General features: G+C 40.5%; 1 protein-coding gene across 4 annotated transcripts; it reads right to left on the bottom strand.

The window, feature by feature from the left end:
- Positions 1–42,821: 42,821 nt before the first annotated feature.
- On the bottom strand, positions 42,822–95,072 carry ZNF438 (zinc finger protein 438). 4 transcript variants are annotated; one of them, XM_058040291.1, is made up of 7 exons: positions 95,041–95,072; positions 92,876–92,957; positions 92,340–92,469; positions 63,346–63,402; positions 53,372–53,476; positions 46,966–48,808; positions 42,822–45,416 (listed from the first exon to the last, which is right to left on the bottom strand). In XM_058040291.1, exons 4-7 carry the CDS (start codon positions 63,371–63,373, stop codon positions 44,804–44,806), a joined length of 2,589 nt encoding a protein of 862 aa, XP_057896274.1. In that variant the 5' UTR covers positions 63,374–63,402; positions 92,340–92,469; positions 92,876–92,957; positions 95,041–95,072; the 3' UTR covers positions 42,822–44,803. The 4 variants fall into 4 exon arrangements, with proteins under 4 accessions (XP_057896274.1, XP_057896266.1, XP_057896290.1 ...); XM_058040283.1 differs by having other exon boundaries at positions 92,340–92,393; XM_058040307.1 differs by lacking the exon at positions 53,372–53,476 and having other exon boundaries at positions 92,340–92,393.
- Positions 95,073–105,394: the final 10,322 nt, after the last annotated feature.

Below are 105,394 nucleotides of genomic sequence, written 5' to 3'. Positions count from 1 at the left end.
CTGCTGGATTTGGCCTAAGTTGACATGAAAGATCTGCTGTGTTTCCTGTTACACATGAAAAATGACATACACTCCAGTAACATCAATATTATTATAATTTTTTAAATCAGACTTCACACATAATTTTTACTAAAAATATGTACTTTGAGATTTATAGTTCATCTTAGCCTGGTTTTTCTCATTGAGCGTGACCAGAGTTTTGGGAAGAGTGATGAGATACTGCACCTCCAGCCAACGCCCATCACTGCCCAAAGTTAGGTCAGTAGTGCCAATGGGCCACCTGCATCTTCAATAATGTCAAGCAGCTTCAAAACACTGACATCTGTTTGTGAAGTTTGAAGTTTAAGTGATTTCTCAGATATGCAAGTGAACACTCTCTACCTGGAACCTTGCTTGGAAAATATTTGACATTTCTATAGCAGGCATTTGCTCACTCAGGAAAAAATTATCCAGAGAAAATAAGGGCTTTACTGCTTTGCCAATTCTTACACACACCACAAGTGAGCTCCCCATCCTCTCCTTTCTCTACATTGTCACGTTACTATGAGAGAGAGATACACCACCACCATCAGTCTGCTTGTGGGCTTTTCCCTCCTGCAGGAACTCTGCTCCACTGCTCATACACTGGCATATTTTGTTTTATTTTTACTTGACAACTCACAATCAAAACAGTAAAACTGGGGGATTTTTGGTTATTTAACTAAGGATACTTTAATTGCTCAATTATGTAACAAATCTTGTAATGGGATCTGAATTTTTGCTCAAATACCAAAATCCCTGGCAGAAGTTCAATATTTCTTACATTTTAAGCAAGCCTTTATACAGTGTTTTTACAATATTTTAAAGGGTCTCATCTTTTTTTAATAGCTTTGTGGGGATTGGGCTGTATAATAACATGAAGACTTGGATAAAATCCAATCCAGATCAGCTGCTACTACAGAAACAAATCAAACAGGGCTGATTTTTTTTTTCTGTTCTCTTTACTCAAAACAAGAAATAGGGTTGGAGCTGCATCAGCTGCCAGTGAGTCAGAGCTTAACCCCAACATATCAAATCTGCAGCTGGGTTCATCCTTCCCCCCCCAAGGCCAAGAAGAGCATGCATGTTGCAGTCATGCAGACTCACCCATGCATGGAGACAACATGATTGCTGTGTATGGCTATATAACAAAAAAAACCAAACGTGCCCCACACACCAGAGCAGGGTGTTTGGTGCTGAGCTGGTTCTAAAGTCAGACTGGAATCTCCACCCTGCTCTTTCAGCAGCTCCAGCATTCAGCAACTTGACAAATCAGACCCTCATCTTTAACCAAATCACAGCAGCAGCCCCAGCACAGGTTGGGGGGAGCTCCCCTTCCTGCTCTCCCCAGCACAGCTTTCCCAGCTCCAGCCCTGCTTCAGCCCCCTCGCATCAGCACTGGGGAGCAGAGTCTGATACACAGCATGCTTCAAACACATATTTCTTCCTTATAAAAACATAGAACAAGATATTTGGCTTTTCTTACCAGAAGCTTGGGGTATAATTAATCCACCCTATCTTGCATTTTTAATTATGTCGGTCCTTAAATATCCAAGTCTTTCACAACCCCAATAGGTTTAAGATGCAGGGAAAATATTACAGCCATTTTCACAGGAAGAGAGCCTGTGGCATAGAGCCTCTGATTAAGTAGGCCAAACTTCAGAGAAAACCTGGAGCATGACTGAGAACACAACCCAGATGTACCCAGGCTCATGCTTCATTTTAATGCAGCACTAGGATCCCTCTCACTCATGATGCCAGTATAATGGTATTTCCTCTCCTGGAATGGTGTGTTCGGCTTTGGCCAGCATCTCTCTCTGAGAAGTCAGATAGAGAGAAAGAGAAAAAGACCAGAGAAGCACAGCCAAGGCAGGTTCCCTTGTGCAGAGGATCTCCATACAAGGCAAGGAAGAGGCAGAGGAGCCTGTAGAGGACTGTGAGGTGCTCTGTGCCTGGTGGAACAGCAGGCTGGCAGCACGGGGCTGGGCTTCACCCAGCCACACAATAAGAGGGCTTGGTGATGGAATTTGGGGTCAGCTTGAGTCTGCTTCTACATTCTCTCTGTCCTGCAGTAAGCCATTAAACACTTAAGGGCTTGTCTACCAGACTGAGGGAACTTTGGCAGGGTGTAAACAATGCAAGTTTAACATGTGCCAGCTGCCTTGAGCTAACTCCCCAGGTCAGTCCAAATGCAAGGCAGAGCACTCGTGAGTGGCTATTCCAAATCTGCTCTTAGACCTCTTTCTTACAGGTAATTTGTGACAGTATCATGGATATATAGAATCATAGAACTGTTTGGGTTGTAAGGGACTTTAAAAGTCATCTAGTTCCAAACCCTCTGCCATGGGCAGGGATGCCACTCCCTAGATCAGGTTGTATCGTCCAACCTGGCCTGGAACATTTTCAGGGATGAAGGGATGGGGCATCCATGACCCCTTTGGGATCCTGTTCCAGTGCTTCACCACCCTCTGAGTAAAGAATATTTTCCTTACATTTAATCTAAACATGCCTTCTTTCATTTAAAACTGAATTTTGTTTGTCCCTTGTCTTGGCACTATCTGCCCATATAAAAAGTCCCCCTCCCCTTTAGATACCCTCTTTAGGTACTATAAATTGTATAAGGTCTTCCTGAAGCTTTCCCTTCTTCAGGCTGAAAAGTTCCAACTTTCTCAGCCTCCTCTTTGTAGGAGAGATGCTTTGCCATGGTTTAAGCCCAGATGAAAATTAAGCACCACTCAGACACTCATTCACCCCTCCCTTCTCTCTGCCTCCTGTCCCAGTGGAATAAAGAGGACTGAAGTAAAACTGATATGTTGAGATAGGAACAGTTCAAGAATTGAAAATTAAATAAAAAACAAGAATAATGCTAAATAATGGTAATAAAAAGGAAGTAACAAGTGATGCTCAGTGCAACTGCTCACTGCTCATTGACCAATGCCAGACCCCCTTCCTGATCCCAGGTTAACCCCACTTCCAGGTAACTCCCAGCAGTTAAATACTGGGCATGGTGTTCTGTGGTGTGGAATCCCCCTTAGGTCGGTTCAGGTCACCTGTCCCAGCTATGCTCTTTCCCAGTTTCTTTTGCATACCTCCTCACTGGCAGAGCATGAGACATGGAGGAAAAAAAATTTCTGACTTAGGATAAACAGGAGTTAACAAAAACCAAAACATCAGTGTCTGATCAACACCTCATTCTGAGTCCAAAACACACTGCAAACAGCACGGTAACAACAACTGAGAAGAAATTAATTGTACCCTACCTGTAACCAGGACAGTGCTTCAGCCCACTGACCATCTTTATGGCCCTCCTCTAGACCTGCTCTAATGGGTCTTTCTTCTTCATCTTTCTTCATCTTTCTTCTGTTGAGGACCTGAATCCATCCCCAAACCTGGGTGCAGTACTCCAGGTGCTCCAGTATAACCAGGTACACAAGGGCAGAGTAGAGGGGGAGAACACCTCCCTTGACCTGCTGGCCACACTTCTTTTAATGCAACTCAGGTTTGGCTGTTGTCTCACGTCCAGCTTTTCATCCACATGTGTCATGATGAATGTGCTGTGAAGTCCCACCTTAGTACTGCATACAATGGTCCTTAAGAGATGTAAGCCCTTAGGCAAGAAGGGCAAAGCTCAGCTTTATCAAACCTGAAGACCCTCACATGCACTGTAGGGATAGAAATACAAAGTATTCTTTTTTCAAGCCTTTGTAATTCCAGAATGACCTGTATTAAGTACCCTGGCCTTTGTGGCAATGGCAGAATGACATTTACTCATAGAAAGACTTTAAAAACTTTGAAGACTTGAAAAATAGATCCCATTCAGTGTGTTAGAGAAAAACCACCTGTAAAGATTTGAAAAAAATTAGGAGAGCTTTTACCCTGTATAATTACTTCACAGACCTCTTCTAGTTGGCTTGCAGCCAGTGGCCAAATATTGGAGCTGGGAAAATGCACAGTTTCACTGAGGACACTGTTTTTTGTCTCCAGGCCTGTGTAAGGAGCACTAAAATGCAAGTACAGCGTGCACTGTGCTGTGAGGTAGCTGAGCAGAGCTCACATCCCAGGCTTGGAAAATCACTGTCTCCACAGTGCAGGGAAGGACCTGATGAGCCCCCTCCCCCCAAATCGCTGCAGGGCTGCATCCTCTAGGAGCAGTGAGGAGTGAGCAGTGCAGGAGCAGGCAGCATAGCTGATTTAGGAACAGTGAATGCCACATCCTGTTCTTCCTGCCTGCCTTGCAAAGTGTTTGACCACTGCCTTCAGCCACACATGAGGAATTAAATGAAGCCATGCCTGATGTTCTGATGAAAGCCATGGCATGCTCTGTGCAGAGCTGTCAGACACACCGTGGTGTGATGATGGCATTGTGAAAAGCTGCCTTCATCTGGCAGACACAGACCGGCACCACTGAAGATGTGCCATGGCCTTCAACAAAGCAAAGCTCCCCAGGACCATACCCAGCATCCCCAAGTGGCTGCAGACACAGGTGACAAACCAGATGCTGTCACACCATCAGCATTTTTACTCACTCAGATATGTTTGGCAGTCCTACCAGGCTCTAAATCTGTTGGACCATGCCAGACAAAAATTAAGCTCTCCAAGGAGTTTGCCCCCAAGATGAGTGTCTTTTCAGGGCATTCTCCATTCCTCCCAAACACAGACTGTGAAATGTAATCTGTCAGCTCCCAGGTGCTTCTTTTAGTCAGCTCTTCATGGTACCTGTGCCACTGCATGAGGGTGCAATGAACTTGGCAATGGGCACGATCACTAGACAGACAGGATGAGTGCCCTAAGCACAAGGCCATCAGACAGAGATGGTTCAGCCCTCCAGCAGCAGAGTAGTTCAGGATTGTCAGCATTTGACTCCACTTTAGGAGGTGAGGGAGGCCAGGAGACCCCAGAGTTGCATCAGAGCCCGGGTCTGCTTCATGTTTTTGATCCCAAAGATCACAAATTCCAAAGACACTCTCTCCTCCACCATAACCAGATTCTTTATTGCCTCTGGAGACTGAGGTGGCCTTGCCTTACACCATGTCCTTTGACTTGTATCTTCATCTCCAAAAAGTCCTGCTTTTCATAAGGGCATGCAGAGTGGTCTTAGCAATTTTTCTCTCCTTAAAGCCAGAGACTCTCTGTGAGAAAGCATCTCTTCCCACATCTGCATGTTTTGTACTCACTTTGAAATCTGAGATATACCTATGGTTCTGCTACTCTGCTTTGTGCACATATTAATGTGAATGTGGGAATTCCAGGCAACTTGAGACAGAGATTTCCTTTGGTAACCACAGCCTTGATCTGCCTTAACCCTGTAGCTTAGTGCTCTCCTGGCAGCCTGTATCACTCATTGTTTGTTTGTACAGATCTTTCTTCTACCACTCACCATCTCATCCTCCCATAAACATTTGTCAGTTGTGTCTAAAAATCTCTTCTGCCATGGTGCCAAGGAGAAGCCTTCTAAAAAGTACTCTTTGCTGCTTACAATGCAGATTCTCTATCAGTTCCCTCAGACCCAGGCCTGCCTGTACTGTAAACTGCCTGGACAAGACAAACACTTGTTCTGTCTTTGGTGCAAGGGGAGGATGGTCCAGAATGAGTGATGTTCTATGAGACAATAATAAAAGTAATAAACAAATAAACAGACTAATGCAGGGGGAAGTCCCTGCTAGAACCCTGGTAAGAAAGATCAAGTAATTCCTCTAAAATGCAAGTTATTCCAAATACCATCTTCCTTTACCCAAATCAAGTGATCAGGACTTGCACTGATTTGACTGACCACACTTTCTGTCATCAGAATCTGCTTTCCCACAACCTCTTCAACTTCTGATTATCTTCATTTTCAGAGCCCACAAACATAATTAACTTAGAAATAAAATTTAATTTACAACATCAAAAACAGTCACATTTGGAAACAGCCTAATTTCCTGATGCTGAAAAGCACATCACATTATAATTTATCAACCATCACATTTTTAACTATGTCAGACATTTGTCATAAAATCACCATTAAATGGATATGTAATGGCTTCTAATAAATGTCAAAATGAACTTGCAGATGCCTATTCAAAATATATTAGGAGCCATTAAACAGCAATTAAAAGGAAGTTTCACAAATAATATTTTATATTAGATATGTTGTAGAGCCAGGCAAGGAAGGGACAGTGACATTTTGAGGACCTTCTGGAAATGCTCCCTTGTGCCACGTATTTCTGCAATAATGGACTGCACACCTCCCTGGAGAGCATCCCATGCTTCCTGGGCATCCCTGCATGATGAGGCCCTGGGCACTTATGATGTGGATGCTGTAATTCACTGCTTTAAGGCGCAGCATGAACAGTATGTGAGGTAATGGCATTATTGCCACTCTCCCTTGTGCCCTTCTGCTCTGGGGGCACAAAGCTGTCCCAGGCCCTCCCTAGGGGTGCTGGAAAGTGCAGCAGCCAGCAGGGATGTGGGGCAGGAGGGGATAGCTGCCAGTGTGGGGAGAGAAAAGACACTGACATTTTCTGGAGTTTGGAGGGGATGGTAGAGGAAGATCTCCAGAGGGATACAGAAGGTGTGGGGGATAATGAGCAGAGAGGGAGATATGAACAGCCATCCTCCCTCTGGAAGTGTGAGGTGTGTGAGAAAGTGGGTTACTAAACTGGGGAGATGGACAACTTGAGGCCACTTAGCATTGAGGTGTGCATATGCACTAAACCCCAAAGTGTGCACAGTTTTCTCCTGGCTTCCAGGAGAGAGCTCACACCACTGGCACTTCCTGCCCTGCCATCTCTTTCTCTAGTCCACAGATTAACAAAGCTCACCTCGCGTGGCTGGTGCAGTCTGGTATGAGCACGTTCTGGGCACTCTCAGGAGGGCACTTAAGGTCACCTTTGCTTCCTGGCTCGAGGCTCTCCAGAAGCAGCTGTACACTGAGAGGCACTGATGGTCCTTCTTTTTCCTGCTTCTGTTCTGGAGCTGTGATTTTAAAAATGCATCTTACAGGCACAATAAGTACACATGCACATGTAAATACAATTTATATAAAATATACAGCTGGTTATAGGTATGATGTCCTTAGTTCCTCTTGCAACACAAAGATTACTTTAATTTCTATAGAATCATGGAATCATTTAGGTTGGAAAAAAAGCCTATGATCACTGAATCCAACTGTTAATTCAACACTGCCAAGTCAGCCACTAAACCATGTTCCTATACCCTGAAAATTACTCACAGACATGTAACCTTTAGAAGCAAACATTAACATAATATAAATGTTAAACATGAACAGTAACAACAACAATTCTTAACAAGAATTTCTTAGTATTCACATTCCTATAGCAGTCCAGCCACAGTTTAGAAATAGTTAAAAAGATGAACTTCATCTCAGCTTGTTCCATTCCAATGCCAGGTTCTCTTTAAAAGAGCAGCTTGCTTTCTCCCTCTTTTTTTTTTTCTTTCCACATTTGCCCTTACAAACAGGAGGGAGGGAAGAATAGCACTAGATGTGACCATTAATCCTGCTGGGGTTCAGGCCAGTGCAGGGAGAATTAGGTAAGCAGGAGACTGTGGAGCCCGGTGGGGACAGCACGTTCTGGCGGGGTCAGGAGCACAAGCAACAAAGCAGCATCTTACACAAGGAGGTCTCAGGAGCCACTAACAGAGCCATTGTGTCAGTACACAAATATGTTGTTATGCTCCACCTTCTGTCCTGTTTGTTTCTTACACTACTATGGCTACTTTCCTCTTCCACTGACGTAGCTGAGAGTTGGTCCTGACACAGAAAAAAATGAAAAACCTCTCATTCCCCTCACCCTCCCCATCACTCACACTGCAAAGGACCTGTTTACACAACTGTGGAAGAGGGTGTGTATTTGCATATCAAATGGGATCAAGAAAATATGTAACATATGTTGCAAACAGAACTAATGTCTAAACACACATGCAAACCTGGGCTAACGGGTCCTGCCAAAATATTTTAACCATCTGTTTTTACTTAGCTGTTTTTGAACAAATTATGTTTATTATGTTAATTTATTTTACTGTCAACAACAGCAAATGACAGAGTTGCTGCTACACAGCATCATTATATATCACATTCTGGCATAATACCAGCAGGTTCTTCTAATGCGACAGGAATAAATGCATATTAAAATGTCAATTTGTTTAAAATCTAGTTCAGGATGGTAAATACATCTGCACAAATTCATCATGTCCCAACAGACGCGGTTTGCACGCAGACTATTTTAAGATAAGATGCTCTGAAAGGACCTGAAGAGGCAAGAGCACAGAGGTCCTGCCTGTACTGCTGGCTCCAGCTTTCAGGTTGATCCTGAGAGAAGGGGAAAAGAGAACCAAAGTGGGAGCTAATTCATGTTTTAGTAGTTGTGATTAAACTTCCCATGAGTCTATCTTTATTTGCAGCATCCATGAAATCTCCCTTAGATGAAGAAAAACTGAAATTGAGATCAGCCACAAAATAATATTGATCTCCATCCTGGGTCCATGTCCTGCTCCCCAGCATTCACTGTTTGTCCAGAGCCTCTGTCCCCAGGCTCTTCACTGGGCTGTTGCAGTCAAGGAATACCCAGTGCTGCAGGCAGCTGCTGCTGCAAGCATGTATCCAGCACAAAAGTTCAGTGAGGGATGCTCTGGAGGTCCCAACATCTCAAAAAATTCCCCAATAGTTAAGTTAGATAATATCTGGGTCAGCTCTTCTCTCTCTTGATCAAATAATTTTCTGCTTGTTGCCAAAAAGCAAATATTTTATTTCAGCAGGATTTTTTTTTTTTTTGCTGACGTCCCTAAGAGGAAAGATCTCTCTCTGGAAAGGGCAGGTGGGTCTGTCAGTGGCTTCCTTGCCCTCCTGGCTGTCTGCCTTCACCATCCACAAGTCTGAAATCATTCCTCTCCTGATTACCAAAGTCAGCACCTGTTGTCCTAAATCAGCCTGCTCCCCTAGTCCTGTTCCCATGTAGACAGCTGCTCAGAGCTTCTGTGACAAAAACAATCCTTTCTCCAAATAACTGATGCTGAATCCCATCTTCTCCCACACAGGCAGTGTGAGCTCCCCTCTGGCTACATTTCCCTTCCAGTACAATTCATGGGATGCTGTAGACTGCATTTTGCCTCATTCCTCCCTCAGGACCGCACTTGCTGGGCTGACCTTCCTTCGCAGTGAGAGAATCCTGCTTGTCCCAGATCTGGGCTGTGCATGCTTTTGGACCACTTCACAGGCAGGTCAGGAAAGTGGTCAGAAAACTCCAACCTCCTTCGCTTCATCCTTTGCAGTCATGGGGAAATAACTTATCGTTCCATACAGCTGGAAGCAGAGATTTTTATGTGCTCCAAAAGACAACTAGCAAAACTGCAGCACTGGGGAGTGCTCTGGGTTTTCAGCCAAAAACCATAAAGAAGACAGACTGACTTTCCTGCCTTAATATTTTCATTCTTTCTCTCTTTTGCCCACATCTGAAGCACTGAATCATGGAATCAGTAAGGTGGGAAGAGAACTGTAAGACCATCACAACCATCAACCTGGGACCACCACCAGGCTCACCACTGAACCACATCCTAAAGTGCCATATCTGCGTGTTGTTTGAACACTGCCTTGGATGTGTTCCACCACTTCTCTAAGCAGTCTGTTCCAATGTGTTACAAAACTTTCTGTGAAAAAAAATTTCCTAATATCTAATGTAAACCTTTCTGGGACAACTTGAGGACATTTCTTCTCATTCTGTCACCTCTTACCTGGGACAAGAGACTGACCCCACCTCACTATGACCTCCCACTCACCACCCTGGCCTCCATCTTGTGCAGACCTCTAGGGCTGGTAGCTATCAACACAGCAACGGAGACAATGTGGAATTCTCACCGGTGCTTTTATACAGATCTCAGAGAGGAGAAGAGGTCAAAATGAGCCTGAAGCCTTCAGAAATACTGAAGAATCAGAATAGAACAAGATTAAAGAGAAATGAGTGGAAAAGTCCAAAATGAGACCATGAGCACAAGTAATGCTCTCTGGCCATCATGAACCATCCTGTTTGCTCCAGGAGCTGAAGAAAGGTATAAAATGTAAGCCAGTGACAATGTAATACATTACAGGATATGATGCAACATAAAACACAACATAAAATACAGTCCTGCAAAGACCAATGCATGTGCAAGACTATGTACGTGATGGTTGTGCTGAGGGCTGAGGAATTACTCTGGTGCAGATGGCTGAAAGCATGCATAAAATATTGCAAAGACAGAGCCCAGGAGAGGTATGGTCAAGGAGGAGCTTTGCTGCCCTGAGCAGTCCTAATGCAGCATAACAATGCCTCTGATGTTGAACTGGCTGAGAAGTAATCAGTAAGGAAATACAATATTCCTTTCTGAGGATTAAGGACCAGACATCTTGGGATAAGATTTTGCTTAAGACAAGGAACAGGTTCCTTTTGATTAACCTCAGCCTTTTGAGAAGTGTAGCAAAGAAATACTGTCCCCGTGAATGTTTTGATATCTCACTAACAAATATTGTAAGCCATGTCACCTTTGTTTAAATGCCTTTCTTTGTCATGGCAAGGGCTGTTCATGCAAGATGGTAAAGGAATCCTTGTTTATAGCATCCACAATAGCACACTCAAATGCAGCGACGTGAGAGGCAGTGCCATGCGGTGCACAGCTTAGGGGAGTTCCCCCTCCCCTCTCTGAGTTCTGGTTTTATGAAGAGAAAGGTTACATAGTGAATATTTCAGGAGTTGAAGTCCTGAGAAAATAAACCTCAGTCCAAGTACTTGTCTAGCATACAACAGATATTCCATAAAATGTATGGGCTGATTTCATGCATATGGCTGCTCGTTTTACAAGGGGATGATTAAGATGGTCATGGTTATGTTGGCTTTTAGTCCACAAATGCCTCAGCTGTTCTGGATTCATTTAAAATCATAATGTACCTCTGTGTGCTAAAAGCAAGCAGCCAGCACTGCTCTGCTCTTGCTGTCCTGCAAATCCAGCCCTTTGCTTGTGACAGCGTTTCCAACATGGTTCATTAGTCACTATTGACTTACACGGTCCATCTCTTTCTTCTCACAGTCTGCCCTCTCCCTCTGCTCTGGCACCAAAGGGACCCATGGAGCAGACAGCGCTGCCTTTGGGAAGAGATGAATTTTTACTGCACTTTGCTGGCTTCCACCCCCCTTCCTGACATCTTTCTTACACTTTGATATTTCCCAACTGGCATTTCACAGCCTGCCTCCTGAGGGATGTCAGCCCACCCTGTCCAGGCCTTCTAGCCAGAGCACACCAAGCTGCTCTGCTGGCACTTTCAGAGGAGTAGTTTGTTGAGAAGAAGTGTTACCAGTGGAAATGCAGTTCAAAAGGGATTTTTTCCCTTTCTACACTGAAAATTCAGCTCTTGCACCTCAGTCTGAAAGAGAAGCATATCTTCTCTTTTGGACTGAGAAGCACCATTGGGAGAACTAGTTTTTCACACCCAGGAGTGGAGAAGGCTTTTGTGGCATGGTCTGGGTGGTGCAGCATCATGCAGTGTTATTCCACATCCCCTCCTCAGGAGTCACACAGACAGCAATTAAATGGGCAGGCTCTGACTCAGGAAACATAACCACCTTTTCCCATTTTAATGTCTTTTGGTCATCTTGACCTTCTATTTGATACTTCCTGCTTCAAAGGTTTTTCTTGCTGCAGCTGCCTAGCATCCTTTTCCTTCACCCTCCTCCATATCTTGTCCTGAATTTGGTTTATCTCTTCCCTCTAAAAAGGAAAGGCATTTATTGCTCGATTCACATTAAGTGATCATCATGTAACAGAAATAAACTGCTTGTTCCTATATAATCACAGATAGCTTTGCAGAACACAGGTCTCAAACAGCAGAGGTAGAAGTCTGCAATGTTTTCTTCTGAAGCAATCTTCATTTCTTAAAAAAACCAACAAAACAAACCCTAAAACCCCTAAGTCAGTATCTTCCCACAACTGCAGCTGATTTCCTGTGTAAACTAAAACCATGTGATATTCCATAAATGCTTCCAGCTCTAAATTACAGGAAATGAAAACCATCATGGAAAAGGAAAGCTTTGGACTAAATTCCCAGATCAGATATCTTTGTAACTCTATTTCAGTCTGATTACAATTTGGATCCTTTCTAGCATACCTGTTAGTAATTAACGGAGCTGATAACAGCTGTTGGAGTGCAACGTCCCCCAGGGCCTTGCAGTGGGACAGAGACATCTTCCACACCCAGGGCAGTGCCCAGAGGTGCCACAGATGAAAGCATGAGCTGAGTTTGATCATGGGAAGCATTTTTATGTAGCCATTGTGAAGGTCAGGCTCTGAACTTCCAACTGGGTTAAATTGCATGTGCTGCACACAGTAACACTTTGCAGCCAGCTGGCCACACACACACCCACACCCACATGTGTGTGCTGTTTCACCCTCAAGGGCTTCATGGCTGTGCAGCTCTTCATTGCTCAGTAACACCTTTTGCAATGAGAAAGAACAAGTTGTGCAAAGGAATATGAGCCACCGCTGATACAGAACATATATATGGCAAGAACATAAGAAAAGAGGGGAACTGATCTCAGCCCATCCCACCTGAATTTGGAATATGTGCATGGTCCTTTGGGAGTGGTGCTGTCTACTGCTTCTCAGAGCCTTCTCAGAGCTGCTGTAATCCCATGGAAAGCTGAGAGTTAGGCCATGTATTCATGCACCATGCAGTGTGAATGTGCAGATGTGCATGTTTTCCCCAGACAGTGCACCCAGAGCCCCTCAGAGCTGCCCTGAATGCACTGCAGAGTTAACAGACTGAGGCCTACAGGTGGCTCTCTGTAGCTCTCACTTGCTGACAAGTCAAGTGGCCAAGCTGAGATTTATGGACACTTGCCTCAGTGTTCTCATCTCATAAATGGCTGCAGAAAGGGGATTTCCATTCCAGTGACCAGCGCATTCTCTTCATTTCTGAAGAGTGTCTGTGTCCTTCAAGGCACTAAATCAGCCTGCCACTGCTAAGAAATAGGGACTTCAATTAAACAAATTAATTGCAATGTTCTACACAATCTCTTAATTGATTCACCAGGAGATTTTTTAGTTTGTTCAGCCAAGATCATGATAATTTTCCTGTTGAACTGATGCAGTGAAAATAATTATCAGACTGAAAAGAAGTTGAGGCAAAGTGCTAATTTTAAGGAGAGTTTTGGGTACACTATCATTCCTTTCTTATTCCAAATGTCACAGGAGCAAAGCTTCACTTTTACAGGGGAAGGGAGTGTTGCTGGTTGCCAGACCAATGCCTGTACACCACAGTCACCTTTTTAGATGTTTTAACCATTGCTGTCACTTCTTCACACATAAAACATTTGGGGTAGTCCGTAGCACGTCTGGGTGTAAATTAAAGCTGTCCTGTTCCTGGTACTATGAAAGCATTTCTATAAACCAGAGTGTCTCAGCAGCCATAGATATATCATTCACATTTAGGCTTGCATTGATTTCTGTCTTGTTACCAGAATGAGGCAGATGCTTCAGCAGGGCAGAGGGTCACATATCCAATGCCAAAGGCACCAAGACAATTTGCACAAATTGAGGACTTCAGCCAATACTTTTTATAAGCTGTTCCTGCTGAATGTCCCACATGAGGGGTTTCAGTGCCAGCAAAATCATTAAAGTGAACAGGTTTGCCTTGTTCCCTACCCAGCAGACATTGCTGTTAGGGTAGGTCATTAGTTATTCCTGAGGTCATTAGGTTATCACATTGAATCTTAATCCATCTAATTCATCCCAGTGCACTCCCATTTGTTTCTAGTGCTTGCCCTTCAAAATACCATTAAATCATGTCACAGGCTGCCTCTGCACCTGCCAAGAAAGCTGCATGCCTTCTCTCATTTTCTTTGCCCAGTGAATTCTATTTAGTATATTCCTGGAGAAGACAGCTCATTGCAAATCCTCTTTCTCCTGTTTCTCCTTCCCAAGCACACTTGCTCACTCACTCTGGGGATTTTAACTTTTACATACCCAGCTTAGCCCTGGCTCAAGTCAATCAGTGCTGTCCTGAGCAGATGCCAGTGGGTTTCCATTGCCTCAAGCTAGCCTGGGTGTCCCACTTTCTCTTGCTGAGATAAGTTATTAGGGCAAAGAAAGAAGAAACAGTTTGCCTTTGATAGTGTAATGCAAAAATAAAGAAATCCCAGTAAAACCTTCCCTTCTTGTCCATAAAACCCTTTGGTAAAAAATTCTTAGAAGCATACTATAAACAGAGAAAATCCACTGAGATTGGTGAACAGCTTTAAACCAAACACATAAATTAGTAAAGAAATAGCATTCTCAGTTGTAGATAGCTTGTAGTGAATTAGACCAGGGCTTTTACAGAACAAAGGAACCTAAAAAAACCCTTAATCTCACTTTGACAGGAAAAAAGTCTCTGATCACTCCACCTGCCACTTCTTTCTGTGCCAAGAAAAACTCAAGTATACACCAAAAACACTGAAGGAGAGTTGAGTGTTGCACTAAATTTATGGACCACTAGAGACCAGGGTTGAATGTGCTGACTGAACTTATTCTAATAACTTAGATGGGAAAAATCCATACTGCAAATCACCTTGCTTAGGTTGATTTAACCAGAACTATTTACCCAAGAAAGAAAAAAATCATGAGTGCTGATTGCTTTCTCTCTCACCCAAGAAATACACACAGCCAGAGCCTGACAATTTTTTCTAGCTGCAAAATACCACAGAGTGAGAAGGGGAGTAGTTTTTTAGACCAAGTAAAGGATTTTTCACAGAAAAACAAGCAGGATTTGCAGAGAGCTGTGTTTGTGCATGTGACAAATGTTTACCATTGGTACAAGGTTTGAAGGCACACAGGGAACCAGGACATCCTGGGGTTGTGCTGATGTTGTCCCAGTCATCGTGGTGAACCTTAGGGAGTGCACTGCACCTTGTGTTTCTGAGCCCACATCACCTGGCCAGACCTCCGTGCTCTTGGGCCATGCCATGTGTCCTAGTTTGGATAATAACCTTAATGTTATCTGATACCAACTCACATCCTTGCCAGGGCCAGGGGAAAGGAACTCTGGCTTCCAAAAATGAAGGGGGTGGCTTCTGATCATAAAAACAGCATTGTCCGCCACTGTTGGTTTTCTTATCTCATTGCTGTTTCCAGTAAATTGTTCTTATCTCAACCAGTAATCTCTGCCTTTTAGGCTTCCCATCTGAGAGGGCAAGGGGAGTGGCTCATGGGCTTTTTAGTGAGAGGAATAAATTGGGGAATACGATTCCCAACCATGACACCATGTCTATTACCTTATGGCAAGTACTTGGTTTCAGCGTCTCACCTCATGTACACACACTGTGGATCTTGGTTTGGGGCAGTGGGCACAGGGCATGGTCTGGAGGTGGATCAAGTACAGGAGGTGAATGGATTAATTGCCAATTACTCTAGGGCAAAAGTCACCTACACCCCACTGAAGAGAGCAGACCCTAATTGAACAGGGCCAGGCCTGGTCCCCAGACTTAGTCGAGTAAGACACACACATGTAAGTCTAGTCAGTCCTATGGTGAGGGAATGAGGAGTTAGGAAGCATCCTTGGGAGGATCTAGGGAATGTGGGGAAGGAAAGGGTGAAGGGGCTAAAGCTAGAGCAGGTCCTGGGAAGACTGAGCACAAAAGATGGGCAAAGCTGCTTTAATTACAACTTCAGATATTCAAAGTCTTGCTGATGAAGCCAGAGTGTCTAAGAGCAGCCTGTACTGCAGCCATGGTCTGTAGCAGCTTTTTCAGCGTCTAAGCCCCCAGGGAGGGAAGTCCCTGCTGAAATTGCCAGGGAGGTTTCCAATTAGCACCAATTGAGGCGAGTTATTGGGGGTTTTCTTCATGCAGACACACCTCCCTGGGGCACAGCATGGGACCACCCACTGGCATTGCACAAACCACCAAAACACCATTAAACTCATAGGAGCCATTCTCAGGCACTACCAACCCACACTAGATTTGAACCATCCACCGAAAGGTGAAACGTTAATGCGAGCTAATTTTTCAAATCACTGCTGTAACATTAGGAAGAGGCTCTGGTAACCTTTTGGGGGCTGCTGACTTACTGCCTGGTGTTCATTTGGCTGATCTTACAGGCTACAATCATGATAGGATAGTGTCCCAAGAGAGCAAATAAAATCCAAGAGGTTCATTTTTCTTCTCAGCACTTGCCTGCTATAATTCTGAACCCTTCATTAAAAATGTGATAAGCCATGCAATATATTTTCCTGTAAATTATAGCCTTTAATCTTTAATGTTAATGACAGAAATTTTACCATTAGCAGGACTGTATTTTGCTCCACACTTTAAACATTCTTTAGTAACCACATTTTCCTGCGCTCTTTCAGACAGATGGTAACTATTTCAGCTTAAATTCCTTTTTATATTAACATAAAGGGAATTTGAAAAAACAAACTAAGGTATAATATAACTAAAATAGAAGTACTTACAGCACTGAAATGTGAAACACTTTTTTCCTAGCTATGACCACCCTTTGACTTTGCTGTTACTAGGTGTGTGCCTTGAAACCAAAGTCAGTTTTGTAAATACTGCTGACAAGGAGGAATCAATCCACCTCAATCCCCAAGTCACACTGCCTAAACTTGGGCTCAAATCTTAGAGGACAAATTACTGGCTTATCAGTTGGAAAATTTGTGTATTTATGAAGAATGTAAAAGCTATGTTGGAGAGTAGTGCCTGATCCAACAACTAATTTTAAGGCTGGTAAGGAAGGAATTCCTGAAGTTTAATCTCAGCTATATGTTTCTCCATGTCCTTCACACGTGCCATTCCAGCTTCCCTTGCAGCTTTGACCCCTGTAGCTGTTAAATGCAGATTATAGCACAGACACCTGCATGTTGCTCCAGTTTTGCAAGGAGTCATTAACTGTGGCTCATCTACTTACAAAGGCAGCATCACATTTCACACAGAGCAACAGCCACCATCCAGAAAATGGGATTGGCCACAACCCTTTTAAAGGTAGGAGAGGAATCATGAAGAAATACTTCAAATCTGAGATGGGGACCAGGAACTGGGGCAACATATCTCTATATATTTGCTAAGCATAAGAGGGTCCAGTCTGCTGGCACATGACTGCTGTGCCTGTAATGAATGGGAGAAATGGTGAAAGATTTCAGTCCCTGATCCAGGTAGACTTTCCTTTAAAAACAATCTTCCAAGCACGAGGCTTGGGGGGTTGTGTCCTATTGCCCTCCTGCAGTCGCCTGCCCGTCCTGTAGGCTGTTCCTTGGTCCTGGGCAGTGCCAAGGTGTGAGCTGGCCAGAAGCCACCCGTGCATTCAGACAGCCAGTCTGGGAGATGGCCAGGGAAGAGTGACCTGCATGGCAGGCAGTGGTCTTCACTGATCATGAGCTTCCTGGAGGTGGACAGTTTTTAAGGAAGGAAAAGGACATTTGCTTATTTTGGCTTTGGTATTTTGACTTTGTTCCTTCATTAAGGATATGAAGGGGAATAGAACCCCATGCAGTGACAGACATTAGTGATTCTGGCAAAAATCACTAAAGGCAAAAACAAGTAAAGGCTTCTTTATTTTTGGATTAATTTTTCCCCCAGTTTTTTTTCATGCTAAATTTGGTCCTAAACACCACAAGTTTTATACATTAAGGACCTTCTATGCCTCTTATCTGTAATTTCTACTATTAATTTTAAGACCACAAAATTAATATTAGAAGATAAGCAGTCTCATATCCTTTTTGGAGGAAAACCTAAACTTTTCAAAATTCCATTTAAAATTCTAGCAGTGGCAATGTGCAAGGGCTGTAACTACTGAAAGTCCTGCAATACTGAACAGTATTGTTCCAAGTAGCCATTCAATAAGGAAGATGCTCTCATTAAAGCCTTCATGAGCCTTCCCCAATAAATCAGTATTGTTTCAATATTTGATTTTCAGTAAAAGGTCTATATTAGAAGGTTGACATCATAAATTTTAACTGCCACCGTGGCTCTGTTGTGATTGATAGAGTCAATGTTTTTCTGCTACTCAAATTTGCAGCTATTGTCAGTGTAATTCCTGCTACTGCATCTGGAGAATGTTGTATATTACACCTAATATTGGCATCTTTTTCTCAATTTAAGCAGATTATTTTTTGCAGCTGTAATGCAACAGCATTAAAATGTAGCTGATGATCCATATCTAGCAGAGCAAACACTAAATCACCAATAGGCTTAATTAGCACAAGGTGAGAAAATTTTGCCCTCCATGAAGTTGCAAGGCTCGGCTTGGGAAGTGAGGTAGGCATGTGGACCCTCCTTGTCATCATCAGCTTTGTCATAATTAATTTTATTATATAAATTTCCTGTATGGAGAGCTCTATCTGTATATTTTCCTGTAAATCAGTATGCACTTTAGCATGGTCAGTAAATAATAATAAATATTAATTACAGGCAGTTCTGGTTTTATCACACTGTACCCATCAAAAGCCAAAACTTTACCTCATCCTTTATTATAATATTATAAAATAATGATTCATATTTCTAATCTTTTACTGGACAGTTGAATATACATAATCTCCCATTTTTGTCTCTTGGACTTTCAACAGCTTCATCTCTGCTACTAATAGCTTCTTATGTCTCCAGAAAGAACAAAGCATTAAAAAAAGAAGATAATGATTTAATCAAGGACAACTGAAATGGCAGTTTTGCTGTGTGGACATAAACAGAGTTAATGGTTCTCTCAGGACTCCTTTTTGAGAACCATAAAATCCCAACACTTAAGAAATAAGAGTTAATACACACTTTAAGAAGTGTTTTTCTAGTTGAGGAAAGGACTGAAGTCTAATACATTATTGGCTGAATCTTAAAACATTTATGATGGTGGGAAGACAGGGTTTTATTATACATTTCATCTTCACCTCTTCATTTATTCTTACAATAAAATCAAATCATCAGTAATAAGCTGATATTTTGGTGTCAAATGGAACCTAAACCACACACAAAAATGGAAAATCATTCAAGCAATATGTGCACCTTTGGTGATTGAGCCTTAACTAAGTAATGGACTTCAGGAGGTGCCACTTGGGCATTTTATCTCACTCCAAAGACTCTCTCTCATTTTAAAGTGCCAGCTACTGGCAATTATGGGGAAGTCTTCATGCATTGGCATTGCTGGGCAGTAGCATTTTCAAAATGAGCTTCCCACAAGTCTTCCTTTCTACTTGGGGGAAAACAGTACAATTAAGCTATCATACAAAGGACATGCTGAGGTGTCTGCTTACTATCCAGCTGCAAAAATATGTGCATTGCTCAGACAATTTACTGCAAGACTCCTTTCTCACTTTTTAATGGTGTTAACTGGAAATGACTAGGAAATTTCCAAGTGCAAATTTGGTCTGGATTTCTGGAGACTTACCAAATGAAAGGTGAATTTAGACTAAAAATAGTATAAGCAGCTTACAGGCTTATAACTATAGATGAAAGATTATATTCTGTGTGGGAGTTTTGTAGGGAACTCAGGCAAAAGTGTTCAGTGTCACTAACCAGTTTGTTTCTTTCCATTACAAAAAAAAAAAAAATATATATTTTAGGACATAAAACCTCAGTAAAGAAAGCTGGAAATTTTAACATCTACTGGAGTGCCTAATTCTCTTTTAACCCTGTACTGTTTTGCAAGCACCTTTGCAGTTTCTATTCCAAAAAATAAATAAATGCAGACTGTGCTGCTTAATAGCATTAAGAGCATCAGTCTGCTCCACTGGCTGGATCTGGATCAAACAGTAGAGATCAAAAAGAATATAAATGTACTTGATGTTCCATCATATCCAGAAATAAACTGCATGCAATAGAAGGACTAAAGTGAAGAGGCATATATGTTAAGTATTTTTATTTCCACCGTTCCTTCACAGTTACTGGATTAACTCACCCTTCACTCCCTTTTTACTCATTCAGATCTTTACTCTTTTATCCTCTGCTGGCAAATTGAAGGTCTGCCTTGTGGTCAGAGGTCACTGAATTAATCACTTTAAACAAGAGATTTGCTGAGGTTTCAGAATTTCTAGTGTGACCTATTTCTCCTTTCTGTTTTCCACAGCTTTCCCCCTGTTGTTTGTAAAGGAAAAATCTGTGGAACAAGATCAAGAGTCATAAAGTGCCAGGAAATGAGTGGTCTTGTGGCCCAGCTTACAGGAAAGTGCGTGGCTCATGTTCCCAAGCTGGGATGGCTGCCTTGGTTGCTGGCATCTCTCTAGTGCCAGGATCTGGCTGCTGCAGTAGAAGGAGGTAGCAGTGTGGGCTCTGTGGCAAAGCACTGGATGAAAAGTTTCCCTCCTAATGTTAAAATTGACATCCACCCTTTAGTCCCATGGGTGCAGAGAGAAGAGTTCTACCCAGTTACATGGTTCAACCAACTGGAAGTGCAACCTTCTTAATCTTATGCCCAATACAATTTCCAAATTATCATTACACAAGCATTGGAGTCCTTAGGATATGGTGGTTTTCACAAAAAAAAAAAAAAAAAAAAGAAAAAATCACAATTATAATAATAATTAAAAAAACCACTCTTGACCCAAACTATTTTGGAGACTTTTGGAAACTTTTTGGAGCTGTGACCAGACAAGATGAATCAAGAGGAATTTGTGCCGGGTCTGACACAGAAATTAGGCCATGACACCTCACTGGTAGAGCAGTGCTGTTGGGAGAGGGGTCTGGTCCCTTCTGTGGGGACACTGCAGCAGTAGTGTCAGTGCATAGGGATGTGTGTGAGCTGAACTCCCACCAGGCTCTTCTGGACAGTGTGATGTGTTCTCTTTTGTGCACTGGATGTGCCATTTCTATAGCTAAGTAGCAGCTCTGGGGGCAGAACTGCCTTCCTGCATGCATGCACCATTAACAGTATGCTGAATATTTAAGTCTGCGCCTTATCTAGAGAACAGACAAAAAGAAGAGTATGGTATATTTTGGCAGCAATTTATGCCACATGGGTAAGAAGTTGCCAGTTGTAGGAAAGCCACCCTATTGGTTTTTTCCACTTTCCACTCCAGCTGAATCCAGGTCACCAGTGCAGTTGCCAATAGATGTGTGCTTGGGCACTGTGGAAGGAGAGGGTTAGCAAGGGTCCTGGATCTTGTGGGCAAGAACTGTCCTTGGGTGTCCAAAGGCTCCAAGTACCTCCTTTATTGACTTGTTCAGTCCAGAGGCTCCCCCTTTTGCTGCCATCTTCTCTCTTCTCACATAGAGAGGGCCAATTTCCATATGCATTAACATTCCAGGGGCATCACAGGAGCAGCAAATCCTTTGAAGGGTAGAGAAGCTCTTTCTAGCTATTTCCCCTTGGAGCTGATTCCAAGGCAAATCTGCATCTGAACAACTGTTCAGTGACTAATGCAGGATTTGTACCTTGACCAGTTGCAATATTGCACTCAGGATTTTTTTATATTCTGTTTCCACTGAACCAAATAGGATTTAAAGAAGTGCTGTAAGATTTAGTGAAATGAGTGTTGTGTTTGGAGCCAGAGCTCAAGTGGTTTCCCTTCTTTTATGGTCTATTCAGATATAGGGAATACACTTTAAAAAATAGAATTTCTCACTCCCATGCACAGGGGAGCCAGTGTAGGTGGGAGGAAAAGGTCACTGCCTGCTCAGCCCTTGCCCCATTTCACCTGCTGGCATTGCTCTCAGCCACTCCACAAGCATTAACAGCCTTTTACTGGATTTACTCTACTTTCTCTCCCACTACACCTTTGATCTCCACTACACCTTGAAATATTGCATTTAAAATGTAAAATAAAAAAAAGAACTAATTCCATTAACTCAAAATAGGTTGCTAATTGACCTCTTTATATGGTGTATTTAACATGACACCATACAATTTTCATATGTAAATGGGATGATTCTTAATAATTCAGTGCTTCTATTTCCATTCTATAGAATACATCTTCAAGGGAGTTGGGAGAAGGTTGTGAATTTCTGTCATTTATCACTGCCACAAAAATTAAACTGTGGCTGCCAACATGAAACAGTACATTTTACACCTGCCTTCCTGTGCTTTGCTCTTGCGGTGCACAGCTCCAAAACCTGTGTGCTTTTCTTATAATAAACATATTGGAAACTTGAATGTGAACATATTTTTCCCTAATCTGTTCAGTAGTAGGAAAAGGAGGGTGCTGACAAACAGCATTTCCCATCACAGGATCAGCTCAGACTCACAGCTATTCTGAGGAATGAAATGCACACAGAGCTTGTTACTTTGATTCCATGTTGGGCTCGAATGCTGCATCTCCCCTGCCACCTCCCTCTCCCCAGGCAGCCCATGCCCTGCACCCCCCAGTGACACTTCACATTTAATCTAAACCCTCTCAGATTAAGCAGGTGTGTCATTTACTCCCACAGTGAGGTCCACTGCAGTTGTGGATATGCTGTAAAGGAGAGTTTGTTTAAACAGTGTTAAGCCTGCAAACCTGCATGGAAAACCCTGGTCTGGGCTGTCAGCAAAGCCTTTAATGTGCATTCAGTCCTGCATTCATCTGGGATCTGTGTATGGTATAGATTGATGTTTTATTACTGTTTGGAAGATAAAAATATTTAACTTAAGAACAACTCAGTTGTGGGAAGGGCTTTATATAGTCATCACAACATGCTTCTGCTGCTGCTGTGAGTGTAGGAGGCAGGAGAGTTTTCTACCATTTAACATGTAAAGTCTGACATATTTTAAGAACATGATTAAGCTGCAGCTTTAGAAATCACTTTAAACATAACAAAACCAAAGAAATAAGTCTGTATAGTCTTATGACAATTTCCCTCAGCTAAACTATTCCAATATGCTATTTTTACTTTTATTATTTCTTTCTGCCTTTGGCAGCACAGGTCTTTTCAACCAGATAGGGTATAATGGACCATGAAAGCAGGATACATCCTCAGAACCCAAATGTCAGCAGCAGTTAAGGTGAACTGCTTCATTCTAAGGTGCAGTGAGTTACCTTGTGCTTCACTGGAAACCTCAGCACTGGTGGGAGAGAGGAACTGGGAAAGGAGGGGTTCTTCACAGGGATGGGTTGTGACAGCCCTCAGGCCACTGGTGCCTCCTCATTCTATGAAATAACAGCTTTGTTAGAGAAATACAAGGGAAAGTATCATTGCCAGATTTGCACTATTTCCCCCTCTCACAGACTGTGTATTTTGCACAGCTGACAGTGCGTTTGTTACAGCCTACCTTCAGATGTGTGCCACCAGGACATACTGGAAATTGTGCATCCAGACCAGAGGATTTCTTAACCATAGGCCTCTGACATCTGCTGCACACTTGTTACATGGCTGGAACATGAACAGAGCTTTTAATTTTGCTCTTTGATTTTTGCATTCCTGTTTTTAAATGCTGTTTGTGTAATTTATGCCTTGCAAGCCCACAGAAGTTTGGTGGAAAGGAACTTCTTTATTTGAACTCTCTGAAGTGCAATATTTCTCTTGGCTTAATTTTTCCCTCCTTCTAAGATAATGAATTATCATCTGACAAATTGGATCTGTTCTTTTCCAGCAAGTTATTTGAACACATACTTGTAGCTGTTTTCAAGAACAGTACAGCTTTCAGATAACTTCATTGTTATTTTATGTGCCAGATGTGGTTTGTTTTCCACAGTTGGAGTATTAGAAAAATGTTGCATAACCACAAACATCCATCTATTCTTTTACAAATAGAAATTAAAATCTACAGATAAAAGGTAAGTGGATCATGCAGAACCCAACACTGCCTTATTTCACTTGTCTCTTTATGCTGAAATGGGTTCAGGCTTGCAGTCACCTCCCTGCCAAAATACAAGCTCGTTGCTCATCTTCCCCGTGCCTGGGCTTCCCCAGCCATCCTGCTCCTCTGCACTCCAGTGACTGCATTTCACTTAACGTGCCCATTGACCAGAAGCATCCAAAGAAATCCTTCTTTATTCAAACCTTCAAAGCAAGCTCAGTAAGCCTTTTGGTTACTCTCCACTGACTGTGTCGCCCACATTAGCAGATTTACTTTTGATATTTAGAGTTTCATTAAAAGCTGGGATGTGCCCAGAATTTTATCCATATTCTATGCAACCTCTGTTTATTTCTTTCTTTTGGGAGCTGTTACAGAGAGGAATAGCTGGTGTCTAACTTTTTATCAAGTGCCCTGAATATCACTTCTGGAGGCTGTGGGATGAACCCATGGAAGGGTTCACCTGGCTCTGCAGTGAGATTGTACACTATGAGGCTCTCTTTCCCTTCAAGTGGGTTAAATGCAAACAAACACATTTAACTCAGTGGGATCCAACAGGGCAGCCAGCATCTGCATCCAGCTGTGAGCTCTGTGAGGTCTGGGTGACACTGACTTTCTTCAAAGGAAAAGACAGAAACAAAATGATTTTACAAATTCCATGAAAGCTGCCTTTGCAGATGAAGACTGGATAAACAGAGGTACCAGCTTGGCAGAAAGCTAAATTTGCTCCCAAGCTCCACAGTAACAGCAGCTCATCTTTCTTTGGGAATTGCTTGTCTGTGTATCTCTGTGTGCAGCAGTTGTCACTGGGTGTTCCCCTTGCAGAGTGTCATCTCACTAGGGTGGAAAGGCTGCCATGGTCCATGCTTCAGCTGAGGACAAGGGGAGGTTAGCCCAGTGCAACATGCAAAGCCAGACAGTGCAAAAATTGCAATTACTGATGAACCAAAGCTGCAGAAACCTTCAAAGCACGCTTGAAACATTGCTGATATTTTAACGTTTTAATTAAGTAGATGATTTATGTATTCACGCTGTAAGTACTTTATGATCACTGATTCTGCAGTCTTCTGGACTTCAGACCTCAAAGAGGTAGAAAAGGGAACACCCACATACCGGAGAAGAAGAGTCTTCTTCAGATGACAGGACTCAATATTTTTCTGGTTTATTTTTAGTTTTATAGATAGAATTGATCAGGAATTGACAGACCAAGTCATTATGGCTTCAAAAAGTTTAAATGTAAGCCACTTTGGCATTAGAAGAATACTTAGGCACATATGCAGCATTTTCTGTTTTCAAGGTGCCACAAATGTTAATTAACAAATGAATTTTGCTTGCCTTAGCTAGAAATGTCCCCTGTCAGTCTTGGACTTTCCCCCAAAGCCAACAGCAAAGGCCTTTATCATAACTGCTGCAGCAGCACTGGGCACAGATCATGTCTTGACTAAGGGGATATGATGCAATAAAAAGCTTTATAGATAATGAAACCATCTCCCAAAGCAGGACACTGAGAGGAGACTGGACAGTTACAGGAAGTTATGGATTACCCAGCCCGTGCTGCCAGCGGGCAGCACCTCACAGGCAGCTCTGCCCACCCCGGCACAAACCCAGGCAACTTCCCTGCTCCTCACTGAAAAATCCCACTGAAAAAGCCCACCATGTGGGCTCCTGCCTGCCCCTCAGAGAGTTGCTGGGATGGGCCTGCAGGGTGGAAAGCCTTGCACGCTGCTGATTTCCATATCCTGAATCTGCTTACCTGGGGATACAAGGGCTTGGAGTGCTTCACAGCCAAGGTGGTCTTTCCTTGGGGAATATACAGCCTGGAAAATTCATGGGATGGAGCTGTTGTGAAGGGGGGTTCTCAAACAAAGAGGTTCAATGTATTTTAGTTTGTCTGTGCAATGTTCTAATGTAACAGCTCCCAGTTCCTCGGTCTCTAAACTATGTTTCATCAGTAATTCTGAGGTATCCTATGGGGACAGCAAAGTACAGGAATCATGTCTTGAAAAGGAACAAGAGCTTCAAATACCTTTATTTATCAAAGATATCCTTGGTGACAATGTAATGAAAGTCTAGAAGGAATCAAAATCACAGAATAAGCTGAGTTGGAAGAGACCCAGAAAGATCATCAAAGTCCAACTCCTGGCCTGGCACAGAACAGCCCCAAGAATGACACCCTGTGCCTGACAGCATTGTCCAAAAGCTTCTTGAGCTCTGTCAGGTTCAGTGCTGTGACGGCTTCCCTGGGGAGCTGTTCCAATGCCCAACCACCATCTGGGTAAAGGACTTTTATATAATATCCCGCCTAAACCTCCCGTGAAAACTTCAGGCCATTCCCTTGGATCCTGTAACTGGTCACCAGAGGGAAGAGAAGAAAACAGTGTCTGTTCCTCCTCTTCCCCTCACAAGGAATTGGAAGTGCAGTGAGGTCTCCCCTCAGCCTCCTCTCCCCCACGCTGACCAGACCAAGTGGTCCCAGCTGCTCCTCACACGGCTTCCCCTCAAGGCCCTGCAGCATCTTCATTGCCCTCCTTTGGATGCTTTCTCACAGCTTTATGTCCTTCTTATATTGTGGCACCCAGACCTGCCCCCAGCACTCGAGGTGAGGCTGTCCCAGGGCAGAGCAGAGCAGGACAATGCCTCCCTTGCCCTGCGGGCCATGCTGTGCCTGATGCCCCCCAGGACAGGGTTGGCCCTCCTGGCCCCAGGGCACTGCTGGCTCAGGTTCAAGTTTCTGTCAACCAGGACCCTCAGGTCCTTGCCAAGGAGCTGCTCTCCATCCTCTCCTTGCCCAGTCTCTACATCCAGGGCTGCCCCATCCCAGGAACAGAATCCAGCACTTTACCTTGTTGAGGTTCATGTGGTTTGTGAGTGCCCAAACCTCTAATCTGTGCAGCTGTCTCTGCAGGGCCTCCCTGCCTTAAAGGGAGTCAACAGCTCCTCGCAATTTTGTGTAAACTGCCAACTTCCAGTCCCGTGTCCAAGTCATTTATGAAGATGTTGAAGAGCACAACAAGGATGGAGCCCTGTGGAACCCCACCAGTGTCAGGTCACTGGTCTGGTGTCACCCCATTCACTGTAATCCCTTGTGCCCCAACCCACAGGCCCATTGCATGAGGAGGGGAGCACAAGGACATGGGGATCACTTACAAGCAAGAGAGGTCTGCCAACAATGAGGGAGGGCAGAGTCTGTGGCTGTACAAAACTCAGGAGTGAGGCTGGGAGCCACAGAGGTGCATCCACAGGAAGGTGCATGACAAAGTCAGAGTAGAGGAAAATTATTTCAGTGAGACCAGGCTCAAAGTGAGGCAGAGAAGAAAGATGGAGAAACAGGTTGTACTAAACTGGTTCATGAGGTAACATTCTACAAGAAATCATTCTGCTTGTGCATTTCTTTATGTCTCCTTTATAATTCCATGCCAGCGTATCATACAGGTAAATCTTATTTTCCCAATTATTCCTGTTGGCTCTGCATCACTATAATTGAAGGGTTCTGCTCTCCTCTCAGCATGAACTCACTGAGAACAAATTGCTCTTACAGAGGAGCTGAGCTGATGTGTGAGCACATGCTGGGAGGACCTGACAGCACGGGGGCAGCTCAGCCCCTGGCACAGGACCAGCTCTCGGGGAGCAGGCATGCCACTTCTAATTACATGACCACTTCTAATTAATGTCCACATCTCTGGGGGAAAAAAAAATGTGCCTTTAACGGGACATTTGTTCCCCTGGTCTCAAAATGCTCTCCAGAGGTGGTGGTATCTACTCACAGTTAGAGCTGGACACAGAAATTCAGCAATGTCTGTCCATCCAGATCTGAATCACTGCAATATTTTCAGGAATGTTAGCTGAGAAGAGGAGGGAATGAAAAGACTGTTGCCCATAGCATCTGCCAACAAACCTGCTTCCTTTTTTTACCATCTCACGTTTGGAAAACACATTAACACCTCACAATATCTCATTGTGGAAAGCATTTCTAAGACTCAATTTCATTATTCTGATTCATATCACTACTGCAATCAGCTGGTCAATGAGTTCTTTGATTCTGATGCTAACTGCCAGTGTCCCACTAATTGACTCAATAGAGAGAATTACAGTTACTGGTCAGTGTAGTGGAACATTGAATAATCACAACAGTTTCAACCTCAAAAAAAAAAAAATAAGGCTTCAAGGAGCAGAGATAAAGCACAGGATTAAAAGAACAGGCTAATAAAATCATTATAGACAGGATCTGCATTTTAATTCTGACCAGCACTTTGCAGTCAAACACAACACCTCGTCCCATGGTATATGCCAACATTTAATTTTAAAGAAATGTTCCACTGGGCAGGTAAACACTATATTGAATTAAAAGGTGCCTCTCATTTCCTAGAAGATTTAAAATTATTAACCTAGGGAAAATAATTGCCTGACTGCAGAGAAATGATACATAAAGCAAAGTCATAAAGACATTATATACTCTGTGTGTATATTTAAATGTTCCCTCGTTACCCCTGATTACAGCTTGCCACATCAACAAAACACCTGGTCTGGTATTTTTCTTACATTGAAACCTCTTGGCCAGTTGGAATTTTTATCTGAAAAGCAGCTGAAACCTTTGTTTACCATCTCACAGGACATGTTGTTGCAGTCTCGTGCTGAAGATCTTTTTTAATGACATGCTTGACGGGACTGAATGGTGCATGTTCACCAGCTTTCACCTTCACTATTAATAACAGCACAGTTCCTACCTGAAATGTCTTCTATAATTGTGTAATTACACAGCTCATTTATCCAATTGTTAAGCCAGGAGTCTGATTAAATATTAACAACAGCTTGGTTCTCCTAGTGTCATTAGCTGGAAAGCAACCCTGTAATCTCAGGTAACCCATGATGGTAATTATCCTTCACAGCTCCCCTCAGCTGAAAATCCAGCACAACCAGAGCAGATGAGGTTGCTGGGCAGAAAACACATCACCCCTCTGTTCCCCCTCACCTCAACACTGCCTGAGCCCTGTCCTGTGTTTGGGGACTTCCCATGATAAAGAACAGGTACAGAGCACTGCAGAGGATGACACTGGCTGGATTTTCTTCTTTAATCCCATGCTGCATGTTGAGAAATTGCAGCCTGACTTCCAAAGTCATTTGTTACTTTAAATCAAAGAAGGGGATGTTTGGTTTGGCCCAAACATTCCTTCCCATGGAAAACAGGGGGAAAAGCAGAGCACCCCAGTTTGTGACAAGCTGTGTGTGATGCTCTCGTATGTGGTGTTGCATCAGAGGGGCACATGCCCAGGGAAGATCCCAAACTAGAGATGACCAAAGATGAAATGCATAAATCAGGAGCAAGCTGCACTTCCAATACACTCTGCATGGGAGCATGACAAGGCCCTTTAAAATAAAATGTTGCAGAAGAGAGCATCAAAATGCTATAAACAACCCAAAGCAATGGCAAACAGATGTTCAGCTGAGCCCCCTGAGTAGAAGCCCTGTGTGCTGCTGCCCCCAGCCCTCACCAAACACCTGGGGACCCACCTGAGCTGGGTGGGAGGACACGAGCAGCACCCTGTGCCTCTGGGATGGGACCACATCGTGGGGACATTTGAATGAGCAATGGGCATGGGGGATGCACAGGTGTGGGCATTGCTGAAACCGATCCAGAAGATCCAATTTTCCCAGCTGCTGCTGCAGCGTTAACAGACCACTGCCTGGAGCAGCAGGGCTTTCCCCCCATTAACATCCTATTAGGATGAAAGGCACAGTTTATACCTCCCGGAGTTATTGCTTCCAGCCTGTCTGCAGGCTCAGGTGAGGCCGTGCATCTGGTTCAGGTTTTCAGCCTTTCCGCTGCGGTGGGGAGGCCGGGACCGTGATCTGTGTGTGAGGAGAGCAGGGCTGGAGGAGGCTGGGACAGCGAGGGGGGCTGCCCTGTCACGCCGGGCCACCAGCACAGCGCTGCCGTGGCCGTGCCAGCCCCTCGGGATCCCCTCCCGGGCTCAGCACGGCCGTGCCCGCGGGGCAGGAGAGGAAGGGCCGGGTTTGCCCTCGGGATGCTCCGGGACCTCTCCCAGCTTTGGGCAGCGGGAGCAGCAGCAGCCCCGGGAACCCCCTGATCCAGAACTGCTGCTCCACTCGGGCTCCCAGCACGGCCCTGCCAGGTGATGGATCTGAAACAGGATTTGCAGGATCGCAGTCAGAAATCAATAAATTCCATCAGCTAGGATCTAGCAGCTGCCTGGAACAACAGGTTACAACAGCTGATAAATACTTTAAGGTGGAGGAAATGAATTTAAAATAAGACCAAAATATGATCATAAATCATGCTCTCCAGCTGCTAACACTATATGGGGAACAAAACCCAGGAAATAAGCACATTCAGGTATATCCCTTAAAACACAGGTAGCACAACCTCTCCAAGGATGGATACCTTTATAGGGAGGGCAGGTTATGCTACAAGTGACCAAATAGCTCCTTATTTAAGTTTTAGCTGCCAGGTTCTTGTGGTTCAGAAAGCTGAATTATCAATTCTTATATTCTTTTTGAAATCCACTTCAGAAAATCCTCATCCACCCCTCTGCAGTAATCTTTCTCTTCTACTTGCACCAACTGTGTAAATAAATGATTCAGTGAAATGGTACAGATGCTCATGACTCTCAGCCTCAGCAGGGATTTTTTGGAAGCAGAGAGAATGTTTGGGCTCACCTCACCAGCAGGCATCTTGCAGGTGGGACATGGATTAGGAGAGGCTCTTGTCTGAGAAGCATTGGGGAACCCTCCACGGCCTGTAGAATATCAGCTGAGGCTTCCCTCTCCTTCATTTTCCTTTGCAACCAAAGCTATTAAAAATGGATTTTAAGCTAGCACATATTAAACATAAACAAGAAAGACAGAAGACCAAAGTGTCTGAGAGGCAGGGGTGGCCAATGAGCCAAGCCTAGAGATATCAGGGCTACCTCCACCCTACAGGACCAGGGTGGGAATTTCCCAACTCCTGTAGGGGAATAGAACATAGAATGCAATCTTACCCCCTGAAGAGTTACAGCTGAGCTAATTATTAAGGATTAGGAGCAGGCCTGATGTTAACAGGCCACACCTGTTGCCAATAAGAGTTATAAAAGAGTGGATTGGTTGGCTGAGGGGGAGCTGGAGTCAGTTGGCTGCTGTGAGGATAAGGAGTTGTCAGTGCCTAGAGGAGCTGTCTATGAGAAACATCAAGGAGGTATGGAACTCCAGCAATGTGGAACTTTTGCAGTGTACTGACAATAGAACTCTTGCAACTATAATGTCAACATTCTCCAGCCTGGGTAGGGACACAGCACTGGGATCTAGAAGGCTAGGGTAGGCTGGGGAGATGCCAGGAGCTTCCCTCTCCCTGGAATTGTTGCCCCCGATCCTGCAAGGGGGAGACACAGCAGTCTGTGAGAAGAACTGACCTGTCATTAATTTATTAATTTGTTACAGCAGCCGGGTGCCCTGTGTGGCTGTATTTTCCCCTGTGTGGCACAGGTCACACACTGGGGGTGACTCTGCAGTCACCTGTGGAGCTGCAGGCTCATGTGCTGCTTTCCCACTGGAATCACAGGGAGAGTCAGGGCAGATGGGCAGTTGTAGCCTTTGTGGGCAGTGGATGAAAAGCATACAAAATATTGGCAAGGACACTTGTTTGCAGCTGTGCTTGATGGCTTTAGCAAGCTCGTAAGGACTGCAAGGATCATCTCAGGAAAGGAGGATCTGACATGGCTTCCATTCCTGCAGATGTTTCTGGCTCACTAAAATCTTTGTGCCTTATGCTAAATAAACCACTTAAAATGATGTTGTTGGTATTTAAACGTTTGTAACACTTGATAATCAGAAAACATCCAGTAGGCCTTTGATGAAGAATTAGAGAGATCACACATGAAACTTGACTTTTGCAGCACATCACTCACTGCCTTCTGTAATGCTGCAAGTAGCTCTACTGAAAAATAAAACCACCTGGAGGAATAAATTTGTTCAGTTGAGGCTAACCAGAATAAAAGGGTAATTTTTTTCCTTCTGGCCTTGCACAGACATTTTACAAACAGTTGTTTTCCACAACAGTGTATCGATCTTCAGCCATACTGATGCTGTGTGCCAGGGCCCTGCCTGTGCTCTGGTGGTGCAGAGGATCACAGAATGTGGCTGCTGCCCTGCAGCAGAATTGCCCAATTCCCCAGAAAGATGAGAGCTGCCATTCAGGGACCCAAAGCAGCACCTGCTCCAGCAGCACGTTAGTTCCAGCCAGCAGAGCTGTGTGATCTCGGGGAGCCACCTGCAAAAGCCCACACAAAAATGCTCCCCAGAAACCTCCCAGCCTCATAAACCTCTCACAGGCCCCCAAAGGCCATAAATCCTGCAGGGTCTCTCACAACTGTTTCAAAACATTTAATGTTTTCCTTCTGCTCTGCGGTTTCACTGCCCACAGTGGGATCTCTGCACCCACCTGATATTGAGCCTGGAAGAGTTTTGCTCCATATGCCAAAAACTGCTGTGGAATGGAGCTAAATTGTCTTAGCTGATGCCTGTCCAGATAAGATATCAAACCCACTTCCTTATAATATGATTTATTTTAAATTACACAGGGAAAAAAAGCAATTGGGGTAAGTATTTGAATCAGATTTTCAGTTTCTAATGCCAGGCTTTAAGATACTGGTGGAACAGTTTAATGGCATCAGCTCTGAACTAAAGAACTTTAGTGTGAGATAAGTATGATATTTCTCTTCATAAACATAAAAATGCTGTTTAAAAACCAGCACTCCAAACAAGAAGTAACTTGTAAAGAAAATGCCTGATCCTGTCACCTCAGCAGGAGTGAACACTGAATGAGTTACTGAAAACAAAACTGATTCAAAATGCAAAGTTCACTGGTACAGGAAAGAAAGTGTAGGAATGTGAACAAACCCAGCTGGACCATGGAAAGAAAACCGAGAAACGGGAATGGCAATGCAAAACTGGAAGTGCCTGAAAAACCACCTGAAAAAGATTTTGTTGTATAGTAACTGGGAATGACCCCCTTGTTTCTGCTGCCAAGCATCTATCAAACGAAGAACATTGGTGTGTGAGACAGAACTGCATCACACAGAGGGAAACCCAAGCTATAATCTCCATGGTTACAGCTGGTTTGGTCCATTCTCAATGTTGAACTGTGGTTTGGAAGCATTTATGAAGAAACATAGAAGAAACAAAAGAAAAAGAAAGACATGAAGGTTGGTTGTCAACCCTCAAGCTCATCTCCCACCATTTCTCAGCGAGATGAGTGATGTTTTGTGAGTGGGGTGCACTGGGTGAAACATCCTGCACCTCATAAGGAGGTGCCACACAGGAATGGGGCACTGAACCAGGCACTTCTGTCGTGGGCAGGGACAGGCCCAGAGGAAAACAACCTTGGGCTATGCTGAAAGAGGAGCCACCAGGAAAGACAGGGTACCACCATTTCTGAAGGATCAGCATTTCAAGTTATTTTATTTAATACCTTTTATTAATGAGGTAGGAGAATCCTAATGAAATCTGTGTATCTGACAGAAGTTAATTGGTTTAATAAAGGAGATTGGAATACCGTGCATGAGACCTAGATGACTTTGTGGGTTTGAATATTAGAAACAGATTAAACTTGACTGCACCAACTGTTCATCACACACCTGGAAACTCCTAAGTGGAACTGTAGCTTTCACATGGGCACTTACTTGGTTTGTCATCAAAAGGGGAGAGCTTTAGCTCACAAGAGGATTATGAGCTACCAGCACAGTGAGGCAGTATGGAAGATCAAACTCCAGGACCTGAGAAATTTATTCCTATTGCTCTGAGCTTCATGCACAGCCACTCATGCTTTCCTCTGCAAGGGGCTGGAAAAGCCTCACAGTTCCCTGCTGCCTGTGGGAGCTGCCACAGCCCTGCCAGCAGGCAGAGCTCCCAGGGATGTTTGCAGGGACAGCCACTCTCTCCTTGAGTGCCAGCTCAGGGCACTCACACCTAACGTGGTGAACGAGAGACAGAGAAATGAAATAATGTGAACCCTTGTACTCTCTCCAAAACTTGGCCAAGACTGTAAGCCATCCCTGCAGCTGGGCAGTGAAAGAGACACTCTGCTCTTCCTCACTTGCCACCAGCTGCAGAATCCTTCTCCCCCTGCTGCAGCTGGCCCAGGGCTCAGTGGAGAAGGAGAGATCTGTGTGCTCCCAATGCTGCTCCTCAACCCCAGTGCTTGAGGGCTGAAGTATCCTAATGCACCGAGCTGAGCTTCACATTGATTATTTTAACGTGAAGCCTGTACAAGATTTCACTGGCAGAGCATTTCATGTGAGACAAAAATATTCTGTTTCCAGCAGTGAGCCATGTTTTTCTTATTTGGGCACTGATGGATTCTGTGATGGAAGCACTGAAGGGAGAGCAAGAGGCTCGGTGTGCTTGTAGCTCTCCCCTTCCCTGGACACGCATCTCCCCAAATGAAAAGGGATTCCACTGTGTGTCCATAAGTGCATTTCACTCAACTGCGATGCCCCCACTTGGTAAACAAACATACAGGTTTTTGTTAATTTCTAATACCTTTTGAAAGTTTCTTATACAATGAATGACTAAAAGGGATTTTGCTGGAAAGGACTTCTATATGCAGAGGAGGGTACAGATAGAAGGACAACAAAAAATATTGCTTAACACAGCACACCTGAGAGTACCTAACTGCTGTTACATTTTTGTGGCTATTTCTGAAAGTACATTACAATCTTACTCTATTTGAAATCCCTGAAAACACCTCCAGACCTGCTTGTCTTCATTAATTTTCTTACACTGTCTATAAAACATCAATCAATAACCAGTGCTAGAGATGAGAAACTCTGTGTGAGGGAGGAAAACCTAAAGCAAACCATGTGGTCTTTGAGTTTCAAAGCAAGAAATCACTGTGGCCACCTGTGGCTAGTCAGTTTTCACTTATTAATTTCTCTTTGGCATTAGATGCTGCTGTTCTCTGCAGAGACTGAGATTTTTTACACTAATGACAATGAGGAAATTTTTCTGCTTTCTGCCTGAGCAGCCAACCCCCACTGCAGTCAACAGGAGCACAGTGAACTTGCACTCGGTGAGGGATGGTGCCATGTCTGAAAGAGAACACAGGAAGGGTGGAAAAGCTTCTCACTGACTTTACCCTGAAATGGGATTAAAGTAATTTTAAATACACTTTCCTTTTAATTTCCTTCTAAAATACTCTTTTCTTTTTAGTCCCTTGCAGTGATTTAAAAAATACATTTTAAAATTGTATGTAAAACACCTTTTTAGTTATCTTGCCTTTACTCTTAATAAATATCTATCTCTAGAAATATTTTAAAATTTCTTCAGGTTCTCTCATGCTTTTATTGCCCTGGTTTGGTTGCAGGGCAACCAATTTCTGCAATTTCTGCAAAATGCAATTTGGTGGGTGAGTTCAGACCAGTCTATTCCAGCTTATATTGTAATTGTATACAGCAATTAACATCTTTCTCCATAACTAAGTAAATAAAACTATTCCTTGGATTTCCTCATTTTAGCCTTCCTGTCAGACTCACTTTTCGTCCCACAATTACTTAAAACCTACCAGTAAGGACATTCACTGAAATCCAAGTAAGGTTCTTGTACTGATATTTGTGTTTTGTTTTGACTGCTGTAATCAGCACGAGGAACGGGACTATTACAGGTTCACACTCAATTTTCTCATGAATGAATTAGAAGAAATATGTTGCTCCATAATTCGCTTAATTCTCCCTTCTCACTATATCCTCCCATAACCTTGCCCAGTGCTGTGGCTGTTGGCCAGCAGGGGCTGGTTGTCACATGTCACATCACGAGTGTCTGTCCTGCAGAGGCTTGCAGATAGAATACTATTAGCTAACATAGAAATTCCCAAAATGTCTAATTTTTAGTGTTTGCAGGATCTGCTGCCTAAATCTGCTGCTTCAGCCCCACTGTAGGGCTCCCCCCCGCAGGCAGCCCTGGCTGGGGCAGCCGCAGCTCCTGCCCAGGCTGTGCCAGCTGAGCAGCAGAGTGAGCCCAGCCCTTCCTGCCCAGGCTGTGCCAGCTGAACAGCAGAGTGAGCCCAGCCCTGGGCAGCCACAAACCCCCTGCAGACACCAAAACCCTGCCTGGAGCAGGGACAGGCACAGGGAGGCACAGGATGGGCTGTGCCTGGCTCACCTGGAGCTCCAGACCCAGGGGTGACCTCAGCCCCTCCTGAGTGAATGCTGCTCTGGAGACACATCTGCCTCTGAGGCTGTGAAAATGTTTCCAGTGTATTTTATTAATATTCCACCAGCTGAGTTATGGAGCAGCCCAAAGTTCTCCCACCCAATTACAGCTCTGGCCATTAATGCAGCAGGTTATTAAAGCCAAGTTGAAGAAGGAGGGGGCTGGATTTGCCATACTGCTTTATTTCTCAGAAGCTTGGTGTTTAGAAATAAACTAATCACTTCCATTTGACAGCAAGCAAGGCACTATCTGCTCTGTTGTCTGAGTCTTTAGAAGCATTTGGATACATTTAGAGGTTTATTAGAATAGGGTTTGCCTGTTCAGAGCAGGATGCTGGGTAACTGTGCTGAGCTGATCATATATATGAGCGATGTAACAGGCAGAAAACTTGAAAGGTGAAAAGGTGAATGATGAGAGACTTGGAGCTTCATTATAATGCCTTTTCTTTTCCTGAAGACTCCTGTTGCCAAACACTGAAGGTTCAATCAATTTTCAGATTTAGCAGTGATTAAAGTTCTACCATCTATTCTCCATGGAAAAGTACTGCTATGACATTATGGCAAAGAAATGATGTTGCAATCAGATGCTGCACAGAGAACTGAACAGTGATTCCAAATTAACTTCATACCTGCAGCTCTCCCTTGCCTCAGGGAGAACTTCTCAGTTCCCCTTAACACAAAAAGATCTGATGTTTTCTTTTGGTTCAAAAGTTGTTCTCAATTATATTGCAATTTCATGAGAGTAGCTGAACAGCAAGACCACTCTGCTATGAATTTTATCCAAAAGTAGTTACTTGCACTCAGAGATCCTGTGTGCATTGGGGATTTTTGTTGAGTTTTTCTCTAAGCTTTGTTTCTCTCTGCTTACAGTTTACTTTCTTTTTCCTGTCCTAATTTTTCCAGACTGGTGTTTTTCAAAATCACTGCCATATTTCAGGGACTCCGAAAAGATATTGAGTAACAAACCCCTAAATTTTCTTTTGAGTGAGAATGAATCTTAAAAAACTTCACGAGCTGGAAAGCTTTAAAACAGAAAATGCTTCCCTATGGCCCATGTCAACCATATCTCCTAGAACAAAACCTTATTCAGTGCTGAGTAAACAATAATGTACTTCCCCTCTTAAATCTAACCTGTTGATTTATCATCTTACTTTCCTTGGACACAACTGCAAAAGCAGAATTACTTTTCACAGCTGACAGTGGGAATGCAGAGCTCAGGAGTCAGAGAGCCCCAGAGACCTGACAGTCTTCTTGAACTGCCTGAAAAATGCAATTCATCTGAACAATGCAGAGAGAAGGCAGAAAAAAGGATGAGCCTAATTGGTTCTGACTATTAAAGTCAGATCTCAAATTTTCTCCAGAGATGTGTACTAGAGCAACCACTATTAGTGTACCCAGATCCCTTTTAAAAGGGCTAATTTGATCAAATGCTACAATAATTTAAGAATATGACATTGTTAGGAGATCTGCATATGATACTTGACAGCAAAAACCATCAAATGTTTGTCTTTGACAGCAAATGAATAATTTGGAAGATGGCACCAGCAGGAGCCAAAGGGAGCAGCCTGGCATAAAATGAGGCTTCAGAATAGAGACTTTGCTGAGCACTAACTCAAACCCAGATCCTGTTTATTATGCACAAAATGAACACAGGACAAAAGCCCCAAAGATGAAGAGTTCCTACCATGAAGGTGTGGGAACAGTTTATTACCAAGTGATGGATGAAATGAGTTTGTTATCAGCAAACCCTCTCGTGCTGCACACGATGCTCAGTGTTTCCAAACCCAAACCCTTGGCTGCAAGGAGGAGCTTTGGTTGGGCAGCATTTCCACACTGGCCAGGGCTCCCCCAGGGCTCCCATCCCACCTGAGGGCAGCAGGGGCTGCAGCAGGAACTCCCTGTGCCCTCTGCCTGCATGTGGAGCTTTCAGATGGATCCTCCAAGGCCTGCAGCTTTCTCATTTTTTTTCGATCTCTCACCTTACATAAGCACTTCATTTGTCAGAAAGAAAGGAGGAAAAATCCATTCCGTGTTGAAATTGACTGCCACCTGCATTGCTTCCTAATGTAAGCAAATCCCAGTGGAAAGGTTTAGCACCAGACTTTTCTGCTGGACCAGTAAATCACTCTCAGAAATATCATTTCAACCTTTCAAGTGGTGTTAACCAGCAGGAGTGGCACATTTTTTAAAAAGAAATCCCAACAATGCAACAATTAATTCATTTCCTGGAAGAACTTGGGTGACCTCTGTGTATTTCAGGGTTCAGATCAACCATACATATACTAGCAATACAATAATAACACTGTTACTGCATTTTAATAAAAATAATTAGAATATAGTGTCCAGTGTGACATTAACATACAAGTTAGAAGTGTTCCAGAGACTTAATCCTTTTATAATTGTGTGTGTGATTGTGTGTGCATGCCTGTATAGACACTGGAAACATTGCTCTTGAAAGACATGAGACTATTATAACCTGTGCAGTCATTGCAGTTCTCTCCTGTAGTGCTGGTATCCCATCCATTTATCAGCCCAGCTGTCTCACAAGGTAAAAATAAAATGGTGCTTTCAGTTTAACTTGCTGCAATCAACTTAAGGAGCAGGGCCTGGCTCTGCTGTACTGGGCTTGGGAGTCTAAAAAGTGGATTAGGAGAGTAACACATAAAACAGCATAAACCTCCTAAGTTTTACCCTAGAAAACTTTGTCTCCAAATATTCATAAAAGAGATTAAAAACAAGTGAGCTTTCAAACAGTCTGTACCAATTCTCTATTTTATAGTTCACTGCAATTTCTTTTAATTACCTTGCAATTTAAATTGGTTGAATCCTAGAGCCGGTTCCCCTTTAAAAAAGTCTTCTTGCAAACTTTGATTAGCTCCACAGAAAAGAGAGCAGATGACTTTAAATGGCACAGAGGTGGATGTATTGGCAAGTGTGTCGGGTTTGCACTTAGCAAGGAACTGGCAGATAGCAGAATATGGCTGGACAAGATTCAAACTCCAAGGACTTGGAGCTGAAAAAGGATTTATTTGAATAGCAAAGTATAGGAGTGTATTTGCTGCAGTTAAAATTATTAGAAGCTTTTAACTAAAAACATGAAGAAATTAAACTTCCTGTGAAAGGCAAGCAACTGCATTCCTTCAAAGGTATTGTCACAGGAACATTTATTTTTCCTCCCTCATTGTGTCACTTACTGCTCCTAGCAATAGGAAAGTTTATGAATCTCCTTGATCAGGTGTATGTTCAAAAGCCAGATTAAACCCGAACCTGTACAAAATTACTGAGCATTCAGGAAATGAAATGCTTTATTTTTATCTTAAATCAACTGTAGGGAGGAAAAAAAGTAGTCTATTCACTGCATGTGAAAAGTAGGGAGCCTGCAGTCCCAGAACAAGCAGAGTCAAAGGAGCATGGGCTGTTTCACATGGACAGACAAGAGGCTTGGCCATGGCCTGAAGCAGCAAAGCCAGGGGGCTGTGCTGAGAGAAACTCACACTTACTGAAGGACTGCCAGCTGAAACTAGGACTTTATCTGGGGTTGTGGGGATGTTTTTGTCTCAAATATCATGTCTGCTTCAAAAAAGGTAAAAAAATTGCCTGTGACAGTGCTTGAAGTGTCAGCTCACAAACTGGAGCCTTGTTTACACTCATGACCCTCACACTGGCAGTGAACCAGTGGGAACTGCAACAGAAGTAGCTTCCAAAAAGCAAAAACCTCTGCTCTGCTCCTGGGCTGGTGCTAAGCCTGCTTTGGGCAGGAGGCTGGCCCAGCATCCCCTGTAACCTGTTTTCCTGACACATTCTGCAAAGGAGTGGTCAGAGCTACCCAGTCCCAGGCTTTGGGTGATGAAAAGGAGGGGCAGGGCAGGGTGAGATCTCAGTCCCAGTGTCTCTGAACTGCTGCTTTATGCCATCGTATCTGTGTGAGACACTTTTATGGAACTTCTGTGTTTCCATTCTTCAATTCTAACCAGGTGACAGGACATTCTAGGTTTTTACAATGGCACATAAATACCCCAAATCACATTCAGCAGCTGCTTTTTCTTATAGCAACACTTCAGTTTTTTCACCCCACTACTTACCAGTGTTGCATCTGCAATGAACGATTTTCCTACTTTTTTAAGCACAGATGCAGCTTTTGATTTCATGTTTATGGACTAAAGCTAAGAGATGTTTTCCTCAGAAAGCTGAACAACCACACTGCACATCTGGCAGCAGCTGGTCTCAGCAGCCAGCACGTGGCTCACCCAGCTACCAGCATGTAACTGAGACACCAAAAGGAGAGGACATTGGCAAAGGAGTCTGTGCCATTTGGAAAAGCTCATCCCTAAGGAAGCTGAGGGTGCTCCACACTGAGGTACCTCACATGGAAGCAGAGTCTGGAAGGATGGAACAAAGGGGGTGGAATGGAGAGCTTTAAGGCTCCAGGACACTTCCACCACAGGACAGTCATACAGAAGCTTGAACTTACCTTCAAAACACTGTGCCACCCTCCATCATCACTCCTTCCCTCACACATTTCCTTCCCTTTCCTCCACTGAAATCTGCTCTAAGGCCCCTAGAAAGTGCTTGAGTATCTTCATGGCTTGGACCACAATCTGGATTGGCACAACAGCAGAAATACTTAGCAGAAAACTTCAAGTAAAAGAGAAGGCATGGACATTTTTTAATTCTTATTTCCCTTGGCCAAGATCAGTAACTTTAGATAAGAACAAACTGTACCCATCAGTAGAAGACATCTACAAACATCACCCACAGCAGTGTAAGTGTGCAGAGCAAGCCTCATATGGAACACTTTGCTCACATATCTCTTTCCTATAGAACTTGCTTTTTCTGGTTTCATCTGTTATTCTACATGAAAATGGGAGGTTTCTGCAAAGTAACTTCAGAATGATGTTTCTGGGTTTGTCAGCAGCAAAAATCATAATTCATCCCATCATTTCTAATGCTTACACAGAAAAGTCAATAAAATTAAAAAAAAAATGAAAGGGAGAAAGCTTCCTTTGTACTCGACAGCATCAGCAGTATCACATTTTACACCACCTCTGGTACCACCACGTCCAAAAAACTGCCTAACAAAGCACAAATAGAGAAGTCTGTTATTGCCATTTTTCAGGATTTCTTGAAGGTTTGTCAATAAGGTATTAGAAATTCACCCAAGTCTGAAAACCGAGTTATTTTTGCACTGAAATTTCTAGTTTCTGAGAACTTGAAAATGGCAGAATGCTCAGCTTCATGGAGTCATACATTGAACCCCAAACCTTGCATGTTTCCCCACATTGTGCATGTATATGTTCCCACACATATATGTGTGTATATATATGTGCATATATATATGTGTGTGTGCATATATATATATTTTTATATATATATAATTTTATATATATATACATATACATGTAATCCAAGACTTTTGAGTCCATGGAACATGTCTGCTTGTTTAGAAAAAAAGAGACACATTTTTCTCTGAAACTTGCTTGCAGAGTCAGGTCTTCTTCAGTACTCCTCACCAAGAAAAATCATGGCAATTTAATAAAAAGTGGAGAAAATCCTGCAATGTGACAGATCAGCTATAAAAGTGCATGCTGAAATGAGGACAACCTTTAAGCCATAAGAATTTTCTTCACGAGACCAGATTTTTTCTGTGTCATACTCAGCACACAGAGATTTTCATTTTTCAGAGCTATAGGAATTTGACAAGTAAACCTACTAGAGTTAATAGCACTTTAATCTTTATGCATAACAATCCCAAACCTGCATTGCACAGGTTGGATAATAGTAACTGACAGCTGAATCTGAAGTATACATTTCGTTCCAAAATAGATGCACGTGTAGGTGGATGTGTTGTAGAAATACAATGTACTACAGGGCTGAGCCTAGATAAGCTGGTGATCCTCAAACATCAGCATCATCTGCATGAAATGGGCAGAAATATGCTCCTTTAAATACCTGTTCATCCTTCTTATGACACTTTCTTCAAAGAGCTCAGTGAATAGTAGATAAAATAAGCATCTAATGAGGTATGACAGAAACTCCGACTGAGCTAAGAAGCAGCAAGCTGAATTCTAATAAATAAATGAAGCAAAACATTTACTGCCAGTAACTATGTCAAGTTAGGCATAGGAAACTGTAGCTCTGCAGCTGGAGAAGGGCAACACTCTGCAAGCCAGAAAAGTGATGGAACTCCTCCAGCTTTGGTTATTTATGGTGTGATGATGAAGGAACAACTTTCCATGTGAGGAATGGCTTTAAAGTTGAACAGTGGAGCTGAAAGAGAGACTTAATGAAAAATCAGAGGGGAAAAAAACTACAGCTACAAAAACAATGACATTCGGTTTAACAATTTAAAAACATAATTTGTGTGCAAAAACCAGATGTTAACTTGTGCAGCTTCAAGGTAAACAGCAAACTGTATTTATAACAACCCTTCTGCTGGACAGCAAACACACACCACTAAATGTTGCAGTATATGAGGCTCACTTTGGGCCTCCAAATCTTATCAAAATGAACACAAATGCCAAACAAACATTTTAAACAAAGGACACATCTGTATTTAATGCAAAGCTATTTTCAAAAAACCCCAACCTTTCATAATCTACCATAATTGCAATAGCCTGAAACATAAGAATGCTTTCAGGCTCATAAAAAAAAAGGCTTCTAATTTTAAACATTTATGAGGACACTGAGAAGTGGCTTAGAAGCATGCTTCAAAACATGTTTTCAGGTTTTAAACTGCTGAAAGCTGAGACCCCTTTACCCATTTGGCCTGGAGAGAAGTACAAAAATATGCTGAGAAGACTGCACATGAAAATTTCTACAAAAGAAAATGCAGCTGACTCCCTCACTCCAGCCCCTTCCTCCCATCACCCCTGCACCTCCCCCTGCAGGGCAAGTGCACCCCCAGACAAATCACCTACATCACTGCCTCTGATGCACCACTGCTTTTAACAAACACCTTTGAAAATAATTTTAAAGGGCCACTCTGCCATGGCTGCTGCTGTTCTTGAACAGATGGGACTCTGTCTTAGTACTGAATTTATGTCAGATCATTTTAAACTATACCTTGGGACGGGTGATTTAATGTTCATTCTAAAAAAATATCATGATCAAAACTTTAAAATGTTTTTTCCCAACTCATAAAATGCATGCTTTATACTGGGAATGAACTTCCCTTTGACACAGTGTAACTATGGGAAGGAGGGATTGTTCTCACATTTCTGTTTCATGGAAAACACTCTGCTGTTTGATTTTTAAAGTTAAAGGATTAAGTCGCAGGGGCAAAAAATGCTGCTAAATGCAACCCACTCTACTAAGTTAAATACAGCCTCAGTCTGATATGAACCACTGACTTTAAAAATAGCTGTTCCTGTCCAAATACACCAGTGAAAATAAATATGAATATATTGTAACATTATAAATAATGTGTAATATATAGTAACATTAAAAGATGAATGTGTCAAGAATAAGAACAATTACTACTTTTAAGGTAATTCAGCATTAAAAACCCATTAAAACAATATATGAAAGCAAAGAAACAGCTACAAATCTGAATTTATAGCAACAGATGGTAGGAAGAAAGTTTTGAAAATCCATGGGAAAATACAGTTCTGTGGGCATTTTCTTTTTGTCTTTTGTTATTCTTGATTCCTACTTTACAGTTCAACTTCAGGGCAAAGCACCACACAACAAGAAATCACATTCAAAACTATTAGGTAATCAAAATTGCCTTTACTGTTTAAAAACAAAACACATACACAAAATATTGCAGCAGCTTGTGGAATCCCACTCAGAAATCTCAACACTTTTAGACCTCTTCTCATGGTTTCATCACCGTAAATTTTGCAAAACAGTGAGAGGCAAGCCAGGCCATTTTAGGCATGACTCTTTTATCACTGCAATCCCTCCATTACAGCTGACCACAAGAAGGAATGAATAGAGTGATACTGTAGGGATGCTACTGGTGTATCTTTCAGCTTGCTCCCTGAAATGCTCTGACTTCTGCTGGAGAATGATGTGGTGATTTCTTAGATTTGCCTCCATTGCTGCTCCCAAAATAATTCAGAGGAACATAAGGCTTTAAGCAGTTTAAACACCAATTTCAAATTGGATTCAGTGGTTTCAAGGACCTTTTCATCAAAACCAAGCTCCAGAACTCCACCCTCTCACAGCCTGACAGGCCCAGCCCCCTTGGAGATGGTCTGGGCTCCATCTCAATGGGTGGCACCTCACCTTCAACCCAAAGAGCTACAGGCATATAAATACATGTGAAGCTTTCACTTCTAAAATACAAATATCTTTGCTGTTACCAGGACAGAACTGAACACCAAAAACACCTGCAAGCAATGAATATGTTTGAAGACACTGAAATCAAGAAAACAAGAATCAGAAGTTCTTAAATTATAGACTACAAAGCTCCTGAGTGCTGGCTGCATGTATGCACATTTGAGTGATTGAGAGAACTGCATGGAAATATTCATTTACCACAAAATCTGGGAGCACTGTCGGAACCTGAATTCCAGTCAAGTTTTTAATTTCATTTAAGACTGAGATTACTTCATATAAATTGATTTATTTCTGAGTGTACAGTATATTTTAACTTGCAAATATATTTAATTGAGGTTAATAATTAGTATTGAGTATTTGCTGTTATAAAGTTCCTTAAGCATGAATTTTAAGTATGAGGATTCATAATCAGCTTCCATGTACCCATCTGGAATGATACAGAATAAACACATTTTCTAGTCACCAAAATAAAGGTTAATATGGCTTTTTAAAAAATCCCCTACAAACCCAACTAAAAACCTTTTAAGTGATACATCTGTTGAGTTAGTTTAGCAAGACAGTGAAAGAACAATTTGGTAAGGTAGTTAAGGTTTTTCGTAGCATAGCAGAGTTGAGCTTCAATATTCACCATTATCAGAAAGTTCAATAATTTCTTGTTTTGATACCAAAGTAAAAATTGTCCATAAAGTGGAAGGGTCTTCACAATTATGATGACTCTGCCAATGATTACAAAGATCCTCTTTTCTTCCAAATAACTGTTTGCATAAGATGCAGTTATAGCCTGCTTTAGACCAAAATTCTGTTTTTTTCCTTTGTGTGCCAAACCCCACATTTTGCATCTCCTTAGAGGCTTCACTACTTCCTGAGTGGGTTGGTTCACTTTTAGGTACAACATTGACATTATTTTGGTGGCGGAAGAACATCTGTCTCTTTGGTTTTGGAACATTATCCAGCTCCTCCTGATGGGCACTGCACTGTGCTAAATGTCTTCTCTCATTGTGCTGTTTCCACACGTGGCTTGTATGTTTGACCAGTTTCCCCTTTGCTCCTCTGCTTTCTGGCAAAACCTCTTCCTTCACTCTTCCCTGAATCTCTTCTCCATGGCAGCACAATAAGTGAAACTTCATTTCACCAAAAGATTCTGCAATAAACTGGCATCGACCACATTTGACCTGTAATTTCACTCCTCCCGGGTCATGGAACAGGTCCTCAAAATTGCACTTATTTCCCCTGTTAAAGAAAGAAAATACAAACTATTTAAGTATTAGCCAGGCAGAGAAGAGCAATGGCAACTTCTGCCCTTACAAGTTCCAAGAAGAGATACAATCATGAAACAGCTTTTAATTTAAAAAGGGCATTGTTTCTACAGTATTTAATTCATTTGGAAGAGGAAAAAAAGAGAAGCTAAATAAATACTAGTAAGGCTGATTAGGGAAAAAATTGAAACCAAATGAATTTCTTAAACTTCTGAGTTTAAGAATTGCCTCCAAAATTAGCTTTGGTAGAAATAACCTTTTAACAACACCAGCCTTTAATAAAAGGCTGATAACTTTTGTTAAAGTTCTGTTTCAGAGAGGTCAATCCAAATACTTCTAGTACTGTGCTAGAAAAGTGAAAATTACTATTACCTGCAATGTACAAGTAAGAGAAATCTATTTTTTTACAGTGAGTGATCTAGGTCAATTTGAGGCAAAACCACCTCCCTTTCCAAGATGGAAACTATGAAATTTCAAAGTTTCTTGCCTTTTTTTTCTACAAGTCAGTAACATGGTTTAGAAAAGTTTAAATACCTAACTGGCATTTGGACAGCCCCTCCCCTGATTTAGGAGAGCTCTGTAATATAAAGGATACAGAGGCAGTCCTTGGTTAACTCAATCAAAACAAGATCTCCTCACTCATCCTCTCATAACATCTACAAGAAGGACCTCATAACACTGTGTATTTATACATATCAGACAGATTACCCAACAAAACAGATGAACTGAATGATTCACTGTGTGACACCTAAGACTGACAGGAGAGGACTGGTATTTCTTAGTCTCAAACCATTAAAGATTCTGACTGCTGCTCCAGAGAGTGGAGCTCTGAAAAGTAAAATGAGCAGAATGGAACTGCAGTGTTGCAGTGAGCAGTCCCATTGAAGCCCTGAGTGTTCTTCAGTGAAAATAAACGCACTGGAGCAAACAAAAAAGGCAACATTTATACTTCATCAAAAGATTTCACCTCAAAATCATAATACAGAGGTAAAAGTATGTTCTTTCCATCTTAATACAGCACATGTTAAATTTTCTACTTGGCTGAGTGACTGCAAAAGCAGCATTAAACTGAGGTCAGATTAGCTCACAGCACTCCCTAAAAGGAAGTGGAATAATGATATTTAACGGAGAAAGCAAACTACAGGCTAATACTGAAATACGAATTGGTTTTTGCTTACTGCAATTGGTTCCTTTATCTTCTAGGGAAAACCCCTAGGGCAGAATACAAAGCACTAGCTACAAGAAACCAACTGACCCAAATGTGGCAGCATATCGGCTGTTACTAGATTATATGCATATTTATTTTGGATATTCAAGTGTCAATAATGATTTATAGTCAGTAAATCAACTAAAATACACTGGTTGGTCTAATGGATTGACTAGATTCAAATGGAATATTTAAACTATTAGCAATCTCACTTGGTGGAAAAAAGCAACAATTTTCATAGTGGTAAGGTTTATTAATTTCCACTGACAACTTGAAATCCAGTTTTCATTAGCATTTAATCAGTGAAAACTCTCACCTCTCTGCAGCTTCTTCTGCCTCTTTTATATTCCCGTCTCTCTTTTTTGAAGTGTCTTGCACCTGCTGCTCACTAGTGTAGGGCTCTGTGCTGATAACAACCCTGTGGACTTCTCTGAGGTGCCCAAAGTACACTTTGGCATGGCCAAACACTTTAGCACAGAATTCACAGCACACCAGCTTTTTGGATTTGCCTTCGTTGTGATGAAGCTTCATATGGGTGCTCAGGCTCCCAGAGTGCATATATGCCTTCCTGCAGATCCTGCAGCTGTAGGGCCTCCTCCTCGTGTGCGTGTTCATGTGGTCCTTGAGGTGGTGCTTGAGGCGGAACCCGTGGTTACAAACATGGCACCTGTGCACCACCCTAAGGACAGCTGAACGTGCATTTCTGCTTAGATCACTTGATTTGGCTGACGGAGCATCACTGTGCTTGGAACTCACACATTTACTGGTGAGTGACCCATTGAGAAAGGAGTCCTGCCCACGAGACGGCGTCGCCACGATGGCTGCGGGAGTCAGCGGCGCGAGCGCCTGCACAAGCACCACGGGCTTCGGTCTGATACTGCGGTACCGTTTCACTGCTCCTGCTTGGTTGTCTTCAGGTGCCTCAATATCAACCTTGGCCCTCTCTCTTCCTTCTCTAAACTTATTAATGATGCATTTCCTTCGTTTGGCCTGAAAAGCCAATAAATCTTCCGGGGCTCTTTTTTTCCTGCCTCTTCTTTTAGAGGCTGCACTGCTCAAGTTTTTAAGACTGTCGACATCATCCTCTTTGCTGGAGGGAGAGAAGGTGTTTTCACCAATGGATTGTTTGGGGACTTGTGTAAATGATACACCTAATTGCTTATCAAAGGCTTTGGTTTTCATCAAAAATGGAATCTTTTCACATTCAGATTTTAGTGAATGATCAGGTGTGTCCATAACATTAATATTCTGCTTAGATTTACAGAACACTGAATTTTTCATTCTGGAGTAAGGCAAAATAGGAAGTTTTCCTTTTGGTGCTGATGGAGTCATCTGAATTGTACTGCCAAAAACCGTTGGTGACAAGACAGCAACAGGATTTGCAGAATTTGTGGGTTTTTCCTTTAGTTTCTCAGATGTCAGGAATGACTCTCTTGTGGTTTCCGATGCTGACTTCACAGAATGTAGACTCGGTTTCATGGGATTAGTTGTACTTGCTGGCTTGGATGGAGAGTCTTCAACTACAGATGGTCCAGAAATATTATTGCTAGCAATTTTAGCTTTGTTCATTAAAAGAGATCTAGATTCCACACAATTGCTTTTATTCCTTAATGCGGCAACTCCAATTTCAGCTGAGTCACAGTCTGCTACCATCCCTTGCTCAGCTGAATCTGAACTACAATGAGCTTCAGGACAGTCTTCATGTAGAGCAGTCATGGGGGAAGTCTGTGATGAGATCAGTGCTTTGGTAAGAATCTTGTTACGTGCACTCAAACCAGAGATTTGTGTCAGTTTTTTGTCACTCAGCAACTTATTTCTTACAGATTGGTACCTGGGGATGGGCAGCTTTAGGTTTTCAGAGGGGGCCACAGCTGACTGCTGAACTTGCTGAGTTAGGGCAGGTGCAACACAGGGCACAGCCAGCAGGGAAAAGGTGCCCTTGTGAGCAGCCACCTGCATGACAGCATAGTTCTGAGCTGGCATCACCAGGGGCTTAGAGCCTGAAGCTGAAATTGGTGTCATTGGCTCAGGCAAAGATGACTGAAGGCAAGAAACCACTCCAGATGTTAAAATTTTTGGTACCATTTTTGGAGCAATGGTCCTAAACTGACTTTTCTTCTGAAAACTTTGTATTATATCCGAAGGGGATTTCTGTTTATCTGTAAGGATAACATAAAACAGATATAAAATTATACACAGTATTTTTTAAAAATTACTCGGTCAAAAATAAAACTGCTTATGAAGGACACTATTACACACTTATTAAAAATAAGCTTAACCATCAAATGACCACCAAATTAAACCTAGAATTGTTAGTTTCATAGACAAAAGTACTGTCTGAAGCAACATGCTTGAACAAAAAAAACTTCTCTTAATCCAACCTTCATTGGATGTTTCATTCTAGGTTAGAAACTACATGATATTTCAGAACAAATACACCCACAAGCCTCTTCAGCCCTGGAAAAGCTGTGAGAGCATGCTGGCAATATTCTGCTGGAAAAGCAGGGACAGATTTAAGCTCCATGACACACAACTTCTCTGAGCACCAGCTCTGATCATGTATATCAAACAGAATCATGCCATCTTTCAGACATTCTCTACTATTTAGAATTTGTGGGTTTTATCAGATACAGACCAAAGTTTGCCTGATGAAGTCTTAGAAAAATTCCTCCTACAAAACATGCAAACAATGTATAATAAAATCAAGGAAGACTTGAAAAAATATGTGAATATTAACTGCTGTTTAATACCCAATCACAAAAATTACTCAGGTGACACTAATGCACAACAGAACTACTGCAGTTAATGATTTAAACACTTCCTTGAAAGATGCAATTTATCAAGGTTATATAACAATTTCTTCCTGTTTCTATTTGTGCTCATAAAAGTCACAAATGTTTTTAGTAAAAAAAGTGACGATAATGAAAACAAACAAAAGGAAAACGATAACATTCATATGCTATAATATACACTAGGTAGCAAAGACACCTGCTGACCTTTCAGACTCCACAGAAAAGGAGTTGATACATAGTTAATTGTACCACTACCATTTCACCTATCAGTCTCATTACCCACTCTCAAATTCAATTATTGACTCTTCCAGTTCTCCAAACTTGGAATAGGTTTCCTGGAAAAATGGAAATTGCAACCACTGAAAATTCAGCTACAAAGATTCCAGGCAGAAAGGCAATTTGGACATAAGCAAAAATCATTTGAGAGAGGAATCACATTTGAATTGAATACATGAAACTAAATGCTGCAACCTTGAAATACTGCAGTACGATAATTCCACAGGAAAGTTTCCATTCCTTGCCATTTTAAAGACTTGTATTACAAATGCATTTATATGTGATTCTGGACTTTAAAAGGTAACTGTGAATTAGTACCAACACAGGAAACTCCAGTGAATTTATCTTAATCCTGGATGTTCTTCTCAGACGTCACACACTTTGCAACAAGCACCGCAAGCTACAGACCTATCATGTTTCATGACCAGAACTCCTGGACACACACATATACATATTCATGGTGTGCACATGTGCAGTAAAGCCACTGCCTTCAGGACATGCTGGATTCACTGAGCAATCACATATAAACTGAACTGTTCATATTTGGTAGACCTGATGCTTTTCAAAACTCTTTGATCAGCAGATTCATAGAGCAATAACTATGCAGGGCATAAAGCCTTTGATCCTTTTATTGCCTTCTGTTGCATCAAACCCCAAGTCCATTTTGCACTTTTTTTATACTCCAGTTAAGTGGAACTACTGGGCACCACCATAACTTTCTCTCTGCTCAATGGCTGTAGAGACCTTCTGAATTTCTAGACATTCTGTGCAGACTGGGTTACTGTACACCTGGAAGTCCTACATAAACAGAGATCCCTGCACACAGGGCTAAATCCAGGTTTGTGCAACCTGAAAAAAGGAGAAACATGGTATGTTTAGAATTGTTTCCCTACAGTGTTTTTAGTATCAATTTTTAATTTTTTTTTAATCTAGTCACTAAATATATAGAAATTTTTACATTTTCAGCTACTAAGATTTCTGCTAGTCAGATGATGATTTGTTTCCTACAAGGTATCTTCCTGCTGCTTTTGAGTAAACAATTTAAGTACTTGTGAGAAGAAAAATAAAATTATGTGAAGTATTGCAATCGCTAACCAAACTAGCCCTGAACTTGAATGATAGTTACAGGTCAAATCATATAGCTTAAATAAAGCAGACAACAGAATAAGTGTACTTTCCTTTTAGGGGACAGAATCAGTTCTTATTTATCCAGATTATGCTTGTCATACACTGACAATAAAGACTTTCTCCAAGTCAGCAGCTATTCAGCTTGCCATAATATTCAACATGAAGCTGTTTCCATTCTCTCTCATTTCTCCTTTTCTTCCCTTTTTTATTTCAAAATTTCATTTATTGTTTTGCATAAAACTTTTAGGAATGCTGGAGTTTCAGCAGATTCCTACCCCTGCTACTCTGAGTTACAAGGCACCCACTCTTCAAGCAATGGTAACAGGAAAAGGTGGAAGATTTGCTGTGGACACAAATGTCATCTCTACAAATGGCAGCCATAAAAGCAAGGTTAATTTGAAGTTAGGAGGAAATATTTGTAGAAATAATGTATGGCATTAACTTTAAAAAGAACCACGTGTTTCTCAAATGCATTGACTTGCCTAATGCAGAATTAAGCAGTAAAATCACTTTTCTATAAAGAAAGTATCTCCACAGATTTTCTCAGCATTCCACAGGAGAGTGTTGCTCTAAAAGCCAAGACCTTCACCGATATCAAACACAAGATTCTCTTTGAAACAAGGTCTGTTTAGATCAATACCCTTCTTACACAGGCAACACAATACTAAGAATGGATAAAACTGCTTGAGAAGGGATTTTTATGTAGACACTTTTTCCAACTAGTGTAATTTTATCATAAGTTTTCCAGGCAAGCTGTGTTTGGTACCAACCTTAAGTACAATTTTTTTTTTCTCCTCCTTTTTCACAAGTTTACATTAGACATTTTAGTGCACAAATATTCATTGCAGTGCCTCTGGTAAGCAAAGGAATACTCAACTCTGCATTTCCCTGCCCTCCAACACAGCTACTGTGGTTAAGCTGCTTAGCCAGTGCCTAAATATAGAGCAGGGCTAGACGCAGACTAGCTGCCTGATGATGCTCCAGGCTCTGATAACATTTTAACATTTTGCCTGCAGACTGGGAAAGCTAATTGGAAGAACTGGTGCAAGACTACTTAGCATCTTGGACAGGAGAAAGCAGCCAGTCAATTCAGACTGGAGGTTCTACTGACCCCACCCAGAGCATTCAAGTATCATCAGTGACCAAAATTCTGCTTTCCATTTATAGCTGGTGAAAAGTTTCCACAACTCCCTTTGCACACAGCAAGAGCTATAGTAATTCATGGCTTCACCACACTGAAGGACTTGAATATGCTCCGGCTGGCTGGCTTGTGCAAAGGCAGCTTGGAAACATCATATGCATCTCTCAGGGGCATTCCATTTCTTCCAAATTATTTCTGTCTCTGATTCAAAGGACTCATTTTGACTTGTCATCTGTGACCTGAGGAAAAGCCTTTGTGCCTATGCAATCCCATGAAGTCTTTCACCTAAGATGGGGAAGTTTCAGTTAAGGGAGGCTCTGCAATGGCATTTATCAGGATGGTCCTTCGTTTTAGACAACATTCCTTCTACAAGTAAATCTGCAAATCCTTCACTGGAAGGCAACAATTTTTATACTTTCTTTAAAATTTTCATTAATAACAAAGGAAATAAATGAAAGCATTAGATTTAATATCTGAAGGATGAGAAGCTCATTTTTAACTACTGTGTCCTCAGTCTTTCAGATGAGTGTGGAGCTGGGACAACAGGTAGACACTTTTAAATAATTACACACAAGGCTAAACCAAATGCAGTTCAACCTATTTACTTTAAAAGTCTCTGTTAAAAGATTACTGGTTCCCATGCTAGGATCTGCAAGTATCAAATCCCTCAGATACTTGTAGGATATCATAAGCTTTCATCCTTTCTAAATAACCTTAAAATTGTATAAAAGTGGACAGTGACACACCAACACAAAAATCAGTGATGCATTAAATTCTCTGACAGATCCATGCTGGGAAGACTCCTCTGGAGGAAATGGAGTTTCCATGGGTTGCTGCTTGTTCATGGTTCCCCTGCCTTCACAAGCCATCCAAGTCTGGTCTACCTCAGCCTAGTCTGCCTTATTTTATGAACTTCCTTTAGTCTGTTCCCTATGTAAAGCACACAACATTGCTGAACTCAGATGCTGTAGAATGTTTCAGAAGAAATTTAATTTTCAGTACTATCTGGTCAATTTTGAAAATAACCACCAAACAGCCACAACAGAAACCACTGAGTAACAGTATTCATTTTTAAAATAATCCTTGTAGGTCCACCTCAGCTGTGCACATATGTATTTCATTTATGTAGGAATTGACATATGAGAGAAAATAACACCAAAAAAAGAGTAATCTTGTTTTGAAGGACAAGGCAGAATACAGATGAAGATGAATGAGTATTCAATAAATATTAATACTGCTGAGTCTTTTGCTGACTTTGAAAGGAAGAGTATCTTTTCTGTGGGAAAGAAAAAAAATGCACAACTGTCTAACACACAACATCAGATCTTTTTCTGCCAATGATAGTTTATCATTCATTTTGCCAAATCTCCATACACACTAAATACCTGTGGATACTGTCTTTCCAGCACAAGTTTCTTGCTTTTGCTGACCCAGCATACTTTGTTGGACACAATGTTTCTCTGCAGGATTAGCATGCAAAAAAACACCACCTGCAAAAGTGCTTCAGTTATAAATAGATACCAGGACAAAAAAAACCCAAAACAACCAAACCCCCAAAACCAATAAAACCCAGAAAAAGACAACATAAAATGTTAATAAAACATTAACTTACAGTTAATGCATTAAGAAAACTATGGCTTTTTGCTCTTTGCCATTTTTCTCTCCTCAAAATACACTTTAAAATCAAATATGTTACATGCCAAATGCAAGGTGATAGCTTAATAACTGAGTAAAGCTGGTTAATGTGGCAAACAGATGGGATGGTTTAGCTTCAGTGTCATGGCAGCCAGTCAACAGCAGCAAAACAAAATGCTTCAAAAACTGAAGATTCAGTAGCTTTATTGAGTAGTTTTAACACAGGGGCTAAATTCTATGCTCATTTACACTTTCCATGATTCCATATAAATAAACCGCAGATATTACAGAAAACAGAATTTGGACTTCTTTATTCAAAAGCAGTTTTGCCGAACACCTGTACAAAATGAGATCAGTAATAAAGCCTACAAACCATGAGTTTCCAGCTCTATACACTACAGCAATTAATTTGCAGTTGTTTTTACCTTTGCTAATAATAACTACCTGGTTGGAAAGTTCTGGGTATTTGCATCAGAAAATTTTTTAAAATTAATTTCAACAGAAAATACCAGCCATTCTCAGTATGGCTGCATAAAAAAAATGTAAAGGAAAGAAAAAGAAATCTAGTGACACATCTGTGCATCAGGTGAAGACCTTCATATGTGACACAGCAATGTCTCTTTTATCTGTGAAAACTACCCAAATTAGGCAAAGCTGTGGACTCTGGGCATGTGTTCAGCAGATCCTTCAAGCAGCTAACTCTTCCAATGATTACATCCTATTGAATGTGCTCCTGCTCAGGCTGGGCTGGATTTTCCCCAAACTATGGCTTTAGGTCCAAGCACCCAAGCTGGGAAATGGCCTCTCCTTATCTCTGAACTGCAGAGCTGACAGTGTGGAAGAGAAACAGGAGAATATACAGGGCAAGCAGAAAAAGGACAAGGCTAGAAATGAGACTTGAAAAGTGTCCAGGCCAAAGAGTCAGAGTGGGATATGGGAATTAAATGCAGACTTAAGACAGGTAACCAACATTACACATGAGGTGGAAAGGAGAAGCATTTAGGCCGAAAGAGGAATCTCACATTTCTTACCTTTTTAGTACTTGATTTTTTAAAGAGTAATATAACTATGTTTACCTAAGAGTGTTTTTGTGCAATTTAAACTGGCATAGAAAAATAAACAATACAACAAAGTATTTTAATGCAAGATTGGAAAAGCCCTGTAAATCATTCACATATACACTAAGATACAGAATGTGCAAATACACTTACAAAACTTATTCTGGTATTCCAAAGGAGGAATAAAATAATTTGTTAAAATTCTAGAAGCTTTGAGCTGTATCTTTAAAGCTATATATAAGTAAATCTGATTTAAGCATAAATGTGATTTGCTGGTTGTGCAATAAGCATTTTATAATTTAGGAAAGTCTTCTTTACAGACTGTGCAAATTTATTATTTTAAGGTATTAGGATTATAGGGCATTTCAAGAAATTCTGTGAGCAGTGGAATGCTCTCTGGATTCCTTAAATTGTCTCCAAAAGACTCTTCTTAGAAGAAGAGCACATTGAAATAACAAAGGTTCACTGTTTTTTACATTAATTGGACTCCATTAAAGAGGATGTTCAACATTAAAATTTCTAGTGGCGTTTTTCAGCATGGGAATAAGCCACAACTATTTTTAGTATAAACTGTCACCTTGCAGAGGTAAGTCATACAGTAATCCAAGATCATGGGCATATAGTTTGCATTTAAGAAGTTCTCCAGTTTCCTCTCTAATTGAGTTTTTTGGTGTTGCCTGAAATGTCCTTTCTGCACTATTAACCATATATTGCCAAAGTTTTTACAAATCTAGCATAACTTAAGAAAAAAAAAATAGTTTACACCACTTTCTCAACTTCCAGAATTGCCTTCCCTCTGTTATTTGAAAGTGTACATAGGAGAGGCCTTTCACACAGTCCTTTTCTCTAAATTGGAGAGGTACAGACTCTGTTGATATTGGCTATTGGATGGATAAGGAACTGGCTGATGCTCATGGAGAACAGCCCAATGCCCACATGGAGATGGGTGACACGTGGTGTCCCTTGGGTCCATACAGACAATGGCATTCAGTGCACCCTCAGCAAGTCTGCAGGCAAAACCAAGCTGAGAGGTGCAGCTGGCACACCTGGAGGATGAAATGCCCGAGGTGCCTGCACAAGATCAAGAAGTGGCCCCATGGGAAGCTCATGAGTTCCTGCACGTGGCTCAGGACAGTCCCTGGTATCAATACAGGCAGGGCCAAAGTGATTCAGAGCAGCTTTGCCAAGCACCTGGGGGTGGATGAAAAGCTGACTGTGAGCTGCAGACGAGCACTCACAGCCTAAAGAGTGTCCTGGGCTGCATCCAGAGCACCGTGGGCAGCAGGGGAGGGAGGGGATTCTGCCCCTCTGCTCTGACCTGCTGAGACCCACCTGCAGCACTGCGTCAGCCCTGTGGCCCTCGGCACAGGAAAGACATGGACCTGCTGGAGCAAGTCCAGAGTAGGACCACAAAAATGATGAGAAGGATGGAACACCTCTTATATGAGGAAAGGCTGAGAGAGACATGGGGTTTAGTCTGGGGAAGGCCCCAAGAAGACCTAACTGGGGCCTTACCATACCTGAAAAGGGCTGAAAAGAGAGACAGAGACACTTAAGTGCTTGCAGAAACAGGACAAGGCATAATGGTTTTAAACTAAAACAAAGTAGATTCAGACTAGATACAAGGCAAAAACTTTTTACCTGCCCATCACTCTCACCAGCATCTTGGCTTCAGTATCTCTGTCCCCAGAGAAAAGTATAACATAAAAAATACCCATACTAAAGCAGACTTGTTAAACACAAGTTAACACATTGTGAGAAATTTAGTCACTGTATCAGCAGCATTAACAACATGAATAATTAAGATATAATTTTTGATTTCTCATAGATTTAGATTTCATGGATCTCCGTATCATCCCACCACAAATAACTTTTAAAATATGTATGAAATACTATTTCTGTAGGGAACCATGAGTGACCAACAGCTTTGAGGCAACCTTTTGAGTTGAGACCTGAAATGTATTAGCCACACTATTCAAAAATCCCTATAGGTAAATCACTATAGGTAATCACTATTCAAAAGCAGCTTCCTATATATAATGTGAGCAATGCATGGCTTAACACAACCTCCTATTATAAAAAGCCTTTTTTGTGCTACTGTATAAAGGAAGAAAGTCTTCAAAGTCTTTCCTAAGAGTCAGAATACATATACATAAGAGATTTTTAGACACTTTTGCAGTGAATTTAAAATACATTTACTAGCAGATCTAAATGCTTTTTTAGCACCTCTCATGCAGTGTTTGTGAACTTTAAAAGCTTTCCATTTTTTGAAGGCACAGCCTTTCAAGTTATAAGCTACTCATTTCATATTAAGGTCAACAAAATTAATAGGTCTTAAGTAGATAAAATATTTTCATATCAAGAAATAAAAACTGGCATAAAGAAAGCTAGACATAAAGCATCTGTAATTACTAATAACCTTTTCCACCTTTACAGCTGAAGAAACTACACAGACTTTTCTGACTATGGCAGTATAAGAACTAAGGGCTCAAAATGGTGCCTGGCCTCTGCAACCACACAAATAAATGATTGAATTTAATTCCTATTTGAGCACAGAACTTCTTTTGGAGAGCCACTGTTAGATAGATATCAAAGACTGTATTTCAGCCTCTTTATGCCTCTGCTAGTTTCAGCAACCAATCATGTCAGCCTCAAAGCGGGCATCATCTAGAAACCTTGGTGATCTGACAGGATGCAAGTGAGTACAATGGAAATTATTTTGCTATCACTGCAAGTCCAGTGGTTATCTTTGTTGGTTTTGCTCAGTCATTCTGTTCCACAGAGGACACCATCCCTGAAGATTTGCAAAGCAAGGCTGCAGTGATGCAGCCACTTGGGGGAACTAATTGTTCAGAAAATAATTCAAAGAGGTGATGGAAGCATTGGTCATAAACCAGTAATTCATAACCCCCATACAGCATTGCAAATATAAATCAGGTACTTTAGAAAGTGGAGATAAACACCTGAAATTGGATTTTTCAAAATTCCTGAGAGAATTACCAGTGGAAATTTCTTTTAGTGAGCTTCAGGAAAGATATGGACCGAAACAGTAATTCATCCACTGTTAATTTATCAATGTAAAGTTTATTATCAATGTAAAGTTATTTTTAAAGGGTCCATTAAGATCAAATCAGCACAGACAAAATTTCAATATGCCTCATGTAAGTAGTAATTAACGGACTTATTTTCTATTAAGTACAGGAAACAGTAACTACCGAGACTGCTAAAAAGTGAAGGCAAAATTCTTCAAAAACTATGCAGCATGAAAAGGTCAAGTAGAACCATTTAATAAATAAAGTCATAAAATAATTTCTGATTAGATTTTTGCTCTTCTTTCAAAAAAAGAGAACATACCTACATCTTACTGAGAGTTCAACCCTCTTTGGGACATGTATGTCTCACTTCAGTAAGGGAATTAGGCCTCTTACTACACCAAAAATTTAATATTTTTCAATACTGACATGCAAACAAAAGAGAACACAACAAAAAAGCAAAAGTTTTATTCCTGTTAAAGAGTACTTTTTTTTTTTTTTGTGAGAATCAGTGCACTTTTTTCTAAAGAAACACTGTATGCAAGAGATAACAATTAATTTGCCACTTTGCCTCGATATAGCAACCATATTTTACTTGAGGCATTAAAAACATCTGCAGGGTGACTTCTGTAGTACAAACCTCAAAAATGTTCCCTCATGAACAGAGGATCAAAATATTGTCAGTCTTGGCCTGGACTATTTTGAGTCCTCTGTTATAAATTATACACAAATTTATCACTCTCCAAGGAAAGGAAAAATTGTCAAACGCAAAGGATAGCTGGAGAATATCTTCTCGGGGATTTTTTAAATTGATAATTTCACTGAAAATTACCTAAGTGGTCTAAGTTTTGAATGGGAAATCCTATCTAAGGTTTTTGTTTGCTCTAATTGTGCCCCCTTTTCTTTCTTCAGGAGCCAGATTTCTTCAGAAAAACTCTCCAGCTCTGGCTGAGATACACATAACATTGCTACCTGTAGTTAATTCCGCTAAAGATTAAAACTAAAATAAAGATTAAAGGATCTCCACAGTGCTTCAAATAGGTATGTATCTTTTTTCAAAGACAGACGTGACTCTGGACAGCATAAGCAAACTAAAACATCTTCTGAAATACTATTCCTAGCTAGGCAAACATTAGTTTTCCTAATATAAAAAATTATCATTTGCTGCTGAACTTGAACACAGCTAGACCTTACTGGCAGTAGGATGCAGCAGAAAACAATTTAAATTACAGTATCTGACTGGTTTTCCTCCTCCAGTGCATAATTACAATTATTTGCAATGCTTATTGACATGGCTAGCTCGCTCATGCCAGCCACCATGCTGTTTAAAGGCAGCGCTGGTTCTCAAGAGAAGGGGCTGGATGTGCTGTAAAGGAACAGTGGAATACACACACTGCTGACAGGTGATAATGGATCAGAAGGCCTGGCAGTGAGAGGCTGGCAAGGAGAGGCTGGTGCCCTTAGCCGGCCGGGTGCCGCAGCCCGGCGCTGCCGTGTCCGTGCGGGCGCACGGCGAGCCCGGAGCGGAGCCAGCAGAGGGAGTCGGTGCCCGTCCCGCCGGTGCCAGCCCGGCTCACGCCGCGGCTCACACTGGGCACTGCCCCACTGCCAGCTCCAAACTACACACAGGCCTAATCATTTGCCTAATAATCTTGTAATGTTAAACACAGCTTGTCCTGAACAATCCCCCGAGACACAGAATCAGGTACAGAACCGCATCCAACCTCTGAACAACTTTGTGATGAGTTAGCTTGGTTTTCCAAAACATTCTACCTCTGCAAACTCTTCAGTCAATTCACTGTTTTGTATAACTTGAGAGCAGCCTAAAGCTAAGCGGTTGAGCCTTTCCATTTGAAAGTAATAACTTCTATTAACATCTTCTATAACTGCAGTACAATTATTGTGCCTCAGATTAAAAAAAAAAAAAAATCCTTTACTGACCTTGTGTTAATCTGGTCAATGCCTGAAATGGCACGTCCATGTTACTAGAACCACCACTATTTACACTAGATGTTCTTCTTTCATTAGACATATGAAAACAAAGCACTGTTACCAACAGATTTTCCCATCCCAAGGAATACCCTGAAATCTTTGTCAAACTTTCTCGCTTTCATCATTGCTCAGCTCATCACACAAACCATCTGCATAAATAAAGATGCAAGCATCTGCTGTATGGCAAATGGTCTCAGGGGCAGATGTTTTTATCCTTGCATTCATGTCACTGGCTTGGATACATTATTTGAACAGATGTACACAATCTGAAAGTGTCGTGTCCCACAGTGAAACGTCTCCAACTGCTTTCTATCAAAGTACATAAATGCTATTTGCACCTGCATTTATGTTAATGATACAAAGGCAGCAGGGGTTCCAGCAAAGTGAGAGCTGATGCTAAGGAACACATTTACAAGGCTAATGGAAGTTTGAGATCTCCCAGCACCAAACACCATACTAACATGGATACAAAATGTGCAGAACCACACTTGACCTATGATTCTAAAAAACCTAAATTAAACATACTTGAAGGACAAAACTATTACTTTAGTGTGTGATATTATTTTCCAATGGATATTTTAAAAAGACAAAACATATTAGATTAACAAACCAGGACAGCTTTATATTTTGCAAAATATTTGTCTAAGATACACGGTTCTTTCATGATAGAGTCATTTAACAAAAATATTTTCTAAAATCTGACAATGTCAACGGTATTTCAGTTCACTAAGGCACAGTGGTATTGTATGCCATGATAGAGCATTATAAAAAATACCAACACTTGCTCAATGGCAAATATTTAACATGAGTGTGAATAGTCAAATATAATGCTTCAGTGATTGTTGTCATGTCATATGTTGTCATATGAATGAAATGATAATTTCATAATCCTGAGGAAGAAATAAAATTTGACAAGTTCAATACTTACGGTTCAGAAAAGTGCATCTAATTGAACATGGTGTTACAATTGCTTGCTACTTAAAAGATAGTCACGCTTCTTAAAAAATATTTTAAAACTGAGAAAAATACAGATGTCTTGAAGGAGTACGGATTAAATTACAGAACACCTGCTATTACATGACAAATGGCAGCAGTGAAGTGTTTAGCTGTCACTCAAAGAACTTGCACTAATCATTACTTCCATACTTAACTGAAAAATAACAAGCACACTCCAAGTACAGAAACACTGACAAATATGCCACATGGAATGCAACTGATGGATAGCTTCTATTTCCAATCTAATCTATTTCTGAAAGTTTTATTTGTAAGAAATGTACCAACATAAGAGCTGTACATAAATCATCACAAATTACTAATACCCTGCATGTTTTCAAAGTGCTACATTTAAGAAACAAGTGGTACTTGATATAAGGACAGAAAAGTATCATAGTAAAAAAAAATACAGAGACTAATGTGTTTGTAGAGTATCATCGTTTCACACTGATATCACTCCTGGTCATGATCTAGGGAGGCGCTGCAGAGAGATCTGGACAAATTAGAGGACTGGGTAACCACCAGCCACATGGAAGTCAACAGACAAAGTGCTGAATTCTGTTCCTGGGATGGGGCAACCATGGATGTATGGACAGACTGGGCAATGAGAGGATGGAGAGCAGAGCCATGGAAAGGGACCTGGGGGCCTGGTCCATGGCAAGCTGAACCTGAGCCAGCAGTGCCCTGGCAGCCAGGAGGGCCAACCCTGTCCTGGGGGGCATCAGGCACAGCATGGCCAGCAGGGCAAGGGAGGCATTGTCCTGCTCTGCTCTGCCCTGGGACAGCCTCACCTCGAGTGCTGGGGGCAGGTCTGGGTGCCACAATATAAGAAAGATACAAAACTGTTAGAAAGCATAAAAAGGAGAGCCACAAAGATGGAGCAGGGCCTTGAGGGGAAGCCTTGTGAGGCAGCTGAGATCACTTGGTCTGTTCAGCCTGGGCAAGAGGACACTGAGGGGAGACCTCACTGCAGTCTGGTGAGGGGCAGAGGAGGGACAGGCACTGATCTCTGCTCTGGTGATCAGTGGCAGGACATGAGGGAATGGCCTGAGGTTGTGTCAGGGGAGGTTTAGGTTGGAATCCAGAAAAGGTTCTTCACCCAGGGGGTGGCTGGGCACTGGGACAGGCTCCCCAGGGCAGTGGTCACAACACCAAGCCCAGTGGAATTCAAGAAGTGTTTGTACAATGCTCTCAGGCACAGGGTGTGACTCTTGGGGGTGGGGCTGTGCAGGGCCAGGAGTTGGACTCTGTGATCCTTGTGGGTCCCTTCCAACTCAGCTTATTCTGTGATTCTGTGACTTCTAGCATGGAAGCTCACTGCCAAGTGAGCTTTACCATTCCCTCTGGGTACAAGTCAGTAACAGGATACTGACTGGAATGGACTTTGATTTAGGAGAAAAAAGAAAAAGCCTTCAAAAAAATTTCAAAGCAAATGCTTAATCAATTTAAAGTTTACATATAGCTTCACAGTCTCTGTTCTCCTATTACTATTCAGAGATGTCTTTAACGTAAGACTATAAACAGAGTCAAATTCCTGTTACTTAAAGAAAAAATTAAATTAATGCTTTTAAGTATTAGAAGTGAGTACTTTAGTCACAAGCATGAGAATGTAGAGCACACTCTGGGGTGGGCAGCTTTACCCAACAGGAAGTACTGTCTTCCTTGAAAGAATAGTCCCAAGAGACACAGAACTCATCAACTAAGATCAATCAGAATGACATGCTTCTGGAACAGCTTCTCAGAATTATTAAAGCATCATAAAAATACTCAGTCTTCACAAAACAGGCAAAGTATAAACTTACATGACAGTAAAAGCTCAAGGCTTCAAATAAAGTAATAGATAGTGCTATTCCTAATTAACATAAGTACTAACAATGGAAACTTAACTGACAACCAGCAATGGTTCTGAAAGGTCCATTAGAGCTGATGTCATACCCATCAAACATTCACTCACATTTAAGTATCATTAAAAATGACATTCATGTTAAAAATCATACTTAAACATTAGCATTGAGACACAGATCAAAAGAGAAAGGAAACTTAAGTTACAGCTACACATTTAGAGGCTTGAGAATACATAAATACCCTTACTAATAACAGAGGGAAAAAATCAAGACATCAACCCTAGTGAAAACTAAATCAAATGAAAGACAACTTTTGAAGAAACCACATAGAAGAAAGAACTAAACACACAAAAAAATTAGTAAGGATGGGAATGCTGAAGAAAAGGCATTAAAAAAAATCCAAGTTAATGTTTCTTTCTATTTCTACTAACAGTGTAGCATAATTTGCAGATAGATTTAACCCCATTTAATATGGGGATCAAATATAGCAGGGATTTTCAAATATATGAAGATTTAAAAAAAAATTAATAAAACCTGAATACTTAAATCTGCTGAATCAAAGAAGAAGCAGATTTATGCACTTCAGGTGTTAACAGTAATTAGCAAAGCCCTAAAGAAGAATACACTTTTAGCTATTGTAATTGTTTAACGTGATAAATGCTGCAGTAATGGCTTTTTTTTCCAAATCATACCACAGCAGAGTAGTAGACACAAGTAATACAGTGATTAATAATGATGATATTTTTTCCACATTTTGAACCACAAGCATCTAGTTTCTAAATAAAGTATAGAAAGCATACCATACCTGCAGAAACTGTTAACGGATTCTGCATTATGCCCTTTAACAGTTACGACAATGTTCCTAGAAAGAAATACAGATACTTAGAAGCTCTGATAATTTCTTACAAACTAACAAAAAAAAATGAACAGGACAACGGCAATAGTTTCCAGATTGTATTTCAGAATGGATCCCAATACGTCCACAGCGCTCATGAAAACACCACCAGAGATTTAAACCAAGGGTTTCTTTGGACCCCTATATGTGCTCTCCATATTTCAACACTACTAACTTAGGCTTCTTGTGATTGAACAACCTTCTTAAAGCCAGGAAAGAGGACAGTCATGAATCCCAAGGTTGTTGCAGAATAATCCGTTTGTCAGAGATGAGCCATTTGTTGGGTGCAGAGAAACTCGGGGCTCAGTATGAGATCAGCAAGCTCTGTTTATTGAAGAGAGCATCAGTCACTTATACAGAAAGTAATAAGCTCATGAATATTCTGTAATTTATACCATCCATTGGCCTCACCACAACATCAGCTCTGCCCCATTCTTTAGGGGTTACATCTCTTTTTTCTCATGTCTCTTTCACTATTTGTTATCATACTACAGCTAGGCCCAAGGACACGCTATCTTGCAGGTGCAGGACTTGGAATTAGCCACGGCCTTGTACTTTTACAATTCTCTAGTCAGCTAAAATCCCAACACAACGTGGCAATACATTCTGAAGAAGCACAGACAAAATAGGGTTAAGCAATCATTTCCCCTCAAACATGTGGACCTGTAGGGGAGGATCCAGAGGAGAGTCCCAGTGTTGATCAAAGGGCTAAAGCACCTCTCTATGAAAACAGAGCTAGGGCTGATCAGCCTGAAGAATGGAAGGCTCCAAGGAGACCTTATAGCACCCTCCAGTACCTAAAGGCAGCCAGCAGAAAAGCTGGAGTGGACTTTTTAAAAGTGCATCTGCAGATAGGACAAGGAGTATTGGCATTAAACTGAAAGAGGATGGGTTTAGATTAGATACTAGGAAGAAATTCTTTACTGTAAGGGTGGTGAGGCACTGGAACAGTTTCCCTAGAGAAGCCATGAATGCCTCCCCAAGGCCAAGCTGGATGCAGCTTTGAGCAATGTGATCTAGCAGGTTACCTGCCCAGGCAGGGCTTTGGGACTCAGTGGGGCCTTTAAGGTCCCTTCCAACCCGAATCATTGTGATCCTATGTGACTGCACGGATCCCACACAACTGTCTGACCAGCAGAATCCTCCATGGATGCTACAATGAAGATACTACTTTGCTCTTGTGAACCAAACATTACACTGCCACCTGTCCTGAATGTGTTGGTATTTACAACAAGATGTGATGCACTGCATTGGACAAAATGGCTTTACATCAAATGGCCACCCCGTAAATGAAGAGTTGGCCACTTCTTTCCAGTGCAGCTCAGTGTGCTGTTCAAGCTCTGCTGAAGTGGGATTCAACAGTCAGGGAGGAAAGACACAGGATAACACAATGACAATATAAAACTGTTGTTATCCACTTAGATTTATTTTTCATGAAATGGCCCAGCTTTTGGAATGGCTGCATCATAGTTTGGTTCAACTGAACACCAGTAACATGTTAGACATCACAAAGGGTATGAAGCTCTTGTTCTCCTGATGCAGCCAGAGGCTTTGGGAAGGTAACAGAAAAGTCCATTGACTGAACTAAAACTTCTTGAGGATTTACTCAGATCTTGGCTTTCATACCAATGAACATCTACAACATTTCCACAAACAAAGCCAGCTGCACAGGTGTGGAGATTGCCGACTTTCCTGACCAATTCAACAGCCAGGAGAACCTTACATAAAGAACATGCCAGACATGCACTCAAGACACACCTTCTGAGCACATGAAGTACCAAAGATTAGTTTTGCTTAAATACTGAATACATAGGACAAATAGTGATGTAAATCCCAAACAAAATGAGCCTTGAACATATTTCTTTACTATCATGCAATTGACTCTCAAAAAGCAATGGTGAGGTTCTGGAAGAAGATGGTTCTCTAGGTAGCAGTAAAGTAAAAGGAAAACCAGTTCCATTTTCAGGAAGCTCAACCTCAAAGCACAGAAGAACACTGAGCATGGCTGCTGTGAGGAAACCTCTCACACAGCAAACAGGAGAAGCTCTCTGGCACCTGCACCTTCTGTCCTGAGCCATGGCTAACATGCATGCTGGTACATCAACCAGCACCTCCAGGCAGTGGCTTCCTGATGCCCATCAGCAGATCCCCAGCTGCCTCAGAGAGCCTCTGTCCGTGGTACTTGAGCAGCCAAGCCATGAGCTGTCAGGCCCAGCACCCAAACACACACTGGCTCATCTAAACGCAGATGGATGTTGTGGGAACATACAGACAGCTCCCTCTGCACATCCAAGAATGGAACACATTGGCCACATTGATGTAATTCTGGAATGGTGAGACACGTCCAGAAATCAGTGTGGCTTTCCAACTTCTGTCACCCACATGGTAGGACATCCTTCTTTAAGGCCATATTGATCAATAACAGCTTTTCAGAGAATCAAAGTCTGAAGTTTTTCTCCCTCCTCAGTATTTACAGGACTCCAAAACACACTGAAACATTTAAAGCAACACATATTCTTGTAAAAATAATTTGAAAAATTATATTCAAATAAAGCTTCTCAAAATTATTATTTCAAAGTCACCTTTTTTTTTAGGTTTCCATGGTCTTTCCCTGTGTATGGGAGCATTAAATAATGTTAAGAGGGTGCCTCATCGATAGTTACTATCTACTTTTAGAATGACAACAAACCAGACTTCAGGATACAGATCAACAATTCTTAGAATACAACAGGAAATAGAAGCTCCAGACATTTTTCCAATGTTCTTCCCAGACACATTCACAAACCCCTACACTACAACACGAAATTCAATCATATAAATCCAAACATTTTCCAGAGGCATCTCTGATTTGAATTCAACTCTAACTGCAGCAAGGTAATGGTATTAACCTAGAAAATCACTCCTTATTTGACAGACATTGATCACCTGCTCTTAATAATAATCATAATAATTTTAAAATAGTATAATTTCTCCAATTAACATTGATAATTTCTTTTAGCAATTCATGAATAGTATTTTTATTATTGTTGTCATATGAAAGAACCTTTCACTACACTTTATTTTTGGAGATATTTAAACAAGCAACCTCCCTTTTTGGAAAAACTGAAGAGCTCAAGATTCTGAAATCGGGACAAATTCTTATCCCTCCATTTTTATCTAATCCTTATATGTATTATGTGTTAAAGCATGTTTTCTTTGACTACATATAGTTTACAAAGCAAACCATAAACATTGTGCATTGGTCCCATCTGTGTTTTACACTGTTTTCAAATACATCAATTGTGATTCTGTCTTTTTGATCCTTCCTCTGACAGTTTTTGACACTTTCCTGCTAGGCTCTAACATGTTTAACAGATATTTATTGTCTACACACATTTTATGCATGTCCTAAACAGAAAATGCAGTCTAACTAAAAAGTTCTGTACAGTACATTGATTTAAACTTTTAGAATTTGAAGATTATAACCACAAAACTATTTATGCCTGCCCTGAGCAGGTTTGGGAGGTTTTTTTCCCATTTCACTATAAATCTGAATTGGTATGACTACTTCCCATTAAAAAAAAAAAAAAAAACAACAACAAAAAACCAAAAACAAAACATGCCGATGTTCAAAAAAAGCTACACTTAGAACTAAAATTAATAATTAAATTTTGTACTTCTTTTACATTGCTATATCCAGAAAAAGATTTAGGCTGGTCAGCTACTAATAATTCAGTATGTCCTGATGCTTTCATTGAGTACTGAAGAGGCAAATGTTCTTTCACTCTTCTCTGGTTATATTTCAATCCAATACTGGTTTTTTCCAAATACATTGATTTCTATCTGCCAATATCATAAATTCTTCTCCACCCGACAGCTTATCAAAATGATAAAAATTCTTAAAATTGTATATAATCTTAAAATTTGTTTCGCTCAGTTTATAACTCTACCATAAGGCCCTAAATAAACTCATTCAAGTCTCAGTGTTCCAGAACTCAAATTAGTTTTCTAGAAATCTGCTGCTGACTACTCAGAGATGAAAAGAAATCTATTATAAGAATTTCAAGTGAAGTGGAGTTGAAGCTGGACAGAATTAGAAAGTAAAATCTCTCTTAATGCCATAAAATAACCTCTATCATGCCTGTACTATTCCTCATGTTACCAGAGAATGAAAGGATAAATTTCATTATTCCTAAGAGGCAAAAATAGCAAGCAAACTGGAAAAAAAATCCCATACTGTAATTCAGTCTTTAACATCCAAAGGAAGCAGAGCATATACGTGTAATAATTTCAAAGCAATTTTCACAGGAAGATACCCACAGGTCTTTTATATGAAACAGGTGTCCTGACAGACACACTGAATATGAATATCAGTTGAACCCAATTAACCTAATTCGATGCTTGTCCATACTAAGACATTTATCTTAGATGTTACACAAAATCCTTTAGGATATTACAGAGAAAGCGATAAATAGGCTGCAAAGGTTATGACATTAATTTTACTGTCATCCTCATGCTTTAAGCAGACATCAAAACTAAAAACCTCATCCTCTGGGAAGGAAGAACTACCTGAAAGTAATTATAGGACTTATTATCATAACAGTATTAAACTAGACCACTATGACCCTAACCAAATTTATTTTTGGTACCTTTTGTTAAAAGAACAAAGTGTCTCAATGACGACTGCACCTTCTAATACAGTGTACATTAGTACAGGCACTAGAAGAAAGCATTAAATCAAATCTTGTAACTTCATATTAGACTTAATTATGAATTTTAATTTAAACTAAGCATGTAAAGAAATATTATGTAATTTAATTTCAGAAGGAAAGCATCCAGCTAAAAAGAAATATTAAATACTTATTACAGTTTAAAAAAGACATTGTCCTGACAGAAGCCCATGAAATGCCCATTTGTATTTCAAAAGCAATTTTATTCACTTCATTTTTCACACCTGTTCTTTCACATACCATGCCATCTTGTAAATGAGTGCCATGCAAACAGTATTTCCCATAATTTAGAAACTTTTCAACTGAAACCAAGTTCCCCAAAAAGCCTGAAAGTATTGAATCAGCACAGCTTCCAGGAAAGTTGGGAAAATCCTTTGTTATACAAAGGCCAAGTTAGACTTGAAATAAAAGATTAAAACATTGAAGCTATGAAAAAATAGAGAGGGAGATAAAAATGACAGACACAATGACTGACTAGCGTAACACACAAAAGCATTTGTTCAAGCAAGTGTATTTGCCAAAAGCCTGCAGTGCTTGGCTACTTAATAAAAATCAAGCACAAGGCATTAAGCCAATTTCTTTAAAAAATAAAAACCCCTCCAAAATCCTAAATCCCAATAACCAAGCAACAGCTGATTTGCATTTCTGAAAACCTGCAAAAATATTCTACATTTCGCCATTCGCATCTTCAGTCTCAAATGTCTGATTTACTCCATGTTTTCTATTTTTCATATTTTTACATCAGGAGTTGATCCTGTTTCAGATCCTAGTCTTCCTATTCTATACCCAAAGAGATATGCATGTAGTCACAAACAACAGTGTGTGAAATTGCTCACTGCTTATGTTTCCATACTTAGATAATTCATCACGGAGAAATGCGTGTCCATGGCAGAATTCTTTTGGCTGAGCCCATTAGATGACTTCAGCAGAACCACAAAAAGAAAGAGATCAGTACAAACCCAGCAGAACCTAAAACCCAGGCTATTTTTAAACTTTTGGTCATCCTGTGAGATGGACCAGCCCGAGCGCATTTCCTGAACTTCAAGCCTTGCATGCACTGAATGCCACAGGGGCAATCCTGGACAAAAATGCTTCCCTTCATACTCTGCTGGGTGATGTGGGGAATGGTTGGCTGGCAAGCCTACACTCTGCCCATCTGTCAGAGTGGAACTGTGCCTACACGACAGGTTCTATGCCACTTTCAGTAACATGTTGCTGAGAATAAAAGCTTATTTATGAAACAACATAGGGCAACATCAACGTTCGGCTTAAAATAGCAGGCAAATGAAAAATGATTGCTTTTCTTGAGGAGATAAGTCTTTTGAAATCAGCCTGGAGGTTTTTCACTTGTATGAATAAAGACTAGCAAATACGCTGCAAGAAATGAGGCTGTTTCACATATTTTCTACTATTGTGGCCAAACTAGCATACAGTCTCACTAATTATTATTTTATAACTATAACTATCTCCAAAAAAGCAAATTCAAGGACCTGCAAAAAAATGTATTAAAGTGAAATTTCTCAAAAAGACACTGGGAGAAGAGAAGGCTAAAGAAGGTGCAATATTGAGTCTTCATTTTATGAAATGTATGTGTATTAAAATAAAGTGTACTAGAACAATTTTTATGACTATAAATAACCCCAACTATTTTCCATTTAAGAAAACAAATCCATTCTGAAAAAATTCAAAAGAGCCTGGTCACTATTATGCCTAATATTAGCCAATTCATTGAATGGCAAAAAATAACATCTTTTTTCCCGAATTTCCAATTTAAAAGGACAGATTGCCATATTATGTTTTCCTTAGTAAGTTCCATGTCTGGGTTAGACATCTTTGCCACTACCTTGTATTAAAAGGCCAAAGTTCCTGATTTAATACACAATCTTGGTTGTTACTGGTGTGAACGTAACTGTGAAATGATGAATCAATACAAATGGATAAATTTTGTTCTTGACTCTTAGGACAGCTAAAAAAATAGTTCTGGAAAATACAAATTTCATTTTTATAGCATACTACATGAAAACTATGCTGCCCAGAGTTCTTACCATTCAAATTAACTTAATATTTAAAACAAAACAAGAAACAGAAATGTGTACCATTCTGAGTGGGTAATGACTAACCTAGAATTCACTTTATAATTCAAACAGGACAGTTCCTTCTACTCCTGTTCCTCCCCACCACCACATTATCCTGGTTCTTAATTAAGCACTCATTTATTGCTTGGGTCCAAATTGCTTAGAAGCTTTGCTGGGATTCTCAACAATGCAGTTTCCTAAGACACAACCTCTGTATCTTACACTTCTGTCAGCAATATATTACATAATTCATAGTGGAATTGCTGCACACCACTATGGTTTTCAGTTTGTAATACCTAATTAAACTCTGAGACTTTCTGGCTTTTGATTGTAATTAATTACTGATTTGACCTGACTACATATTTTACTTCTCACTGTGTACCTGCTGCAGTGCATTAGCTTTCTTTTCAGATAGACAATATCACAAATACTAAAACAGCAATTCCATTGGAGTTACAGTAAAACTTCACAGAACCAGACAAACATCTGTGGCTGTGTACACAGCTACTCACAAAATCATTCAGGTTGGCAGAAACTGCACAAGGTCATCCTGCCCAACTCCCCTGCTGAAAACAGGGTCAACACTGGCCTTACAGCTTTGTCTGGATGAGTCTTAAAAACATCAACAACTCTCTCTCAGAAATCAAACTGTATTTACTAACTGACAGCAAAGGGTAGCCTGAAAATGACAGCAAAATTTGGTCTACATACATAGGACAGATTGTTCCATCAATTCCTATGGCAATGCTCTTACCATACCTCAGAATTACCTAAGCCTCCCTTAGTTATTATTTAGTTATGCTGATGGATTAAAGAGAACTTCAGATTGATTGGCAGAGAATAAAGATATTTTACAATAAAATGCCATATATACTTTTTATTTACCTAATGAATAACCAGTTTTTATACTAGACAAGTCCAGATTATTTCAAAGAGCAGAAGGAGGTTAACATACAAAGATACCAACCAAAATAATTAAAGAGGACTACAGGAAAGATCAAAAAGACCCATTAGCTGTATTTTACTATTTTTTTTAATCTTCCTCTACTTTAACATTTGAAGAATAAGCTATTTTTCTGATAAAACTTCCTATGTCATTCAAGAAGGATATTCTACAGGGTTTCATTATTTTCATATAGTCTGGGTATGTTGTTAATATTCTACCTAGAAAAAAAACCAACCGCTAATAAAAAGCAAAAAAAACACTTCAGGCTTTGCAAGGTGAATTGCTTTTGCAATTCTGACTAAAATAATGGAATTATTTCTGATTTTACAGCTGCAAACTTGAACACAGTACTCAATTTTGCCATGGTACCAAATAAGAGCATCATCTACAGCTCTTTCTTTAAGAATTTCCATTACAAGTTTCTTAAAAGGCCAAGAAAGCTACATCGTGGCATTTATAAATTTTGTGCAGCAATATCCTCTATACTTCATAAAATGCAGTGTATGTTTTTTAAGTTCAATATATTGTATTCACAGACCCAAGCAAAACAAGCATTCAAGAACTAACAAATAAAAATTAAAATTAAAAAGAAAAATAACATCCATTTACTATGACTGTGCCAAATCAAGCAATAAATTACATATGCCAAGATGGGATGTACTTCCAAGAAGTTAAAATTCAAACTGCCTACCAAATTATGACTTTCTGTTTAAATTCCCTCCCAAAAGGGGTCACCTCTAACATGAATTCAAACTCCTAAGACAGAAGTTGAAACAAAGAACAGGAAAATGGTATTAGCATCAAAAAAAACTAATACTGCCACATGCTTAAGACTATTAAAGCAAACTTAATTCTAAGGCCTAACAAACAAAAAAAGCTCTTAATTTGAATTATACACTGAACTATTTAGCGACTTATGTTGAAGGAAGAAGCCTGTTTTCTTCAGCTGAACACAAATGCAACTTCTAAGTTTTACTGAAGTAATAGAATTCATTTCAGCATGAGGCACAACTGATCCTTGCAGATAGCCCTGTATTAAAAAAAAACTCCAGGTAAGGAATCAGATGTTGTACTAAGAACTGCTTCAACTGTCTTGGTGCTACATTGATTCTGCCCCCAAACTCTGCCTGTAATAGCGCTAGCCCAGACTGTGCCAGGGCTAAGGATGGGTTTTTTCTGGATAGCTGACTGTTCAGTACACTTCAAGAACACATATGCTATTAAAACTAGAGATGCAAATACAATAGTTGGATTTTTTTTTTAATACCCAACATTAAAAACATTGCTCAGCTTTGAGTTGTATCTTATGTTTCCCAAACACGATCCTACTCACCAGACAGGAGTATATGCTTAACAGGTCATACCTAAAAATCCTGTAAAAATCTAATGACTAGCATAAGCAACTTCCATCTTAAGCAGCTTCCACCTTTACTGCCTCCCAAGCACATAATAAACTGTTCTGCATTAGAAGAATCATCAAACAGTAAACTGACAAATTAGAACATAATCCCGCTGAACCACCCTCATAAAACCCAGAGTTCCAAATTTAGGGCAAAAATTAAAAAGTCACATTTTATATAAATTCTGTCACAGTAGGTGCCTTAAGTGTTAAAGACTATTGTGTAAATTTTATACTTGCAGATAAAAAGAATTCCCAACATGCAACCACTGCACTCAAAATTATCTTGCATAATTAAGGGCAGTTCAACATCCACAGCTGAAGATGTGAACTGCAGCTCTGGAACCCTCATGAGAGCAGCAGCCAGGGAAGTGACAGCCCAGCTGAGAGCTGAGCACAGGCAGCAGAGGCAGCATCTGCCCTCCCTGCTGCTGCTGGGCCCAGACTAATCCAGACAGACCCCAGCAGAGAAGTTCAGCTGCTCACCCACGTTCTGTGCTCGGCCACATCCCTCTCATTCTATGGGAAAGGACTGTCACCACTCTGATGGATTCTCCTGCATGGAATGTCACAATTCCCTGTTTGGGAGCTCCCAGAGCTCTGACCCAACTGAAAAAGCAATTGCTGGGCTGAAGTGACTAATGTGCCATTTACTTTAAGAACCATCAGAACACAATAGAGTGTATTTTCTAGTCAATCTGGTATACATACATTTTTTAATACAAATAGTAGAAGTTAAATAGACCAAAACATTCCAGATGTAGCTAGTTTTGGTGACATGCTTTATTGACTAGCATCAAGAAGCACATAAAATATCAGCTGATGTTCAAAACTGGTACACCATTGCTACAAAATATACAGGACAACATAATCTGTGATTTATTTAAATGATTCTCTTTCTTGCAGTCTATTATCAGCACTGTGTTACTGATGAACCATACTTACTAAAAAATGTTTCATACAGTTAAAAACACCAAAAAGAATAAAACAAAATCCAACCTGTCCTAGTTTACTGCCTTCACTCACTTAGCTTGTGCTGTTCTCATTGTGCAAATAGTCCTTGCCAAAATAATTTTCGTTTTTGTATCCACCACCCTGTTTGTTGTCTGAAAAACGTTAAAGGCACAGAGCTTCAAAGACTATCGGACATTTTTAATGAAGTGTCCTTAAAACATGTTCACGGAGAAAAAATGTGAAATAAACATGTCAAAATTATTCCTGGATGCTGTCCAGCAACCAGCTGTGGCGTGCAGTCTGTGCTAACCCTGGGAACATTCTTCTTTCTCTATGGGCCTCCAGCTTTGTCTTCTGTTCCTACGGATATTTGTATTCCAAATGCATTCAGTTAAATCTCAAACTAAGCAAGACCAAACTGAATTAGTACTTCAAGAGGAAAACAATTAAGCATGACAAAGCTTTTAAAGCAGCTACATTTTTTTGGTTTGACACACAGTACCTTTTCATTAACTTACCATAAAAGCCATGCTGTGGGACACCTACACTGCTTGAGTCATGTCAAGCCTTCAAATTCTAACACTCAAGTTCTGCTCACTTAGGGCAATTAAATAACCAAACATCGATTTTTTTGAATAGCAGCACTAATTCCTACTTTATGTCCGAATCCAAACTTTGCTAGTCATGCTCAGTGTCTGTAGATTACAGCAGAGTTCTAATTATTTAAGACACTACTCAAGCATGCACATAGAGTGTGAAAAAAAGGCAAAGGTCACAGAAGAAAGGCTAAGGAAAAGTGGGCCTAATGCTTAGCAGAGAAGGTGAATGAAGCCATGGAAGAGGCTGAGGCACTGATATAACATTACCAAGAGTAGATGAAGGTGCAGTGGTACAAATCCACAGGATCAGAAGGATGCATTCAGTAGTGCTGAGAGAGCTGATCACCACAAGGATGCATTCTATCATTTTTCAAAAGTCATGGCATCAAGGGAGATTCCCAAAGACTGGAAAAAGGCACATAGCCATCTTCAAGAAAGGCAAGAGAGAGGACCTGGGGGACTACAGGTCAGTCAGTCTAATATCAGTTTACAGAAAGAGTAACCCCATGCGGCAGTACAATGTAGGTCTGACTTGCCCATTCTCATCAGCATTAATTATGTAATTCTCCTTTAAATCTTCACTGACAGCATACTACTATCAGCCTTTTCAAGGTGCACTTATTATACTTTCTAAATTTGGGCACATTAGTTCCCCTTCACCTCCAGCCTTCTAAAATTTCTCCACTCTTCCATGATTTGTTAAAACTCAAAATGAATAATTCATACAGCTTCTAAGCTTTTTTTCTTTTTTAGTATCTGTAGGTGTCAGTGCAGCAGATTTAAAAACATTTAACATTAATAGTTGCTGGTACAGTGATAATACATTCTTCCCATCACTAATGATGGAGGTGGTGAGATGTAAAAGCATCATCCAGCCTCTTTCTGAATACAGAACAAAATATTTATTGAATATTTATGCCTTTCTCTGCACAGCAGAAATTTATCATCCTTGCCCAGTATTGGACTTCTATCACTACTAAGCTTCTGTATCCTTCAAGAACATCCTCTATATTTAAAGAACTCCATTGTACTCTACTGCCCACAGATTTTTATTAATAACTTTACCTCCTTAATCTCCTGTCTCCAGCCCATACAGCACTTGCCATCATCAGCTCCCCATTCTTTAAAACTGGATTGCTTCACTCCCTTCCTTACCTTGTTTCAACCAAACAAATCATGTTTCCTAAGAGAAGAATTGTTCTGGGAGTAACTAAATGAACAAGTAGGTGTCAAGCAAGTCACATTTTTATGCTCAAGTACTCCTTGTTTTTAAGTCTGCTCTTCTTTTAAAGATTAAAGCTGGAGGTATGTGCATGCAGAACTTGTTCTTGGCTCCCAACCTGCAAAATTAGATCACAGCTCCTAACACACCTGCTCTATTTATTCTACATGCCTCGGAAAGAAAAACCTGTACAGAAGACAACAGAATGGCTTTTATTTGTTTGAAAACTGTCAGGTAGATGTAAAGAATTATTTTTGAAGCTTCAAAAATTGATTAGTGGCCAAGTGATTTATCAGCATAAGCTCCCCATACCTGCAACAGGCCGAATTCTCATAATTTTTCTTTACTGAATACAGAATGACTTTAAGAAACTGCTCATCTTTCTTGGATCTGAATTACATTGATAAAAAGTCTCCAATATATTTTTTCAAATAAAAAACACTGGCACAATACTACTCTACTTGTCTTCTGAATGGTGAGAACTGTTCAAGCAGGCATCAGAACATTTAATACACAAAACCACAGAAAAGTCTGTAAAGTTTTGCTGTGACATTTCATTTTTCAGAGGTTCTCTAGTGAACATTCATTAAACATGTTTTAACATACAAATTATTTCAGTCAGCTATAGTGTTCTTTACACAGCTGTGATTTGGTTTTTTAATCGATCATTTTGCTTTATCTCAAAAACTTGCACTAAATAGCAAAATATACAAGCCTAGACACAGAACATGGTATCTTTTAAGATTTAGATAAGGGTTTTAATATGGAAAAAAACATTACCAAATGTATTTCTGTAAAAACAAAAATCAATGCTTCCCTTGCAGCAAAGCAGAAAGCCCTGCATATTATTTCTACCACATTCACTTCTGCTCTTCAAAGTCATTCACCTTTCACTAGTAGTGAAATAATGTAAGATCTGAGTTTGTAGTTTTGAGATGTGCACTGGGTGAATGCCAACAATCTGCATCGTCCTCTGTACCAAACACTGATTCATCCAGCTCAACTACTTCTTTTTAGGGCACTGGAAGGGAGGAGGGGAGATTAAAAATAATGGTGATAAGTGCCAAAGACATTTTGCACTTTTCTTCTAAGCTATTTCTGATCTGTGTGAATTCACTTGCTGCATGCAGGCCTCATGGCCCATACCATGTAAATGTCAATGATCATGCCACAAGTCAGAACTGAATTAACCTTAAAAATGAAACACAAAATTGCAGTGACAAAGAGTTCTCCTCAAACCCACAGTCCTGTGATGAATCTAAAAATGTAAGTATTTCCATTGATGACAGATACCTTCAAAGATAAATAAGTAAATATTTTTTCAGGATTTCTGGCTATATATGTATTTAATTTGCAAGCATTTTTAAAACTGTTGACTGCAATAGCTGTAGCACATACAGTATCCAAGTACCATGAAAATTCCAAGACTGAAAGCCAAATTCATTTTATACAGATGTAAGAACTGAGCTTAAGTTTCTGAAATGTAAAGTTTTGGATGGAAATTTTAGAAGAAGCCTCCAATAAGTAAAAAATTTAGACAATATATATACATTTACCAGATGACAAAACATAAAATTACTTCAAACATGAGAGCAGATGACAAGAACAGGACTCTTTCTCTACAGAAGAAACGCATAATAAGGAAAATAAGGATATAGTGTATTCTGTTTCCTAACATCTTTCAAATTGCTAAATACCTTGTAAGGTTCTCTGTTTTCCTGACTGTTAATCTAAAACCATAAAATTAAAAAGACTTAAAAATACAGATCACAGAATCAGTCCCTGAGTTGGAAGGGACCAACAATGAGCATGAAGTCCAACTCCTGGCCCTGCACGGCAGCACCCCCAAGAGTCACACCCTGTGCCTGAGAGCACTGTACAAACACTTCTTGAATTCCATTGGGCTTGGTGTTGTGACCACTGCCCTGGGGAGCCTGTCCCAGGGACTAACCACCCTTGAGTGAAGAACCTTTTCTGGATTCCAACCTAAACCTCCCCTGACACAACCTCAGGCCATTCCCTCATGTCCTGCCACTGATCACCAGAGCAGAGATCAGTGCCTGTCCCTCCTCTGCCCCTCACCAGACTGCAGTGAGGTCTCCCCTCAGTGTCCTCTTGCCCAGGCTGAACAGGCCAAGTGATCTTAGCTGCTCCTCACATGGCTTCCCCTCAAGGCCCTGCTCCATCTTTGTGGCTCTCCTTTTTATGCTTTCTAACAGTTTTGTATCTTTCTTATATTGTGGCACCCAGACCTGCCCCCAGCCCTCGAGGTGAGGCTGTCCCAGGGCAGAGCAGAGCAGAGCAGGACAATGCCTCCCTTGCCCTGCTGGCCATGCTGTGCCTGATGCCCCCCAGGACAGGGTTGGCCCTCCTGGCCCCAGGGCACTGCTGGCTCAGGTTCAGCTTGCCATGGACCAGGCCCCCAGGTCCCTTTCTGTGGAACAGCTCTCCATCCTCTCATTGCCCAGTCTCTACATCCAGGGTTGCCCCATCCCAGGAACATAATTCAGCACTTTGCCTGTTGAGGTTCATGTGGTTACCCAGACCTCTAATCTGCTGAGATCTCTCTGCAGCGCCTCCCTGGAGTGCATCAGGCACAGCATGGCCAGCTGGGCAAGGGAGGGGACTGTCCCTCTCCACTCTGCACTGGCCCAGCCTGCCCTTGAGGCCTCTGTGCAGTTTTGGGCACCACAATGTAAGAAAGAGAAAGTTGTTAGAAAGTACAAAAAGGATCCTTCACCAAAATGTGAAGGGCCTTGAGGGGAAGCCGTGTGAGGAGTGGCTGAGGTCACTTGGTCTGGAGGAGACTGAAGGGAGACCTCACTGCAGTCTACAGTTTCCTCACGAAGATAAGAGGAGGGACTGGCACTGATCTCTCTGGTGACCAGCGACAGGACCTTAGGGAATGGCCTGAAGCTGTGTCATGGAAGGTTTAGGCTCAAGATTAGTTAAGGTTCTTCACCCAGAGGGTGATTGGGCACAGGCTCCACAGGAAAATGTTCACAGCACCAAGCCTGACAGAGGTGAAGAAGTGTTTGGACAATGCTCTCAGGCACAGGGTGTGACTCCTGGGGCTGCCCCGTGAAGGCCCAGGAGCAGGAATTTGATGATCCTTGTGGGACCCTCCCAACTCAGGATATTCAGTGATTCTTTCTATGCACCAATGGGAAACAACATAATTCATCAACATTTTAGCAGTACTTAAGACTCTGTCATATAGAGTTCAAGTCAAAAAAAGCCATGGAGATAAATGTGCCCTTAAAAATCCAGTCCAGAGGAGCTCTGTGACTGAACAGCTTGTGAACACTGAAAGTGAGAAACCACTGCATTTGAAAACAAAGCCCCTTCAGTTCTACAAACGTGCTGTTACACCGGATGTGTGTTAAATTTGTTTACATGTTACTTTTTATAGCCAGTTCCAAACTGAGGCACTTAATCTATCCTAAGATAAGTAAAATGAATTAATTACTATCAAATCCTAGACACATTTATGCATTTTGTCACAACAGTAATTTACATGTCCTCCCTAAGAGAGAACAACTCTGAATATAAAAATACATTTGTCTGCATTGTCTGAAAGCTTAAAAGCTCCTCTAATTCAAATAATTCCTTATTTCTACAGCAGCTTGTTAAAACCAGAGCTTCTTTCTCTGCACTAAATACACTTAAGGTTCGGTCCAATTCTTCCCTGCACCACAACTATATGCATCACCTTGCCTCTAGTACATTACAGACATGGAAGTCCACAAGAGTTTATGTTAAATCACTAGATCAACATGGACACACACACAGAGGATAAACAGAACCACCTTACATCCTGTACATGACTTCTACACAAAAAGCAAGAGGCAATTCACATAGACTCTGAAATCACAAATTTTTCATGGAAGAAAATTCATTACCACTCAGGGTACTTTCCACCATGAAGGTGAAATTCATAATAGAGAGTCTGGTTGGTTACATTCTGAGTATTTTACAAAACTAATTCAAAGCAGGTTACCTTTAATTACAAAACAGTGAGTAATTCTTCTCTGCCTTCATCTAAGCAGAAGCAAAATTAAACAGGTAAAGTGAATGGCAAGATGAACTATACATTGTGTTAGATGGAAAACAGGCCTCAGGAGGGTTTGGCTCTCAACTAAATCTAAATTCATCAGTGTTTTCATAATTTATAGTCAAAAGTGAGCTGCTTTGGAAAAAAAAAGCTTTAACCAAAGTATTACCCTGCTGCACAGAAGCTTATCATGTTTGCAATATGTTGAACACATACCCAAGTGGATATGCAAAGGTAAACCCACTTCAGACAAAGTGTTCTAACAAATCCCAAGTATCTGAAGATGACAAGCAGGCCACAATAAAATGACTATGTAACTGGAAATTACAAGCAGCATCCTTTTCTGACCAGTTATACTCTCCTAGTGCTTCATGGTTTTTTTTCACATAACTACTCCATAAATACTTTATGCCAGGACTGGATTTCTCTGTGTAGAATAATACCCCATAAGAACATCGGGTTCAACAACAAAAACAGACAGATCTGACAGCCATGCTCCCAGTCACATGATGGAATATGCAAATAAGAACTGGGCAGCATACTGACTGCATTCCAATTGTAACTAAGGCGTCAAATTTAAGACTTCCTAAAAAGATTAAATACATTTTCATTAAAATATATTCTTCCTAACTTTCACTAGCATAGCAGCACAGTCAACAACACACATGCAAACTGTTTTAATTTCTATTTAAATAGTAATGCACAGACATTGGCATGCATGAGAATTAAATAAGGGCTCAAACTGATACAATTTATACCTACAAAGCATCTTCTTCCAGGTATGATCACAGAATCCCATTGAGCTCACAGTTACACATTCACAAGACTTCAGTCAGTCAGTTACTGGGAACACTTCTGAGTATCCGTGCTGCAAGTACAATAATACAGCTAAACAGAATTACCTGCAGCCTGAGAATTTCATAAAGCAGCTAATTAAGTTAGTAAGACTAGGATTATAACAGAAAAGTTACCTATAACACAATAATAAGATAATGAGATTGCTCTTAACTGAAGTATCAAAATTCAGGCTGCTTCTTGAACCAACAGAGCACAGAACCTCCAACTACTTTTTCTGACATTGTCAGTAAAAAAAAAAAAAACAAAAACAAAAAACAAACCAACACAACATTCACTAGTGTCAATGTCAGCACATTACAACTCCTCACACCCTAAAAAAACCCTGCCATCACAACCTTTCATCTTTCTTGGCACTGTGAGAAAACAGCATAAAGGTCAAGGAAAACAAACTTCACTCACATTCTTACAGGTGTCTCCTCCACATTAAAGCTGAAGAGCAGCACAGAAAACCTTTTGGTGCCTTTGCAGAACAGAACACTTCAGTTCCCACACCTCTGAAGTCAACATTTTTCAGTAGTATACAGTCACTTCTATTTAAAAACAAAATAATACCTTGGGTTTACTGTTTATATACTAAAATTGAAAATCAGAAGAAACACAGGATAACTGAACTATGTAAGAAAGACAGAACTGAGTAAGATTCTGGGGTTTTTTCTTTTTTTTTTTTTTAATATGCTACTACTGCAAAGAATTCAAAAGAAAAGATTCCTGAAGGCTCAGCTAAGTATTTCTACATTCAAACAAGCTTAAAAAGATTTGCCAATTATATGGCCAAAAGTAAGAAGCTACAGTCAAAATCTTTTTTATATCATAACCTATTTTTCAAATGTATTAAGAAAAAATAATCTTCAATGTGAACTCGCAGTCATTCAACCAAGATTCAGCAAATTCTTAACCCACACACTTGATTTGTGATGTATTTTGGCTGCTAATTCTGACTCTGAAAGAGTGATGTGCTTATTATTATTTTTTAAAAGATTTCTCTTGGGATTGCAGAGCAAAGCAATGAGCATGTAGCCTATCTTCCACAGGAAGGAGAGATTTTTATCCTCAAAAACAGGAGGTTCGCCCACATGATCACCTGGGACAAACTTGGCCAGTGCAGGCAGGCTAGAAGGTTATAGGAGCCTGGGAATGTTTAACATCAAGAAAGTAATTACAGCCCAGCAAGATCAGAAGGAATTACACAGGAAATGTGAACAGTAACCCTTTCCTGCCAAAAAAAATCATGAAAAAGTGAGCTCTCAGCTGCCAGACTATAAGGCTGCACAAGCCAATTGCAAAATGCAGGACTGGAAAAAACACTATATATTACCAGACTATAAATTCCCAACGATGTGATAAAGCTACACCTACATGAAAAGAACAAAACCCCTGGTCTTTCTTCTTGCCATGTATATGCAGTATAATTAAAGCCCAGAAGAAACATGAAAAAGTTGCAAACAACACACAAGAATGGTCAGTTGTCTCTTCTGGAATTTTCTTTTAAATTTACCCTGACCAAACAGTGTTCCCTCTAAAAGATGGTCAAATATCTTGTCCTTATTTAGTCAAGAAAATATGTAGGGCATTATTCAAGGAAGAATGCTAACTCTCTCAGTTACCTGTTCCATAAAAATTAATCTCCCAAATTCTGAAATAAACCCCATAATTCAGCAGAATGGGCTCAAAATACTTCATGCATTTGCTGGTGAAACAATCTCTATTCTCTAGGGACACTGAGTGACCTGATTGTAGTTCAGGCAAGTTAGAAAGCCTTCAAGTGTGATATTGGAAAGTGAACAGTGATCACACACCTGTCCTTCACACAGAACTGGGATCCATTTTAGTGAGAGATTTTTTCCTAAGCTACTCAATAAGGAAAACAGCATTCCTTAGAATCTACCAAGACCTAATGCTGTACATGACCCCAGTCAGATAAGAGATGAGCAATAAAGCAACCAAGCACTACTGTTTTTATTAATTTATTGATTAAAATTACCATAAACATATCCTCATTAAACAAAAATATGCTCCTCTAAAATGAGTCCTAGTGTTTTACCTGCTCTACTGAAAAATGAGGTTAAAAGATACTTTTACAATTAAAAAAAGAATCAGTGAATTACCTTATTTAAGCAACAGACTTCTTTAGCTGTTCTTAAAATTACAAATCAGAACAGTATCATGACACATTGCAGTGCCAAAACCAGTATATCACTTTAGCTTCTTCCCTTCCAACCTTGTGACACAGGTGTTCCCCTCTACCTTCCTTTAGTACCAAAGCCTTTCTTTTCTCATCTCTTCTGTTGGATTATGTTTTGTTTCCTTTTCCTTGCCTTCACATCTAAGGTGGGTGGGATTTTGTCATCACTAAAGCCAAATGCACAACCAGTTCCTGCACAGCTGAAGTCTACTCAGCTACCTGCTCAGTGGAATCTCTAAATAAATAAAATCAAAGGGCAAAAAAAGAAGAAAATACAAAAGCAGCATATGAGAATTTCAACTACAGGTATGCAAATAGGGCAGAGACAGTGCAGTAAAGAAGCAACAAGGACAAGAAGTAATTGCTGACATTACAGCCTGCACAAGTAATCATAACTCCCATTCTTCAGCAGATAAAACTGAAACATGAAACAATTATATTTTCTATTATTTTACTGAGATGGAAGCTGAAAAGAGACAAGCATTGTGACCTCACTCTGGAGACAAAGGGAAAGTTCCATCTTCTCCTGCACTAAACTTAATCCCACTTCTAAGGGTTGGTGATTTGCAAAAATAAACTGAACTAGCTTTCCCAGTCAATACACGTTCTTCAAAGATTAAAGTCACTGCTCCTAAATTTGTCTGTCTCCACAGCAGATTAAAGATTTAGCAGTACAATATTCATACAAGATGTTAGCCAAAAAAGCTGCAGCAGTGGATGAGCCACTAGTTTTTCAATAACTATAAATGCAACATGAATCTATCCACAGCAGATAAACTGTGTTCTGTTTGTTCATCAGTCAGAAAAAAACATTTCAGTACTGTTGCAAGATATTCTATTTTCAAAGGACTTGTACATGTGAAGCAAAAGTACTCCCAGTGACACTGTGTGGTTTTCTTCAGTTCAATGTGTTTAAAACCACAGGCTATTTTGAGCCAGGTGAGCTGACTGCAGTCTGTCAGAAGGCAGGAGCTGCCTACAAGGGCTATTACTGTGCAAAGGCGTTGGTGGCAGCAGCCACGGGAAGGGTTCCCTGCACCTCCCAGTGTAGGCAGCACGTCAGAATCTGAGCATTCCTCTCATCAGGAATCTGCCACTGACTCATCTGCTGCACCCTGAAGCAGCACTGTGGCTCACAGCACTGGGCACTGCACAGGATTCCTTTGCAAATTGACATTTTCCACCTGGCCACATCTGCTCTTTGTGAAACCTCTGCAGAATCTGTATCTGAAAACTTATAGGAGTTGAACCCAGTGATCCTTGTAAACCTCTTCCAACTCAGGATATTCCACAATTCTAGTGTACCACTGCAAGTAATGCTCTTTAATTGGGAGGTTACTAGCACTCATCTTATTTCTAGAAAGAAATGTAATCAACTTTAAAATCCTTAAAGTAAAAAATGTCCTATTTTGGGCCTGTGAAACCACTTTGTAATGAAAAAGTGAATTCCAACGATGCTATCTTTGAAAATTACTATGCTTCTAAATACAGTTATTTGTAATATGACTAGAAATAGAATAGAATAGAAATGTAAAACTTCCTCTTTTGGGGACATCTACAATCAGCCAACCTAACATGAATTAATATTCCACCCAGTGCCTTCCTTACTGCAAGTATACACATTAAACATTTTGTCCTTCCCAATCCAGAGAAGCTTTCTAAAGATAATTACCAAAAACTGAATTATCAGGTAACTACACCAGTGACACACAAGCCTTGGAGAGAGAGAGGCCAGTAAAGAAAACCTGAAACCATTCTCTGTAAATCTCCTCCATCAGACAAGCATGGCTTTTCTCTCTCAACCATTACTAACATCTATGAATTCTTTAGGTTTATTCATTAATTTTGCAATTGTTAATTAATATCTTGGAAATGGTCGTTCTAGTGTTTCATGTTTGAAATAATATGAAGAGAATTCAAATAAATAGTTTTCATTATTGAACACTTTAAAACATAATCCCACTTTGACAAAAAAAAAAAAGGCTCACATGCCCAAGTTAATTACATCTCTCATCACTGAAATCCCTCAGGGTTAAATAAGGCTCAGGATACTAAGCCTGTCCTAGTCCCCTCATGGAATACTTGCAATAGTCTATAGGTACAGACCACTTTACAAATTATTTTTTTGCATTTTGTTTTCTGGGGGAAAGATGCTTTACAAGTTCTCAGATATTACCATCAATACATTATTCTTTTTCCTTGACTGGCATTTTTTGATGATGGTCAAATTAAAACACATTATTCCACAACTATGGGAATAATAGTTGTGGAATAATGGGTTTTAACTAACTGCATAACTAAGATTTTATATTTTTGATTTTTTTGCTTTTCCAAAATGAACAGCTTCCTGGAACAGGAAGAGACTTAACCAGAGCAAACCAGTTGTATACTCAGGAGTTTCCATCAATTTTGTTAGCGTTATTATTAATCTAAGGAATTTTTATGCTTCTCAAAAGCTGATCAGCTAAATCTTTCAAAGATATCTATATTTCTGTAAGTGTAGAATAATTTTAAAATTCAAAAAGAAAAGCAAGTTTGGTTCACTTTAATCTTGAACATGAACAAAGCTTTCTTTCAAAACTGAACAGAAATTTCACTTTCCAACAAACAGCAATATTTTATACCAAATATTTGAAGATTTTTAGATGCAAAAAACACCTTCAAAAAGGTTTCAAAACTTCTGCAGTGAAGTAGATCAATTAAACCTTAATAACATCCTAGACCAGCTCTCCTCAGAGAGCTACCCAGCTATACCCAGCTATCTTCAAACCATGCTAGTACATTAATGTAGGTTTGAGGCTTGCACGAAATCATTAAAAGAGAAATAAAACAGGTACAACCTTGATCTAGCCTAAACACTCTACAGTTTCATGCTTCTTTTGAAGCAAAACCTTATCATGGAAAAGAAACCTTACAGATACCTAATTACTTAAATCCTCTAGAACACAGTCTTTAAATACAGAATCCAAAACATAAACATTTTTCTAACTTTTATAATGTGGTCACAAAGTCTTTCTGGCACAAAGAAATTTGACAACCAGGTGAAAAATAGCTGTGAGAAATTAACTTCAGGGCAAACATAAATGATGCTAATCAAACACACCAAAACTGTTAGTTTCACCAGCTCACCTTAGGCAGCACATGCTCTAAATGATCAGAGGTGAAAAATCCTGCACTGGACTAGACTGAGTGTCTGAAAAACCCTCCCAGCAGCTGTTGATCAAACCTGGCTTCCTTATCTTTAAGGAAGTCCAGAAGGCTTCATTCAATCCTCTTGGAGCAGCTCTGACCACAATTATCCCCAGGCCTGTCACTTTCAAGTTACTGAAATCAGCTGTCTAACCAAGAAACTCAACATGCTACAGCCAACAGGCAAGTTAGTCCTGTGTTCTTTTAGCAGTGCACTGACATTTTTCTTCAACAAAAGACATGGGAAGGTTTGTTCTCAAACCTGAACAGCAGCACACTCTGCCCAGCACTTTGTAGAGGAGAACAGAGCATGTACATTATATACCTTACACATATGATGCTTCTGTCAAGTGATCCCACTATAATAATTGCTTTTTAAAATAAAGTCAGACTTCATATCCTTCCTAAATGCACAATAACATATATTCCTTTTATTTCAAATCTCATCTCCCCAGCAAATTATAAGAGCTAGACAAGATTTCAGCTTCAGCACCAGAATAGAAGAACCAAAGCAGGAGTCAACGTGGTTTACTAAAACACTAATACAAGATGAGTGAGTACCATCCCAAGGAAAAGTACGTTTATAGATCTTACCCTCTAGATCACTGGGTAAATACAACTTTTTCCTCACAGAAAAAAAAAAATCCCCAGAAATTATCAAGTACATCATTCTACACATACAACAACAGAGAATTGGCAATTTTCAAATACAGCAATATGCAATCAAAATTATGTAAATATGACATAAATTACATCATGTTTATGTTTCTATAAACTATACTGTGGCAATATATACTCTTGCAGTGCAAGTAGGTGGTGAATGAAAAACAAAGATGTGAGAAAGAAAGACAAACAAGCAAGCAGGCTGCTAACTAACAAATTACACCAGGTATTTTCAGAAATGGCCTTTAATAAGGTAAGATTTAAAGAAAGAAGAAGCCATCACTGACTTTCAGAGCATTATGTTAATCTACAGAAGTGAAAAGAAATTATCCAAAGCAAGAAATTTCTCCAGGATCCCACATACATCTGGGACACACCTGATTATGTAAAGAATGGCAACATGCAGCGGTGGCTTTTAAATACGTATTTTTCAAGCAGTGACAATCCAGAATAGCAAAGTTTACTTTTCAGATGTTCCAACTCTAAATAATGTTTAAAAGTTGACTGTTACTTTAGACTTATCATCCCTGGCAGAGTACCTCTCAGTTACTAAAGTTTTTCTGCCTTGACAGGGGAATTCCATTTCTAGGATTCACACAGAGAAAATGTTTCAGTATAAATCGTGGCTATTCTAAGCCAGGAAAATGTCCCACGGATTGCTAAGTTACCATGCTTCAGGCAAGTTCCCTGTAATTAAGGTATCAATTATAATTTCACAGGCATGTTTTATTTTATAAATAAACTCTGTTTCCATAATTTGAGCTGTGGGAAAGAATGTCTGCGTCAGTGCATCAACCCTTGCAGCACAGCAAGTTTTGAACTGCATGCCAGCTCCAAATGCTATAATATGGATTCTAGCATGGAAAAAATAGGAGGAAGATTTCCCTCTCACCCCCAAATTCCCACAAGCCTTCTGAATTTTCTTATTCCTGTCATGGCACCTCCGTGACATCTGCTCTTTGCTGCTCTAGAGCCAAATACAACAAATTTAACTCAATCTGCTGCTAAACACACCAAAAGTAAAAATTGCAGCCTGCACTAAACAGAGAGAAAAGGGCATTTAAGTGGGAATGAGAAAAAGCCTGCTCTGCAGTCTTTTCCTGTTGAACACTGCTCCTGATGCTTTTATCACAGAGTTTTATATTTGAGTTTGATAGAGACGGAAAGCAAACAGTTTCTAGGACTTGAACCATGCCAAGAGAAAAGACTGGCAAAGCGACAAGCATGCTCATTTAATTAAGATACCCCCACTGCTATTTTTATGACTTTTTACATACTTGCTGGGAGTTGGCAGGCTGACACAGAAGGCCAGCGTTAGCTCATTTCATCCTCCCAAAATATTCCATCACTAGGTACAGAACAAACTTGTGTACTGACTCCAATTAAATTACTGCAGGAACACCAACTTCATGTACAAGCCCAGGCAATAGAAAAATCAAAGCTGAACAGAGCAGTGTCTCACGAGTAACAAGTCACCCAAACAACTGGCCTACATAAATTCTTTCCAATTTCATGAGGAGCCTGATATTAATCCCCAAAACCTCTTCTCCAATATCTACATCTACAACAGAAACAAAGTAAATCAGTGCACTCTACAAAAGGAACTAGACAAATTACCTGGTGGGTGTCTCACCTAGATATAACCCAACACAGAGAAAGAGAACAAATAAGTGACATGCTGTAACTCTTTCTCCCATAAACAAACTAGGGATAGACTTAATTCCTTCACTCACACCACCAAAACATTGTTTTTAGATGAGCATTATTAAAAATCATGATAGAAAAAATAATTTTGCAAGTGATAAAAAATGAGGGATTATATTCTTTAAGGAGAAAGGTAACCTGAGCCTGTGTAAATATTCTGGCACTCTAACTCATTCAATTTCATTAGAATTTTTCTAAATTAAAATTATCCCTAGACTGCAGAGCTCAGTCTTACCAGTTTATTAAGAAATAGATCCTTTCTCAAGTTTCCTTTCTCACTTTGTCACCCGAATTTCACAAAATGTCCCCTTTTTCTTATAGCATGAACCAAAAAAAAACAAAAGCTTTTGAGTTATCTCTCAAACCATTCATCTTCCTGTGTACTTGTGTTATACTTGTCCATATTCCATGCCTTTCAAAGGCTAAACAGTCTCTTTTTTTTTTCCAATTTATCTTTATAAAAGCAAATTTCCATCCGCACAAATTATATTTTTAAACTCTTCCTTGATTCCCTTCTTCTCTACATCCTTTTTAGAGGCATCCAGCACCACATCCACTGTGTTGGCATGCTGTATGACAGTAAGATACTGATTTTTACCACAGCATTTTATACTCCATCACATTTTGTTTAGTTTGATTGCAAGTATGAACACGGGTACGAGAAGTAAAGAGAAGAAACATGATTTTTAACACACAGTCCCCTACTTTGAGTATGTGGCATTACTAGCATGCCAAGACATCATTTGGAGCCAGGCAGTCTTTGCTTTTTTGTCCTTCAGCATAATTTATTCTTTGTATCTCACCCACTACAGACTGCAAATCTCTGTCATTTGCCTATCAGGGTACCCTCCCAGAAAGAAAATCACTGGTTTACAGGAGAACACAAACACACACTAAGCAAAGGTAACTACCCAGGACTGTTTGCTTTTAGGTCTTCAATGAGGAACCAAGTATGCTTTGGCACAAAAACAAGTCAATTTTTCAAAGGGTAGGTCTGCTGCATTTTTTACTAAAACTGTAATAAAAAAGATAAATCATACTATGGAGGACAAGAATATTCTGCATCCTACTTACTCTACCAGAACTATGGAAAATATATAACATCTCTGATTTAACTTGCTAAACACCATAAAATCTAATAGATACTATACTGGCCCTTACAAGGTGCAATCAAGCCAAAACTACAAAAAGTTTCTAAAAACACAGTGCATTACATTTATAATTTGAAGATTTAAAATCACAACAGCCTATCACTATTTTTCTCTGGAAGCTAAAAAAAACAAGACAATCTATAAGACTTTTTTCTCAATGATGAACAATATTGTAAAGTTTGCTTAATATTGCTGTTTGGGGAAAAACATAATAGGGCGATTGACCTGACTCTGTTCTTAAACACTCCGCTAAAAGAACAAACTATTTGTGAAAATAACAAAAACCAGCTGAAGGCATTTGGGTGGTCTCCATTTGAGTCCTGTAATATAGAACAGTTCCTTTTTTCTAAATCCAATACTGATTTGTTTTCCTGCTTCAGTAAAGCCTCAGAATCTGCTGATGACAAAAGCAACACAACCCACTGAACATCCATATTAATTTACTGGCAGGCTGCTAACTTCTAAGGGCTTGATCATCACACACAGAGTACTACACTTACAGACACAACAGGACTATGCAGGTTTCTATAGACTGATCCTTTTTCATTCCCTAACAATATTTTGAGGGGTTGTATAGTTTTATCTTTAGCACACTGCACATGATTAGCAGAGACCAATGTTGGGTAGTTCAACTGTACTGCCCTGCTTCCCAAAAACATGGATCTACCTTATTGCTCCACCAGCAGTTCTGTTTTGATGGAGCTGAAGAAGAGCAAAAACTGTCAGAACTTCATGTCTTGGTGTATGTAGCACTCTTTGAAAGGACAGCCTGATATAAATGTGAGATCACACATTTATATCACCCTCATGATCAGCAGACTGCAGTCTCCCTTAGGAGGCCAACCAGTCATGGCCAAAAAAATTCACCAAAATTAAGTTCTGTGTCATTCAGCAGAAGACTGAAGTGTGTTCAAAACTATAAAAATCAGTAAAATTTTTTGTAAAATCCCTATTTTGTACAGTTCATCCCAAATAACCACAAACATACAAATAAGAGAAGTGGCAAAGAAGCACAGGTGTAACAGCAATGACATCAGCCTAAGCTGTAATTTGTCACCGTACACCATTTTCACAGTGTTGGCCCTAAAGAAGAGACACAGTCCCTTGCAATTGTCCTTCACAGCTGAATAGTGCACCTTTGAGGGGTTTTTTGATTTGGTTTCTGCTTTGGGGTCATGTAAAACCATTAAGTAATTCCTACAGACATTTCAGCATTCAGCTACTAGCAACAAAGGACTTCATGAAAAAGACTGAGTATGGGAACACAGCTCTGCCACTCACACTTGAACAGCAAAATATTCCCTGGAACTGTAACTTACAACCAAGCTAATATTCCAAACCAATTTCAGTGATAGATCCCAGTAAGTTTCCCAGAAGTTGTTTCTTTCCCCCCAACTCCTTTACCCACCCAACAAATTATCCAAGCTGCTTTCCATCTCTTTAGCACCTGCAAATACCCAAGTGAGCCACAAGAACACTCCTGTCTCCCCAGTGACTTGCTGTGACTGAGGCTCTTCAGCAGGGCTGAGACAGCCCAGCTCTGAAGCTCACCACATGACCTCTTCTTGGCATTAACCATGACACTTTTTCTAAACCAACAGTCCTGGGTTTACACTTTCTAAAAAACAATAAACTGCTAAGCCACAGAATGAAACATGATGCATGCACAGAAATTAACATCCTATAGCAGCTTCTAAAAGTAAAAGTCACACTTCAAAAAAAAAGCATGTTTATGATTCAATACTTCATAATTTTACTCTTCATATGATTCCATGAAAAAAACCCCTCATTATTCTGCAAAAATAAAAGTTTAACCACAAATGAAGTGACCACAATGTACTACAATTCTGAAAGATGGACTGAGCTATTGATTACATTCTTTCCTTTCCATCTGTGCAACAATTCAAGGTGAACTAACAGCTAAGTACTAAACTTCTCCTGGCACGAGGACACCAGCCAGCTTCCCTTTAAACAAGACTTTCAGTATTGCATAGCCTTCAAAAAGATCCAAGAAAAAAACCGAAGAGAAAAAGGACAGCGCACAGTTTAGGTGAGGATAACATTCTTTCCTAAAATGGTAAAAGACTGAAGTGACAAAGCAAAGACAGTCTTTCCTTAATTGATGCCCTTTCACATCCTTGTTCAATACACAGTACAGCTCTACCACAGTGAGGCTTATGGTGTTGTGATTATGTTCTTGATATTAACTGGAAGAGTTATCAGACTACAATGTATTGCTACACAAACCACACTAACTTTCTTACAACATTCAATTACACTAGAAATACCCATGAAATCAGGCCTTTAAAAAAGTAATGCTTGAATACTACTGACACTAGGTTTAATGAGCCAATTAGGGACAAACTAATACCAGAAAATATAGTACTATAGTACAATAAGTCAAAGACACAATTAGCAAAATCACACTTCATGATATTTGAATAGAATGGTTTGGACCCAGTTGTTCTGTGGTTTCATGAGGTGACAAGACCAACAGTCATAGAGCAAATACAATACAAAGACAACAGCATCTCAAAATGTCATTTTAAACGGGTAGCAAGAATCTCTTTATTGCATCAGCACAAGAAAAAAATGAAATTTAAAAAACAACCCACAATTTTTTATTTTTAAAATTAAAAAAAAAACATTTAAAAAAATAAAAATCTCTGTCGTATAATTTAATGGTGGTTACATTGTGAAGAAGTCTGTAATTCATTTAACTCTGACAAAAACATGCAAATATACTCCATGAGAAAGAGCTCAATTATTACTCAATCAGCACTGTTCCTCTTATTTGCCAATGTTAGTCTTGTAAAAATATGTGGTCATGTTTTAAATTTGTTTTTAAATTTTTTTTTTTAAGTAAAACATGTTCTGGATCTCTGTAAGTGAATTAAAACACCAACACGAAGCAAATAAGGTCCATGTCTTGTCTTGACTGCAAATAAGGATGAGCATCAAAACATACTTTCCTGCTGCTGAACCACTAATATCTTTTATGGAAATCATAAAAACAATCAGTTTCACTGGAGTACAAGCCCAATGGAGTACACCCTCAATGGACTCAAAGAATTTCAAATGGGCAAATAAACAGCAGCTCAGACACAGAGGCAAAAACTGTCTTTTTGTTCAGATGGACACAGAATCAAAACCTAAAACACTCTGTAAAGATATTATTGTAATCTTTCAACATACCCACCTTATTTGTCCTGCTGCTGCTATGACCAATGAAATGTTTCATCCATCTTAATTCCTATTTCAAGGAAATAAACAACCAAAAACAGAAAGTTCCAATATCTCAAGAAATATATTAGCAAAGGACAGAAAATCTATAATAGAAGAGATAAACATTTTAGGAAGCAGTGAATAAACAAGAATCCTAATAAAACATGTTTACCCACAATACAACACCATCTCCTCTGAGGTACACCATACACTAACAGGACTTTAGACTAGAGATTATAATAATAATATCTGAATAAATATTGCTAAAATTACTGATGAAAGTTCATACATCTCTGATTTTTCCATCCACTTTTAAAACTCTGAAGTCTCTTTAATTACAACTGCAGCAATATTTCCAGTCAGCTTCCAATCCAAGTTCTACACTCAACACTTGGCAATTTCACTTTGACCTGACACCATCTACCTCCTTAGGTGCAAATAAATACATAAAACCATCACCAGTTTCATATAGACATTTAAAACATTAAATCACTTCTATAAATGTTTTACCTGTGCACATAAAAATGCTTGAAACAGTCCAAGTCACTGATGAAGAACACTCCTCCCACCTAGCACAACATAATCCTTGAACCTGTACATCAAAAACATATGTGTGACAATCACTACACATTTCTAAGGCTTCAGTGAGAAAGTCAGAAATATCTCATATATGCTCTCCCCATCACTGCTAGTTCTGATATTCTCACTCACAAATAAGATGCAGGAAACATAAGAAACTAGTATTTTCTTCATTAAATGCTTTAAAAACATTTCAATTATGGCTTCAGCTATCCCAATCTACTTCTTTAACAGCCTGCTCAAAAGCTAAAGCATTTGCATAGTGCTGGTTTTCTTCTGATCCTCCAGTTATCATTACCCAAGAATATCTTTAGAATTAAATGCTAAGAATATTAGATCATTACAAAAAATATTTTAAATATATGACTTGCCATACACTTTATTTCTCCCTTTTCCTTTCTGTCTTTTGACACTCTAAGACAGAAAAAATCCAATTCTTCTAGCTACTGAAGCAGAAAAAAAATGCACTCATCCCTGATGTATTTTGCTTTACATAAATGTAACTTTGAAAAATATTAAGTTAAACTATTACTAAAAATAACTAGCTACAATCAAGTTATTGAAAAAACAAAAGAACAACAGCTCAGTATTTTGATTGCTGAATAGTTTTGTGTGGAAAAAAACCTGCAATAAACTACTGTGATCCAAGGGAACTGTGCATTTACCCTATGTTATCCTCCTCTTTCCTTTTTATTAAGGAATAATAACATGAAAGACCACTTTTAATGGCATATTACAGGTTCAAATAAATTAGTATGAGAAAACTCAAGACTATAATTAGCTTAACTATACAGCATTTAAGAGCTAGGCTGTTGACTGAGACTTTAATACACATTAAAAAGTTACAACAACAGTTATGTTGAAGAAGAAAAGAAGTGAGCACAAGACATACCACACCAATTTTAATTTAGGTATAGAACTAGACAAATCTTTTAACAGAGTATGACTTTTGGGCAAAACAAATTGAAACAGGCCAATCTTTCATATTGTTTTAAAGCTGCAACTCTGCAGACATTTGCAGAGTCTTTTGAAAACTTTTATGTGGCTTTAAAATGCTTCCCTCCTTGTATTATCTCTGCTAGACACATCTGATCACTCAGAACCTAGGATTTGTTCCTGATGTCATTATTAAAAGTTCCAATGGATTCATAAGCCGACAGGCCTCAATAAGTCGCACACAAACACTACACCCATTTACTGCATCCATTTCTGCAGCCACAGGACAAAACGCCTTTGGCCGTCAGTCCCTTCCAAACCGTGAGGAGCCCGAGAGGGCTGCGCATCGTATTTGTACTTTTATGGAAGCAGCAGTACGGTTATGAAACATCGCTAAGGCCTGCAGTCAAGAGCGGGGCGCACAGCTCTGACTCACGCTGCCAGGACAGCACGAGAGCCAAAGGCTGCCCCTGAGCCCGAGGCACCCACTGCCACCCCTCGCAGAGGTCTCGCTCTATGGCCATCACTGAAAAAGCGTGAGCTGTACAAGCAACCATCGTGTCTTGTAGGAACCGGTCATACGCGGCCTTTCTGCAGGTCTTTATTACAACATCAGCACCGGCAACGGCAGTCACGCCCTCTCGCATATTCCGCACCCGCGGGGCTGATACCCCGGGCCGGGCTGTGGCACTCCCCGGGCCGGGCTGTGGCACCCCCCGAGCCGGGGCTCGGGTGGCCGCGCTGGCTCAGGGCTCGCACGGCGCCCCCGGCCGAGCCCCGCGGGCCCCGCACGGCCGCTCCTGGGCTCTGGCGGCGGGAGCCGGGCAGGCCCCGCACACACCTCGGCGGCTCGGGCGACGCTGCCGAGCCCTCCGCGCCGCCCGACGGTTCGGCCCAGCCGCGAGACCAGCCGTGCCGTACCGGGGCGAGCCAAGGGCCCGCAGGCGCGGAGCTCTGGCGAGGAACCCCTCGGGCTCACCGAGTGAGGGCCGGAGGATGCGCCCGCCCCGCCGGGAGCCGCCACCCCTCCGCCTCTTGCTTCCCGGCCCCGCGCCGCCAGCCGGCTCCGCAGGCGGGCAGGGAGCGGGACAGCCGCGCCCCGGCGCCGCCCGCCCCCAGCCCGGGCCGCGGCCCCACCGCCGCGGGGGGAAGGAACTTACGAACACCCGCCGTGCCCGGTCCCGCCTCCGCGGCGCGGGGCGGCGGCGTCACCCCGCGGGAAGGCGCAGGGGCGGGGCCGCCGGCGGGCGGGCGCTGTCGGACCGAATGGGGCCGCGGGGCCGGGGCCGGGGCTGGGGCTGGTTCTGCGCCCGGGCTTCGGCGGCACTGCCCCGGGGATGCGGCGCTGCGGCCTCAGGCAGCGCTGTGCTGAGTGAGGCCTTCCCTCACCGTCCCAGGCAGCCACTGGCTGGGGGGAAACTGCGCTCCAGCCGGTCCCCGAAAGTGATGGTTGTCAGGCAGTGGGATAGGGGGGTTTTGGGGGACAAGGCAGGAATCTCTAAAAAATACAGGAATTGTGCTGGAAAATAAGCATAAGAGACTTGAAAGCACTGGGTCAGAGGGAGCGCAGATGTCTGAACATCAGCTGACCTGAAGGGCAGTGGTGTCCAGGCCTGTATCAGCAATAGTGTGGCCAGCAGGATGAGGACAGTGATTGTGCCTCTGTACTTGGCAGCAGTGAGGCCGTGTCTCAAGCACCGGGCTTGGGTTTGGGGCCCTCATTTTAAAGCAAACATTGAGGTACTGGAGCCTGTCCAGGGAAAGGCAGCGAAGCTGGTGAAGCATCTGAAGGACAAGTCTGATGAGGAGCAGCTAAAGGGAGCTGGGGGTGTTTAGTCTGGAGAAAAGGAGGAATAGGGAGGACCTTATTGCTCTTCAGAGCTACCTAAAAGGAGGTTGGAGTGAGGTAGGTTCCAGTCTCACAAGTAACAAGTGATGGGACAAAAGGAACTGGCCTCAAAGTTGTGACAGGGAAGGTTTAGTTCGGATATGAAGCATATTGAGGATCCTCTCAGCCTCATACAGCATGTACAGGTAATCAGGCCTAGCTAGCATGGGTTTATTAAAGGCAGGTCCTGATTGACTGACCTGTTCCTCTGTGACAGGGTGATCCACTTAGTGGATGAGGGAAAGGCTGTGGATGTGTCTACACATCCTCTACTGGACATCAGTAAAGCCTTTGACACCATTTCTCACAATGTTCTGGAGAAACTACTGCTCATGGCTTGGACAGGTGTGTCCTTCATTGTGTAAAAAACGTGTTGAGGTGGCCAGGCCTAGAGAGAGTTGGTGAAAGGAGCTCCATCCAGCTGGTCAATGGTGGTGTTCCTCAGGGCTCAGTGTTGGGGTCAGGCACATTTAATACTTTTATTCATGATCTGACTGAGGAGACCAAGAACACCCTCAGTCTGGATACACAGTTTGAGTAGAAGTGTTGATCTACTGGAAAGTCAGAAGGTTCTGCAGAGGGATCTGGACTGGATCCATGGGGTGAGGCCAGTGGTACAAGGTTAAAGAAAGCCAAATGACCTCTACTTGGGTCACAGTAACCCCTGCAGTGCTACAGGCTGGGGGGAGAGCATCTGGAAAAATGCCTGGTGGAAAAGGAACTGGTGGTATTGCTGGACAGCAGCTGAACCTGAGCTAGTGAGTGCCCAGGTGGGCATCAATCTCTTCTGCCAAGTAACAAGAATTAGAATGAGGCCCCAAATTGCACCAGGGGAGGGTTAGATGGGATATTGGTAAGAATTTCTTCTGCAGAAGGGTTGTTAAACACTGGGACAGGCTGCCAGGGGCAGTGATGGAGTCACCATTCCTGAAGGTATTTAAAAGATGTTTAAAAAGGTGTTTAAAAACATTGGGCCTAGGGACATGGTATAGTGGTGGACTTCATAGTGCTCCATTAACAGTTGGACTCGATGATCTCAAGTCTTTTCCAGTCTAAATGGTTCTATAATTCTGTGGTTCTCTGAAAGGAAAAATGAAAGTGTGACAGAAATAGGATAATATGGGATTTAAGAGAAAGCTGAAAGGAGAAGTTATTTGGGCAGAAGTGGGAAGGCACAGAAGAAATAAGGGAAGTGTATAATGTGTAGATGCGAAAAAAAAAAAAAAGAGAAGCAACATTCAGAATTAAAAACAAAAACCAAAAAAACAAAAAACACACTCTTTTCTTGACCTTCCTACCATCTCTTCTCCATGTTTCTTGTGGGGAAGAAAAGGACTTCTGTCTGTACCACTTCAAAGTTTATTGGACATTGAGGCCACATCCTTTTTCAGCCTCATCCTGTGATGCAGGACTGTCTCCATCTTCATGAGCTCCTCTTGCATGTGCTCTGCCAAGACACCCCCATATCGTGAGCCTGCTCTCAGCACAGCTTTCTGCCATAGCCCTTTGCTGGAAGAATGGGTGACAGGGATCCTCTAGCCACAGCTGGAACAAAGAATTTGTGGAAAAGCATTGACACAGCTTCTGGAATGTGGGAGTAAGGGAAAGGAGGAAGTGGTGTTAAGCTAAGAATTTCATTCTGATGGTTTTTGCTGTCATGTACTTAGCATCATGATGCTGCTGTGATAGTAAGTCCAAAAGCACCAAAAGTGGAAAAAGAAATCGGTGTGGCAGAAGATAGGAGAAATATGGAATGTCTTCCAAATAGTCACATTTCTTTCCATGTACCTAAGGCTGAAATTTGAACTGAGTAGCTATAGGGAGCATGCTAACAATTAAAAATAGATTTAAAATGTTTGTGCAGTTTTCTGAAAACCGGTTTCTGCAGCTCGCTGCAAAGTGGCAGCTAAGGCAGCAGATATCCTGAGTACCTGACAATTTTTTCTAGTGTAGCCAAACAATAAAAAAGAAGTTCAAAGATTAAGCTCCTTTTGAACTCAGATTTCCTGAAATTAAATGTGAATTAGAATTAGTGATTCTGAACATAAGCACAGTTCTGTGAATACAGTAACTGCATCTTGGCAAGTGAATTTGTGGTGATAAAACGGGCAGACTGGCTCAAAGTCATTTCAGAGCATTTATGGTATGGTACTTTCCTTCAGTCATGTGTTCCACTTGGAAGTTCTGTATCTGAAATAATTGTTCTGGTGCTTCAGAATACTTCCTTTAAAAGTCATTGACAATTTCAACAGGAACTGAAGTTTAAAAATAAACATACTTATTCTTCACCTTTATGTACCAGTAAAGCTGAAGTGGTTTGTAGTTACAGAGCTTATCAAATACAGTGAATTTGAAGGTGAATCTTCCAAATGTTGTTAAATGATTGTATTTCCTTTTGGATTTATACAAGTACTAGCTGTTGCTTACGCAGAAGTGTTACTATATCCATTGTATGTACTGCCTGTCTGAACCACAGATGTGGCATAATGAGCATACAATAATGGTTCTTGCCACTTGGAGAAACACAAAATATACTTTCCAATGTGCACATGTGTTTATACCTTTACCAACTATTAGTTTTCATCTAAAAATAAAATGAAATGCAACAGTGGATTTATCTGTTGCTGGTGAAAAAGAAAAGAGATCTGATGACAGTATAAACTTAATGTACAGACTATTTTCAGTATTCACAGAAAATATCAGTCATTTCTATTAGAGAGTGCAATAATTTTCCTTAAGCCTTACTTCATTATATACTGTAGAAAATTGGTAGCAGTGATAATTAATGTCGATCTGGAATATCATGTTTTAAAACAATACTGGGAAAAATATTTCATTGTGACTAGTTGAAGAAAATATTTTTTGTGGTTTAGTGCCTCAACATCTGAGCTTATAATATTCAGTAGTACTGTTTCCTGAATACTTTTCAAAAAAGTGTATCAGTGATTTCAATCTTATTTTACAGGCTTTTGAGAAGGAGTTTCTCTTAAAAGCTAAGTAATAGAGTGAGTTCCTGCTTAGAATTGAAAGTAAGCAGACTTTAGTCACCAGTACACAATACCATAAGAAAAAATGAAAGCTGTGATATCTGATGAAGATAATACTTTCTCTTTTTACCACCTACAGTGGACAAAGAGCTACTGTTTTAAAGATTACATTGGTAATGATTTAGAAGAGTGGTAGTGTTTTATCAGATAGTATGAACTGAAGAGTATACCTACATGATTAAGAGTTTTATGATGTACAGTCTTAATGTGCAGTACTTAGAATTCAGGGTAATAAAAAATCCATAGTTGCAATGCTCACATTATTTTATTTTTTTTTTTTTTTGTATTTAGAAGTGTGTGTTATTTTTTCAGAATTAAATCAATACAGGTGTTTGCACAGCAGTGCTTTTGCCATGTATCAGTGCAAGTGGAAATACCAAAACATGGTCATAAAGAGGACAACCACTGTGTTCTGTGGTACTGTGAGCTGGAGGCTTTATGGGGACAGCAGCAGCAATAAACAACTGTAGTATTTCCCACCCTCCCATAATCTGTGAACTTTTAGAACATTAATTGTTACCTTACTGTTCTCTCTTGCACTTCAGTCTGAATGGAGGAATTTTACATCACCTGTAAAGACAATCCTCCCACATGCAGTATGGTATTACTGCATTGTACTAGTGTGCTTTAGACCAGGCAGAGATTCATTGAGGTTTATGTTGGTTTAGGTAGTTAAGTTTGCAGTACTTCAGAACACTGTTGTTGAAAGATGATGAAGGTATTTAAATACACTGCACTAGAGCACAGACTCAAAGAAGTTGGGAAACTTGGACAATATCAAACACAAGCTTTGAAAAACCTCTTAGTACCAGACTTCTCCTGCTTCCTACAGATTAGGCCTCCTGCTGACTATTTGTACTTCTTAAATGTATAAAAGATTTAAGCTTTAATGTCTGCACCTCAGTTCACCTACCTTTGAAACAGCAGTGGTAATTCTGACTTAAATATTGTGATGATACATTAATAAATATGAGCAAAAGTCTTTGAAGTTGAAAAATATAATGAGATTTAAGTACATTCCTTTTTGTCATGATTAACCTGTCAGACATTTAAGTGCTGAAACACTGCTTTTGGAATAAAAAAAAGGAGAAATGCCAACTAAGATAATAAAGAAGCCAAGATCCAGATCAAATAGGCAGAACAAGCAACTAAAATAAATACAGGGGGAAAATCCAAGGGACAGAGCAGATCAAAATTTACAGCTCAGAAAAATGAGAAGAAAAAAATCTGAAACAAATGCTGTTGGAATTGGAAGGGTGGTTAATATGCTACTAAGAAGCACCTTTGCATAAGATTGAAAGTGAATGCGTATTAAGACAATGTGTCAGAGAAGTCTGGGCAGCAATTTAACTCCCAGTCTCCAACAGATCAGTGGTGCCATGTAAGTTCTTGTTTCCTCAGCTCTAAGAGAAGCCTATGGCACCACCCCAGAGATATGAGCTCAAGTACCTCTGATGTTAGGGGATGGCCAAGTGGAGATTTTCAGGTCATGGTTTTGATCTTATCTTGAAACAGACTGTACAAGAAGACTGACATTAGACAGAGTCCCATAAGTGAAGGAAAAAGTCTTCAGTTTGCTGAAGTGGGACAAGATAGACTTGCAGGAGTAGGTAGAAGGAGAAAGGAAAAATTCATAGTCAGCAAGCAGAATAATCTTGCACACATGAACATGCCCTATTCCAAATCATAGAATGGATTAGAGATGCTTAATTTTAATGTTTCCAATAATAATAATATTAATATTAATTAATTATTAATATTATTGTAATATTTTTACAATAATATGTATCTGCAGATTAAAGGCCAAAAGCATGTATATTCATTTGCACAGAGGATGGGAATCCATCACTGCTGGTGGTCAGCCCAGTAGTCAAAACAACAGCACTCTGTATGGTTAATCACCCACCTGGCCTGAAGGAGGAAGTAAATACACTGTAATCACTCATTTAGTCCAACTCTTGTTCTGTTTTTTAAAAAAAAGTTGGACACACATAAGTAAGAGCTGTATCATCATCAAGAGTATGAAAGCCAGAATCAGGATGTGATTTCTCAACCTCCTAAAATTCTTTCAATGTAGCTTTTGTGTTGTGAAGGCCAGGATTTATGTCCTTTATTATTGCTTTATGGAAGAGAGTAGGAACAAATTTTAAGTATTTATTATCCTTCTTTTGAGGTGACACTTTCAAAAGCTTCTAAGAAATTGTTAAGTAAGAAAAATCTCTCTTTGAACTGATTTTGTACCAGCTTAGGTTGACTGATTTTTCAGAGACAGCAATAGATTTCAGCAACATGAAAGACTTGACTGGTGATGCCAAATAAAAATTATTTTTAAAAACCCACAAGCTGCTTGTTCTAAAGTTTTCATTTTGTGCCCAACAAGTTGATCTCTGTCCTTCAAGGTAGTAAAATACTGTGACAAGCCAAGAACACATAGTTCTTGTCTCTTTTTTTGTTTTTCTTAACGAGAAGCCAAGGAAACACACATGACTGAGAGGAAACCTGCAGGCTTGCAAGCAGGAAGAAGCAAACTCCCTTCTTTCAGTATCACGAAATGTTTTTTTACTACTACTGTGGACTAAAAAGCCTCTACAAAGCCTCTACAAAGAACTATAACTTTTTGAAGGATTTTTTAAAAATGCAGAACTTTTGAAAATGAAAAAAAAAAAAGAAGAGAATTATATACAAAAAAAGTTTTTAAAGGATGATAGAAAAAAATGAAATTATACTTGAAAATGAGCTTTTGCAAATAGAATAAAGAAGGTGAATGGAAACTGAAAATAAGCACTAGATTAAATTAGCATGACAGAAATTAGTGATTCAGAAGTAGTGAAGATACTGTTTCATATTCATTTAGAAAGGAATTTCCATGAAGGTTGGACAACTTCGAAGTAACAAAAGGTTTATAGAAGTAACTGTTCCTAAAAAGCAGTCAAGGAAACATTTGAAAAATGTGCAGAGTTGTAAGTCCGTCAGCCAGCCCAGCTGCTATGCATCCTAGGGGATAAAAGGTATTTGCTGTGAAACTTCCTGTAGCGCTGTCAATGAAGCTTGAAAAGAGGGAGAAATACTGGAAGACTGAAAAAAAATCAAATATGACCTCTTTTTCTTCAATGAAAGCATAGAATGCCCTTTGTAACTGCCATCCATACTTGACCACTATGTATCTTATTCTAGCAATGTTGTACAGCAAGAGTGTGCTGTGTTCCAGAGACAAGGATTAAATTGCTTTTGCTTAGAATTTTGAGTAAGTTCATGAAGGTACTATTCTGACAATGAAGAGATGCTTTGTAAAAATAAACTTTTGAATGGATTCAGCTCACAGAGAGACCATTCAAGGCAGTGAGTAAAGCAGGAACTCTGCACAGACAGCAATGATTTTAACAACTGATGATCTGTGGCACAGATACACTGTTGGCTTTCTAGATGGTTTGTCATGTGTTCTCATAAAAATCTTTATTTGTGTGTGTGTTTTGCAATATGTCTCTTATGTAATACAAGGAAGTGCCCCTCTGTTTCAGTTTCATAATGCAGAAGACTTGCACATTGGGACTTTGCTTCTTGCAGATGATTGTGCCAGGGTACAGTTTGCACAGGACCTTCTGGGAGTGGCACACATGCAGCTGTGTTTAGCAGAGCTGCAGCATTGAGGGTGAAAGCAAATTGCTCTTGAATCAGAGGATAGACCATTGATTTTATTGAAAATTGCAATCTGGATTTGTTTTAAACCATCCTGTAGGTATCTGCAGAGTGTATGGGAATGGGGTGTGTGGGAGATTTGACTACAAAGAATTTTTGTCATTTTAATCTTAAGAAATTTAAAATAGTCTTTTAGTACCTTTGAGGCAGTTCTTGCTATTTTCTTTATTTCATTTCAAAGAATTAATTTGAATACTTTATCTGTATGCTACTCAGTGAGCAAGAAAACTGTATTCTCCTTTTCCATTTAGGCACTGAGGCAAGGAAGCCTTAATGTTTTTTGCAGAGTTTCTCAGAGAATCCCAGCCAGTCTGTTCTGCCCAGACTGACAATTAAGACGGAGGCTTCTGTTAAAAGCAAACCATATAGGGAAAGGATCCTGGTGTGAAAAGGCTGAGTGTCACTGAGCTACTTGCAGTCTTCTATGGAAAGTTTCTTTTTCCTTGTCTGCTCTTTATAATATATGTTTAAAATTGTGTTTGTTGTTGTTTTCTTATACCATTACTGGCAGTCTGTAATTTCTACATCCCTTGTCTCCAGTGTACTTCACTACACAAGAGAGTTATAAATACATCTAAATTTATTTGGTTGACTTCTGTGTTTATACAGTTCCCACTGAAATGAGGTCACTGAACTAGAGAACTGACTCTCCAACTGGTTCTCAAACCCATGTAGCATCTCACTGTCATTCTTGGCACGTGAAGCCTGACCTCTTGTCCCACAGTGGCCAGGCATATTACCAAGAGGTTTTATCATAGTCACTTAATCCACATTTAATTAGTAATATTTTTTTTCACAGCAGTGCATCTACATGGCAGTTTTATTTTTCATTTCCGTTAATAACTCTGTGGTGTACAGATAAATGTGAGAAATCAAAGGTCCCTGTAAATGCTTACGTTTCTGGAAAACTACAACATGGGGGGAAAAAAATTCTGAAAACTATAGTTAGATTTTATGTACACCTATTCCCCAGCTGAATTAAAAATCATGGAAACCAGCCTCAGTCACTATGAAGTATCATGTGCTGAAACCTCATCACATCGACACATCACCAGCTAAGTATAGAGTAAACTTCTGGATGCAATCAAGTGACCCATGGCCTTGGCAAAGATCTTACTTGAAGTCTCATGGGGAAATAATTTCTAGCTCTTAATTTAAGACAAAGCCAAAGGAATTGAGCCCTTCAAGTGCTACAGTTAAAACCCAGAAATCCCACTTTAATTTGAATAGTGAGCTTCTCAGTTGCTAGCAGGTATGTGTGTAAGAGTTAGTGAGGCACAGGTTTCCTGCTATTTTGCCCTTAATGTGGAAAAATCAATCACCCTCTTTAAATGGCAGACTTCAGATAAAACATGCAGTGCTCAGCCCTTATGAAAAGGCTCTCTTTTTCCAAGACTTTGATAAGAAGAGGAAGTTAAACAGAATTTTAACCTTTTTTGTGAGTACTTTTGAAGTGACTGAGGACCTGATTTTCATTTGCATCAAGGCTTCTGCATTAAGCTTAAAGAGCCTTAAATGGGCATAAGCTGTAATTAGGACCAAGTCCCCTGTCTCTCCTAGCTTAAGGTATGTAACGACTCTGAATCTTTAATGTCTATAGATGCAGCTCCAGGGGAGTACCTCTGATGTCCAGAGATTCAGCTCTAGGGAATAGTGACAGCCTGGCAACAGCCCAGAAATATGATTAAACAAAAGTCTGTCCTCTGAAACCCCTAGAAAATCAGTGTTTAAAAGCATTAAAAATTTATTATTATTCTTTATTCAGGATTCGTATCACACATAAATATGAAACCAACTGTTATGGTTTACAGTCAGTGGCAAAGAAGCCTAATAATTTTCATAGTTTCTTATCAGAGTATTTTACGCAGATTATACATTTACTATTATTTTATTTTGCATATGTATTATTTGGACATAGGTATATTAAAAATGTGTCAGTGAATAAGGTCCACAAAGAGAAGCTATAGCTGCTTTAAATTAGAGAATCCAGTTTGCATGTTTTCTTTATGATTACTGTGAGTGCATAATTTCAGAAGGTGTGTGGGGGAAAATGATCTAATGCTCATACAGTGCCTTGTGTTCCTCAAATAGAAAAATTATACAAGGGCAAAACCTGACTTTAGCTTTAAAACCATAAATAGTGTGTTCTTAAAAGGGTAGCATAAGGCAAGAAAATAAGTTGTTCCTGTAGTCTTTAAATTTCTGCACCTTGATTCCCTATACATTTGTCTACCTCCACCTCATTCAGGACCATCCTGATGTTCCCAGTCTTGCAAGGGACATGTGTATTTTGGCTAACAGTGCTTGGAGCTTGCTGGGTCATCAGCCAGCTGCTGCCACCCAAAATATGGCACAATTTATGTCAGCTAATCCACCCAAATGGCACAATTTTATTTTGCTCTTCTCCCCTACCTGTTTATTGCGGCAAAACCAGTAAGAATGTCATTTTCTTTGAAACTCCTCTTTCAGATGCCAACAAGATTCCCCTGTGGATTTCTCGGTTACTACCAGGGCACTGGCAGGCAGGAAAAAGAAACCAAAACAAACCACGCCTCCAGATGAAAAGCAGTGTTGCAAATACCTCATTTCCTTGGGCAGCCAGGTTAAGAAAAGAAGCTTATAAAGCCTGTGACCATCCGGCTCTTGGCCATGAGCAGCCCAGCAGTGAGAGGAAGGAAAAGACCAATAATACTGAGCTGTGATTCTTCAGTGCAAATCCTGTGCCAAGACATCTGTGTCCTGGACAGAAAGAAATGGAACCATTTTGGTAATTTGTCTCCTGGGTTTAGGGTAAAATATGTCACAAGGATACAGGATATCCTAGGGAGTTCTTACCAATTATAGTACACACAGTAATGGCAGCACAAATGAAGGTAGATTTGG

The sequence above is a fragment of the Melospiza georgiana genome, chromosome 1 (genome assembly GCF_028018845.1).
Source record: "Melospiza georgiana isolate bMelGeo1 chromosome 1, bMelGeo1.pri, whole genome shotgun sequence".
In the NCBI taxonomy this organism is placed as follows: domain Eukaryota; kingdom Metazoa; phylum Chordata; class Aves; order Passeriformes; family Passerellidae; genus Melospiza; species Melospiza georgiana.
The sequence above is the reverse complement of the archived record's forward strand: the minus strand, read 5'-3'. Positions and strand labels throughout refer to the sequence as shown.

Bases quoted from the DNA above. Each gene is read 5' to 3' on its own strand.
- ZNF438 (XM_058040291.1), bottom strand. From the start codon at position 63,373: ATGCAGAATCCGTTAACAGTTTCTGCAG. The intron at 53,477-63,345 runs GTATGGTATGCT...GCACTTTTGCAG, and splicing joins TCCGTTAACAGTTTCTGCAG to GTGGTGTTTTTTTGCATGCT. The intron at 48,809-53,371 runs GTATTTAGTGTG...TTATCCTTACAG, and splicing joins TGGAAAGACAGTATCCACAG to ATAAACAGAAATCCCCTTCG.